The sequence below is a fragment of the Panicum virgatum genome, chromosome 8K (genome assembly GCF_016808335.1).
Source record: "Panicum virgatum strain AP13 chromosome 8K, P.virgatum_v5, whole genome shotgun sequence".
In the NCBI taxonomy this organism is placed as follows: domain Eukaryota; kingdom Viridiplantae; phylum Streptophyta; class Magnoliopsida; order Poales; family Poaceae; genus Panicum; species Panicum virgatum.
Genome location: NC_053143.1, coordinates 8,690,889 through 8,833,967, shown reverse-complemented (window position 1 = coordinate 8,833,967; position 143,079 = coordinate 8,690,889). Strand labels below are relative to the sequence as shown.

Genomic DNA, 143,079 nt, shown 5'->3' with positions numbered 1-143,079 from the left:
ATGACGGCAGAGGATCCATCTACGACTTCTACATGGATTATGAACAATTCACATTTAATATACACTTATTTGGAATAGAAATGCTGCAATTGTTGCTATGAATATACACTCTTGGAATATACACTCTTTGTATGAATAAATAATGGAGATACTTATTCATGTACTCACATTCACATTCTATTTTCTAATTAACTAATATTACAAAATAAATTAGAAATATACATTCTATATATACAACAGTACAGGGTCTCGAAAACAATATAAAATGCTATATTTAAACTACAAAATAAATAAAAAATTGACATTCAATTTACATTCAATATATAGAATGGAGACATTGCGAGCTCTTTCACACAATCTCATATTTCAATTACAATTATTTGCAAACCAAATATACATCATTTGCAAACTAAGTATATATGAAATACTTGCTAACTAACTAAATATATTAGACATCATTTGAATAAGAAACATACATTGCAAATAAAAATTAGAAAATAATTCTAACCCGGGCTGACAGTTGGGCCCCACATGTCAGTGGGAGGCCACCCAGCTTAGCCAAATCGGGGCGCCATGGCGGCTTGGTGGCGCGGCGGCCAGGCTTGCTCATGGCCTGGGTAGCCCGGCGAGGCTGCGCGGGTGGGGAGGAGGCGCGTGACGGCCGCTGGCCGGCGGTATGGGATGGGGAAGGGAAGGGGGAGGAAGGGCAGGGGCGTACCGGAGAGGGAGCGAGCTCGGGGCGGGTCCGGGGCGCCGGAGCGCAGGCTGGGGTCGGCAGCAGCGGCGGAGGCGGAGGAGGAGTGGAGACCGGTCCGGGGCGCGGGAGGGCGCGGCGGCGGCGGATCTGGGCGCGGAGGCCGAGGCGGTCCCGAGCAGAGGCAGGTCCGCGGCGCGGGAGCGAGCTCGGGCGGCGGCGGAGGTGGTCCCGAGCGAAGGCAGGTCCGGTGGCGTCTGAGGCGGGTCCGCGGCGCGGGAGCGAGCTCGGGCGGGGCGGAGCGATCCCGAGGGAGGCGGAGGTGGATCCGGGGCGCCGCGGCGGCCGGGGCGGACGAGCGGCGGCAGGCCGGGGCGGAGGAGCGGCGGTCCGGAGTGGGTCGGCGGCGCGGGCGTGGAGGCACGGGTGGCGGCCCTGGCGCGAAGCGGCGGCAGCGGCGGAGGTGGCGAGCTCGAAATTTTGGCAGCCTGACGGCGTCTGTTCGAACTCGCGCCCGAAAACTGAAATTTCTTTCCAAGTGTTGGTATATATAGGAAGCCAATTTGTAGGGGCGGGCCGGCCCCTGCCCGCCCCTACAAATATTTTTCACAATTGCGCATCAAATTCTTTTAATTCAGAGAAATAAAAAAACAGTTGATAAAATTCTGAAAACTTTACCATAGCCATATTTTGATATGTGTAATGTAGGAAAATATCAAAATCACATTGCAATGATTATAATGAATAAAATTCTTGACACTATAATGTAGTCATGTGTCCCACTAATATCTCATGCCACTTAAGGCTAACTTTGTGTTTTGAACACACATTAACACAAAACTTTTTGAATTATATTTTTAAAATTATTCACCACTTCTATAGGTCATAAATTGCTTACGGTACAAATTTCGCATTTTTTGAATTGATTTGCAGCTCTATTTGAATTAAACGAATTTTCGGGGGAATTTTGAAAAGTATTTGTAGGGGCGAGCCGGCCCCCCACCCGCCCCTACAAATATTTTTCTACAATCCCGTAGAAAATTCTTTTAATTCAGAGAAATCGAAAAGTAGTTGATAAAATTCTAAAAATTTTACCATAGCCATATTGTGATATGTGTAACGTAGGAAAAATATCAAAATCACATTGCAATGATTATAATGAATAAAATTCTTGACACTATAATGTAGTCATATGCCCCACTGCTATCTCACGCTACTTAAGGCTAACTTTGTGTTTTAAACACATCTTAACACAAAACATGTTGAATTATATTTTTAATATTATTCACCACTTCTATAGATCATAAATTGCTTATGGTGCAAATTTCACATTTTTTTGAATTGATTTGCAGCTCTATTTGACTTAAACGAATTTTTGGGGGAATTTTGAAAAATATTTGTAGGGGCGGGCCGGCCCCCCACTCCCCTACAAATTGATTTAGGGGCGGGCCGGCCCCCCACCCGCCCCTACAAATATTTTTCTACAATCCCGTAGAAAATTCTTTTAATTCAGAGAAATCGAAAAACAGTTGATAAAATTCTGAAAATTTTACCATAGCCATATTGTGATATGTGTAACGTAGAAAAAATATTAAAATCACATTGCAATGATTATAACGAATGAAATTATCAAAACCACAATATATCACATTGCAAAATTAATAGAACTCATATTTAGAATTCAGAATACATCTTTGCATAACATTTCAGAATACATGAAATTCAAGATGTATTTAAGCCGTAACAATTCTCAATTCACCATCTTTGCGTGCCCATGGCTTCTCATCTTTTCTGATTCTTGCTTCTATAATTTTCATCTTTTGTGGTAGGTTTGTGAAGAGGTTCATTTGCTTATACTGATTATACTCTTCCACATCTTCGATACCCTCAACTCCTATGATATCTTGTTTTCCAGGAATGACAACGTGTTTTGTCTTCTTTGCAGGATCAGCTACATACAGTACCTATGCGACCTATGAAGCAAGTACCCATTGGTCGTCTTTATAACCAATATTGTTGAGGACTACAATCGTGAGTCCATATGCGTCCACCTCAACACCTTTTGGATGTTTGACCCAACGACACCGAAATACTGGGATTTGTATATTGGAACTATAGTGCACTTCCCATATATCTTCTATGACACCAAAATATGTTGTATTTTCACCTGTTCTCTCGTCTAAGGCCGCAATACGAACACCACTATTCTGGGACACAGTCTTCTTGTCCTTGGCGGCAGTATAGAATAGATATCCATTAATATCATAACCTTACCATGATGTGACCTGGGTAGATGGATCCGCTGCCAATCTTTTGATTGTTTGTTCCTTCACGGTCTCCCCATCTGGTAGATGTAGGTCCTTCAACCATGCAGTCAGTCAACGCTTGTGCTCTCTCATGATCCAATCAGCCGAGCGACTGTGACTTTCTGCCCGAATCATGCTCAAGTGTTCATTGACTAAAGGTGTCATTATCGTGAGGTGTTGCAAGATACTATAATGTGCTTGTTGTACACCTTTGAAATCTTTGTCGATGCAGATTTTCCTCCCAATCGTGCCCACACCGTCAACCTCCCCCAAAAATATGGAATTGGCAAACCAAGGGACACGTTATCCTTTAGGTAACCTAGGCAAGACTCGATGACTTCTTCGGTACTGTATCCCTCTGTCATTGACCCCTCAGGATGAGCATGATTCAGTACGTAACGGTTGAGGATGGACATAAAATGCTCATACGTCCACATTTCATGAAGGTAAAGTGGACCAAGTGCCCGTATCTGGTCGACCATGTGAATCATTAAGTGTTCGGTTATGTCAAAAAACCCCGGAGGGAAGTACATCTCCAGCTGCACCATAGTTCCCCCCAATGAATTCTTTGAGATCCTGCAACTCATCTTCATCTATCACCTTTTGTGAAATCCTATTGAAGAAGTAACATAACCGAGTGATTACCATCCTTACATATACTGGCTTGATCGCTCTGATTGCAATCGAGAGGAACAACGTAAGCAACACATGACAATCATGACAGTTATAGCCGCATAGTGATAAATCTTTCATTGACACTAGTTTCCTTATGTTGGATGTGAAACGACTCAGGACTCTAATCCCTCTTAAGCTCTCGCACATCGCCTTCTTCTCATCACGTGTCAAGTTGTAGCTAGCTGGGGGAAGTTCATATCTACCATTCCCTTCGTCAACAGGGTGAATGTCTTTTCTTGTCTTCATGGCTACCAAGTCCTGCCGTGACTTGTATGTATCCTTTGTTTTGGCTGATGTCTCTAGAAGGAGCCCAATTGTGTTACCAAACACATTCTTCTTCAGGTGCATACCATCGATTGCATGGCGGACCTCAAGATCTGCCCAATACGGCAAGTACTTGTAGAAGATGGACTGTTTCTTGAATGGTATGCCTTCGATAGGTGCCTTATCTCTCTTTCTCTTCTTCCCATCTTCCTTCTTCTTCCCATAAATAACCTTGACGTTTCGGACCATATTGAAAACATAATGCCTGTCTCGTCGTTCTGGAGTAGAACGGAATTCAGGGTTGCCATCAAAATGATTATAGAACTTCTTACTTCAGTACCTATGCCCTTCAACCAAGAAGCGTCTGTATCCAAGGTAAACTACCTTCCGAGAACCCTCAAGGAAAGCCAATATGGTGTCATTCACGCACACTGTCCATCCCGTCCTACCTTTGATCTGTCCTGACAGGACAAACAATGTCTGATAATCATGGATAGTGACGAATATAATAGCTCTAAGATTAAAGGGCTGCCGTGCAAAACCATCATATATATCGATACCCTCCTTCCATAAAGTTTCCATCTCTTGCATCAGAGGCTCAAGAAAAATGTCTATATCGATGCCAAGATGCTTGGGGCCCGGTATAAGCACGGATAGCAAAAGATACTTCCTCTTCTGGCACAGCCATGTAGGCAGATTGTACATTGTCAGTATCACTGGCCATGTGTTGTGGGTGCTACTTCTTTCACCAAACGGATTCATTCCATCTGTACTCAACGCGAACCGAACATTTCTTGGGTCGTTTCCAAATTCCAGATAGTACTTGTCATCGAATTCCTTCTACTGCCAAGCATCAGATGGATGTCGGAGCTTTCCATCACCCTTTTTGTGCTTATCTGAATCCCACCAGCGCATCAGCTCAGCATCCTTTGGGTTCGAGAAGAAACGCCTAAGGCGATCGGAAACTGGGAGGTACCACATAACCATGGCTGGAATTGTGCTCTGCTCCTCAGAAATGCCTAAAGTAGCGTCATCTGGCTCAACAGAGGCAGCACTATTATTCCTCCCCTTATTCACATTGGTTGGATCCTGATTGTCATCACCACAGTATCTAGCATTGTTTTTGTAGCGACTTGCGGAACATACAGGGCATTTTTTCAGATCTTTAAAAGTGTCCCCACGATACAATATACAATGATTAGGACAGTCATGGATTCTTTCCACATCCATGGTAAACGGACTGACAAGCTTTTTTACTCTGTATGTGTTGGCTGGCACATTATTTGGCTTTGGAAGTAACCAAGCCAAGATACGCAGCAAATCATTGAAACTACTATCTGACCAACTATGCTTAGCCTTCAGAGTCAACAGCTTAAGTATAAAATGAAGTATGGTCCAATGTTTCGGGCATCCCTTCGAGCGGTCATAAACAAGTTCCTCAGCTGATTTTTTTACCGTCTCGAAGTTTGCTAACCCTCGGGCACTAGCAACCAATACCTCCACTTTGGTGTGGCACAATAACTGGCTGAGAAAATCACCATCGTCAAGTTCATCATCACTACTATCACCATCTATAGGACAGTCGACGTCATCACCATGGGATCCACCAATACCACCACCATCATCATCAGCATCATCATCTTTGTCGTCGACACCGTCATCATCTCCGCCGCCATGAAAATAAGAATGAACCAATATGTTAAAATCCTCGTCTTGTACGATTTCAACAAGTGGATTATCCGCCTGAGGTGGAGCATCCGTCTCGCCATGTTTCTTCCAGACCGTGTAGTCCTTGACAAAATCTGTCACAATTACATGCGATCTGATTGTAGTTGGGTCGCTGAATACTCTCAAATTCTTGCAGTCATTGCATGGGCAATGCATCAGCTGTGTCTTCTCATTTGTTGCATGGTTCTCGGCAACTTGAATGAATTTGTTAAGCTCTCCACGAAAATAGGCATATGTCCTTTTTGCAGTGTACATCAATGTTCTATCCATCTCTGAACAGTAACAAATAATTCAAATGAATTAAAAAAAGCAACTACTTACGTAAATAATTAGGAAAAACATAAATTCATTTCTCCAAAGTATAATAACCATAAATGACATTGCAAATATACATACTAATATATAAGCATAGATATTAATAAAATGTAATTTAGATAGTACTAAATAAGAAAATAAAACCAAACATATTATTGTAACACAATTTCTTGCAAAAAAACTATCATGCATGTGAGTGAAAATAGGGAAAAAATTAAATCTTCTTCTCTCTCCTCTATAGATCTAGTGAGTACTTTACTTAGAAATGAGGCTAAAATATGTAGATCCAATACTAATGAATAGATAATCTTGTTCTCCATCTAAAATAGCACAACTTCATCTAAAAGTTTGAGGCAAATGGTGTCTAAAATGGCTAATCCACACCATGGAAATCTAGAGCTAGTTAGACGGAAAGAGAGCACCATTTGAGCCACAAATCTAACAAAAGAGCTTAGGAATGACAAGAAATTAGCGCCAACTTACCTCCTAGGGCCCCAAACTTCAAGGAAATCGAGTTGAAAACCTCACCCCCTTTTTCCTTTTTTTCGATCTTGGGGAGCACCTCTCCCGAGCCAATAATGGAGGGTCGGGAGGAGGAAGAAGCACCCAGATTTTTATATACCTTTTTAGGGGCGGGTGGGCGGATGAACCGCCCCTACAAATGATACTTTTAGGGGCGGCTCACCCCCTCAGCCGCCTCTGAAAATGAGGGCATTTTCAGGGGCGGAGGGGGGTGACCCGCCCATTTTCAAGGGCGGCAGAGGGGTCAGCCACCCCTACAGATGCCATCTTTAGGGGCGGACTATTTCTACAGTACCCTCGCTTCATTTATAGGAACGGGTGACTTTTTGGTCCGCCTCTAAAAAACGAGGCGTTGCTACAAATCATTTTTGTAGTAGTGAAATGAACGTAATTTTTTTTTGTTACAAATCATTTTTGTAGGAAGGTGGGCTAGGCTGAGATCGAGAAAAGAAAGAAACTTTTGTTTTTTTTTAAACACAAACATCATTTGAACAAAATTCTTTTGAATTCAACAAAACTGAATTTTGGGTGTTACAAGCAGCGAGCACAACCGCGCCCGACGTCCGCGTCCAGAGGCGGAGCTACGTGTAGTCGTTGTCAGTTGACACCGACGGCTCTTCCCAAAATTAGTAAGAAAATACTGTTTCATATTGTTCATTCAGTGAGCTAACATCGATCTCTAATAGTGCTGACACCGTGGCCGCGCCCGACGTCCGCGTCCAGAGGCGGAGCTACGTGTAGTCGTTGTCAGTTGACACCGACGGCTCTTCCCAAAATTAGTAAGAAAATACTGTTTCATATTGTTCATTCAGTGAGCTAACATCGATCTCTAATAGTGCTGACACCGTGGCTGCTGCGGCTGGCGCTGAACGTCGTGGTCGGCGCCGCCCGACGGACTTCGGGTGTGCCAGGGCGGTGTGGGCTCCAAGTGCCCTATGGGGTTGGGCGCCTGCCGCGCGGTTCATAGCCCGGCCATGCCGCGGCGGCCACCGCGCCGGCGTGGCGGGCTGTGCCGCAGCCCTGCCTGGGCGGCGTGCCGCAGCGCCGCCGGTGGAGGCAGGGACGCGTGCTCCGGGCACCATGTCCCTGCAATACACGTACTCGACGAAATGCCCAGAAGAGGCGGCAACGCAAGCCGCCGCCCGCTCGCAGCACCAGAGTGGAAGACAACGCTGACAGGTGGGACCACTTCCCTCCCGGCGGCGCCGGCCCCACTCGAAATTTCGAAATATAGTTTCGAATTCCTTCTGCTTGCCAAAGCCCAGCCGGTCTCCTTCTCCGCAGTTCGCCTCGGCCCGGTGCTGTTCCACCAATCCACCTCCTCCTCACCCGTCCACCCCGCCGCTGGCCGCTACGATGGCCGGCGCCGCAGCCTCCCCCGGTGCTGACCCCGCCGCCTCTGGGTGGAAGGTACGTACTCGCTCTTCGCCCCTGCTCTCTGTTTGGGTCGATTCCGAGCGCTTGGGTTGGGAAGTCGCGGCGCGGCACGGCCACGGTGCTGGTGGCGGCTCGCGGAATGGCTGATCTCCGGTGAAGCGGGCCCGTGGGGTAGTTTTGGTTGGCTTGCGACACCGGTGGCGGGAGTTGAGCCGCCGAATTAGCGGAGGCGGGGCGCGCGGGTTGAAATTTCTCTGGGTGGGGTGGGGTTGGGGTGGGTTGCGCTCGTCGGCGGCGAGCGTCCGGCCGAGTTGGGACGAGTCGTGGAGGAGGATGCTGCACTCGTAGGCGTCCACGAGTCACCCCAATTGGGACGGCGATCGCACTCGTGTAGTCACGCTCCGTGCTCTCTGTCGCACGCCTGCGCGTACGGGGAACGCGCCGGGTCGGCACGGGTGTTCGGCGGCTCCGTGATCGCCGGGCGCCGTTCGAGGTCAGGCTTCGTGTTCAGCGCTCCAGGCGCGGCGTTGTGAGACTTGCTTGCCGCTGCTGATGTCTGGGGAGAAGCTAGCGCGTGGTGGTGTGGCGTGGTGACAGACTGACAGTTAATCGTGTGGTTCGGTGCTACTTGAATTTTGGATTTGGCTGCCCAATCATTAATTCAAACGGAAACTGAAGATAACTATCACTTTCATTTCTGAATTTAAATCTTCCATTGAAGTATACTGCATCTCAGTTTGCTGTGCGCTTTGTATATGGGTTAGTCCTCTTCAAGAGTAAAGTGCACTGTGGGTACATGAACTTGTAGTGATGTGTCAAATAAGTTCATAAACTTAGAAACCGGACATCTAGCCCCTCGAACTTGCGAACCCGTTCACCCCAGGTCCAGTCCGGTTTTGCATGCCTTGCATGGTAATGTGCGCCCGCGATTTGCTACAGTAACCCCGGATTTGCTACCGTTACCGTGGTTTTGTTTTTCCTTTTCTAATTTATTTCGGATGAATCTTTGAAAAATCATAACTCTTCGATACAACATCGGATGAAGATGATTTTTATATGAAAATTGTAGCCCTCGACGAGATCTACAACTTTCTAGTTTTGAGTTTTTTCATTTGATGAAGTTAAGTTGTCCAAAAAAATTATATAAAAGTAGCACCATAATAATCACGTACTCCTGCTTGTCGCAATAGAAAATTAATATATTTTTCTGTCTGTTGTCAAATGAAGACACTTGTATACTAAAATTTTAGTACTCTAAAAGATCTAGATTCTTAGAGTTTTAAGTTTTTATATTTGAAGTTGTTAAAATGCCGATAAAACAGTATAAAGCAGCATATTAAGTACGCAAAAGACGTTGAGGCTTTATACTATTTTATCAACATCTTAACAACTTTAAATGTAAAAACTCAAAACTACAAGAATCTAGATCGTTAAAAGTGTTAAAATTTTGGTTGCACTCATAACTGTTTGCTGTCTGATGCTTGCAAGTATCTGAATATGATGCCATGTTTTTCAGGTTTGGCTTCGTGCTAAGGCCCAGAGCTCCTTCGACGCACTCACCACAAAAGACTACGAGCGTGGGAAGACTCCCGTGCAGATCAAGCATAGCAGGAGGGCGAAGCTTGGAGGCTATGTTTCCATTTGCATGTTAGGCTTAGGAACAATGCACAGGGGAGGTGCTCAGAAGCTTTTGGAGCACATGAATCAGGGCACGGGTAACAAGGAATTGGCAAACAACTGTGTCCGATTCCTCACTTTCTGCTACCTGCTTGGCCTCACCGCTGGTTCTCTCCACACCACCGCCCCCTGGGCAGTTTCTTTGCTGGACTTGGAGCCTGGCAGTCCCTCCTCTTCCTACTGGCTCTACTCCATCTTGAAACAAGAAAGTACCATATGCAAGTTATTCATTCTACTTGAGTGCTTTGTTGGTCAGTTTGTACTGGTCCCAAGCTGCTCAGGATCCACTGGTGAGTGTGTAGTGAATTTGGATATAAGTATGCAAATAAGCTAGATACTAGTAATAACTCTGTCTTTGTATGCAGATTTTGCATGCTGTTGGCAAAGTTATCATATCATCTGTGTACCTCCTTTTGTACCTGATAAGGTTGATAAATCGTGAAGTATAGTTTCATAATGATATTTCTTCTTTTTTCTACTTTTGAATGCTTAATGTCTCTTCAGCGTGTCATCAGATGGTTCTGATCCAAGTGTGCTTTTGGAAGCTTGTTTCACAAGGTCCTTTGCTCTGCAAACCCAAGGTAAGAAACGAATTTTCTTTTAGTGATTTATGCCTCATATTGATTATCGCATAACAATTTGTTACCTTGATTTTCGTTATAGGAACATGCTTCCACAAATTAATCGCCAGCGAGACTCCTAGGCCCCTGCAGTTCACGGTACAGTGCGTTGATGTTACAAACAGTAATTGATACTATGTTAATTTGATAATTAGATGGCTTATTTCTTCACCTGATTCCTTTGTATTTGACAATCGGATGACTAACTTGATATTTTGTCTGATAGGCTCATAATGCACATCTACAATATATGGTGGCCTAAGGACAAGACTGAGTGGTGGAGATCCCAAACGAGCCATCCCATTGGCTAAGAGGGGCAAATGTTTTCTTTTTTCCGTTTGACTCCTGTGAAAACCTGAAAATGGTAGTCAATTTCCAGGGATGGATGTAAAGAGTAACTCTGAAATTTACTGGTTGTAGACAGGTGCTACAGTTTCTTTTGTTGAGGAAAACTAGGGAGGTAATAGCTTTAAAAAAAATCTAGGGAGGTGCTCTGCCTTCTCATTTCAGATTAGAGTACAAGTAATTGTTCTGTAGAGGTGCATATTGTCCGACTATTCTTTGTGTTGTTTGCTCTTTTTGTTATAGAATGTGTTGGTTCCACTCCTTCCTAAGGAGCAGTCACATATTTTAAATTGGGTTGTCTTTGTTCTAGCTTCAGGTTGTGTTGCTGATAATTTCCTGGCCACCATATCGTCAGGTATTCTATCTATTCATGTTCGGTTAACTGACCTGGGCTGCTATATATCTTCTGCCAAATCTCCTGTGCAAAATGCAATCATGTGCGGTATCATTTCTCCATTAGTGCTCCTGTGCAAAATGCAATCATGTGCGGTATCATTTCTCCATTAGTGTTGCATAGCGCTTTCAGCTCTGTGGGCGTTGTGTGCCTTGCAATGTGTAGCTTCAAGCATCTTGAGCCAGGGTCCCATTCGGGCCATTGGAGGGCGCGCGTTCGCCGGAACTCGTTGGCGGTGAAGGTTTCTCTATTGTTCTTCTTTCTCACTTCTCTCCACTTCCTTCCATCTTTCTTTTTTCTTTCACACAAAACACTACACCACCCCGCCGGCGGGAGTCTCAACCACCGCCTGCAGCTGGCAGCAGCCTCGACACCGGCCATGCAGCCCACTACCAGCCCCTGCCCAAAAACCACCGCCACTGCCACTCGAGTTGCTGCTAGGGATGGCAATGGGGACCCGCAACCCGACAACCCGCGGGTAAAAACCTTATTAGGGTGCGGGTATGGCTATTTTTTACCCCCACGGGTCTCTTAATGGGTATTTTTCTCACCCATCGGGTATAGTGGGTGTGGGTACGTTCTTTCAGACCCAGACCCATTACCCGATGGGGCACCCGTTTAGCAAATGACAAGTGGACCCATCTTCTAAACCCTATGTATATAACGCTGATAACCCTAACCTACTCCCCCACCCAGCACCTTTGTTCCCAAATCCCATTCCCCCCAAGGCAGCCGCCAGCCCGCCGCAAGGGGCAGGTCACGGCTCGACTGTGCCCCACGGCCCGCGCGCCCGACGCTCACCAAGCAGCTGCCAGAGCCAGGCCGCCCGCTCGGCTGTGCCCCCCCTCCCGGCGCGCATGCGACGCGCCGCCGCCGCCCTGCCCTCCTCCCATTCTACTCCTGCCTGTAGCCTGCTGCCTCGAATGGTGTCGGTGCTTGGGGCCGGAAGCTCGAGCGCGCTGGTGGCAAAATAAGGGGCACCGGGATCCAACTTGCTATCGGTGCCGGGCTCCAGCTCGCCGCCTATGCCCCTGCAAATCTAGGTCAGCAACAGTGGCTCCTCACCGAAATAGGGGTGGGTCAACCGATGGGTACCCGTTATCCATGCGGGTGACGGGTACGGGGTGAAATTGAGACCCGAGATGGGTGACGGGTCAGGTGGTGGGGAATTTCAACCTAGGGGGGGCAGGTACGTTCTCTGTCCCCTACCGAGTTTCTTACCCAATGTCATCCCTAGTTGCCGCCCCCACTACCGACCCCTCCCATCATATGTCGCCAACGACTCAGCCGGCACCGCCGCCAGCCAGCCTCACCGCCTACTAAAGCGCATCTAGGCCCGTAGATGCATATGGTAAGTTTCGGAGATTAATGACAACCATATGCGACTAACATGTGTTTTGAAGAAAATATCTTTTACAAGTTAAGTCACATGAAATGTGAAATGAGACCCCCCCTCAATTATAATAATCATGCATGCCAATGACTCAGTTTATTAAGATTAAGGATCTTTCTAGTATCAAGTGTCTCAAGGAGATGAAGGACACTTGATTTAGTTGAGGATTTATAATTTTTAGTTCTTGACTGTACTATTAAGGGGAGTTATTGAGTTAGTAGCTTGACCTAGATTAAGTTGGATTTAGAAATCTAGCACACCTGCACAAACTCAGTTCAAGATAGCTTAAAGAAACCGAAACAATACTTGGAGGAAGAAAAACTCGAAGAAAAAAACAACTCCAAGTCAATTAAGTAGAAAACAAGAAAAAACAGTTGCACCGGTTAAACTGACACCAAGCCGTCGGTTCATCCGAGGGGCATCGGTTAATTACACCGATGCACTATCACCGGAGCAATGTTCAGTGCAGATGAACCCAAGGCAGAAAAAAAACTCTTCAGCACCGGTTTAATCGATGGTCCGGAAACATGCATTGGTGTATTGACCATACTATTACTTAGAGAGCATGTTTTCTGGAATCAAAATTGGCTTCAACATCGGTTTAACCGATGGTGTCAAGAGAGACATCGGTGCATTCAATATACTATTACTCAGAGAGCATGTTCTAGTCGAACCAAAAAATCCTTCAGCACTGGTTTAACTGATGCTCCATCGGAGTATGCGTTGGTACAATGAGCTTGGAGAACTGAGTGTAGCAATTGTGATTGAGCTTAACTGGTTTAACTGATGCTCCAAATAGTAGCCGTTGGAGAACTGAGTGTAGCAATTGTGCTTGAGCTTGGAGCCAACTTAGTGTGGGTCAAGTGAAGGCTTGAGAGCTTGTTACTCTTGGTGTTTGACGGCACCAAGACGGTCTTGGTCACTCGGAGGTTCTCGGTGAGCTCTTGGAGTTTATGGGAGCCCCAAGAAGAGAAGATTGTACACTGTATGAAGCTCGCCGTTCCAGAAATGGAGAAGGAGCATTCTTGCTGAAAACTTGCTTCTTCTTGGGGCAAAGGAGCAAAACCCTTAGTGGGTGCTCCAACATGGACTAGGGGGGAGCGTTGACTCCTCGATACCACAGGAAAAAATTGAGTTGTCTCGTGTTCCTTGCATTTACATTCTAGCATTTCAATTTGCTTGTATTTGCTCTTGCTTTTGCTTGCTTGTTCCTTGACTAGATCTCTTACATGCTAGTGTGATCTTTTAACTAGGTTGTTCTCTTGCTAGTGATCTCAACTAGGCAAAATGAGTATGTTAGTATGTTTACCAACTTAAGGTTCTATTGTTAGTGTGCTCTAGTTGATAGAAACAAAATTATTAGATTGGGAAACACTAGCGCTAGGTTAAGGACTTGATAAAAATTGAAAAAGTCTCAATTCAATGTAACACCTCGGTGTTAATTTTGACGCTAACATTGTGCTTAATCGCTAATCGAGGCTAATCACCATCATTAGCGTTAACCGAGTCCGCGCGTTAAACATTGTTTAGCCGTGTTCGTCTACGTTTTTCTCCTTGATCCGAGCCTCAAATCAATTTCCGCCCAAAACGAAAGTTGTAGATCTTTTAATCCTCTACAACTTTTATTTTGGCCAAATTTCAAGTTGTTATATGAAATTTGGAGTTTGATTTGGTCAAAAATCGAGTCAGAAATTGTCAAACGAGTGAGCAGTGGAGCTGCAGTGCTCGGCACTGTGCACGCCCGCGCCCATCCCAGCGACTGAACGCCGGCGAGCGACTCCACGCGTCGTCCATCCCGGCGATCCTCGTTGTCCGGGCGCCGCTCTAATCGTCGCGTGTGCCCTCGAAGCTTCCAGTTTCTCCGTTCCCCTTCCTCGCACCGCGAGCGGACCGAGCGAACCCTAGCTCGTCGCGCCGGCCGTCGTTCATCATCCTGCCGGCCACGGCTCACCGCCCCGCCTCGATTCGTCGCACCCCGAGCTGCGCAGCCTCGTCGTCCACCCACTCCGACCCTCCACGAGCGCGACCGTGCACAAACCCGACCGAAATCAAGCTCAGACCGCCGCTCACCATCACCGTCCGCCGCTGGAGCTTTGCCCCTCCCGTCGACGACCCCCTTCCGGCCTTCCTTCGCGCAAAACGAATCCCCGGTGAGCTTCCCCGCAACCTGCTCTCGCTCCCCGACCCTCTTCCCACCCTAATCCGCGGCCGCCGCCGCCGAATCGCAGTTGTGCCGCCCGCGGAACGCACCGCCCGCCGCGCGCCTGCCGCCGGCTCTCCATGCTCCAGCCCGCGCGCCGCTCCCGCGCGCCCTAGGGCCGCCGGGACCCGCTGCACGCGGTGCCGCCCGCCTCCGCCATCGACCGGCCCTATCCGGGCCGGAACACCACGCGCCGCCGCCGCCGTGGCCTTGCGCCGCCGCGAGCCGCCGCCGCCCTTGGCCCTGTGCCTCCCCGCGAGCCGCCTGCCACCCAGCACCCCGGCCGCCCTGGGCCTCGCCTGCAGCCCCGCCGCACCGCCGCCGGTCGGCCCCGCCGGCGGGGAGCGCCGCCGCGGCTGCCTGGCCGCCGCGGCTGCCTGGCCGCCGCGCCGGCCGCCTGGCCGCCGCGCCGGCCGCCTGTGCGGCACAAAGCAGAGGAGTGGGGGGTGGGCTGGGCCACTGGCAAGTGGGCCCGGCAGTCAGCCCCCCCCCCCACTCCCCCCACTCTTTTATGTTTTCCAATTTGTGTTTTTATTCTATTTTTGGCTGAAAGTTCATGATTGTGTAATAATTCACAGAAAAATGCGAAAAATGCCAAACAAATTTTGTTAGGTTTCTAAAATCTTGATCTTCAGAGGAAAAATGCTTAAGCATGCATTTTACCATTGTTACCACTGTTAATATTTTGTTTTGTGCTTGAGCTAGTTTATTTATTACCATTTATTTTTGTTGCTCTAAAAATTGTGAAAAATTTGCAGTGGCTTAGTTCTTGCGTGTATAGTTCACTGAAAAAGTTTCAGGTGCATGTTCTATGTGCAAGTGTGTGGATCTATTTGTTGTTTAATTGCTTTTCTAGGGTTAAGATAAATGCTTTCGATCGTCGTTAAATGTTAGAAAATTTTGTGAGGCATGCTTTACTACTTTCACGTTACGCTGATTAATTATGCTGCTAGATCATGTATGCAAGTTAGGGTTTTGCTTATAGTTAGCCCCTAGCTTTACTCTTTTCTTTATTTAAATGTTGTCAGTTGTTTGTCTCTTGCATGCGAAACAAGCCTCTATTTTAATCCCTGCTACCCCAAGCAAGTTAGTAGTTGTTTTTCGAAGGGAACACTTCAGGCTAATTTGAGTTAATCTTTGCATCGCATCGTAAGTGCTCATGCTTTGCACTGTGTCCTAATTGTTGCATGGCATATTTTTTTTTATTCGTGTAGACGCCGCGAACGAAGTCGCCTACGAGTTGATCGCTGAGCCGGTCCTGGAGCCACGAGCAGAAGAGTCGCACGCCATTGAGCCCGCGCCAGAAGATTTCGTTAACCCCGCTGACCTGCAAGGAAAGCCCCAGAGCATAACCATAATTTAAATTATTCAATGTTTATTTAAGTATTTGTGCATTTAGGTTCTAGGAGTTGAATGGAACCATAGTATGCATGTTTTCCCTAGGTACCGTGGGCCTATACTAGTATGCAGGTGTCGATAGAAATGCTCTGCTAAATAGGATTTCGGTAGAAGTCGAGTGATTACTGTCACTCGCGAGTTTAGGATCTTGATCTTAGCTTTGGCTTTGAAGTGAATTGTTGAGTAAAGAGAAATGGAGACCGGGCGGAAATGAGCTGGATTAATGGTATAGAATGATGAAAAGAAATCTCCGCCTGTGTCGATTGAGGACCGTTCCGTTGTTGGCAGTGTTGATCGAGGATTGAACAGTACTAACCACATACCGGAAGTAGGAGTTAGTCGAAACCGGTAAGCTGTGTACCACCTTACAGCGGTGATTTGAATTCCGTCATGCTACGCTGGGCGTGGGAGTTGGCGGGTGTTGGATAGGATGCCACCTCCGGGTTCTCTTGGAGTTCACCGCGAGGTGCCCATCACCTGGGTTTTAGCAGGCGTAGTTCAGATGCCGTGGTAATGTGGAAACAGTTGACGCGCGTGGCCCGACGGGGCTTACATGTGTCGTGTGAGTTAGGTCCACCTTGCAAGGTTAAATCGGATCGATTCGCCGTGACTCGCGGTTATGAGAGCCTTGATCTATTTGTCACATCGTAGTAAAGATTTGGAATGATGATGATATAATGATGACACTCTGTAAAGATTGATATGATCAACCATGCTTGCTCTAGATGTTAGGCAAATCTAGTTGGCACTTAATAAACTTAAATTGAGCTAAAATATTGAAAGTAAGGATTCTTTAGTAGTAGCCTTTCAGCAAAACAAACTCCAGAGCCAAAAAGCTTTGCATGTCTAGATAATGGGCTAAGTATACCCAAAGTCGGGTAAGCCTTGCTGAGTATTAGTATACTCAGGGTTGTTGTTGAAACCTTTTAAGCAGGTTGTGTTCCCGCTGACTTCGAGGAGGTCTGTGCGTCCTGGATTGGACAGTCGCTTCCTCCGGGTGGGACCGTCGAGTGGGCCCCATCTTCCCCGTGAAGATTGGGCAGGTTGGCATCACATCGGTGGGCAGGATGTGGAGCTCACCCTTTTATCGTCGTCGTGGCTATCGTATTGTATTTCGAACTCAGTTTTAAACTTCTGTTGTGTTTTAAACTCTGTCGCTTATACTAAGACCTTTATGTAAAACCTGTGTTGTAATTTATTTTGAAGATTTCTGTGTGCTGGTAACACCTGTGCTCGTCTTCGTACGGGTCTAAGTGCAATTGTGATCCTGGAGTACAGTAGTTTAATCGGGATTTTACCCGACAGCCTGTCAGGTTACATCGTTTTAAGTGCACAGTAACTGGATTAAGTATTAAGATGATGGTTAGTGCATTTAAGCCGGTTTAATTTGGAGACGGTGCTGCTACAGCTGGCATCAGAGCTCTAAATTGCACTGGGGTGTTTACTGGTGTGCTTAATTACGTTAAAGTAACTCCTACCTTGCAACGATTTCGGGTTTTTCGAAAAGTTGACGCTAGATGCGCTAAGGAATAGGATAGATAGTTCGTATGCCCTAATTATGTTATATAAGTAAGGTGGCAACTAAGTATCTATTTTATTCCAGCACTTCCAGCTTTTACTTTTTGTTAAACCTTACTTCTGTAACGACGCACCTACGCTAAGGTAAGCAAGGTAAGCATTCTTGGTAGTCCTTTAGAATAGCCCACGTGTTTCATACGTGCGCGGGTTCCGTATGATGAGCATACGAGGAGGTGATAAGGCTCAATTCAAACGAACCTGTCGCTATCTGTCGCCTGATATGGAGTGCGGATTTCATGCCGTGTGATTGTGATCACGGCCATTTCGTAAGGCAATGTTACGAGATGTAAACCTGTCATGCGGTTGGCCATGACCGTGACCCTTGGGACACGTCTACCCTTGGATGTCCCATAAGGCGAGTGTACGGGAAGTGAATACGTTGTTATGACGTATGCAGCGCTGCCCATTCAGCGTCGAACGTCTGGGTGCCATCTCTATAGTGGATGGTAATGTATGTGTGAATATGTGGGAAACTGCATATGCGTTACCCGTGTGGCGTAGAACACATGGGGGCCGTTCGTGTGTGCTGGCACGAAGGGTCCAGAAGTGGATATTTATATCTGTCTCTGTGTTCTTCTGCAGGAAACTAACCATGTAAGCGCATTATAAAATCCTTGATCGTAGGAACGACTAGTCTATATATAGGGAGAGTACGTAATTGTGCCACCGATTGTTCTCGTATACCATATTTTGGTACTTGCTTGGTCGAGAAACGATAGAACGTGCTTGCATCATCTCATCTTGGGTTGGTTGATCACCTTGCTTGTTACATTGTTTTACTAAACTGTGTTGTTTTTACCTGAATGTCTTCCTAGGTTTGTGTTGTGGTAGTAGGCCAACGTAATCTGCTAGTTTGATCTTCAGTTGGTAAGGTCTTTTGTAAGTTAGGGGTTTCGAGCTTTGTGAGAACCTTACCAGTAGTCTAGCTTGTCGTTCAAATCCAAACTCTGGATCTGTACCTTGAATCTATTCCAGCAAAAGTGTTATTGCTTTCTCTTTTGGCTGTCTAAACTTTGATGTCGGTCAACAAAACCTTTCGATCCATGGTCCAATGAATCTTCTAGTATCTCTCAATGTTGGGCATTTTGATTCCAACATTGAAATTGTGTGCCTTCGTTCTTGCTCAGTTAATTTTTGGAGAAATTACAAAGATTTTTGATAATGATAACTTTTGAGTAGAGTCATTGTAACATCCTGCATCACCTTATTGGTCAGTGCATTGTGTCGCATCATGATCGGGAATGCGTAGGCTGACTAACGGGTATGCGTCCGAGTACACTTCGGGTGTCTTCGGTTTCGTTAATTTATCTTGCTATTGGCACTGTTGGGTTGCTACAATCGATTCCTCTTGCAGTTGTGTTTTGTTACATAACCCTGATGCCGCGACGGAACCTAGGGTCTCATGTGTGCCGCAGCCACATGATTGAGCCACTAGGAGCGCGCTGGTGCCAAGGTATATGTGACATAACTCATTGCAATCCCCTTTTATGCAACCTTACTAGTGTCCTAACTTCTAATCCCTCTCAAGGGTATAGGGTTAACGAGAGGTTAGCCTCGCGCAAGAGAACGGTCCTAAGATGCGTGTTGTTTTGTGTGCATTGCAAACTCATGCGTGTATGCATCATATTTTATGCACCTCCTATATGCATAAAACATGGGCATCATCATCTTTGCACCATGGTGTATGCATCATTGGGCCAGCATCATAACTAATGCATCAATTCATATGCACCATTCCATTGTGCATGGAATATTTTATCATCATGTTGCACCAGCATTGCAATCATGCATTCCAGGAGTGCATCATTATCCGAGCCATCAAGCATTTGCACTATGGGTGAACCATTTTATCTTTATTCTGTGGTATGGTGGCATTGTACTGGCATAAAGAAGCATGTTTTGTGTAATTCATCAGATAATATAATCCTGAGCAAGGATATTCCGAAAACACCTCCTAAACCATCCTTCCGTTTTACCCTCACTTGTTATTCATGAGCCTTGTGATGAATCTCAATGACATTTGCTCTCCTCGTGTTGCGATCTCTGCACTGCGAGGGCTTGATTACCTTGTCTCAGCATCATTCCTTGCTTTGTTTGACCTTTTCTTCTTGAACAGAAAATCTTACATCACTCAATTATCTATTCTACTCGAAGAGTCTCGCAAGAATTGAGTCCGGATGTTTCTTAAAATCATCGTCGTCATCAGGAGGCGTCCCTGACTGCATGTAAAGAATGATACTGTGTAATGCAAATCTCCTTTTCTCCTTTAGTGTCAAAATCGTTCCGTTGTAAATCACGTCATTGCTTTATCAGGTATGTCTCTGGAATTTACATCAGTTTTGTTCTAGGTGTCTGCTGGTTTCGTTTATAGCTCCCGTAGGTTCCTGAATGGTTAGCGGACTTGATCTCATGTTACTGTCCAACCGGACCGAATCCCCTGTTGATCAGTAATCAGGTAATCTCATCGGTGGACAGAAGCTGTATGTGAAGCTTAAGCAAGAATCTTATTTCCTGCAGTCTGTGGCAGCTAATCCCTATTGCTCTCATGTTATGCCCCATTTTTGGATCACCTCCTTGCTATCCCTTCGTCTTGTAATGCTTATACATGCACGATCTGTATGTGCTACAAGAGATTCTCGTTGGAAGTATGCCTGACGGCGCCGCAATGAAACCAAGAGCCTACTCTGAGCAATCAACACATGCTTGTACTACTCGACACACGCTGGTATGGAGATTGCTGATTACGATCCCTTATACCACTGTGTCGGTGTGATATCTCCTCATGGGCATTTCCCGCATCTATCGTTCGCCGTTTTGCCTAGAAATCTCTATACCGGACCTAAATCTAGTGAGTCTTTCTTCCGAAGTTACCAAGGGGATTGATCTTTCAAAGAACTACTAATGGACGAAAATGCTAGAAGACTACAAGATGTGGTAGACAAAGGACCTTGGTTAATTTACCGAGATGATCAACTAGCTGGAGCTAAGGTATTCTCAAAAATAGATCCACGATCTGGTTATCATCAAATCAAAATCGGACCGGTGGGTATACCAAAAACAGCATTCTCCACTCGTTATGGTCTTTATGAGTATTTGGTCATGTCCTTTGGATTAACCAATGCTCCAGCCTACTTCATGTATCTCATGAATTCGGTGTTCATGCCAGAGCTGGATAAATTCGTCATGGTATTCATTGATGATATCTTAATCTATTCCAAGACAGAAGAAGAACATGCTCAGCATCTTCATATAGTACTCCAGCGTCTTAGGGAACATCAGCTATATGCTAAAATCAGCAAGTGCGAATTTTGGCTAGAGGAAGTTTATTTCACCTTAGTAGGAAATTCTGATTTTGGACTGTATGTGTAACCTTGAGTTCCCTAAACCACCTTGCTTAATTTGGGCTAGAAACTCGTGTATGCAATGCTGTGTGTAGCTATTTATGTGTATGAGGTTGGTGTGGGTCCTCCTGAAATAGAAGTTGTCCTACTGCTAAAGATGTCTCCACTTTATTCTATTTCTTAGGTGAATAATGGAGTATGCAGCGGCAAGTAGTAAGAAGGACCCTGGTCAGGGGCACATCAACCTTCTACCCTCTGACGTCGTGATAACCGAAGCACCAATGAGGCAATTTGAGTCTTGCCACTATTGCAGGATGTACGACCGCCCTTGTCTACGAAGCAGCTCCAAAGAAAAGAAAAGTGAGCACAGCGAAGTACTTGAAGAATATACTAACCCCAGACCGGAAATAAATTGGAAGCAAGAAAAGACGCAGAATGTTTATTCGGACTCCTTAATGCCACCATCGCGACTTCCGATGGGACTTAAAGATCACCAGGTAGATTGTCGGACTCCCAAGCTCGGCGCAGGCAGCATAGACTTGAGTGGATGGGAAATTACATGCACAGAATTCTCTCCACGTGGTAGAAGGCAAGTTAGGAGTACTACTGATGTCGACCCAGCTATAAGAGCAAGAACTCGTTCACCTGTTCGGAGATCAATGAGGTCAAAGAAGAAATGTCGTTGCACCGGATGTCAACCTTGTTTCAAGTGTGGCGAATACGGCCATTTTATTCGGGACTGCCGTTCATTGACTTGGAAAGATCCACCGAATTCGGTTAACACCTCTAATAATCTAAACTAGGCAAGGATGCTATCTGATGTTCGCATGTCGGGAGGCGACTCAAGCCATCTACTTCGGGTGTTAACTGCACAGTACGAACCACCTACACAAGGTCAGAGGTCAAATAAGCAATGCGATAGAAACAAGTCCAGCACGTGGTACCATCGAGAAGGGGTGGTTCACACTGAATGCGCTACACCTAAGAAAGATTCTGAAGGTAAGTCAGTTGGGGAAGGTAATTTTTGGATAGTGCTAATATTCTGGGTTAATGAACATCTTCCCTCCTTATCGGTCACTTACGCGTGTGAATCTCGGGACGAGATTCCTTTAAGGGGGGAAGGCTGTAACACCCCGGTGTTAATTTTGACGCTAACATTGTGCTTAATCGCTAATCGAGGCTAATCACCGTCATTACCGTTAACCGAGTCCGCGCGTTAAACATTGTTTAGCCGTGTTCGTCTACGTTTTTCTCCTTGATCCGAGCCTCAAATCAATTTCCGCTCAAAACGAAAGTTGTAGATCTTTTAATCCTCTACAACTTTTATTTTGGCCAAATTTCAAGTTGTTATATGAAATTTGGAGTTTGATTTGGTCAAAAATCGAGTCAGAAATTGTCAAACGAGTGAGCAGTGGAGCTGCAGTGCTCGGCACTGTGCACGCCCGCGCCCATCCCGGCGACTGAACGCCGGCGAGCAACTCCACGCGTCGTCCATCCTGGCGATCCTCGTTGTCCGGGCACCGCTCTTATCGTCGCGTGTGCCCTCGAAGCTTCCAGTTTCCCCGTTCCCCTTCCTCGCACCGCGAGCGGACCGAGCGAACCCTAGCTCGTCGCGCCGGCCGTCGTTCATCATCCTGTCGGCCACGGCTCGCCGCCCCGCCTCGATTCGTCGCACCCCGAGCTGCGTAGCCTCGTCGTCCACCCACTCCGACCCTCCACGAGCGTGACCGTGCATAAACCCGGCCGAAATAAAGCTCAGACCGCTGCTCGCCATCACCGTCCGCCGCCGGAGCTTCGCCCCTCCCGTCGACGACCCCCTTCCGGCCTTCCTTCGCGCAAAACGAATCCCCGATGAGCTTCCCCGCAACCTGCTCTCGCTCCCCGACCCTCTTCCCACCCTAATCCGCGGCCGCCGCCGCCGAATCGCCGTTGCGCCGCCGCGGAACGCGCCGCCCGCCGCGCGCGCACGCCGCCGGCTCTCCCTGCTCCAGCCCGCGCGCCGCTCCCGCGCGCCCTAGGGCCGCCGGGACCCGCTGCACGCGGTGCCGCCCCCCTCCGCCATCGACCGGCCCTATCCGGGCCGGAACACCACGCACCGCTGCCGCGAGCCGCCGCCGCACTTGGCCCTGTGCCTCCCCGCGAACCGCCTGCCACCGAGCACCCCGGCCGCCCTGGGCCTCGCCTGCAGCCCCGCCGCACCGGCGACGGTCGGCCCCGCCGGCGGGGAGCGCCGCCACGGCTGCCTGGCTGCCGCGCCGGCCGCCTGTGCGGCACAAAGCAGAGGAGTGGGGGGTGGGCTGGGCCACTGGCAAGTGGGCCCGGCAGTCAGCCCCCCCCCACTCCCCCCACTCTTTTATGTTTTCCAATTTGTGTTTTTATTCTATTTTTGGCTGAAAGTTCATGATTGTGTAATAATTCACAGAAAAATGCGAAAAATGCCAAACAAATTTTGTTAGGTTTCTAAAATCTTGATCTTCAGAGGAAAAATGCTTAAGCATGCATTTTACCATTGTTACCACTGTTAATATTTTGTTTTGTGCTTGAGCTAGTTTATTTATTACCATTTATTTTTGTTGCTCTAAAAATTGTGAAAAATTTGCAGTGGCTTAGTTCTTGCGTGTATAGTTCACTGAAAAAGTTTCAGGTGCATGTTCTATGTGCAAGTGTGTGGATCTATTTGTTGTTTAATTGCTTTTCTAGGGTTAAGATAAATGCTTTCGATCGTCGTTAAATGTTAGAAAATTTTGTGAGGCATGCTTTACTACTTTCACGTTACGCTGATTAATTGTGCTGCTAGATCATGTATGCAAGTTAGGGTTTTGCTTATAGTTAGCCCCTAGCTTTACTCTTTTCTTTATTTAAATGTTGTCAGTTGTTTGTCTCTTGCATGCGAAACAAGCCTCTATTTTAATCCCTGCTACCCCAAGCAAGTTAGTAGTTGTTTTTCGAAGGGAACACTTCAGGCTAATTTGAGTTAATCTTTGCATCGCATCGTAAGTGCTCATGCTTTGCACTGTGTCCTAATTGTTGCATGGCATATTTTTTTTTATTCGTGTAGACGCCGCGAACGAAGTCGCCTACGAGTTGATCGCTGAGCCGGTCCAGGAGCCACGAGCAGAAGAGTCGCACGCCGTTGAGCCCGCGCCAGAAGATTTCGTTAACCCCGCTGACCTGCAAGGAAAGCCCCAGAGCATAACCATAATTTAAATTATTCAATGTTTATTTAAGTATTTGTGCATTTAGGTTCTAGGAGTTGAATGGAACCATAGTATGCATGTTTTCCCTAGGTACCGTGGGCCTATACTAGTATGCAGGTGTCGATAGAAATGCTCTGCTAAATAGGATTTCGGTAGAAGTCGAGTGATTACTGTCACTCGCGAGTTTAGGATCTTGATCTTAGCTTTGGCTTTGAAGTGAATTGTTGAGTAAAGAGAAATGGAGACCGGGCGGAAATGAGCTGGATTAATGGTATAGAATGATGAAAAGAAATCTCCGCCTGTGTCGATTGAGGACCGTTCCGTTGTTGGCAGTGTTGATCGAGGATTGAACAGTACTAACCACATACCGGAAGTAGGAGTTAGTCGAAACCGGTAAGCTGTGTACCACCTTACAGCGGTGATTTGAATTCCGTCATGCTACGCTGGGCGTGGGAGTTGGCGGGTGTTGGATAGGATGCCACCTCCGGGTTCTCTTGGAGTTCACCGCGAGGTGCCCATCACCTGGGTTTTAGCAGGCGTAGTTCAGATGCCGTGGTAATGTGGAAACAGTTGACGCGCGTGGCCCGACGGGGCTTACATGTGTCGTGTGAGTTAGGTCCACCTTGCAAGGTTAAATCGGATCGATTCGCCGTGACTCGCGGTTATGAGAGCCTTGATCTCTTTGTCACATCGTAGTAAAGATTTGGAATGATGATGATATAATGATGACACTCTGTAAAGATTGATATGATCAACCATGCTTGCTCTAGATGTCAGGCAAATCTAGTTGGCACTTAATAAACTTAAATTGAGCTAAAATATTGAAAGTAAGGATTCTTTAGTAGTAGCCTTTCAGCAAAACAAACTCCAGAGCCAAAAAGCTTTGCATGTCTAGATAATGGGCTAAGTATACCCAAAGTCGGGTAAGCCTTGCTGAGTATTAGTATACTCAGGGTTGTTGTTGAAACCTTTTAAGCAGGTTGTGTTCCCGCTGACTTCGAGGAGGTCTGTGCGTCCTGGATTGGACAGTCGCTTCCTCCGGGTGGGACCGTCGAGTGGGCCCCGTCTTCCCCGTGAAGATTGGGCAGGTTGGCATCACATCGGTGGGCAGGATGTGGAGCTCATCCTTTTATCGTCGTCGTGGCTATCGTATTGTATTTCGAACTCAGTTTTAAACTTCCGCTGTGTTTTAAACTCTGTCGCTTGTACTAAGACTTTTATGTAAAACCTGTGTTGTAATTTATTTTGAAGATTTCTGTGTGCTGGTAACACCTGTGCTCGTCTTCGTACGGGTCTAAGTGCAATTGTGATCCTGGAGTACAGTAGTTTAATCGGGATTTTACCCGACAGCCTGTCAAGTTACACCGTTTTAAGTGCACAGTAACTGAATTAAGTATTAAGATGATGGTTAGTGCATTTAAGCCGGTTTAATTTGGACGGTGCTGCTACATTCAACCTCCTTCTTGGGCCTCGATCGTTTCACATACACCCCTCCTCCTCTACCACCGGGCTTGCAGCCACCTGCAACCATCCCTCTAAAGCCGTCAGCTATTGGAACCTACCCCGCCTTGACCTCCGCCACCACCACCTCGAACTCCGCCCGCAGCCAACATCAGTGAGGGTAGTCCCTGCATTCCCCCATTGGATGCATGCTGAGCCCTTATATATGGGAGCATATCAGGTGCAAACCAATCCCTTCATGCAAACCATGCAAACTTCAATTTGAAACACCGAGGCGGTCAACTTAAGGAAAACGCCTCGGTTAATCCTACATTAACCGAGGTGGTTGCATTAGGACGTACCGCCTCGATTAATTTTTAATCGAGGTGGGCTGTAAAACGCAACCGCCTCGTTTAATGTATGATTAACCGAGGCAGTTCCCCGGCCGGCGGCCCGGCTACCATTAAGCGAGGCGGGCCGCCAGCCTACCTGCCTTCGAGGCAGTTTTAAAACGCCTCGGTTAATCAGATTTTGTAGTAGTGGGGGATGAGGCGGACGGCGAAGGGTGGCGGCCGCGGCGAGAAAGGAATCGACGCGGACGGACTTGTGGGGGATGATTTGCAAAAAAATAAAAAAGAGATTACTATGGCTAATGGCAGGCGGTTAAGTGCAAAATACACCCATGTCTTTCCCTAGCCATCAAATTAGCATCATGTGGTCTTGATTGAAAGTTTCCAAGTTTGCACAGCCCCCTGGTTTCCACCTGATACGCTGCCCGTTACTATTGATTACATGCACGTTAAAACTAAATTCTATACAATCCAAGATTGCGGTAATATTTCCTTAAAAAAGAACGGAAAGAAAAACAGTCATATATACCTGAGAAACTCGGATTTCTTCATTTGGAATATTGTGCCCTGAATTCTGCGAACATGGAAAATAATAGTGTAGCAGAAGAAGGTTTTTAAGCAATCAATGGGGAAAGGGGGGACTCATCAGATTCCGAAAATGTCAAGTGCATTCTATCAGTTGGAGCAGTATCTCTAGGGAAAAGCGGAGGGAAAAGATGGTGTGCCTCTAGGTGAAGTATCTCTAGGAAGATTCTATGATTGATTTTTTTTAACTACAGTACAAAACACTCACAACGCACGCACATTCAAAAACCATGTAAAATAAAATTATTCAATAATATGTATGCATGAGAAGGACGTGTATTTTAAAAAATCAATTAAGCAACTACAATTAGTATCACACGCATAAAAAATATTCAATAACAAAAACAAGTTAATCATACATATTATTGATGTTGAATTTCTGTAAACTCAGGACTCAACTACCTTCAAAAATAAAAATATTATTGAATATGAATACTTTAATTGATACATCTTTTATGAGATAATTTTCACGTATGCACACGCATGCACCATCCTACTTGACACTGGATGTGAACACAAGCGCGAACTTCGTGTGTCAGTGGACATGCTACGGACTCGATCAGACCCTACAACCTAAATGACTCAATAATGAACACACGCACTCACGCGCAACGATGCACGCCAGGCACACACCATGGCGTGGTTTATTATAACAGATCCATCCTCCAGCCTCAGACAACCACCATAACAGCCTTCCTGTGAGAGCACTTATACTGTTGTCTGACACATCCACCTCAATGAGCAGTGAAATTCAAGTACCCTGTTCAAGTATAGTGCAGTCAACAAACCATTATGATTCATAGAGTTCCATTCATCTACTCACAGATATAGTGAAATAAGCTTTCTTCTAATAGTTGTAGTTTAGGGATCGTGGCATACTGGCATTGTGCACATATTCCAACTCTAGGTAGAGCTACTCCAGCTGTATGGTAATGCTAAAACTACAGAATGTTCATGAAGATGTAGAGCATTTTGCATTTAATCCAATTCTTTTCTAGTGATATATATACCCATGGGAGTACAATTAAATTTTCTGCTTAAATAATGAAATTTATTGTTAGAAACTGATTATAAAAGTGATATGAAAGCAAGTAGATATACATTCCAATACCTTTCAGGAATGGAGTTTGTCCCCGGATCTGTTTGCTTTGATCAGAGCCCTCCAAATCATTATTATCCTAAAAAACACAATTCTGAAAAAAAACATGCAGACATTGCAGATTTCAAAATTTTATCAAAGAAATAAGAAAGTCTTACTTTTTTTGGCTTATTGTGAGGGACCACCTTATAATCAGCTCACATGGCGAACCAGGAAAGCCACGTTGACGATCCAACATTGATACCAACATTACCATTGGATGGTGTTTGGTGTGTTCTGTTCACTTAGTACCATAATTATCCTGAAAAGAGAATAAGTCACAAAAATGAGCGGGCCAGAAAGAAATTATAGTTTGCACATATGTCTAAATCTAAGTTAAACAGATGGCATTACCTAATAAGTGCGCTGTCAATACATTGACAGCTTTCAGTAGTATTTGATAAAAAAAATTGAAATGGATATAAACCTAGGGCTGTGGTGCGACTTCTGAAATTCTCAGCTGACGTAGTGAATCTGCAACACGGTTATTGACATACATGGCTTTCCCTAGACCCTGGTGCTCAATTAGTGAAATGCATTATAACTGAAGTTCATATAATTTTGGTTATGTTATAAATGGTGGTTGGCTACCTTGTGTTTTTTTTTCAAAAAAAAAACAAATCAAGCACCACATACTTTGCATTCTACATGAATGCTTTTGTGTTTTGCTCTACACAAATGTAATTGTATCTAGCTAAAACTTGCAAATTCAAATCTAACAGTTTTAATCAGCATAAGTCATGCCTCCATATTTTCAGTGTTAAAAGTTTGCTGCAGCTCACACCGTCCACCCCGCTCCAAAATGCAATAACATAATAGGTGGAAATACTTAGATGTATAACTCTGTAGCTTCTTGGGCACCCTGTGCTATGGCCAAAGTGGGTCTGAACCACTTCTAATCAAGTGTTTTTTTTTCATGAAATAATCCTCAAGTTGTGTACCCAAAACATCAAAGAAAAATAGAGATGTCATATCCAGGATTTTGGGATGGCCGAAGGAAACCTAAAGCCTGATAAATGAAAAGAATTATCCCCACATCCTCCATACTGTAACCACATCCTCCTAGTTCTAACCAAATTATATCTGATCAGCCGTACATGTCGTAACAACCTAACAGATATCTAACACCGAATGAAATAAGCAGTTTCAGTTTTGAATAAGGTGCAAATGGAATCAACAAAGGAAAAGATATTAATGCAAGTTTGTCTATCATCTATTTTTCAGTGAAAGGATAAATACAATTTTTATTTGTACAGTTTAAGAAATATTCATTTTTATAAGAGCAAACAACAACATTTGATTCAAGAAGACCTGCCACAGGCTTTGGGTATGGAGGTATTCTCTAACTCATCCTTTGCAAACACAGTCCATCAGGTTGACAACCATAGTGAATTAGAGAAACAATGATAGAAAGGTAACCGAGACTTTAGTTCAAATCAATATGTTGGGCTCCTTGATGTTGAACCTTTTTCATTTCATAATTGATTAATTATGACACATACGGAAAAATAGATTTCAAACAACTCATCACACAACCCATAAATGCATTACTAACCTTGATAGAAACATGTGCCTTTGATAATCTAACCCTTGCTCGACTCGATGCACCTAACAACAAATATGATGCACGTAACACCCAGTGCAGCATATGACCTGCTATCATTTAATAACCAATCTACATTCTTCATAAAAATAGGAAATTTCTTCACCTCTCATCTCCCAAAACGAACAGAGAGAAAGGTTCCAGATTAGAGTGAGCTGATGCAATTCATCCAAACCATGGAAGCTGGTAGTTATAATCGGTACTAATTCACAACTATTATGTAGGGGTCCTTTTTTATCAACTAACCTGGACAGGTAGTTTGTGCCTCTCAGCAATTTCTCGAAACATAAATGTTGTCCCAGCATTTGTAGAATAACGTTGGTTGGCATTATGCTTGATCACGGGTCGCCTTGCAATTTTGGTTGGTGGTTTTCCTCATGCTTGTCCTGGAAAATTAAATACAAATGATTAAGAACTGTTTTTCTATCTCAATGCATATATGTAAAATGTTATAAAAAGTAATTCTTACCATATAATTGGGGTGTAAAGCATGTGCCATGTCGGCAGACACCAGAAAGCTCCTCCGAATAGCTTTTGATATCAACTGAAAGTAAAAACAGTTTCTCATTTCCTATCACCAATTTGGAAACAAACTGATGTGAAAAGCTGCGAATACTGTGGTAGGGTGAAATAAAGAATAACAATTGTGAATGGGTGAGCACACAGTAGTGAGTACCTTGGAATTTGAAGAGTTAAAAGACCATGTGATTCTTGATAAAGCGTCCAACATGGCAGGGGAACCAGCTCCCTGAGCAGAATCAGACCCAACTTCCTTATGGTCAAAGAGCTACCATTCGCACGCCAGATACATGATCAAGTGATTGTTCAGCAGAAGTTGAGTCGATTAGGGCCTGAATAGTATCGGGGAAATAATTATATGATGATTTTATTTAAACAATGGAAATAAATAGTAATTTAGTAAAAAGAGCAAGCTCTCAACAATATAGAATTGGAAGTAAATGCAATGATAGAATCCTCGGAATCATACAAGTTTCAATGAACAACTATAATATTATAGAGAGGTTATTATCCAAAGAGAGTATAATGCTTAGAACACAAAAGGTATTCTAGCCTTAAACCATGCTAACTCATTCGATAACACTCAACAGTTACTTTTTTGTAAATAGAAAGGAATCATTTACTCGAACCAGTTACATATGAAAGGAGGAAACTTCCTTCTAAAAAGGAAAAGGAAGGAAAGAAAGGTGACAATATCAGTCAATGTTAAAGCATAGATTACAACTTAAAAAATATTCATGCTCAACAATATCAAAGGTTCCATTCTCCTCCAAAGGTTACTTTGATATAAGTTTCACTAACTGTTATCTGTAGTGTTTTTCTCCTTCCATCTTAAATTGCATAATGTTATAAGATGCATCTGAAACTCCTTATAAGTAATTACTACCTCTTATCACAAATAAGTACACCTAGATTTGTGTTAAGTCAAACCTTTCAACTTTGGCCACCAATATCTAAATTTTTATAAAGATTTACAACATAAGATTAACATTATTAGATTTATTATGAACAATATTTAATAATGTACAACTCTTTTCAAATATACTACCAGTCAAAGTTAAAATTTTGTCACTTAGGACAAACCTAGATGGACTTATATTTGTGATCAGAGTAAGTATTTGACGGGCTAGAAAGAAACCAACATCAAACAATGAAAGCACCAAAAATCATGAGATGTGGTAGCTAAATTAGTAACGTGGTAGCTTTAGGTAAACAGAATAGTGAGGCAGATCTTCAATGAACAAAATGACATACAAAGGCTGTCAAGCCATCCTGAAAAGATGAACTCTTTCATGGCACCTGCTATAACGCTTGGTTGAGTATCACAAAGTTGCAGTTCGAAGTCGCATATTTCATCAGGCTCACAGTTAGCCTCTTTAGTAATCAACTGCAACAAAAAATAAAATCAGTGGAACTTTCTTCATATCCCAAGGCTATTAATATGTATTTCTTATATGAGTTAGTTGAACTGTAAGTCTGTAACGGCAACAAGGAAGATACATGCAATAGTAATGGATGGTGCTTCGTGTTCTTATTCTCCGATGACTCTATTGGGCCATTTTCTTCCACTATTTTCTGCATTTCATTCTGCAAAAAGGAAAATAATTGATGATTTAGTACTTATGTTCAGCACCAAAAGATTTACCCTAAATTGATTTGTTGTAAAGACAAATATTCAGGACTAATTGCAGATCTTATACAAAAATTTGTATTTCAGCCAACGAACGACATAATCAAGAATTCATATTCACTATGGAATCAGATGATATAGTGCCTTCCTCTGAACTAACCCAACAGCCCAGCACTGATGTTGGTAACACATGTGTAGAGATTATAATGAGAAAATATCTGATTCTTGTCTGTGCATTCAAATTACCTTGATAGATGTAGCCAGCACTAGAACAAGATGACTCTGATTGTTAATCTTGCGACCTTCTGAGGAGATAGTCCTGTACATAATGTAAACAGGTGGATATACCCATTACTTAGTGTTACTGCAACAGACCACACCTTCATCCCGTAAGATCTGCATGATTACAAACAGTAACACGGATGAGATAATAAGCAACAGAAAATTTCTTTACTAACCTGTCAAGGTGAATAGCCAAAGTAGGGATCCTCAGGATCGGCTCTTGCACCTGTACAAGCGGGCTAGGGGCCTAATCAACTAGCGCAAAAGGAAACTCGGGGATCCAGGGTGCTCACCGAGGGCGCGGGGCGGACGGATTCGCGGCGCAGGGGACCGGCGGCGAGCTCAGGCGGAGGCGCGCGGACGGAGCTCGAAGGAGGGCTGCTGCTGGGCGTCTCCGGCTCCTGGGCCGCACGGATCGACGGTGGGTGGCACTGCGAAGCGATCCAGGGGGTCAGCGTGGCCAGAAATCAGGCCGGCGGCAAGAATTCGTGAGAGGAAAAGCTCACCGGCGGCGGCGGGTGGTTCCGCTCCGAGCTCCGGGTAGCGACGGCCGCTACTAGGGTTCTGGGGCGACTCTGGTGGCGGCGGATGGGAGGAAAGATGGAGGCTCAGGTCCCTTTTGTAGGGCGGCGGCTACCTTGGCGTGCGTGCCCGGTTTGGAAGGCCGGCTGGATCTCAGGCGAGGATCGCGGGCGGGCGTTGCGGGAGGAGGGAGACGGACCTGGCGAGCGGGCCCGGGCTGGCAGCGAGCGGGTGGAGCTGGCGTGTGGGGCCGGGCTGCAGCGGGGCGGGGAGGCGTCGCGCGATGCGGGCGACGCGCTGGCGTGCGGGCCCAGGGGAGCAGGCCGGCGCGACTGGGCTCGGGAAAGAGTGTGGGCGCGGGCTGGCTGAGGCGCTGGCTTGGGCTCGGGCCGGAGCTGCTGAGCGCGCGCGGGGCGACGCGGGCGCAGGCCGGGATGGAACCGGGCCGAGTGAGAGCGGGCGACGCGGGCCGAGCGGGGTGCGGGCGGAGCGCTGGGCCGCGCGCTTGGGCCGAGCGAACTGGGCCGCGGGGAGCTGGGTCGGGCTGAGAGGGTTTTGGGTTTTCTGGGCGTTGGGCTTTCTATTTTCCTTTTCTATTTCCTATTCTTCTCATTTCTAAATCTAATTCAAACAAAGTTTGAATTCAAATATGGATTTGAATTCAAACCACACTCAAATAAAAGTATGCACCAGCATGAATGCAACACAAAAATTAAACCTATGATAAATTTTAATTACTTAATGGAACAAAATTAGATTAAAATGCCAACTAAACACAATAAACCTTAGAAATTTAAATAAAGCCAATTAAATTTATTGAAAAATACTGAAATTTAAATTAGGGTGTTACAGACCCTACCCCCTTAAAGAAATCTCGTCCCCGAGATTTAGCTGGGCTGGCTAGCAAAGAGATCTGGATAGGTCTTCCTCAACTCATCTTCTCGCTCCCATGTAGCCTCAGCTTCACTGTGGTGACTCCACTGAACTCTGCACATCTTGATGCGCTTGTTCCGAGTAACCCTCTCTGATGTCTCCAGAATTTTCACCGGATGCTCAGTATAAGTCAGATCCTCCTGGACATCTACTCCATCCAGGGGTGCCTGCTCCTCGGGTACTCGCAGACACCTCTTCAGCTGAGATATATGGAAGACATCGTGAACTCCTGAGAGGCTGAGAGGTAACTCCAGGCGATAAGCAACTTCGCCTTTCCGCTCTAGCACCTTGAATGGCCCCACATACCGAGGTGCTAACTTCCCTTTGACATTGAATCTGCGGATTCCTCTCATCGGAGACACCTTCAGATACACATAATCACCGACACTGAAAGTCAGGTCTCTCCGCTTGCCATCAGCATAGCTCTTCTGTCTGCTCTGTGCAATCCTCAGATTTTCTCGCACAGCCTGAACCATCTGCTCTGCATCATCTATGATCTCAGGGCCGAAGAGCTGCTTTTCACCAATCTGATCCCAATAGAGAGGAGTCCTGCACTTTCTGCCATACAATGCCTCGAAGGGAGACTTCTTCAGACTGGCCTGATAGTTGTTGTTATATGAGAACTCAGCAAATGACAGGCACTTATCCCAACTAGTACCATACTGAATAGCACAAGCTCTCAGCATATCCTCCAACACTTGGTTGGTCCTCTCTGTCTGCCCATCTGTCTGAGGGTGATAAGCCGTACTGAAGCGCAGTTTCGTATCCAGAGAGTCATGGAGCTGCTCCCAGAACCGAGAAGTGAACTGAGACCCTCTGTCAGATATAATCTTCTTGGGCACACCATGCAAGCAGACAATCCGAGAGATGTACAACTCTGCAAGTCTAGCACCGGAGTAAGTAGTGTTCACTGGAATGAAGTGAGCAACCTTCGTCAGACGATCCACTACTACCCAAATGGAGTTGTACCCTTTCTGAGTACGGGGCAATCCAACAATGAAGTCCATAGTGATTTCCTCCCATTTCCACTCTGGAATCTTCAAAGGCTGTAATAGACCTGCTGGCCTCTGATGCTCAGCCTTGACACGCTGACAGGTGTCACAAATAGCCACGTACTCTGCCACTGAACGCTTCATCCCATACCACCAGAAACGTTCCTTCAGATCATAATACATCTTCGTGCTGCCCGGATGGATAGAGTAAGCTGTATCATGGGCCTCACTCAGAATCAACTTCCGAAGATCCTTCACATCTGGCACACAGATCCGGTTCTTGTACCACAATGTACCCTGATCATCCTCTCTGAAATGAGGAGCCTTGCCCTTCTTGAGCAACTCACGAATCTCCTGCAGCTTCTCATCATCTTTCTGATGCTGCCTGATCTCTGACTCTAGAGTCGGTACTGCCTCAAACGCTGCACTAGAGGTATGATGCAAGAAACCCAGACTCAACTGCTCGAACTCCTCGCATAACTCTGGAGGCATCTGGAAAGCCACGGCCATGTTGACATAACTTCTTCTGCTCAGAGCATCTGCTACAACATTGGCCTTGCCCGGATGATAGTGAATCTCCAGGTCATAGTCCTTGACTAACTCTAGCCATCTTCTCTGCCGCATGTTCAGCTCATTCTGCATGAAAATGTACTTGAGGCTCTTGTGATCAGTGTAGATATCACACCGCTGCCCATACAAGTAATGCCTCCAAATCTTCAGAGCATGCACAACTGCGGCTAACTCAAGATCATGAGTAGGATAGTTCAGCTCATGCCGGCGTAGCTGCCGTGAAGCATAAGCTATCACTCTGCCCTCCTGCATCAGAACACACCCAAGACCATCCTTCGAAGCATCACAATACACCGTGAACCTCTTCGTCTGGTCTGGCAGAGTCAGGACTGGCGCCGTAGTCAACCTCTTCTTCAGCTCATCAAAGGCCATCTGACGCTCATCAGTCCATACAAAAGCCACATTCTTCTCCAGCAAAGAAGTCAAAGGCTTCGCGATCTTGGAGAAATTCTCAATGAACCTCCGATAATATCCAGCTAAGCCCAAGAAAGACCTGACTTCCTTTACCGTCTGCGGTGTCTCCCACTCGAGCACATCCTTTACCTTGCTCGGATCAACAGCAATGCCTCCCTGAGAGATAACATGACCGAGGAATGGAACCTCATCAATCCAGAACTCGCACTTGCTGAACTTGGCATACAACTGATGCTCTCTCAATCTCTGCAATACGAGTCTCAAATGCTCCTCATGCTCTTCTTCTGTCTTGGAAAAGATCAGAATATCATCAATGAAAATCACCACAAAGACATCCAGATAATCCATGAAGACCATGTTCATCAGATGCATGAAGAAAGCCGGGGCATTAGTCAAGCCGAAGGACATGACTGTATACTCATATAGCCCGTACTTGCAGGTGAATGCCGTCTTCGGAATATCCCCAGGACGGATCCTCAGCTGAAAATATCCCGAACGAAGATCAATCTTCGAGAATATACGAGCACCTCGAAGCAGATCAAAGAGATCCTCAATACGGGGCAGTGGATGCTTGTTCTTGATAGTGACAGCATTCAGCTCACGATAATCCACACACATCCTCTTCGAGCCATCCTTCTTATCTACCAGCAATAATGGAAAAGCCCAAGGAGAGAAGCTGCGACGGATATAGCCCTTGGCTAGCAACTCATCAATAGTCTTCTTTACTTCTTCATGCTCTATAGGTGCCATACGGTAGGGCCGCTTTGCAATAGGAGCTGTGCCAGGCAAGAGATCAATACAAAACTCAATGGCGCGTTCAGGCGGCATACCTGGCAAATCATCCGGAAAGACATCCGGGAATTCAGACACCACGCGAATACCGTCCGTGGGTCTAGCCTCCATCTGATGAAGAAATCCAGAAGGCTCTACTGCACTGATAACAACCTCTTGGCCACTGGAAGCTGATAGCAAGACTGTCCTCTGAGCACAATCTATCCGAACTCCCCATTTGGCCAGAGTTTCCATTCCCAGAATGACATCAATGCCCTTGGTGTCTAGCACCATCAGATCAGTACAGAACTCTACTCCCCTCAAGGAAACACTGACTCTCGGGCAGTAAGTGTGAGACCTCAACTGTCCTCCCGGTGAAGATACTAACAGGCACCTCTTTAATGTGCTAGTATGAATACCATGATGCTCGACAAAAGACTGAGTAATGAAGGAATGCGTAGCACCAGTATCAAAAAGCACTGTAGCTGGATAGGAATTAACCATGAACGTACCAATAACCACGTTGGGAGCCTCGGCCGCTGACTCGGCCGTCACGTGGTTCACCCTGCCCTGTGCTGGCGCCCTGGGCTGAGCTGGGCGCCCCTGCTGTCCCGCCTGCGCCTTCTGGGGGCAAGCGTTGGCGTAGTGCCCCGGCTGGCCACAGTGAAAGCAGGTGCGAGGAGGTCCCTGAGCCTGCTGTCCGGTAGGAGCTGCCGGACGTGGAGCCTGTGGTGCCGGTGGAGCGGGTGGTGCACGAGCCGGAGGTGCCGGTAACCTCGGGCCCTGACCTGCCTGCTGCTGTCGAGGCGGGTACTGCTGCGGTGGCCTCTGCTGGTACTGCTGAGGAGGCCGGTACTGCTGCTGGTACTGCTGGGGCTGCTGGAGTCGAGGACGAGTGTTGCTGCCGGAAGCAACGAGGACAACCTTCCTCTTCTTGTCCTCCATCTCCAGGTGCTTGCGCTCAGTGTTGAGCGCACTGTCAACCAGATGGTTGAAGTCGTCGAAGCGGAGGTTGAGCAGCGCGTACTGGAGGTAGTCCTCAAGACCCTCCATGAAGTGCTCCTGCTTCTTGCGGTCATCCGCAACCTCGGCAGGGGCGTAGCGTGCCAGCTGAAGAAAGCGATCACGATACTCCGTGACCGACATAGTCCCCTGAATTCACAAAGACAGATAGATATCGGAAGATTAACTCAAGATTTCATAAGGATGGAACAAGGGCATTAGCTCAAAAGAAACCGCTGAATGATTATACTTAAGATTACCTGCTTCAGTGCAAGGAACTCCTTCTGCTTCATCTTCATAACGCCCGCGGGGACGTTGTGGCTGCGGAAACGCTCCCTGAACTGGAGCCAAGTGAGAGCCTCGCGGTCGTGAACTGGGTGGGACTCCCACCAGTCCAAAGCTGCCCCTCGCAGCTGTCCTGCTGCGTACAGAACTCGCTCACGATCATCGCACTGGGCGATGTCCAGCTGAGGCTCCACTGCACGGAGCCAGTCGTCAGCCTGAAGAGGGTCGGACGTGTGAGAAAACGTCGGCGGGTGACCCCTCAGGAACTCTGCACGCCTGTCGCGTGGCTGCGGCGGTGGAGGAGGCGGAGGCTGAGTGTGAGCGTGCTGAAGAGCCTGAACGGTGTTGTTCAGGGTAGCCATCATCTGCATCTGGAGCTGGAAGTACTGCTCCGGAGTCAAGGGCGGAGGCATCGGGATCCCGGTACCCTGATTGTTCTGACCCTGCTGCTGGCCAGAACCAGAACCGGTGCTCCTGGTGTTCACCATCTGATTTGAATAAAAGATTTCACGAGTAAGGATATTGCAGGAATAAATTCAGATGGATATGATAACTCTTTGCGGAAAAAGACTCAGCCATGATAAAGTAGACAGGATAGAGTTGACTGTTTTACCCCCAATGATCTAACTCATTTTATTAATTAGTTAACTTTAACATCAGAGTGATTTTCTTTAAACAAAATTAAGCTACTAAGCTATGCAATCATTCAAAAATCCAAATCAAACATGTAGCATAATAACAAGCAGACAATTTTCACAACTTAGCCGAGTTTAGCAATAGACTCGACTAACACAACGCGTCGCAGAACGTGCTATCGTATTATTATAAAAGGGTCACCTAGCTAATACTCATGGTGGTCAGATGACTGATTCAGGCCAAAGTCTACGAAAACTATTCTTCAGAGAGAGAAATCAAGGCAAGACGGGTAAAAAGTCAAAGAAGTCAAGGGGTATAATAGTAAAATAATTTCAGCAGACAAGGATTAGAGAGAAGAAGTCCTAAAACTCGATCAGTTCTATCTAGGCTTCGTCCTACAGTCGATACGGCTCTGATACCACTCTGTAACACCCGGTTTATAAAAGAACATAAACCGAGCAATCATATACGTGCCAGGATCAAGTCACACGTATATACAACAGAATGAACAGTATATCATAGCACATATCACGAATAAGACATAATAAATCGAAATACGAATGTTATTTATTACAATAATGACATAAATGTCTGATACAGCGGAAGCGAAGTACAAAATACGATAAAGCTCTCCGAAGCTGAAGCAGGGCGCCACAGGGACGTCGACTGGGAGACGAACACCTAAAAGTCCTCGTAGTCCTGGTAGCGCTGGAAGAACTCCCTCGTGTCGGCAGGAACTGAGCAGCAGTAGCGTATCCAAGAGGAAAAAGTAGAGAAGAGGCAAGGGTGAGTACACAACTTGTACTCAACAAGTATAACACAAACTATGAGGCTCTAGGCTGGCTGACTGACTGCATTAGCTTTTAAGTCTTGGCAAAATTTTATTAAAGCTATTTACTACGAGTTGATGAATTACCATTAACCCAGTTACATAGTAATTAATCAAGATTAAACATGTTACTACTGAGAACCAAACCAAAACCAAGCCACCAAGGTAACCCCGAGAAGCACCTCCCTCGTCGGAAGGAGATAACTCCACTAATCAAAAGGAGGATCTGGGCCGCTCATAACCGTGAGCACGGCTAGTATACCAGTTTTACACTCTGCAGAGGTTGCACATCTTTACCCACAAGTCGTGAGCTACGCCAGTTGTTCATCACACTTCCTTAGGTGAGATGGCCAGCGACTCACTACGAGGCCTTTAAAAAGAATCTCGTTGGTAAGACGTAACCGCGAGAGTTAGGTCGGCGACGATGGGGCCCACCTCCGGGGGTACAAGCACAGGAGCGCAATCCAAGCACAGACCAAGCCGGAGGAGCAGGGACCATTGAAGCTTACTACTCTTGCCCCGCAGGTAAGTTACTCCAAACCAAAAAGATCTAATTATTACGCCAAGTCTATCCCATTCTAGCCTTGTGGTAGCGCTGTTGTCCCAGGTTGTCGCTCTATGAACCGGTCCTTATGGAGAGTGGCCAACCAAGCACTAAGCACCGTGCTGGCCCCCTAAACCATGTTTCTACAAAAACCACATTTTAACGAGACGTGAGCCACTCAAGCCACACAGAGTGCCACTCTCAGAATTAAGTTCAAGTAAACCATTAATCAAATTAATTAAAAAAGGACCAAAGTGTGTTATAGCACAGCAACCTAGCACAACTAACCAAAATGTAACCCAAAGGTATATATAAAGGATATAAAGTGGCTAGGAAATCCTTATAGGCATACAATATTAAAATGCAGTATGAAATTGCATTTAAAGATGATAGGTTGTTCATGTTATATTTGCCTTCCTCGTACTGCTCCTGCTGCTGCTCAAACTGATCCGAAGACAGCTGCTCTGGGTACTGGTACTGGGGCTCCTCAGATGGATCAACGTCTACTCTCGAACACATGGCCAAAACAATGCACAGAAATAAGCATACAAGCGAACACTAACAAAAACTAAGAAACAATACATCAATACATAAAAACAGCAAGAAAAACTAAGCTAAAACTATTCTACGCGTTACAACGATCGCGTGGACATAAAGAACGCTAAAATCGGAGCTAAAACGCATAAACTAGGCCTAAAACAAGGTTCAGGGGCTTATTTGTAAGAAAACTAAAGTTTCAGGGGCTTTTCTGCTAAAACCGAGGGCCTAGACGTAATTAAACCTTATTCCTGGGGTCTAACTCGCAAAAAGGACAGGTCTGGATCGCGGGTTCAAAAACTACAAAGCTCAGGGGCTAAAGTGTTAAAAACTGGACCTGGATATAATTATTTTTCAACGCGCTAGGACTGCGGGTTGATATCTAGTAAACCGAGGGTCTCTTTAACAATTTTACCAAGCCGAACAGGTATCTTTGGATATGGGCCGTTGGATCGCGATCTAGCGGCTCAGGATGGCTCGGGCTTGGATCTAATCTGGCGCGTTGATTCGGGATCGGGCGGCCACGGGCGGTTGGGGTGCGGGCGGCGGCGGGTTCTCGCCGGAACAGAGTTCCGCGGCGGCGATCTCACCGGAGAAGGCCAAAAAGGCGCCCCGGTGCATGGTTTGGCCTGGGATTTAGCCCAAACGTTCGAGAACGGCATGCGTGATGCACTGGAACACTCGGAGAGGCGGTGCGGGACAGGGAGAGGGGTTCTCACCGGCGAGGGCGGCTCGGCGGCGGTGAAGTTCGCCGGCGGGTGGTGTGCTGACCTCGGGAGCGGGCTAGGGGCCTAATCAACTAGCGCAAAAGGAAACTCGGGGATCCAGGGTGCTCACCGAGGGCGCGGGGCGGACGGATTCGCGGCGCAGGGGACCGGCGGCGAGCTCAGGCGGAGGCGCGCGGACGGAGCTCGAAGGAGGGCTGCTGCTGGGCGTCTCCGGCTCCTGGGCCGCACGGATCGACGGTGGGTGGCACTGCGAAGCGATCCAGGGGGTCAGCGTGGCCAGAAATCAGGCCGGCGGCAAGAATTCGTGAGAGGAAAAGCTCACCGGCGGCGGCGGGTGGTTCCGCTCCGAGCTCCGGGTAGCGGCGGCCGCTACTAGGGTTCTGGGGCGACTCTGGTGGCGGCGGATGGGAGGAAAGATGGAGGCTCAGGTCCCTTTTGTAGGGCGGCGGCTACCTTGGCGTGCGTGCCCGGTTTGGAAGGCCGGCTGGATCTCAGGCGAGGATCGCGGGCGGGCGTTGCGGGAGGAGGGAGACGGACCTGGCGAGCGGGCCCGGGCTGGCAGCGAGCGGGTGGAGCTGGCGTGTGGGGCCGGGCTGCAGCGGGGCGGGGAGGCGTCGCGCGATGCGGGCGACGCGCTGGCGTGCGGGCCCAGGGGAGCAGGCCGGCGCGACTGGGCTCGGGAAAGAGTGTGGGCGCGGGCTGGCTGAGGCGCTGGCTTGGGCTCGGGCCGGAGCTGCTGAGCGCGCGCGGGGCGACGCGGGCGCAGGCCGGGATGGAACCGGGCCGAGTTAGAGCGGGCGACGCGGGCCGAGCGGGGTGCGGGCGGAGCGCTGGGCCGCGCGCTTGGGCCGAGCGAACTGGGCCGCGGGGAGCTGGGTCGGGCTGAGAGGGTTTTGGGTTTTCTGGGCGTTGGGCTTTCTATTTTCCTTTTCTATTTCCTATTCTTCTCATTTCTAAATCTAATTCAAACAAAGTTTGAATTCAAATATGGATTTGAATTCAAACCACACTCAAATAAAAGTATGCACCAGCATGAATGCAACACAAAAATTAAACCTATGATAAATTTTAATTACTTAATGGAACAAAATTAGATTAAAATGCCAACTAAACACAATAAACCTTAGAAATTTAAATAAAGCCAATTAAATTTATTGAAAAATACTGAAATTTAAATTAGGGTGTTACATCCTCTCCCCACTCCCTGATTCTTAGTTGCGTTTCCCAGGGGGTGATCCACAGGGGCTTCACCTCGAGGCCTTCGGTCCCGGAGGAACGCGAAGTCAACCGCCTGCACGCAGAGGCGGTGAAGAAGCAGAAAGCAGCGGAGGCGGCCGCCGCCAGGAAGAGGAAGAGGAAAGAGAAGCACGACAAGGCGTGCAAAATTGCACACACGGAGGGAAAGCCGCAGCCCACCACACCCGAGTCCACCGAGGAGGAGGAGGGCTCCTCGGATGCCGAGATCAATTTCTCAGACGACGACGAGCCGGCGACAGGCGCGGGTTCCCCGCCAGTCTATCGAGGGGCTGGCGGCGAGGATGTGCCCGTGACGCTGGGTGAAGCGAGGCTCACGTCGGGGTCATTGGTGAATCCGCCCCTCGTAGGGGCGGGGCGGAGGTCGCCCACGCCAGCGGTGGGACGAAGGTCGCCCACACCAGCAGTGGGTGGGAGATCGTCTACGCCCGTGACAGGACAGAGGTTGTCTCCACCGGCGGTAGGCAGGAGGGCACCTGCGCCCGCGGTGTCGACGGGTGGCGGCGGGTCCGCGGCGAGTGCGGAGACGTCCGCGCAGACGGTCTCGAGGCTCCAGGCTGATCTAGGGACGACGCCCTCGGGTCAGTCGTCGAGAGGCGTCAGTGTGCCGCGGGCCCGAAGGAACGGCTCGGGCAAGCGCAGCATGAGCGCCCGGTCAGGGTAAGTGATTTTGATTTTATGCTTCGCGTTCGTTTAATCGTCCCCACGATCCTGCTGACTTCAGCACTTCTTACCCGATTACCAGCTCCGGGGCCATTGCCAAGGATGCAGCCCCGCTTGCGCCGACCAAGGCCCTCAAGACCGGGGCGCGCGCCACGCCGCACACGGCACCGCAGCCCCTGCCCGTTGTGGACATTGTGGCGGAGGCCGCGAAGCTCCAGGAGCTGATGGCTCGAGTGGCCCAGAAGGCCCAACAGGCTCGAGCGCCGGAGAGCAAGGGCGATGCCGGCCAGGGCGGCGCTGTAAGGGCCGCTCAGGCTGACGCCGAGGGGGAGGTCGACCGGGGCGACACACATGACACCACCCGGTCGGATGTCGAAGTCGAGGCCGGTCGGGGCGACGCGGACTGCGCCGCCCAGCTGGTCGTAGGAGAAGGAGCTGGTGGGGACGCCTCGGAGCGCCCCGCCAGCCAAATAGAGGTGGAGACCCTCGTTCTCGAGCCCCCGAGGGCTGGGGTCGAGGGTGTCGCGGAGGAGTCGGCGCCAAGGGCGCCAGCAGTGGAGGAAGCCTGCGTCCCGGAGCCTACGGGGGTCCTGAACGACGGTGTTGTTGCAGCGGCGCAAGCGGCGCCGGGGAACGTGGTGCCGGTGGTGCAGCTGCCGGAGAGCAGCGAGGAGTTCGGGGACTCGAGGAACATCGACCCTGCTGCTGCTGCCAGTGCCGCCGACCGGATTGCAGAGTTCACGTCGGCCTCCGAGGAGGTACTCAATGCGGGGACATTCGAGGGGCCCCGTCACAGGGCGATCATCCAGTCCGGGGTCCCCTCGGAGTTTCTCCGCAATGAGCAGGAGGAGGAATCCGTCTGGAAGATGCAGTTCGAGGCCCGCTCTCAGATTCTGGGCCACCTCGAGCGCGCCTTGGAGATTCATAGAACAATGGATTTCCAGATCAGCCAGGTAGGTGGCTCTCTCCCCGGAATCGCTTGTATTTGGCCTTGATTTTGTGTGTTTCATTCACGCTCTTCCACTTGCAACGGCTGAGGGACATCTCGCACAAAAAGAGCGACGAGCTGAACCGGTTGTACTCCCAAATACGCTGGCTTGTGCAGCACAATGCCGACTTGGTGCTCAAGAACATCGACGCCAACACCAAGATGACAGATCTGGGGGCGTGTCAGCAGGTGCTAGAGGAAGAGCTGGCACGGACTGCCGGCGAGCGCGACGTCGAAAGGGCCGCGGCGGAGTAGAAGGCTCAGGAGGCCGAGGCGCAGTCTGCCGAGCTGCAGCGCGTGAGGGCGGCGCTCAAGCAGAAGGAGGTCGAGCTCCAGCACAAGGAGGCCGAGCTCCAGCACGAGAAGGCGACCATCGCCACGCTCTCTGGGACCCTCGAGGTGAAGGAGGTGGCCATCCGGAACGTGGAGGCTGCCCTCAAGGAGAAGGAGGACTCCTTGTCCTCGCTCGAAGAGGCCGCCCGAGTCTAGCAGGAGGAAGCGCAGAAGAATATCGCGGGTGAGTGCTCGAGATTTCGCTGTTGTTGGATTCTAATTTATCGCAGCTTATCTTGGTTCCTTTGATTAGAACTGAGGGAGAGAGTGGCGGACGAGACTGCGGCGAAAGAGGCGGTCAACACCGCGCTCATGGCGGCATAGGCTAAGTACACTAACCTGGAGCGGACCGCTGTGAGCATGTGCCAGGAGCTCGAAGGGGAGGGCGCTGTGTCTGGAAGCTCGGTGATCAGCCGCCTGCGAGCGCTAGGTGGCCGGATCGCCGAGCACGCCAAGAGCACCTTCTGCCTTGGTGTCCTGCGAGCCCTCGCCGTGGCCTCAACACACTACATCATGGACCTCCAAAGAGTGTCGTCGGGGTACGTGGTCCCCAACGACGCCAGCCCGGACACTACGTCGACCATCATGGACGATGCCGACGCCACCGTCGAGGGCTTCGCCCCCATCCTGGCCGCGAAGCTGGAAGCCGACATCCCCCCATAGCCGAATTTGATGCTGTCGAAAACCAGCAAGGGGGGATGATAACCTGTAGGTAGTCCGGGCCTCGGAGCCCATGTAATAAGTTAGTACTTTATTGTAATAGTACTTGTGTATGTAAGAAATTGGTTATTGTAAATCAAAAGTGTGGCCCATCGAGCCCTTGTGCGTTCGAGCCCTCGTTTCTTTACTCTATTTCCGTGTTCTCATATGCGACTTTGGTGAACGTCTGCGAGGAATTGAGCATTCATAAGCGACTTAGTCGTGAGGTGGTGAGGGGGGTGCCGTATCCCGGAGCCGTAGGCAGCCCCATGACTCGGCTGGCCCCGTACCGTAGTTGCTTATGCCTCGCGTCCGTTTTTCCCAAGTATACGAGAAACTTAGATACGAAAATTTTTCGAAAAAACGTTGGTGATTTTTTGGGAACGTTCGGGGGTTCCCCCCATAGTAGCTCCCGAGGGAGGCTTGGCTTTGCCGAGGGTAAAGCCAGGCATACCTCAGTGTTCGTGCGCATCCGAGCCCCCGAGGGTCCGGAAGGTTCCCAAAAAATAAACAACTAAAGCGTACTCCTTTATTGTTTCGGGAAATCGCAAATGCGAGTACAAACGATGTACGAATAGCTTAGAACTCTAAGGATAGAAGCGACGTAGCTGCTGTATGTTCCAGGCATTGGTGAGGACTTCGCCGTTTTCATTCGCTAGCTTGTACGTGCCGGGCTTGAGCACCTCGGCGATGATTTATGGGCCTTCCCATGGCGGTGAGAGCTTGTGGCGGCCTCTGTTGTCCTGTCGAAGCCTTAGCACCAAGTCCCCTTTGTTGAGGTCTCGGCGCCGAACTCTCTGCGCTTGATATCTTTGCAGGGACTGCTGATAACGCGCAGAGTGTAGGAGCGCCACGTCTCGAGCCTCGTCCACTTGATCCAGCGAGTCCTCGCGGGCTTGCTGGTTCTGCTGGTCTTGATAGGCCTTGAGCCTCAGTGACCCGTACTCCAGGTCCGTGGGGAGCATGGCCTCGGCGCCATAGACGAGGAAGAACGGGGTAAAACCCATGGCTCTGCTTGGGGTCGTCCTCAGGCTCCAAATAACCGAGGGTAGCTCTGTGAGCCACCTCCGGCCAAACTTGTTCAGCTTGTAGAAGATCCTTGGCTTCAGTCCTTGGAGGATCATGCCATTGGCACGCTCCACTTGCCTGTTCATCTGTGGGTGCGCCATAGCCGACCAGTCCACACGTATGTGGTAGCTGTCGCAGAATGCCAAGAATTTCTTGCCTGTGAACTGGGTGCCGTTGTCGGTGATGATCGAGTTCGGGTCCCCGAACCTGAAGACAATGTCAGTAAAGAACAGAACGGCTTGTTTGGATCTAATCTTGCCGATGGGTCGAGCCTCGATCCACTTGGAGAATTTATCGACTGCCACCAACAAGTGGGTGTAGCCCCCGGGCGCCTTCTGTAGCGGGCCAACGAGGTCCAATCCCCACATGGTGAACGGCCACGTGATGGGGATGGTCTGCAGAGCGTGGGCCGGGAGGTGTGTCTTTCAAGCGTAGAACTGGCAACCCTCACAGGTCTACATGACGTCGGTGGCGTCGGCGACCGTGGTGGGCCAGTAAAAGCCATGTCGAAACACGTTACCCACGAGGGTACGTGGCGCGGCGTGGTGACCGCAGGTGCCAGCGTGGATGTCACGGATCAGCTCCTTGCCCTCGGGGATGGGGATGCATCACTGCAAAATGCCCGAGGGACTGCGTTTGTATAGCTCATCGTCGATTAGGACGAAGGACTTGGACCACCTAGCGAGGCGCCGCACCTGAGCGCGGTCCGAGGGTAGAATCCCTCGGATCATCCAGTCGAGGTACTGGGTGTGCTAATCTTGCGAAGACAGGGCCTCGTCGATCTCCATTGCTTCGGCCTCATCCATGGAGGAGGTCTCGAAGTCAGTGTCGATGGGCTCGGCCTCATCCGCTGAGGGGTTCCCACCGTGGGGCTCGGTGTTCGAGGGGCCCGGTTCCGCCGGATCCTTGAATTCAACGGAAGGCTTGGTGATGTCGCGAGCAAAGACGTCCGGGGGGACGGTGGTCCGTCCGGACGCGATCTTGGCTAGTTCATCGGCATCCTCATTGTACTTGCGCGGGACATGGTTGAGTTCTAGGCCGTCGAACTTGTCTTCGAGGCGGCGCACTGCATTGCAGTATGCCTCCATCTTCGGGTCGTGACAGCTAGACTCCTTCATCACTTGGTCGATGATGAGCTGGGAGTCACCGCGTACGTCGAGGCGCTTGACGCCAAGCTCGATGGCGATGCGGAGGCCACTGAGGAGGGCCTCGTACTCCGCCATATTGTTAGATGCGGGGAAATGCAGGCGTATTACGTAGCGCATGTGCTTTTCGAGGGGTGAGATGAAGAGGAGACCAGCGTCGGCGCCGGTTTTCATCACCGACCCGTCGAAGTACATGGTCCAGCATTCAGCTTGGATTTGTGGTGGGGGTAGCTGAGTGTCCATCCACTCAGCGACGAGGTCGGCTAGGACTTGGGACTTAATCGCCTTGCGAGGGGCGTAGGTGAGAGTTTCTCTCATCAGCTCTACGGACCACTTGGCAATTCTACCCTCGGCTTCCCGGTTGCAGACTATCTCTCCCAGAGGGAAAGACGAGACCACGGTGACGGGATGGGCCTCGAAGTAGTGGCGCAGCTTGCGCCGAGCCAAGGCCACAGCGTATAGCAGCATCTGGATCTGCGGATAGCGTGTCTTGGTTTCAGACAACACCTCACTGATGTAGTACACCGGCCGTTGGACTGGCAGAGCATGGCCCTCTTGTCTTTCGACAATGATCACCGCGCTGACCACTTGGGTCGTCGCAGCTACGTACAGATAGAGGGGCTCACCGTCTATGGGTGGTGTGAGAATGGGGGCATGAGTGAGCGATGCCTTTAGCCTGTCGAGGGCTTCTTGAGCCTCAAGGGTCCACGTGAAGCGCTCAGTTTTCCTCAGGAGTCGATATAGGGGCAAACCTTTCTCGCCGAGATGCGAGATGAATCGGCTGAGGGATGCTAGGCATCCCATGACCCTCTGTACCATTTTTGGTCTCGGATCGGTCCCATCCGAGTGATGGCCGAGATGTTCTCAGGGTTGGGTTCGATGCCCCTATGGGAGACAATGAAGCCCAAGAGCATGCCTCGAGGAACTCCGAACACGCACTTCTCGGGGTTGAGTTTTACCCCTTTGGCCCTTAGGCAATCGAACGCGATCATGAGATCGGCTACCAGGTCGTCCGCCTTCCTGGATTTTACAATGATGTCATCGACATATGCTTCTATGTTCCGCCCGAGATGGTCCCCGAATACGTGGAGCATACATCGCTGATTTGTAGCTCCGGCGTTTCTGAGGCGAAAAGGCATCGTGACGTAGCAGTACATGCCGAAAGGTGGGATAAAAGAGGTCGCGAGTTGGTCGGACTCTTTCATCTTAATTTGGTGGTAACCGGAATAAGCATCAAGAAAGGATAAAAGTTCACATCCCGTAGTAGAATCTACGATTTGATCAATACGTGGCAAAGGAAAGGCAACCTTAGGACATGCTTTATTCAAACTAGTGTAGTCTATGCACATCCTCCAACTTCCATTCTTTTTCTTCACTAATACAGGATTAGCTAGCCACTCGGGATGGAATACCTCTTTGATGAATCCGACCACCAGAAGTTTCTGCAGCTCCTCGCCGATCGCTCTCTCGTTATTTATGTTTGTGTTGTCATCAATCACCAAAAAGGGGAGATTGTAAGCATCTAGGCCCTCAAGGTATGTTTCGGTGATTAATGACAACCATTATTGTGACTAATGAGTTTGTGCAGCTTAATAGATCATTATCGCTCATTTGGTCATATGTCAAAAGAGGCCCCTCAATTTCGTTATCCAAAAAGGCGATCTCGGTATTCAACTCAAGATTATAACAAGACTAAGGATCTTTCTAGTCCTAAGTGTCGTAAGGTTGAGAAGGACACTTAGGTTAGTATAGGTTTTATAGTTTTGTAGTGATTGCACTATTAAGAAGGGTTAAGGTCAAGTAACTTGAACATGGACATGGTCATTTGAAAATGGATGCACACTACGGTCACTCAGGTTCCTAGAAGTTCAAATAAGTAGTTTTCAACTTATATCTCAAGAATATTTGGATTTCACTCAAGGCTCAAAACAGAAAAGGCAAAATCAGAAAAAGTCTATACACCGGTTTAACCGACGCTTCCACTTTTCTATACGTCGGTTAAACGAAGTCAGCAGAGTCTGGACAAGTTCTATACACCGGTTAAACCGATGTTGTTTGAATTAACGTCGGTGCATTAGTCCAGAGTTGGTTTTTCCAGGGCATTTCAAGTTCAATACACCGGTTAAACCGACGCTGTTTGAAATGAGACGTCGGTGCAATTGACCAGTGAGATGGTTTTTCCAGGGATTTCAGAAGTTGTACTCACCGGTTAAACCGACGATGGTCTTGAGTTAACGTCGGTGCAGTTGTCCAGAGACTTGGTTTTTCAGTTGATCAGTGGACAACTACACTCACCGATTAAACCGATGATACGTTGGTTAATCTGCCCAAGTTGTAATGGCTAGTTTTCAGAATGGGCAGCTTACATTCATCGGTTAAACCGACGCTGACTATTGGAGGTACGTCGGATTAACCGGCGCTACGCAGTTTTCTGGCAGCTTTTCTCCAACGGCTCTATTCGTGTGAGCTGCCTATATATACCCCTCCAATGGGTCATTTTGCACACTCTTAACACCAGGCAACATTCATACACTCATACATTGTTGAGAGCCATCTTAAGCTTCATCTTCCACATATTAGTTCATTCAATCAATCAAGAAGCAAGACTAAGGACTTGAGTAGAGAGAAGCTTGTGTGCATCCGTTCTTGGTGATCGGTTCTTGCTCAAGTGAAGGCCCTAGCTTGTTACTCTTGGTGATTGGCAGCACCTAGGCGATCTTGGTGATTGAAGGTGTTTCTTCCGGAGCTTGCCAACGATTGTGGGAGCCCGAAGAAGTTTGTACGTGGCTTGAGCTCCACCACGCCGGGATGGTGAACGGAGACTCTTAGTGAGCGCCCTCGTCTCGGTGACTTGGGAGGTGACAAGACTCTTAGTGAGTGTCACAACGTGGATTAGGGGTGTGTGCCAACACATCGACACCATGGGAAAAAAATCTGGTTGTCTCTTGCCCACTCTTTACTTTCAAGCACTTACTTTCATACAATTAATCATGTGCTTGACCTTAGAGATCATAGCTTAGCTCTACCTTGCTTAGTTTCATATCTAGTTGTATCTTTATAAGCTTATGTAGTTTGCTTAGCTAACCGGTTGGTGAATTGAGCCTTACTAGTATTGCATAGGTTAAGGTTGCTTTACCTTATTTTAGAAATTTGAAAAAGGCCCAATTCACCCCCCCTCTTGGTCCATCGATCCTTACAATTGGTATCAGAGCCTCGTTGCTCATTTGGATCATTAGGCTTCACCGCCTAGAGCTATGGCCAAGATGGGAGTTTCGCCGCCTCACTTCGAGGGCAAGAACTTTGCCTATTGGAAAGTTCGTATGGCCGCATACCTTGACGCGATTGCCCCCGAAGTGTGGTTGGCAACAAAGACCGGGTTCACCGGAACTCCCACCTCGGAGCAATTAAAATGGAATGCTAAGGCAAGAAATGCAATTTTCGAAGCCATTAGTGAGGAAGTCTTTGCTAGAGTAAATGGCATGGACTTAACAAGTGATATATGGAAAGAGCTAATTGAAATTCAAGAAGGCTCTACAAAAGTTCGTGAACAAAAATATCACTTGTTTAGAGCTAAGTATGATTCATTTAAGATGCTAGCTCATGAAAATTGCAATGATATGTATTCTCGCTTGAATGTCATTGTCAAGGACATTAATGCTCTTGAAGTTTCTAAAATTGACAGTGGCTCCATCAACCGCAAAATTCTCATGCTCCTTCCGAAGCCCAAGTATAACATCATTAATGCTATGCTTCAAAAGGAGAATCTTGATACAATGGAAGTGGGAGAGCTTGTGGGCGAAATTCGCGCTCATGAAATGGGTATCCTTGGTATGTCCGAAGAGCCAACTACAAGCAAGTCAATTGCTCTCAAAACCAAGGCCAACAAGCACCGCAAGCTCAAGATGGTCAAGCAAGAATCTAGCTCAAGCAATGAAGAAGAAGATCATCATGAGAGCTCATCCGATGAAGAAGATGATGGAGAACTTGCTCTCATGATGAGAAAGTTCACACGCTTGAATGACAAGATCAACAAGAAGGGTTTCAACTTTGACCCTAAAAGAAGAATGTTCCGGCCATGGGGAGATGTCAAGAACAAAAATTGCTACAATTGTGGAGAAAAAGGTCACGTTGCTCCAAATTGCCCCAAGCTGGACAAAAGAAAGAAGGACAACAAGAGCAAGCATCGCCATGATTCAAGCGATGATGATGAAGATGAGAAGAAGAATAAAAACAAGAAATTTGGGAAGAAGAAGAGCCATGACAAGAAGACCAAGCTCTTCCCGAAGAAAAAGGACAACACCAAGAGAAGTTTTTTGGTAGAAAAACAAGAGTGGGTGATCGATGTCTCATCAAGCGAAGAATCAAGTGATGAGGAAGAAGATATCGTCACCATCGCCCTTACCAATGAAGAATCATCGCTACCTCCACCTCCCATGTGCCTCATGGCAAAAGGTAAAACAAAGGTATGTGAGGTGGATAGTGACAATGATAGTGATGAAGAGCTTGACCCTTATGAGTTCACTAACCTCATTAATGAGTATACATCCGTTATCAAGAGGGAAAAGGGCAAAGTCAAGATTCTTGAGAGCACTCATGCCAAGTTAGAGTTTGCCCACTCCGATTTGCTTGGCAAGTACAATGACTTGCTCAAAAAGCACAATGAGTTAATTGTACTTGCTAAGCAAGTTGAAGAGAGCCACAAAAAGCTTAAACAAGAGCATAGGGAGTTGGCTCACAAATATCAAGAACTTGAATTTGCCTATGAAGCAATTGACCCAAGTCTTGAGAACTTTGTCAATGAAACTATTGAAAAGGTTAATGCTTCTACTTCATGTGATGACCTACTCATTAATACAAATGCCACTAATATTGTGCCCAAGCTTGTTGCTTCTAGGGAAAAGGAATTGATGGATCAAGTGGCAAGCCTCAAGAGTAGTGTGGAGAAGCTCTCAAGAGGAGAATACATCCACAAGGAAATTCTCTTCAACAATGCTCGTGACTATGGCAAGAGAGGTCTTGGTTCATTTCCGGAGCCAAATCAAGGCACTACTCCTTCTCCGGAGATCAAGACTAGCTTCATCAAGGAAGTTGGTTCATATTGCCAACATTGCCAAGTCACCGGGCACCACACTAGGGAGTGCACCTTACCATCACGTCCCCTTCCCACTTTACCAAAGAATTACTCATCAATGTTTCAAAATAACCATTTTCTCTTGAGTAAAGTGAAGGGCAAGGTGAAGGCCAAATTCATTGGCAAAATTGCTAAGGAGTCAAAGAAGAAGCTCCCCAAGAAACTTTGGGTCCCAAAAGCTCTTGTCACACATGTGAAAGGCCCAAAGCTTGTTTGGGTTCCTAAAACTCAAAAGTGAATTCTCATGTGTGTAGGTGAACTACAAAGCCGGTGGAAAACATTGGGTACTTGATAGCGGTTGCTCTCAACACATGACCGGCAATGATAGCATGTTCACCTCTCTTGAAGACCCCGGCGATCATGAACATGTCACCTATGGTGATAACTCAAGGGGGAAAGTCTTAGGTTTGGGTAGAATAGCTATCTCTAAAGATTTATCTATTTCTAATGTTTTGTTTGTAGAATCACTTAGTTTTAATCTTATTTCTATTGCTCAATTATGTAATCTTGGACTAACGTGTACCTTTGACAAGAATGGTGTTATAGTAACTCATGAAGAAGACAAGTCATTGGTATTCACGGGGTTTAGGCATGGCAACATTTACTTGGTGGATTTCTCTTCAAAGCAAACAAGCACCATGACATGCCTCTTCACCAAGTCGTCTCTTGGTGGCTTTGGCATAGAAGAATTGCTCATATTGGCATGAGCAACCTCAAGAAAGCTCACCAGAGAGGGATGATCACCGGCTTGAAGGACGTCACATTTGACAAGAACAAGCTATGTAAAGCATGTCAAGCCAGAAAGCAAGTTGCAACACATCATCCCATCAAGACGATGTTGTCTACCTCCAAGCCGCTCGAGCTACTACACATGGATCTTTTTGGTCCAACTATATACAAGAGCATTGGTGGTAACCTCTATTGCCTATTAATAGTTGATAATTTTTCACGTTACACTTGGGTCATGTTTCTAGGCGATAAGAGTGAAACTCTAGAAGTCTTCAAGACATTTGCAAGAAGAGCTCAAAGGGAGTACAACTCCCCAATTGTGAAGATCCGGAGTGACAACGGCACCGAGTTCAAAAATATGAAGATTGAAGAATGGTGCGATGAAGAGGGCATCAAGCATGAGTTTTCCGCCACCTACACACCTCAACAAAATGGAGTGGTGGAAAGAAAGAACAAGACACTCATCACCCTAGCAAGAGCAATGTTGGATGATTATGGCACGTCCGAGAAGTTTTGGGCGGAAGCAATCAACACGGCGTGTCATGCATCCAACCGAGTGTATCCCCACCGACTCCTCAAGAAAACTCCATATGAGCTCATCACCGGGAAGAAACCAAATATATCCTACTTTCGAGTCTTTGGTTGCAAATGCTTCATCTATAAGAAGAAAAGGCTCGGTAAGTTTGAAAGTAGATGTGATGAAGGTTTCTTTCTTGGTTATGCATCAAACTCCAAAGCATATAGAGTATTCAATCAAACCTCCGGGTTAGTTGAAGAAACATGTGATGTGGAGTTTGATGAATCTAATGGCTCCCAAGAGGAGGTTGTTGGCTATGAAAATGTAGGTGATGAAGAGATTGATAAAGCTTTGAAGAATATGTCCATTGGGGATATCAAGCCGGAAGAGGTGCATAAAGGCAATGATCAAGGGGGAGGACCTTCCTCATCTACACCAAGCACCTCCAAGGCACCCCAAGTGGATAAAGATCAAGAAAAAGATGATCCACTACCTCAAGAAGATGTGCCAACACCAACACCCCAAGTCCAAGAACAAGAAGAGCAAAGTGTTCCACAACAAGTACAAGTCACACAAGATCCACCCCAACAACCATCCACGCAAATACCGCTAGTGAAGCATGGTCGCATCTCCAAGGATCATCCAATTGGTCAAATCATTGGTAGTCCTTCCAAGGGAGTAAGAACTCGCTCTAAGCATGCTTCATTTTGTGAACATCACTCGTTTGTTTCTTGTATTGAACCCACTAGCATAGAGGAAGCGCTTGAGGACTCGGATTGGGTGATGGCCATGCAAGAAGAATTGAACAACTTCACCCGCAATGAAGTTTGGGTCCTCGAAGCTCCTCCAAAAGACAAGAACATCATCGGCACCAAGTGGGTCTTTCGAAACAAGCAAGATGAACATGGGGTGGTGATACGCAACAAAGCAAGACTTGTGGCAAAAGGGTTTTCTCAAGTCGAAGGTTTGGATTTTGGTGAAACCTTTGCTCCGGTCGCAAGACTTGAAGCTATCCGTATCCTTCTTGCTTACTCTTCACATCATAACATTAAGTTGTATCAAATGGATGTGAAAAGTGCATTCTTAAATGGCGTTATTAACGAACTTGTTTATGTTGAGCAACCTCCCGGGTTTGAAGATCCAAGGAATCCTAACCATGTTTATAGGTTGCACAAGGCACTTTATGGGCTAAAACAAGCTCCAAGGGCTTGGTATGAGAGGCTTCGTGACTTCCTAATCATGCAAGGCTTCAAGATCGGGAGGGTGGACACCACGTTGTTCACAAAAGACGTCAACGGGGATCTTTTCATTTGTCAAATTTATGTTGATGATATTATCTTTGGCTCAACTAATGATTTACTAAGCCATGAGTTTGCTACCATGATGTCTAGGGAATTCGAGATGTCCATGATTGGCGAATTGACCTTCTTCCTTGGTTTTCAAGTCAAACAAATGAAGGAAGGGACATTCATCCATCAAGAAAAATATACTAAAGATATCTTGAAGAAGTTCAAGATGGATGAGTGCATGCCAATCAAGACACCCATGGCAACCAATGGGCATCTCGACTTGGATGTGGACGGTAAACTGGTTGATCAATCCCTCTATCGTTCTATGATAGGGTCTTTGTTTTACCTTACCACATCTAGGCCCGATATAATGTTTAGTGTGTGCTTGTGTGCCCGCTTTCAAGCTAACCCAAAGGAATCACACCTTTCGGCTGTGAATAGGATCCTTCGGTATCTCAAGCACACCCCTAGCATAGGCTTGTGGTACCCCAAATGCGCTAGCTTAGATCTCTTGGGATACTCGGATTCGGATTTTGCCGGAAGCCGTGTGGATCGCAAGAGTACCTCCGGGGGTTGCCACTTGCTTGGGCATTCTCTAGTTTCTTGGTCAAGTAAGAAGCAAAATTCCGTGGCTTTGTCCACCGCGGAAGCGGAATATATAGTGGCCGGTGCATGTTGTGCCCAAATCTTATATATGAAGCAAACCCTTTTGGACTTTGGTGTGAAACTAGATAGGATCCCACTCCTTTGTGACAATGAAAGTGCCGTAAAAATTGCCAAGAATCCGGTTCAACACTCTCGCACAAAGCACATTGATATTCGCCATTACTTCTTGCGTGATCACGAAGCCAAAGGAGACATATCTCTTCAAGGTGTGAGATCCGAGGAGCAATTGGCGGATATTTTCACAAAACCATTAGACGAGAGTACTTTTGTAAGGCTAAGGAATGAGCTTAATGTGATAGATGCGGCAAACGTCATGTAAGTTGCCATGTCATATAGAAAAATGCATACATATAGGACACTTGTCTAACCATGGTAAGATAGTGATGAGCAAGGGTTTAGCTAGAGGTGGTGGTCCACTTGTTTTCCTCTAGGCTTGTAGAAAGGCTCATCATGAAGAAGCTTCCCGTGGGTTCAAACTTGACAAGTAGATCTTAAATTCTTGTTATGCATTTCTTGTCATATAGATGTGCACCTCATGTTTACTTTTACTTTCGCATGTGGTTGTAGCTTGCACCATCATTGCATGCGTAAGGGTCACAAAGGAGATCACTTGATGAAAATGAGACTTGTTTCATATACAAGATCTTAATTCATGAAAAGTGAAAAGAGCAAAGTGTTAGGTACGTTATTGCCTAGTGAGCAATGTCATGATGAGTTTGAAGCTTCCTATCTTCAATATTCCTATGACATGGCTCATACATTTTATTTGGCGCTTTGTCTCGCTTTGCGGCTTTTCCTTGTGTTTGAAAAGAAAATTATTTAAGCTAGTGTGCTATCCTATTTATTTTGAGGGGTAAAGTCGCCTATGCAAGTCCATTAACTTGAGTTTAGTTGAATTTTATAAGTTTATTGGACATAGCATAGAAGAGTGAGCTGAGTGAGGGGTTTTTGGTTCACCGGTTAAACCGACGCTCAATGGATCTATACCCATCGGTTTAACCGGCGTTACTAAGTTTCTGTCTCAGCTCAGTCAAACCAGACGTTCAACCGGCGTATTCAAAAGTCACATCATCGGATCAACCGATGAACGTAACACAGATATGACCTGTCAATCAACCGGTGTTAGCAGCGTTCAACCGGCGAGTTCAAATTGCATATCGTCGGATCAACCGGCGTTCAGATGAATTTTTTGCTGGAGTCTCGGGTAAACTAAACCGACGCAATCAACCGGCGTTCAAACCCTATGCGTTGGATCGACCGGTGTTAAAGAAAATCGCGGGCCCACTCGTCATTTATCTCTTGTGCCCGCGGACGCATGTCTCACTTCCTTGCTTTTCCCGACTCCGCGCCGCCGCTGCTCGTTCCGCCTCTCCAAGCGCCGCCGCTTCACCTCGCCGCCGCCCGTACACGTCGTCGCCGCCAATCCACGCCCGCGCCGTCATCCACGCCGCCGACCCAAGCCACCGCCACGCGCAGCCCGCAGCACCGCCGCTCGCACGCCGCCCGCCTGCGCGCGCCCACGCCGCTCGCGTACGCCATCTCTTGCTGCTCACCGCCGCCGCTCCCACACCTCGCGCAGCCCACGGAGCCGCACATCCACGCCTGTCACACCGCAGCCGCAGCCGCTCCACGCTCACCAGGTGTTCGAGGTTTTGCCTGATCGAGATGGGTCGCGAAAAGAGGAAGGGAAAGGAGGTTGTTGTGGAGAAGCTCGTCCGCAAGCGGACTCGCGCAGAGAGAGAGGCCGAGAGGGCCGAGATGGTGGCCAAGGCCACCAAGGAGCAGGCGTTAGGCCGTGCTTGCCCGTTCGCGATCAGAGAGCAGCTAGCCAGGGGCAGGGGCAGATGCCGAGGTATGGGCAGGGTCAGAGGTGCCTGGGCCACCAGGACCACTACACAGCAGACCGAGGGTGATACGTCTGAGGGGGAGCCGACAGCTGCAGAGTCAGATCACTCAGTTTCAGATGCAGATTCAGATGCAGCATAGTCAGAGCAGACTCAGGGGCAGAGCACACAGGGGTCACCGACTCTACGACATTCTGGCCGCACTCGGCAGACGTCCCCAGCAGGAGAGTCTTCACCAGCGACCGAGCGTCGCACTGGACCGAGGACGCGAGGAGGTCACCAGCCACAGGAGCCTCGCAGGTCCGCAGCAGCAGCAGCAGCAGCTCGTAGAGCCGAGGCCCTAGAGGCCGAGCGCGCAGTGTTCCGTATGGACACTGTTGTGCGTCTGGAGCTAGGTGTACTGCTCCAGAACTTGACCAAGGCCAATGCGGCGAAGGTCAAGAGGCTCAGGTGGAGTGTTGGGGAGGAGGACTGGTTCCCCGTGACCCGTGACAGCAGGGTCGACCGTAGGTTCTGGACACTACTTCAGGCCAGTTTCTACGAGACCTACCAGAGGCGGGGCCACAGGATCTTCCCGCACAAAGTGCTTGACTGGGTGTCACTGAGGACAGCCGCAGGGGGAGCAGACGTCAGAGAGCACTTTGCTCACTTCAGAGGCCTGCCCAGGTTACTCCAGATAGAGCAGAACAGATATATTGAGGATTGGGTCAGAGTTTTCTATGCCACAGCCTGGATAGCTCCCGGGCGTAGAGCCGTACACTTTGTTTTTGGAGGCCAGGTCTTTGGTCTGTCGAGGGCGACGATAGCAGGGATTCTCGGAGTTGACTTGATTGACGTCTCCCTGCACGAGATGGTATACGGAGACGCAGATCCACCGCGCAGAGCTATGATTGGCGGGATTGCACCTTCTCACGAGGCGATCTCTCAGTGCTTCCGCCAGCCGTTTCCAGCGTCGTATGCCAGAGTCCCTAGCCTGTTGACCCCAGAGGCGTACGCAGTTCACATGGCCCTCCGGAGGACTCTGTTACCGAGGAGTGGCTACCCAGAGGGGTTTACAGGCATGCAACAGCTATTACTACTTCACATCCTCACTCACGAGCTGTTCGATATTGTTGACTTTATTTTGGCTGAGATCGAGGATGTGATCACCGATGGGATGGGGGTCGTGAGGCAGTTCCCTTATGCACACTGGATTAGCTATATTTGCTCTATGATTGTACCAGCAGAGTCACCTGTCAGCAGTGTGTACCATCAGGATGAGGCTCCCCGGTTCCCAGTTTACCGTCCGACAGCTCCCCAGGACCGGAGGAGAGGCAGACAGGCCGAGAGAGCTGCCATGGCACAGTTGTCACCAGAGGCACAGGCCCGTGTGGCACAGGAGGATGAGGCACTGCTAACTGCCGAGGCACAGCTTCCCGGAGGAGACGATGAGATACACTGGTATGAGCTTGAGTCAGACTCCTCCGAGGACGTCGAGTACTTTCCTGCAGCAGCCCCAGCTAGTCACGACCACGAGGCAGGGGGGTCCAGAGAGCCAGCCCTAGAGTCACCCGCTGCTGCTATAGTCACAGGTGACTCAGCCGTCCGAGCTTACCTCTCTCCTACAGCAGCTCGTCACTCAGCAGTGAGAGGATCGGATAGCACAGGAGGAGTCCAGGAGAGCCCATGAGGCTCAGCTTGCAGCGATACAGAGGGAGGCCGCCCGAGAGCGTGCTGCAGTGGAGGAGCGGTTTGTCGAGCTTATCGACAGAGTCTCTCAGAGGACAGACGCTCAGTTCCAGCAAATGCAGCAGGGCATGATGGCGATGTTCGGGATGATCACTTAGCTGTACACTCACACCGGACTCGCCCCGCAGCAGTCAGGACAGCCAGGCCTTCAGGGCGTTGGAGCACCTCAGCTTGCAGTCACTTCAGCTCCAGCCCCTACTGCAGCTCCAGCTACTACAGCGACACCGGAGACCACGTTCTCGATGTCCGCACTACTTGGGTCTGCCGGTCGTCCACTCTTCTCACCACTGCCAGCGACTTCACTCTTCCAGGACTCTCCTTCAGCAGTCCAGTCAGTCGCCCTCCCCGTCATACCACAGACACTACCTTCAGGGGGAGGAGGAGAGGGTTCTTTACTTCAGCAGTCGACACAACCGGTAGCTTCAGCACTTACTACTTCAGATGTTGACACATCTTCTGCTGAGCCGGTTACCACTTCTACGGACCCTCTTCCAGGCAGTGCCAGCACGAGAGCCTCCACGACGGCTACACCTCCAGTCAGCTCCGACCAGCAGCTCCCGTCCGTCACCGAGGGTTCACCATCCGACGACGACGATGACGATGACGACCCGGACCGCTTCCTTGCCGTGCCACGACAGCCAGATCAGTAGCTCGCCTTTTTGGTGCTTTGATGTCAAAGGGGGAGAGAGTCAGGGGGAGTTGGAGTCAGAGGGAGGGTAGAGTTAGAGAGAGCTCGTAGTTATCAGGACTTTGATGCTTTGTATCTCATTTGGTGTTAGTTCATGGATATGTACATTTGTCGCTTGAGTATGTTGTGGTTTGAGACATATCTATGGATTTCATTTGAGCCGTTGAGCTCTTTGGTCCTTTTTCGAGTTTTCTTGTGTTTATCCTGTTTTATCTTTCTCGCTCTCTCGTTATTTATGTTTGTGTTGTCATCAATCACCAAAAAGGGGAGATTGCAAGTATCTAGGCCCTCAAGGTATGTTTCGGTGATTAATGACAACCATTATTGTGACTAATGAGTTTGTGCAGCTTAATAGATCATTATCGCTCATTTGGTCATATGTCAAAAGAGGCCCCTCAATTTCGTTATCCAAAAAGGCGATCTCGGTATTCAACTCAAGATTATAACAAGACTAAGGATCTTTCTAGTCCTAAGTGTCGTAAGGTTGAGAAGGACACTTAGGTTAGTATAGGTTTTATAGTTTTATAGTGATCGCACTATTAAGAAGGGTTAAGGTCAAGTAACTTAAGCATGGACATGGTCATTTGAAAATGGATGCACACTACGGTCACTCAGGTTCCTAGAAGTTCAAATAAGTGGTTTTCAACTTATATCTCAAGAATATTTGGATTTCACTCAAGACTCAAAACAGAAAAGGCAAAATTAGAAAAAGTCTATACACCGGTTTAACCGACGCTTCCACTTTTCTATACGTCGGTTAAACGAAGTCAGCAGAGTCTGGACAAGTTCTATACACCGGTTAAACCGATGTTGTTTGAATTAACGTCGGTGCATTAGTCCAGAGTTGGTTTTTCCAGGGCATTTCAAGTTCAATACACCGGTTAAACCGACGCTGTTTGAAATGAGACGTCGGTGCAATTGACCAGTGAGATGGTTTTTCTAGGGATTTCAGAAGTTGTACTCACCGGTTAAACCGACGATGGTCTTGAGTTAACATCGGTGCAGTTGTCCAGAGACTTGGTTTTTCAGTTGATCAGTGGACAACTACACTCACCGGTTAAACCGATGATACGTCGGTTAATCTGCCCAAGTTGTAACGGCTAGTTTTCAGAATGGGCAGCTTACATTCATCGGTTAAACCGACGCTAACTATTGGAGGTACGTCGGATTAACCGGCGCTACGCAGTTTTCTGGAAGCTTTTCTCCAACGGCTCTATTCATGTGAGCTGCCTATATATACCCCTCCAATGGGTCATTTTGCACACTCTTAACACCAGGCAACATTCATACACTCATACATTGTTGAGAGCCATCTTGAGCTTCATCTTCCACATCTTAGTTCGTTCAATCAATCAAGAAGCAAGACTAAGGACTTGAGTAGAGAGAAGCTTGTGTGCATCCGTTCTTGGTGATCGGTTCTTGCTCAAGTGAAGGCCCTAGCTTGTTACTCTTGGTGATTGGCAGCACCTAGGCGATCTTGGTGATTGAAGGTGTTTCTTCCGGAGCTTGCCAACGATTGTGGGAGCCCGAAGAAGTTTGTACGTGGCTTGAGCTCCACCACGCCGGGATGGTGAACGGAGACTCTTAGTGAGCGCCCTCGTCTCGGTGACTTGGGAAGTGACAAGACTCTTAGTGAGTGTCACAACGTTGATTAGGGGTGTGTGCCAACACATCGACACCACGGGAAAAAAATCCGGTTGTCTCTTGCCCACTCTTTACTTTCAAGCACTTACTTTCATGCAATTAATCATGTGCTTGACCTTAGAGATCATAGCTTAGCTCTACCTTGCTTAGTTTCATATCTAGTTGTATCTTTATAAGCTTATGTAGTTTGCTTAGCTAGCCAGTTGGTGAATTGAGCCTTACTAGTATTGCATAGGTTAAGCTTGCTTTACCTTGTTTCAAAAATTTGAAAAATACCCAATTCACCCCCCCCCCCCTCTTGGTCCATCGATCCTTACAGGAGTGCTCGGCGACCTCCCTTGGTATGCCAGGCATGTCCGAGGGACTCCACGCAAAGATGTATGCATTGGCATGGAGAAAGTCGACGAGCACCACTTCCTATTTGCTGTCGAGGGTTGCACTGACTGGCAATGCATTGTTGTCGGGGTGATTCGGGACGAGGGGCACCTTCTTGATACCCTCGGCGGGTTCGAAGCTGCCTGCGTGTCGGTGCGTGGAGTCCAAGACCTCACTTGCCATCTTGTCGAGGGTGGCTACGAGGGCCTCATCCTCCGCTTGAGCCTCCACGTGCTCGACACACTCGATGTCGCACTCGTATGCGTGCTCAAACGAGGAGCCGACGGTAATGACACCCCTCCGGCCCAGCATCTTCAGCTTCAGGTACCGTAGTTGGGGATGGCCATGAACTTGGCGTAGCAAGGACGGCCAAGGATGGCGTGGTAGGCTCCCCGAAACCCCACCACCTCAAAGGTGAGCACATCCTTGTGGAAGTTGGCTGCCATGCCGAAACAGACGGGTAGGTCGATCTAGCCGAGGGTTTGGACTCGCTTCCCCGGCGCAACGCCATGGAATGGCGACTTGCTGGGGGGAGCTTGTTCAATCCGATCCCCATGAGCTCCAAGGTGTGGGCGTACATGATGTTGAGGCTGCTGCCCCCGTCCATGCGCACCTTGGAGAAGTGGGTGTTGCCGATGATGGGGTCGACAACAAGCGGGTACCGTCCCGGGTGTGGGACGTAGTCGGGGTGGTCCTCGCTAGACCTGGGCAAATGTCGGGTCGGGTCGGGTCGGGTTCGGGTCGGGTCAAGGTCGGGTCACGGATCGCATAGGACGGCCCGCGCCCGACCCGTACCTATCACCGGGTCGGGTCGGGTTGGCCCATGCACCCTGCGCGGGCGTGTCGGGTCGGGTTTTTTTCGGGTTGGGTCGGGTTTTTTGGCCTTTGGGTCGGGTTTTGGGTCAAAAATCACGGCCCGTGCCCGGCCCGTTGATTGTTGCGGGTCAAAAAATACGGCCCGCGCCCACCCGCCACGTAGCTCGGGTTGGGTCGGGTCGGGTTTTTTTCGGGCGGGTTGGGTCGGGTTGTTCGGGTCGGGTGACCCATGCCCAGGTCTAGTCCTCACAGCCGAAGGAAATGGTGTCCTCCGACCAGTCAAGGTAGGATGGTGTGGCCTTGGTGATGGAGAAGACTTCCCGGCGCTCACGCTTGCGCTGCCGAGAGGTCATGTTCGTTGTCGGCCCTCCAAAAATAAAGAAGGCGTTCTCCACCAGGGGGAACTCGTCGTCTCCACCTTTGTCACCAGCATCCTTCTTCTTGTCCTCGTCGCGATGCACGACGCGGTTGTAGTACTTCCGGAGCATTTCACACTGCTCGAGGGTGTGGTTGACCGAGCCCTTGTGGTAAGGGCACGACTTCTTGAGCATGTCGTCGAATAGGCCGCCACCACCTCGAGGGGGGCCTCGAGGTCCTTTGCGGTCCGGGGCCGCGACGAAGGCCTCGTCGGAGTCTTCTGCCTGCCCCGGTCCACGTTGGTTTGATGGGGCCGGCTTCTTCCCTTTCTTCCCCAGCTTCTGTTTCTTGGCGGGGGCGTTGATCTTGGCGTTGCTGCCCTCTGCGGGCGCACCTTCCTTGCGCTTGTTCGGCTTGTCGTCGAAGATGGCACCGACGGCCTCCTCTCCAGCGGCGTAGTTGGTGGCAGCGTCGAACAACTCATTGGTGTTGGCGGGACGGCTTCGCGTAGTTCGTGCACCAGGTTCCTGCACGTCGTGCCCTCGAGGAAGGCGTTGATGACCTCGACGTGGGTGATGCTAGGGAGCTCAGTTCATTGCTTGGAGAAGCGCCGCACGTAGTCACGCAGGGACTCATTAGGCTTCTGTCGGCACCCTTTGAGGTCCCAGGAGTTCCCAGGGCGCACGTATGTGCCCTGGATGTTGCCCACAAAGATCTGGACTAAGTCGGCCCAGTTGTGGATCTGGTCCGCGGGCAAGTGCTCGAGCCACGTTCATGTGGCGTCAGCAAGGTGAAGGGGAAGGTTGCGGATGATGACCACGTCGTCCGTCGTACCTCCCAGCTGGCATGCTAGGCGGTAGTCGTTGAGCCAGACTGCGGGATCGGTCTCGCCCGAGTACTTGACGAGGGTGGTGGGCTGTCGAAAGCGTGGGGGAAAAGGAGCGGTACGAATCTCCCGGCTGAACACACGGGGTGCCCGGAGGCTCCGGTGACTCGCCCCTGTCATGTTTGGGGTCGAAACGTCCACCCCGTCAAGGGGTGTACTTCCTACCATTGACAATGTTGCGGGCGTCGCCGTCGCCGTCATGTCCGCGCGTGTCATGAAGTCGCTCCCTTGCGGTAGTCTTTCCGATGCGATTGTAAACCGAGGGTGCTTTCGCACTATGTGCTGCGGCTACCTTTCCCCTCACTCCTGGTGGAGTGTACACCGAAACCTCGTGGTCCTGCCGTGCAGTCCCACCGGGCTGCTTCGGGACTATCGAGCGTATGCGAGACGCAGAGCTCTCGTCCTGCTGCACAGCAGCTTGCTCGATGAGCGCCTGTGCCTCGCGGCGCAGGTTGCGACCCGAACTCGTCGACGACTCGGGCATTGCTTGGAGTAGGTAGGCCGCAGCTACGAGTTTTTCGCCGGCCGTTTTCAGTTCCGGAGGTTTGTCGACGTTGTCATCGGTTAGGATACGCTCCCGGGCAACGCGTGCCACCGCCTGGGCATGCACGCCGTGCGCGGTGCGCTGCTGCTCGAGTGTGGTGCGCAGCTCCTGCGTCTGCCGACGCTGCTCGTCGAGCTTGGCTTTAAGCTCCTTGAGCTGAGCCAGCTGTGACTGCCGCGCCGCCGAGCTTGACGAAGAAGAAGGGGTCCCAGCCGGCACCACCGGTTGGTTTGACTGCGCGTCGGCCCCGCCGTTCCCGTCATTGCCCGGAGCGTTGTCATTTTGCCCGTCCGTGAGCTCGGCCATGAAGCACTCCCGAGTGGGATCGTAATCCCCCTCGCTGGAGTCCTCAGAGTAGGTGAGGCAGTAAGCCGCCGCGAGCTGGAACGAGTGGAAAGCATCGGGGTCACGGACCCCGGAGTAGTCCTCGGCCTCCTTGGCCGTGAAGTTGTTCATGAAGAAGCTGATGTCGTCGGTGATCGATCTCGCCGTCTTGGGGTAGGAGTCGTTAGGAGATGATGCGATGAGGTTGCGGATCGACAGGAGGTGATGACCCGGCGATCCTCGTACTCGGCGAAGTTGGTCCTGGTCGAAGAGGCGTAGGTGGCAGCATTGCGCATCCCGAAGGGAAAGGGCGACGGCGAAGTCGCGGCCCCCCCTAGGAGGCACTGGGGCTGCAGTCAATGATGGTGCCAGCATAGATGACGCCGAGGCACGTGATGACGAAGCGGTGGCCCCGTCGGCCGCGACGCTGAGCTGCGACATGGCATCCTCAACCCGCGTGGGTGAGCTGAGGTGTGCCGCCTGGCGCTGCTCCATGCGCGCTTGTCGCGAGTGCTGGCCCGAGTGCCTGTTGCGCCGGGCTGGTGAAGTCGGAGCGTCGGGGTTGCATCTGGGCGTGAGGAGCTCAATGAGGTAACCGTTGCCGGTTGCTCTGAACTCAAGACTCCCGAACCAGATCACGTATCCCGCTGGGAGCGGATCCGAGGCGCCCATGGGAAATGGGTTGGATCTGCTCGCCATCCCTGGAGATCAAATGGGAACAAAAGAAAAAATGTCACGCAGCGCCCCCTACCTAGTGTGCCAACTGTCGGTGTCCTAACCCGGCAGTCTGGACCCAACCAGTGATGATGCTGCATGTTTCTCGTCCCAAATGTTGATGCAAGAGGCAATACAGTAACGCACGGGTTTATCCTGGTTCCGGCCGTGGGGCCGTACGTCCAGCAAAGGGGTGTGCGAGAGCACTGTACTATCTTGCACCGAGGGGTGCCTGTAGTAGGGGGTACAAGCGGGGCGAGAGAGGGAGGGAAGCTCCCAAGTCTCTGCTAGAGGAGGAGGTGATTGAGGCGAGCGCCAATATCGGGGCTCAGAGGAGCGTATGTGCTCTTTGAGTTGTGCTAAGTGTGTAGAACAGTCCAGATGGAGAAGACGATGACCGCCTCCCCCTTTTATAGACACAAGGAGGGTGGTGTACATGCACGGGGAGATCGCGAAAGTCGTCGTGTCCCCCCTCCCCAAATCGCGGGGGTGCAGTGGCCGAGTACTGTAGGAAGTACATTGTGGGGTATGGCGCCGGGCGTGGCGGTCGTCCTAGGCATCGTCCTTGACTCCATCTCGCCGGGCCAACGGTCCCGGGCCCTCTTCCCGCTTGGGGACCGGTCCGGCGTCACCATGTGTCCCAGAGGTGGAAATGCTCAGCACCTGTGGCCGCGGACCCGGACCCCCGCAGGTGGGTCCGGGACCTCCACGTGCCATCCGAACTCCCGCAGATGGGTCCGGGACCTCCACGTGCCTATCCGGACCCCCGCGAGCTCTCGGCTCAGCTAGCTGCTCGGGAGGGGTCCGGAGCCGCCACGTGTCACGCAGATGTGGGCACGAGCGGAGATCGCACCGGCGTCCTGGCGACTCCAGCGGGCGGCGTGGTCGTTGCTGTGGGGGTACCGTCCTCCAGGCGTGGCGTGGCGGTGTTCCGAGGGTCCTACAGGCCAGGGTCTTGTCTCGGTCAAGGCCGGAGCCGCCTCCGAGGGTCGTGCCCATGCTGCTTGAGGGCTCCGCGGAATGGAAAGTACGAAGGAGGTACGGGGAGTTGGCAGTATAGTAGCTGGAGCAGTGCTGAGCACGTCTTGTACTGCGTCGTAGGTTCCCACAGTATCGCCACAGCGTCTGGAATGGCGGAGCAGTGACCGGAGTTGGCGGACGGGACTCCGGTCACAGCCACTGTGCGGAGTGGCGGCCTGACGCCGTCTGACCTGGGCGCTGTGGAGGAGTGGTTGGCATTAATGCCTCCGTACGGCGGGCAGGTGAGCGGAAGGGCCGTTTGTCCCTTCCGCCGAAGGGTGGCCTCGAGCGAGGCGAAGACGCGGGGCGCGGTCGAGGGCTTCGGCGGGGAGCCCTCGAGCGAAGCAGAGCTCCCCCTGTGGGTCCGAGAGGGGGGTGCGAATGGGCCGCACTGCGTACGTGGGCCGTGTGTTGAGCTTCTTTGAGTCCTTTCCTTTCTTCCAGATTGGAAGGAGGCTGTAGGCCTTCGTGGGCCCGGTTGCCCAGCACGTGTTTGCGTCTTTAGGGCGATTTTAGTCCCCTGATTAGGGTGCCCCTAGTCATGGTACCCGACACGCCCGCTCAACGAACACGACAAACAACGGACAACGCGGCCGAGGTAGGACGACAGAGCATGGAGGTAATCTTGCGCGCCACGTCAAACTGCACAAACGGGTCCGACAGCAGCACCGCCACCACCGCAGGCAGCCCAAAAGCTTGCTGCTTCCCCACCAAGTTGTATTACTACAAGTCAATCTTCCAAATAGATGATCAATGAAATTACTATAGCATATCAATCATGGTGCAACGTGGAATCAATGACATCAAACAACTGATCCATCTCTAGTAATGTAATAGGCACAAGAGAGTAGTAACTTACTTCCTCTTCTCCAATTCTGGTAAATTACTCCTTGAAAACCTTTCAACAATGACCTGCAAATACAAGCTAACAATTCATGAGGTCCATGTTCGTCAAGCAAGAGATGCAAAACTATCAGAGATTAGGGGCAAAAGGGGAAGGGAGAATAAAATGTAGGCTAGAATTTGTTCAGATTCAGTAGAAATATTGGTTTATGCTAAAATTTGCAATGTTTCTAGACCTTCATGCACGTATGCATGCAAGAACAATTGAGTGTCAGAAAATGATTTGCAGGTGCATGGTGGGCATAACTTGAAAGAAAAGGAATTGATTCAATTGGGACAGCATAACGAATTAAGATAGAACCCTGAACGAAACCCCAGGGCCCCATCATGAGAGATGCTAGTAGTTTTTTTAAGTTCCGAAAGCCAACAAATTGTGTGAAGGAACGAAGGAATCCTTAACTGAATCCTAAAATCTGTTATGCTGTTTGCTCCCGTCCATATCCATATATGTGATTACATGATAGATATGTGGAAGAGAAGGGTGGGCGGAAGTGGAAAAAAGGAGCAGCACTCGATGGAAGTTACAGAGGGCAGAATGATCAACAACTAATCTGTGGGCTAGCGATGTGAACACGAATAAGAGCAGAAGGCCCTTTCTGCATAGGGTTTGGGCTGGAAGAGGGAAATTGAAAGGAACGGAGAGGGTTCACATACAGGCCCCTGGCGGGATAGTTGGCGATCATGGCGGCGGATTCCTGGAGCCTCTCAACTGCACCCGGACCACTAGCATGCATCAGAATTCATTCAATTGAGTGAAATACAGAGGTAGATATCTACCGAGAGCTACCGACCAAAGGTGAATTCCTTCTTGAAGGCTTCATGGCGAATCAGATCGGCTCGGAGCGAATCGCCGGTTGCTTCCTTCCCTTCGTTGAAATCCGCTGTGCTCACCGGCCAGGTCCGGAATGGCGTCGCGGCCCATGGTTGGGGGCGGCCAGATCTTGTCCGCCCCGCACGCCAGCTCCCCCACCGTGCCCATGAACTCGGCGGCGCCCGGCCAGTCTGCCGTGGCTGAACCGGAACCCCACCACAAAGCCGCCGCACCCTAACATGCTCACCTGCAGCAAATTCGGCACTGGTGGTAAGAGAGCCGGAAGGAAATCCCAAATCCGCGCCCAATCGAAGCAACCCTACACAATGCGGCTCTAATCGAGGAGGCCTCCGTGTACCTGGACAAGCAGGAAGGGCTTGTTCTCCTCGCGGCTGGGGCGCGGTAGCGGGTGCGGGAGCAGGTTGTCCTTGGAGATCTGCCATAGCCGATGTTGATGTCGAGGTGGGAGTAGTTGAGCACGAAAAGGTCCGGGTTGCGGATGCGGACCTTGAGCGTGGCGGAGATGGTGCCGGCGACGGCGGGGCGCGCCGTGACGGAGACGTGCGCGAGGCGGAGGCGTGCGAGGGAGATGCGAGGGAGACGTGCGCGAGGTGAGGAGGAGGCGGAGGCGCGCATGGAGGATGCCCGCGAGCGCAAGGAGGAAGAGGGCGGCGAGGCAAGGGCCGAGGCAGCGGTCCCCACAGCGCAGGCGGATGGGGACGAGGAGCACGGCTCGGGAGTCGTCGGGGTGGTGGTAGAGGTAAGGAGAGGGCAGCGGCGAGGAGCAAGAGAGGGAGGGAGGCGGCGGCGCCGCGGCGGGGAGCAGGAGAGGGGGTGAGGCGGCCGCGAGGGATCCGAGGAGGAGAGCGGCGGCGGCGGGGGGACTGGGGGAGGAGTGGGAGGGAGAGAGTGGGCGGCGACAGGAAGGAGGGAGAGGGGCTAGGGTTCGGGTGCGGCGGGAGGGGGCAAATGAAAAACATCTGGCAGGGGGTTTTTCATTAAAATGACAAGATTCTTAGATTTCTCCTTTGTATGGAAATAATCATTAATTCGAGGACCTAAGAGTAAAATATACGAACGTGTTTACTACAGTGTCCGGATGATTTGGGTTCTATTGTGATTCTTGGAAAAAAAGAGGGTTTTTTTGAAAAGTATCCGGCGCTCAGAGAGATCGACACGCGTCCCATTTTTCCCGTGGGACGCGGGGAGAGAAGCGCAGAGCAGTAACTTTTAACCATTCTGATTCGTCCTTCTCCCAAGACAGAGAAGGCTCAAGCCGCTAAGCGGGTAAACTCTTCTCCAGTTCTCCTCCTGCGGTCCTACCCATGCTCTCTCCACGGTCTGTCCCTCTTCATTAGCTCTCTCTTCCCAGCTGCTCCCTCTTGAAGATCCCTTTTTATCCTGCTCATCCTCTCCTCGATGCTATTATTTCTTCTCCATTCAAGGAAGCAGAAGCTTGTGGGTCACGAACATGGCCTAGCCCGTACGTGCCCTCACAGCCGCGCCATGGGATTGTCACGAGCAGGCCCCGACACCAGCACGGAGCTCTTGCGCTCGACGGCGCGCTCTGCTAGTTGCCCAGTTTCACGGTGCACGGAGGTGCGACCCTGCCGGGACAGATAGGTAAAGGCGTGGGACAGGCATCACCCCCAACTTCCCACTTACTGCCGGTAACGTTTAAATACCACAATAGTTATGGAATCCAACCAAACCTTTCTATTTTGCAATAAATTAGTTGAGACTTGGTATACGGTGGTTGGAAGGTGTTGGGTACAATACCATTTGGTACAATTTTTTTGTTGATATAACTGTTGACCGTTGATATGATATGTGAACTAAAAAATAAACTAATGCCGGTACCAGTTCTATCTACTTTGTACCGGCCTCCACATATTTGATACTTTTTCTAAATACCTCTAGTTACCTCTTAAATCTCAACCGTTGATTTTACCTCGATGAATGGTTCTCATTTATTCTAATTATAGTAAAACTTCTCAAGTTAGAGCATCTCCAACAGTTTCTCTAAAAGGATCTGGTTAGCTAAAATTTTAGAAAAACCTCCAAAACTACCATCCAACAGACTGGGTATCTTAGCCACCTCGCTACCCGCCTCGCTCCTCGCACGGCAAAGATCCCGAGCGGACTCCCCTCGCCAAACTCCCCCTCCACCCTCCTGCGCCACACCCTCCGCCTCCTCTTCCCGCACGAGCATGAAGCAGGCATGAGCAGCAATCGGCGACGGCGGAGCTCGGCGCCAGGCCAACAGATGCTCCTTCCTGGCCTTGAGATGCTCCTTGCGCAACGAGGCGGAGGAGGGCGCCTGCGCCGACGCCATGGTTCCCCTGCTCCCGAATCGCCGGTCGCGAGCCCACGTGCGAGCTCCAAGGAGCTTCTGCGTGCGGCCGCCGGCGCCAAGAGGTCGGTTCTGGCTGAGTCTCCAGTGAGCCCGTGAGCTGCTGCTGGGCGGCAGCGCCCCTCGGCGAGCCGGCGGCTCTCCCTCCATGACCCGGCGGCGTCCCTCAGCGCTCCCTCCGCAAGCTGCTGCTCGACGGCGGCGTCCCTGGGCGGTCCGCCAGTGCTCCCTCCGAATGGGGTTCCAGTCGAGGCCATGGACCTCGCGCACGTGCTCCTCGGGGTTCTGCGCCGACGGGAGCGCGACGTCGAAGAGGCGCACAGAGCCGAGCGCGACGTCGAAGTGGCGCACAGAGCCGTCCCCGCCATCGAGGATTCCCTGTGCCGGCCAGGCCGGCCGGCGGGGAGGATAAGAAAGGTGATGACGCGTGGAACCCACATGTCAGTGAGTGTGGAGGGGAAGAGTTGTATAAATGGGTAGTTAGTCTGTTGGAGAGTACCATGAAATAGAGAGACAATGTTAGCTAAATAACTCTTGGAGATGCTCTTAGTCATCCCGAAACTTCAACTTATATCTAACATTAATTGTGGCTATATGTGGTAGCCAACCAGACACACTCTAAGGGTGCCGCGAGTTGAAGGGGTGCGCTACGTCCTTGGCAATGCGGCAGTACACCATATGGACATACGTGAAGTGTTCAATATGCACGTACAATGCTGAGATTCTGAAAGTTAACCGAATTTTTTTATCCCCTATTATTGCTCAGTATGAAAATTGAGTCGGGATGCACTCATCTAACAACTCGCTTGCAATACACAAGCAGAATGAAATGACACAAGCGACAATGATCAAATGAGGAAAGAACATGCCAACTATTAAGTTGTGGCCGTGCCGGATAAAAGTTCTTCTCACAAAATCGATCATATACACCCACAATAAAAGCAATAGTCCCTGCACAAAAGATAAGGATTATTAGGTTAGCATTCTGCTAGCTGGATATAAATCGATCATGATAAACGAACTCACAATAAGGAGCGGTAATTAAAAAGGTTAATGACTTAACTACATCTGACCCTAATTTTCTTTGTTGGTACGTATGCTTTACATCGATTAGCTCACACTGGAGTAGGGGATTCTTCTCTCCAACGATAGCACGTGCAAGTATTTTCAAAACTAAAATAAATTGTAATTCTTGAACAGACCATCAAATTCAAATTCTAATTGCGTAACTATATTTCTTTCGAAAAGATATTCAAAATAAGTTGTCACTTGCATATGTTTTTATAATATTTTTTAAAGACACGCGTAGAATTGAAAAATACCAACATAAACAAGTAAAAATGCTCAATTGATTTGCTAAAGTTGCCTATCACTTACCGTGCAATAAACGTTCACCTACCCAACACAAATTGTTGGTCATCATTCACTAATCACACCATCCAATCTATCATCTTAATATCAACATCAATATCCACTTAATTGAACTTAGACGAGTCAAGCAACATTTTGTAAAGCCACAAGCAATTTTTGCAAAAGTTATAAGCAAATTAGAATATACTAAAAGTTTTTTCTCACACAAAAAAGTATGGTGTCGGATCTTGTTTTAAAGCTCTAATTGAAACAAGCACAACGGTGTCACCAGATATTGATTTGGACGCTCAATTTTGAAAGTATGGTGTTTTCTATGTTTGAAATTGTGTGCATACATATGCATATCTGTTCTCTTTCTTCTTCTCACATACATGTAAGTGCTGATATCATCATGCCTGATTTTCTCTACATAAAAAGAAGACGGTTCTACGAACTATTATAATACGGCCGGCCGCAAATTAACAGCATCCATTAAAAAGAACACGAATTATATGGCAAACTGATGCAATCTAGAGAAGCTGCCGAACACATCGCCGCATACCAATTATTGGATGGCAAATTCAATCCAGTGCTGGATTGAATGTGCGCTACTTACCAAAGATCCTAGATTTGGTAGAACTGTAAGGGGACTCAACCAAGCGTGGGTACGTACCCGAATGATGCACTTGAAGGACCTAGCAGCGGCCCTGTCCGACATGGAGTGCCCCGTCGCCTCCCTCTCGGCATCCGCGAGCTCGTGACGAGGCCCGGCGATCGTCTCCGCCTCGGAGTGGCAGGCGCAGCCGCAGCAACTCGTCGTCGACGAGATTCGTTGGGCCGAGGGTCGAGCGTTGTTGCCACGGTGCATCCCTAGCTAATGCGACGTCTTCCTCGAATAATCTGTAGAATTTCCGTGCATCTAAAGCCCTCCGGACTCCCTATATATTCGATCCCTGATTCGCTGGAGGGGAGGGAAAGAGAATCGTGCAACACCTGGTTGGTAATGGTATTCGTGATCGGCTCGATCTGGGCTGGGCTGGCTTAGTGGCCCAAAAACTGGTTGGTAAAAGCGCTGGCGGCCTGCCTGCTGCTTCCACCTGCCAGCGGCCCACGCCAGCGACATAGGAGAGACAGGGGTGGTATTAGGTCATGGCCCTAGTGGTCACTTCACAATCCAACTTCCCTCTTTATGGTTTTTAAATTTAAAATTGTATAAGATTAGAGCCCAGCCCTTTTAGAATTCGGCTCTTAAATTATCTGCGCCAAATTTGACGGTCCTTTACCACCCCTAAGTAGAGACGTTTTCTATACCACTTTTACCAAGCGCATATAAGACAATCATAAATAAAGCCCATTAAGATCCATTAACACTAGTCTTCGGCTCGTGTAACTTTTTTCCACCTTCTCTGGTGGCGGCGGCGGCGGCGGGGAAGAGAGAAGGTGAGAAAGAAAGTTAGAGTTTGGTGTGAATCTAAAGATTATGATTGTTTGCACGAATCTCAAACAGAGAAAGGTAGAGAAGAAAAAAAATCTTTCAAAAAATATATAGAATTTCCGGGAAGGCTTGGCCCTCCTCTTGCCAATTATAAAAATAAAAGTTTAAAATTGCAACTAGCGCTTCCTTTTTCAATGGATATTATCATCGTCATGAGCTGATGTATTTGGATGCAGCGAAATAATTTCATGTTCAGAAATATCCAACCTTTAGTGCCTTCAACACTTTATTATAGAATTTGCCTTAGTTATACTAAGAGCAAAAAATAGGAATAAAGCACTTATGTCTTCATGGCTAGAAGCCCTCGTGTAATTTCTCAGATTTTTTTTCTTTCTTTGTTTCCTATCTGAATAAGACTTGGTTCTTCTCCCATTTTAATATAATTAATCAGTAGGGGGTCCGAGCCCTTCTGTTTCTTCAAGAAAAAAATATAAAATGGGCAGGTAGTCCGGCGAGATCGATCCATGAAGGGGCCAATAAACCAAACGGGCCTCATGAGCACATCCACGTATTGTGTAAATAAATACGGCCCTGATGGGGAACGTTGTGTTGTCGGGAACGATGATGAGCTTGCATTGCATTGCGTTTGTACTGGGCTGAAGCCAAAGCCCAGGGCCCACCACCGTCCCGTGCAACTCCTATATTCCACCCACATACTCCGTACATGATACATCCAACTCGCACGCGGCACGCCTCCTTGGGGGTGAAAAAAAAAAGAATCCTGTAGGCGCACGAGCAACAGGCGACGCCCGCCGTCTCGCCGATGACGAGTTGCCAGGCGTGCGGCGCCACAGCCGCCGGCGGCGAGGCGCCGGCGCGGGACAATGCCAAGGAGGCCTTCGAGGAGCTCCAGAAGAGGATCGCCCAAAGGATTGCCAAGTTCGTCGGCCGGGTACGTACGTGCACAACCTAGCTAGATCAGCCAGCGTGGAGCGACAGATTTTTTTTCTCTCTCTCGAACGAAAGGACTAGGGCACACTCTTTGCCGCAACTAAGTGTGGTAAATAATTTGGTTGCCACACTTTTTCTTGTCTTACAGAATCTTGCCATACTTTTAGTTTCTATGACATGTGGAGCCCAAAAAGAATCTTACCTAAACTTAGTTACCAACCATATACCTACCGATTTGGTCAAACTTGCTTAAGATTAGATGTGGCAAAATATGGCTAGCAACCAAACACTCCTTAAAATTGCCAATTGGAATGGAGGGAGCATATATGAAATATGAATCTTGAAACACTGTTTTTTTCTTTTGCTGCAGGCAGTGCTGCTCTTGCTCTTGTTGTACTTGTACGACTCCATGAGGAGATACGTGACTAGCAGCATCGACGAAGATTTATGGTTCTGCAAGTTTGTAGTGATTACTGTGGCCGTGCCTATGGCTGATGTCTTCATCATTCTGGCGAGCTTGCTCTTGGATTAGACTCCTTTGCATTGGTATTGCTCTGGGTACAGTTACAAATGGGGTTTCCAATATTGTTTCTCACATTTTTTCTAGTCCCCTTTGAAACCAACAAAATCCGATACTTTTTTTATCAAATGCTTGGTGTACTTTGAATTTTTTAAATATTTGAGAAGGTTACCAACAATACTTGCACACAGATGGTTTTGACAACTTGATCCATAGTGGATAAGTCATTGCTTCTAACTCCAAACACGTGATAGATTTTTTTTTAAAAAAATTCTATGCGGGGGTGGACACCGTATGTCAGAGGGAAGAAAAAGAAGAAAAAATCTGAGCATTGTTGGCCAGCTACCGCAAGCTCTCTTTTTCGGCCTTCCTGTACTTCAGACAGTGTGTGATTTCCTGACAAGTTCACATCCGTGAGCCAGTGAGCTCATTGCTAAGATGCTGGCTGATCAAGTAAACAATAATTCCAGGTACACGCTAACTATCGATTCAGACTTCAGTAGCTAGATAGAACAGAACTGATATAGGTTTGCAAGACAACCAGATCGAAGTATAAGCAGAAACTCAACTGACGATTTGATTCACTGTTCAAGTCAACCGTACCATCCATGCATCCTGTCAGTGTCAGACTATCTAGTCGATCGGAAATCCGATCTGCCGACCAGACAACAATCGCCCATACGGCACGACCACCATTCAGGCTAATCTGGAAATATAGTGCCGCGCCACCACATATATTACGGCCAAAGAACTGTTTGTTTGTAACTTTTAAGGAAAAACATTAGGTAGCGTACAGATAATGAGTTTGTTGTGTGATTGCTGACACTAGAAGCACAATAATAATAGGAAACCAAGGCGCAAAAAATCAAACTAGGGTGACTTTGCACAATACTTGGCTTGCTGCATCATTCACATGTACTCAACGTACGTGGAATTATTGGCGGCATACATTCATCCAAGCTACCCATCAACATGCAAAAGAACACCGACACAGCTACAGCAAGAATACCCAAATGGCAATACGGTGTGGGTGGCCGCATATCTTCTCATTAAATCAACCAAATACTGCCACAGTCACACGATCAATCCTGCAAATCATGCAAAAGTTTCAGTTAGAATTTTGCTTAATATCAACCAAAAGATTATAGAGGCAATCTAAATATGAGTTGAACCACAGGAAAAACCACATAGATAGAACTAAAGGAAGACATGAAAATCTCAGTAAGACAATCAATAACTTCAAAATTAAACATGCAAAAGTTCACTACTACGAAAAAGATTTGTAGAGCCAGTTGAAAACGCATTTTCATGGGCGGGTGTGGTACCCGCCCCTGCTTCGCGCAACTAAAAGTGGTGTTTGTAGGGGCAAAAAACTCATTTCCAAGGGCAAGAGAGGGCATGACCCTAAACTCTTTATATATGGGAACATATCAGATGCAAACCAACCTCTCCGTGCAAACTATGAAAACTTCAATCTAGGCCATCAGATCAACATTCGAGGGGAGGGGCGCAAAGAGGTGGGAGGGAGGATTTGCAAAAGTGTGATTACCCAATCCAAGGGCTGGTCTAGATTGTAAAATTAGCCAATCTCACATTCCCCTTGGATGTTGATCCAATGACTCAGATTAAAGTTTCCATAGTTTGCACGGAGAGGTTGATTTGCACCTGATACGTTCCCGCCAAAAAAAAGGGGCGTTCCTCCAGATTGTTTAATGGTTAGATAGTTTATAGTTTAGACAAGTAGGTTAGGAGAGTTTCCACAGTGTTATAGCCTATACCAAAGAGTCTAAACATGATATTAGCTTTTTATCCTCTCTACTTCAAAACCATGTACAGAGAGAGGTATACCATTGTATTTGTCCTATACAAACAATAGGAAAGTGTTTGTAGTGACTTTTTTTGAAAAAGAACGATAAGCCTCATATATACATACAAAGGCATGAACTGTTAGAATTCGCTATTTTTTTAAAAAGAGAGAGAGAGAGAGAGAGAGAGAGAGAGAGAGAGAGAGAGAGAGAGAGAGAGAGAGAGAGAGAGAGAGAGAGAGAGAGAGAGAGAGAGAGAGAGAGAGAGTCAAATCTGTCATCACCAAAACATGGGAAATCACTGGCAAGTGGCAACATCCAGGTCAACATTTGAAATTCCAAACAGAGAAGAAGAACGGTACTTCTCATACGCTAGACAGCCTTCCTTGAAAACTCTTGTCAACGAGAAAATATCGGAACGATTTTCGCGGATAATAAGGAGGGGTTCGGACGATCGACTTACCCGGAAAATACACTTGACGATGGCCTTGGCGGTGGCTTTCCCAATCTCCACATCCTGCGCATCCAATAGGGCAGCCCTGGTGGCCTCCGTCATGGCGTCCGACGGCGCCACACGGTGTGACGCTGGCCGCGTCCCTCAAGCAACGGCGGGTCCAGCTCCGCCCTGAGGGCCTCGCCGCCGCGGCCGCAAGCGCAGCCGGACACGCCGCGCAGCGCACAACTAGCTAAAACTGATTTTAGCTAGCTAGTTGTGTACCGAAGGTGAAAAATATGTTGGTTTAGAAATTCAGCGGTTAAGTAAACAGTTTTATATTTAGAGGGTTACTAGCTACCGATACGTTGCTACGGCTAATACAAATATTACCCATGCCTATATACACTACTAAAAAAAGATTTATAGCAACACCTTATTTTGTTTTCAAGAGCAGATCAAAAAGTAACCCGTTTTTACAAATGGTGAGTGGTCACTGTAGCATTTGACCAGCCGCTGAAAATATATTTTTAGGAGCGGGTCACCCGCCCCTACAAATGAGCCACATTTTCAGGGGCGGCTGATGGCATCACCCGCCCCTAAAAACAGCATTTTTAGGGGGTGGATGATGCCATCACCCGCCCCTAAAAATAGTGGCATTTTTAGGGTGTGGGTGATGGCATGACCCTCCACTAAAAATGGTGTCATGTAAAAAAATTCATAACTTTTTCATACGATCTCGGATGAAGTCAAATTTTATATTAAAACTGTAGAGCTTGACGAGATCTACAACTTTATAGTTGATAAAATTTTCATTTAAGATCATTTAATGGTCGAAAAAGTTATTATAAGTTCTCAAGTTTCAAAATCTACAAGTTTTGTGTTTTGAAACAAACTTAGATATAGAGTGTAGAGTAGTTTCATATCAAAGTTTTTGTGGTAAGATTTAGAATTTTAAAATTTATAGTCAGATCTTAATAACCTCTAAGGGAGCGTTGAAGAGGATTACCAGTGGCAATGCACAGCAAGGGGCGAGGTAGGAGTTGCTGGAGTCAGGAAGGCTGATGCATTGGGGGTATGTTATTATTTGGAATTCATGAATGATTCCTACTTTTAGTGAATCGTTCTTGTTTGTTTGTTTGTTTGTTGACAAGGTTTTGCATGGTGTGTCAATACTTTTGAACCATCATTTTTTTATTGGTTACGATGATACAACACAGATATTGACGTATTTGTTCGGTGGTAATGGCTTAAGTTCTGGTGACGATTGGAGTTACCTTTTGATGATTGGTTTGCAGGAAACGGCTCTTCACCATGATCAATAACCTTCCCACAGTATATGAGGTTGTCACAGGAACCGCCAAGAAAGAGCCCAAAGACAAACCCCCTAAAAACAGCAATAAGAGTAACAAAACTGGCGCGAAGGTATGAAGTTTCAATTGCACTGTCATCATTTTACATGACAAGTAGCCACCTCCAAAGGAAGAAGAGGAGAGTGAAGGGGAGGATGGGGAACCACAGGAAGGCCATGAGAGCGCGCTGTGCGGCGCATGCAGCCAAAGTTACGACGACTTCTGGACCTGCTGTGACCTGTGTGAGAAATGTTTCCATGGCAAGTGCATGAAGATTACCCCAGCCAAAGCTGAACACATCAGGCAGTACAAGTGCCCCTCCTGCACAGGCAGCAAGACTGCAAGAGGGCCAAGGCTTGAGTCAAGGAAACCCGAATGGCCAACAATGCTTGATAGAAATAATTAATGAATTGGCAAAGATATCCTTTTTGTATGCAGAAATAAACAACATTCAAAATTTTTACCTCAACATGAATTAATCAACTATCCAGGATGCAGCACAAGGGGCAAATTAAAATTCCGGCTATGGTACAAAATCGCCCTGCTCGCCACGCAGCAAAAAGGGGCAAAAGAAAACCCTGCTACGATTCGAAATCCCTCTAATCCAATGAAATTGCACTCAGAGCAGAGCACGAGATGTACGCACATGAATAAAACCAAAAGAGAAACAAAAAAGGAGAAGTGGGGCACCGACATGGATTCACGGGCGGGCGCCTCGTCGAGCTTGAACTTGTTGACGAGCGGCATCGCCTCCTTCTCCATCGCTGCAACGAAACCCGAGCAAAAAAGCAATCAGCCGCGGAGTGAGCGAAACGAGGAAGGGACTGAGCCGTAGGAAATGGAAGGGGACGGAGGGTGGGCGGGGACTCGAATCCCCATGACGTTGAGAACCTTGGAGATCGTGTCGGCCCCGGAAGCGGCGGCGGCCCGCTGCTCGGACGACGGTGGAGCAGGAGGGTGCCGGCGACGGCGCCGCGCAGTGCGGGCCAACCAGCGCCTGCGCGTGGTGGAGCGCCTTGACCGCCGCGCCCGCGCCGCAGGGGGGCGTGAAGGCCGCGACCGCGTGGTGGAGCGGCTTGGCCGCCGAGCCTGCGCCGCAGGGGGGCCGCGCCGCCTTCGCCGGGAGGGAGCTTGCCCGCGGTGGCCTTGACGGCGAAGGACAAGGAGAAGCCGGAGAGCGGGACCAGGCCGGACCACCCGAGAGGTCGGAAGGGGCCCCGGCTGCCGCTCGCGCCAGGCCCGGTCGCGAAGGGCCCCGGCCGCCGCATGCCCCTGATCACGAGGGGCATGCTGCGAGGGCGGTGCTGCGGCCTGCAGATGGGAGACCCGGAAGGAAAGGAGAGGGTGCCGGCAGCGTGATTGACGGGCGGGATTGGGTGGGTATGCGCGGGCGGGTAGATGCCCCTCATGGTGAAAAAAAAAAACACGCCAAACCATGGGAAGCATTTTAGAAAGATAGTTTTTTCCATCATCTTCTAGATTTCGATGTCGAGGTTCCTTCTAGGTGGGGACAACGAGAGGGAATGTGAGATGGTAGGAAATTTTCAAGTGGAAGATGACTTTAAAAGCTTTCGTTCCTTATAGTATATATATAGATATAGAATCATCTTCTGGATTTTGATGTCGAGGTTCCTTCTAGGTGGGGACGACGAGAGGGAATGTGAGATGCGGGTAGGAAATTTTCAGGTGAAAGATGACTTTAAAAGTTTTTGTTCCTTATAGTATAGATAGATAGATATATGTTCATAAGTTGATTGGTTTGGTTACCAAACCAAATAACGACAACATGCGAAGGTGAGGCAGTGGCGAAGCTACCCATTAGCATTAGGGTCACAAGACCCCGATAAAAATTCAGAATTCTATAGAACTCTACAGCGAATACTAATAGAAGACCCCGTTGCATAAACATGAAGACCCCGGTGACATTTGTGACTGGCTTCGCCCCTGAGGTGAGGCATACATTTTCTTGCCTCAGATTCAAGCAAACACCGGTCTTCCATAGCTCTAAGCAGATTAGGACAAGCTGATGAGAGTAAAGAAATTAATTAAGGTAATCACAATATGCAAAGCTTTAAGTTCCGTTCACAAGTCAGAACTTGCACTCAAGACTTCGCGCCACAAATTGTTTTTCCAACTTTAGACATATCTTCTTAAACTTTGTTTGTCTCATACATAATAAGGTTAACCTCTTCTTCAATTCTCTCTCTGAAGTACAAGGAAAAAGGAACGATATCTGATTCCACTACAAGCACAGATATAGGAAACGAAGGCCCGTCAAATCAATAAACAAGAGTGTGGCTCTGTACGCAGCACTTGCTCTGCAACTTTCAAGCTGGACTTTTTGGCGGCACACATTTCTCCAAGCACCCCAACAAAACGCAAAAGATCATAGACACAGCTAGAGCAAGAATACCCAAAGGACATATAGTGAAAACTAATTCTTCTACACTGTGGGTGGCCACGTATCTTCTCATTAAGTCGATCAAATATACCCACAGCAAGGCAATCAATCCCTGCAAATTAAACCAAGCATAAGTTTCGGTAAAGATATTTCTTTTTATACCAGCCAAAAAAATGAGAGACAGGCAAAACATGAGTGACTATGAACTACTGGAAAAATCATATAGGACTAAATGGTGAGTGCAGGAGTGTTATTTGTATGCATTTTGCTTTCTATCAACCAAAAAGTTGTATCGGCAACCAAAATATGACTAATATCTATATCTATTACTAAAGCGAATAAGGTTTCCACCCAATTTTTTGGTTTGGTTGTTTGGTTTAGTCCGTTTGTGTTATTGACAGGTGGGCCTTAGTCCATTCCGTATGCGAGTCGGATCAACCCCCTCCGTCTACCACTTGATCACATAGATTCCTACAAATTAACACATGAGCACCAATACATATTCGATACTTATACCAACTTTGTCCGTAGCAACGCACGGGCATAATTGCCTAGTATCACTAAATGGACTATCATGAAAAATCATATTAAGTAGCTAGCTAGCTGTAGGAAAACATCCTCTCAACTTTGTCACAATTATTTTCTTTTCATGGGCATCGGACTAGGCACAACTGCTAAAATCAGTAAATCAATAACAATGTCAAGGTGAATGAACCTTTTTTCCTCGGATGTTGAGATAGATCGATGAGATTCCATCAGCTCCGCATCGATAAGATCGGGGTTTGGGACGTACCCGGAAAACACACTTCATGCCCTTCCAGGCGGCCTTCTCGATCTCCACTTCCTGGGCATCCAACAAGGCAGCCCTGACGGACTCCGTCATGGCGGCGGCCGTCATCGCTGGCGCCACGGTGTGGTCCTGGCCACGTCGTCTCTCGAGGTCAAGCAGCGGCGCGTGAAGCTCCTCCGCGGGGACCTCACCGCCTGCGCCGCAAGTGCAGCCGCGCTGCATGGCTGGTTCGAGCGACGGCGGCGGCGACGAAGATTGCGGGAGGTTTGGCGAATTATTTTTCTTTTCTTTTTTTATTAGTTGGAGTTGGAGGGCGCGTTCGAGTAGAGTTGTAGTGGGCTAAGGGCTCTTGGCCCATTACAATTTACTGGCCAGGCCGTTATCTCTACTACTGGTCCAACAATACCTACTAGATTTTATCTCTTTTTGTATCCATAAGTTCATAGTGGTCCTGGATGATTTGTCTTTAAGAGTCAAGTTGGTATTCATGCTTCAGGGGTTTCAAAACTATGTAGCCTTCTCAAGATTTTATATGAAGCTTGATGGCCATATTCTTGTAATCTGGTATTTGATGGAATTGAGCAATAAGACAATCAGTTCACAGCATCTCTTATTTATGGGAAGTAGCCTGCATTTAGCAATAGCATGCCTTACTTCTACGTGTAATTATCAGTTTTATCACTGTGTCTGCATTGAAGGATAGCATATCTTCTGCCTAAGTGATTGACAGTTTTTATCAACTTTCTAAAGCTTTTCTTTTTACTGATGGGTCAGTGAGCAAATCTGATTAGCTGTGTCATGCTCAGTTACGTGTGGACGAGGGCAGCACATTCAGACTTCATCAACATGTTAGTTTGGTTCGGAGATTGAGTTAGTTTAGAGATTTGGTTGGTTACAATCGATAGAGTTTGTTTAGGATTGTTAAAGGAGTTAATCAAAAGGAGCCTGGTACAACCGTTCAGTTCCTTGTGTTCTGCCATTTCATCGGTACAAGATACGCCCTCACCACTACTTATCCATGATGTGCTGTGACAAACTGAATGTTGCCCTGCTTGCTTATTTTGATTAAGGTGTCTTTCTACCAGCTAAATTATTGTTCATGGTAGATCTCAAGTTGTATTTGGCTACTAGCTAAATTATTCTGCCAGCAATCTACATGGACATCTCAAGTTATTTGATTTTTGCATAATGGAGTATTTTGCTACTGGTTATATATCTTGATGTTTTATACTTTGCACTCCATTTCTATGAGTGAAAGAGTCAAATTGATATGTACGCAGGTGGTGGCTCTGAAAGAATGCGTGCCTAGGCTGGGAGATTCAATTTGTTCATATGCTCATAGTACAAAGCTGAATAGTCGTATGCTCATTGTAGGAGAGAATAGAGATGCGTAATTGATGGACTGTATTAGCCTGAGCCATAGGGCTGAATATATAGGGGTACATGACTTGGAGGGCAAGAAGCCTCTCCTACAGATATGGTAGGATACGGATACAATCCTAATCTACCTAATATAGAGATATCCCTAATATACTCTAACATCCCCCCGCAGTCACAGCGGGAGCATCGCAGACGGTGAGACTGGAGAGAAGTCCATAAACTGACATCCCCCGCAGTCACAACGGTCAGTGCGCCGCAGATACTGTGGCTGGAGTGGAAAACCACAAGGTTGCTCAAGCAGATGATAGCCCTTTGTGCCGATGTCGAGGTAGCCGAGGTGAGGACGAGTAGCCATGGTCGATGATGCCGTACGTAGAGTAGCCGTGGTCGACGTAGCTATGTCGAGGTTGTCGAAGACAAGGCAGCCGCACATGAAGCCGCGGGCGCACGAGGAGGCGCCATGGTGGTGGCGTAATGGAGAAGACGCCGGAGACGAAAATGGCGACGCATCGAGGTAGTCGTAGAGGGAGCGATGCCGAAGTCGATGCAGTCAGGCCATCGGGCGACACATGCCCGAGTTTGCCAGGCTCGGGAACGCATCGGGGACAATGGGCACGCACCGGTGTTGCCAATACCGAACGTGCAAGGGAGGATGCACAACCAGACGCCGTCGCCGAGGGGGACCAGCAGAGAAGGCATCCATGGCGGTCGCAGGCGCAGAAGAAGGTGAGGTAGAAGATGCCAACGCCTGCTGTTGCTGGAGTAGACGAAGTAGTCAGGGACGAGATGGCGACGCTGGCGACATGGTTGTGCTAGACGAAGCGAGGAGGTGAACCCAGATTTTCCAGCACAAGGCCGAATGATCCAGATGACGCGGCGGCGGCGCTCGAAAGAGACGGCGAAGAACTCATACAGCTTGACAAAGACCATGCGCGGGGCGCGCAGCGACGAGTTGACGACGAGGTCGGGATGTGGTCGACGGCGGAGAAGACCACGGGGTGACGCCACTGCTGCCCGAAGAGGCGACGCAGTGACAGCCCTCCGTGCTCGGTGAAGGGCGCGCTCGACGAGGACGGACGTCACGGAAGCCGGGTGGATCGCGCACATCGGCTGATCAGACCGAGTAGCGTGAGGCGAGACGACGGTGGGCGAAGTCGGTGAAGGCGTCCCGATCGGTGAAGGTCGACATGTGGACGAGGCGGCGATGTAGGCGGCGGCGCAAACGAGCGCCCCCTAGGGTGCCGGCCATCTCGCCATGCCGCAGGGTCGAAGAGGAAGAAGAAGCCGGTGAAGTCGACGCCGACGTCGAGGTAGAGGCGCGAAGTCGACGGGCGGTGGGCGACGCAATCCCGATATCTGATCGGGCAAAAGAAAAAAAATGATACAGCAGCAGCTTGTGTAGTACCTCAGGTGCACGTAGCAGAACCCCTCATCCTCTTATCTCTTGCCACCTCTCACGTCCACGGTCAAGAAGGCCATGGGAGAGAGGGAGAAGACAAAGAAAAGGGCTGAGCGTGCGGCGATGTGGAGGAGCGGGGCGGATCCGGTCCGGGGGCGAAGGCAAGGCGGGGCGGAGCCACACCGAGGCGGTTCCCGCTCGGCGCGGTGATGGATCCCGCTGGATCGGGCGGATCCCCGCCTGGATCTGTGGAGCGGCAGTGGACCGGCGGCGGATCCCGCCAGGGCGGACGGTGAGGCAGCGGCGCCCGACGGCGGAGGGACGAGGTGAAGCTGGACGCCGCCAGGGGGGTTCGTCGGCGACGAGCGTAAGCAGCACTCGGCAGCCCCTGCTGCCACCACGGCAGCACGGGTCGGAGGCGGGTGCTGCAAGAGGCCGCGACTGCCACCACGGCAGCGCGGGACGGTGGTGTCGTCGATGATTCCCTGTGGATGACGAGGTACTTCTCAATCTGCTGCTGCTTGACGCGATTTGGCGGCGGATTAAACTGATCCGCCGCGGAGAGGGGCGCTGCCCCCGGCGGAGGTCATGGGCGACCTCCCCGGGGGCGCGCTAGGAGGCCGTCGAGGGGGCGCTTTGGAGGTGCGCCGTGGAGGACGGCCGGCGGCGCGCGGAGGGTGGGGTGCGAGAGGGGCAGCGGAAGATTAGCCTAGGATCTCAAACTCTAATCTCGTGATACCATGTAGGAGAGAATAGAGATGCGTAATTGATGGATTGTATTAGCCTGAGCCTTGGGGCTGAATATATAGGGGTACATGACTTGGAGGATAAGAAGCCTCTCCTACAGATCTGGTAGGATACGGATACAATCCTAATCTACCTAATATAGAGATATCCTTAATATACTCTAACACTCATAGTCGAGTATTTTATCAAATTTGCAAGTGAATTCAGAGTATGTTTGTTAATTTCCCCAAAAAATCTTAAGTTGTCTGATTCATTCAGTATGAATTTTGGTTATTGTTCAGACAATTTTGGGTCTACCCTGTTTTGGAATTCATGCTGCTTGTTGTTTCAGTTCGAATTCATGTGGACCTATTTGAGTTTAGCTGGAATGCTGGACGCTTCAAAGGGGACCCTAGGAGAGCTGCCGCTGCGATGCAGATAAAGAAGCTCACTTGCAACGGTAACTAAACTATATCCAGAAGCTCACTTGCAGATAAAGAAGCTCACTTGTTTGAGTTTAGCTGGAATGCTGGACGCTTCAAAGGGGACCCTAGGGAGAGCTGCCGCTGCGATGCAGATAAAGAAGCTCACTTGCAGCGGTAACTGAACTATATCCAGGAGCATTTGAATGTTTAAATGTAGTTCGTGGTCAATGATGTGATAACATTGATGTTTGCTTTTGTACAAATGGAGCTGTCATTTTGGATGATGGGATCAGCTCACAGCATTGAGAAATGTTACAGCGTCCTTTGGATGATCTTGCATTGATATGCATCCATAAGAACATAAAAATGCTAATCAGTTGGACTCAGACGGCGCGGAGGACTCGGGCGGCGCGGGGCTCGAGCGGCGCAGTCACGGAATTAGCACGAGCAGAGGCAGAGGTCGGCGGCGCGGAGGACTCGACGATGGCAGGGCCGGATTTGCTCCCCCAAGCGATGGCCGCGTCTGCGTACTGCGGTGACATCTATGGCCAGTTCTACGACCTGATTGAGCTCTTCCGCATCGGCGGGACGCATCAGTTCCCCTGCCTCTTGTAGCCTCCCGTGACCTGTGCTGGGTTCCTGTCGATCTATTGATTTGTCAGGTGGTTCGATCTGGTTCTCTGGTGATTGTTAGTTCTTGATTTCAATAGATCCTGCCGGGGAACTGAGGTGCTTGGGCTTGGGGGGCGGAGCGCCTGTGATGAGCTTACTTATACTAAATGGATTGTTGAGCTGATTATTTCTTTGATACTTTTGCTTCATAGATCAATAACTGTGTCAAGTTGTTATTATGCTTTTGATTATTCAATTTGGGTATCTGTTGACTGACTTCAAACTCAATTTTATGCGGATCAGAGGTTAATGTTCAGCATATTTATTTTTTAATGAAAATGAATGCATTTCTTTAAAAGCGTTTTCATGCCTTCTCACCCATTGCGAGTGTGTACTGTCTATATGAAGTATGCTCATAATTTTTCAAAGAGTTAGAAGAGATGGCTCAGTTGAAGTTATTGTTTTCACCAACACTCTAAAGTTCTTTTTTAACATTGTAGATGTGCATTCCTCACGTTTTTGGATATGTACAACTAAAAAAATAATGTAAAAATAAATGATACACAAACAACACAAGGTATATGTTGTGCATTCCTCATGTTTTTGGATATATGATGTGTACTATTTGTAGGGTAGGAAATTCCAATAGATGGAGGCTAAAATGGTTGAGCCCATGTGTTCATACTTGCCTTCTTACATAATAAACCGGGTAACTATGAGAATTATAGAAGTGTCCAGCTAGATTGATTAAGACTAACATGTTAAGCTCTTTTGCATAATATATGATTGGTTGTTGCTATTTGTTTTGCCCGTTGCAACGCACGGGCACGAACCTAGTCGTTATGGATTTCTCTAGTTGGGGTTGCCTGCCTACCTATCCGCGTTTTTTCTTGGAAAAAAAAGAAGTCCATCTAAGAACATCTCCAAGAGACTAGATATAAAACTAGCTAAAAATGAAGAGTTGGAGGCTAGATAAAGAATATAATAAAGCTTCTAAAACTGATAGCTAAATCAAAAACTCTCTAAATTAGACTCTCCATATATTACTGTGCCGATGGGTCCCATGTGTCAGTGTCACGATTATCTTCTTCCTCTCCACCTCTGTGCGCTGGCCTCCGCGGTCACCCCACCCTCCACGCCGGCCTCCGCTTGCTGCCCAGACTCCCAACGCATCGCATCGCCACCACCGACGAGCTCCTATTCCTCCTCCCCCCACGGGTGGAGCTCGATGCTGCGCGCGACCCTCCTCCGCCGCGAGCAGAGCTTGACGCCGCCACGGGCGGGGCACCGAGGGGTGAGAAGTTGGGGCGCCGAGGAAGCTGGGGCGCGCGGGAGGACGCTGGATTTTGCGGGAGCAGGGGCGCGCATAAGATAGCAAGGCGATGGGGCACAGCAAAAGAAGCGAGCAGAGGGAAGGATGTAGCGAGCGGGATAACGAGGGAGGAAAAAAACGAGAGTCTGTTGGATTGGTTTTTTTTTACCACTGCTAATCGGCTAAGTAGATTTAGCTAGTCTCTTGGATATGTTCTAGGATCATGTCCAAAAGACTCTTCAAATCAGACTAGTCAAAATCTTATTTAGCTAGTGATTTAACTAGCATTTCCTCTCTATATATTTTCTTCCTTCAACAGAATAGCTAAGTCTTCTTTTTCATATCCAACTCTCATCTCTCACTACAACACATATGGGCTTCTGCGACCTATCATTTATGTCACTGAATGTTGTATTTTCGTCATTTTTCATAATCTGTTATAATTGTGTGACGAAAATTGATTGGTCGCCTATACCATGTCATAAAAGGTCTTCTGCGACGAAAACATATTTTTTTCATCATAAATCTTATGACGATTAATCTATCCTCATTAATTTGTGATGCTCATTTTTGTCATAATCAATACCAAGAAACGTCACAAAATTGTGTGCTTGGATGACTAAACATGTGCCATATAGAATAGTCATAAAATTTTTACCTCATGCAATGTGGCGATGACTATAATATGACGTGGCACCTCCACTATGACGATTTGATTCGTCATAAAATATTTGGTGGCCCAATAAAGCCCATGTATTAAAAGAATCTAATGTAGAACTACAATACTAACATCATAACAACAGATTCATTCAAAACACAGGTACGTTTAGGCAATGACAGTGATGATGAAAGCGTTCCTCCTTTAGAGCACGCCGTTGATTACGGGATAGCGATGATGAGACTTATGATCCAGCTAATCCCGATTTTGAAAATTATTTCTAATACATGTATATGATCCGTACTTGCAACAATTATATTTGTTTTTCTAATTATGTTTATTTTTTTACTACTTGCAACAATTAATCCGTACTACTTGTTCTAATTATTTCTAATACATGTAAGATCCGTTATTTTCTAATTATGTTTGTTTTTTTACTACTTACAACAATTAATTTCTAGTACATGTTCTGATTGGTTTACTCGTTTTAATTTCAGGTGATAGATCAAAGATGGTGGGGCACGGTGGAGGTATGATCAGGTCGCTCTCGGAAATGATCGGCAGAGTTACTGGGAGAGGTGAGTCCTCCCGGATGACTCGAGGGAGGAGGACGATGAGGAGGGGTGACGCAAGTTCGTCGGCGCCTGCAGCACCTGAAGACTGTGGCACGACACGAGTGAGGACGAGGAGGAGGGGGGGCTCGCATGAGGTCACCCTCGCCTGTAGCCTCCTCGCCGGCTGAGGAGGAGGATGACGGGGTACATGAGGCGCAAGGCTATGGTGACGAGGAGGAGGAGCGGCAGGAGCAAGAGCAGGAGTAGGAGCAGGAGGAGGAGGAGGAGGAGGCCTCTGGTGAGGAGGAGGACAACCAGGGAGGGGAACCAGGGGCCATACCTGTCGTCTGGATGCGAGGCCCCTCTCGGCTCCCAAATCGACCTATACCTCTTGAGCAACGGTCGATTATTCGGCCGGACAAGAAAAGGTAAGTAACTTTAGATGATTTCACTATGTTTTGTACTGATATATTTGAACTCAAGATTGACACAAATATTTTGTCTTCATCACTTTGGCGGGAACTTTATAATTATCGTTGCAGGTGTTCACAAACGCATCCCCAATGGCATTCTGGGCCTGCTTTGCAAGCTACACTACCCTTGATGCATGGAGATTGACAGCCAACTTCAGCCGGCGTCGGCGTGGGAGCACTACATACAGGCCGTCGACAGGGTAGATTGGGAAGGCAGGTGTTATGCGAGTAAGGCAGAGCGGGTGTTGCAGGAACTGTGGGTAATAAGTCTTCCAGGCACTATATTTGTCAATACATCTCATTAACTAAACATTCTTGAAATAATGGCTTTGTTCGTGTTTATGTGCAGGATTTCTACAAATGCGAGGAGGAAATGATGACTGTGACGCACGAGGTGGCTAACATGGCCTGTCATAAGCTGGTGGCGGATATGCTTTACGAGGCGTGCATCCAGGCTAACTGTGATTACAAACGTCGCATCAAAAAAGTGAAGACCAATAAAAGGGATGTGAGAAACCTCAAGCTGACCCGGGAACAATATCTTAGGGTAAATATACAACATTATTAATACTGACTTTTTCTGAGATGAAGTACGCTACAATTGATCTTCTTATATGTTATATAATTGATAACGTGCAGGTGCCTCCATGGTGGTTAGCCGGGAATTATCAGTGCTGGGAAATGATAGTGGACAGGTAGTATGCGGAAGGGTGGGTGGAGATGCACGAGCATTACCTGCAGCGGCGTTTGATGATGCCAGGTGCACCCATCAGGGCAACCGTCACTCCGAGAGCACACGGCTAAATGCGTACATGAATTCATTTCTTCATTCCAACGCTCAATTCTACATAATATGTAATCATCTTGTTTTTTTCACAGTCGGTGGCACATGAGGCCAGCCTTGCCCCCCGATCAAGGCATGGGCTTTGGCCCACAAGGGGAAGGCGACATCCGATGTCTCCTACAACCCGGAGGATCCCCGAAGCGTACAACAACGCGACCGTCCATAGCCGCCTCAATGAGTACAACTCGATGGCAACGGAGGTCCATGGGCCGGAGTTCGATCCGAGCACGGAGCCCATTGACGGAGAAATCGTCATGAGGGTGGGAGGAGGCAAGAAGCATGACCGATTCTGGATTGGCGACAACATAATTGACACAGCTAGGACTCCGACTTTCGTGCAGATTCGAGGTAGGAGCACAAGCTCAAGCCCGGCCATACGCCCACGGCCAAACACTACGAAGGTCCAGATGGCGGCATTGAAGGTTACTTATGTTTCAGTCGTCGTTCCTTCATTGTTAAATATGTTTGTTTTGTATTCTAACCATGCAATCAAATATTGTAGGCCCAAATGTAAGAAGAGTTTCAAGCATAGTTCCAAGCACAGCAGGAGGCGGCGAAGGCGAGGTGGCAGGCCGAGCGGGAGAGGATGCAATGAGAGTTTCAGCAGGAGACCGAATGCCAGAAGCTGGATTAGGCTCTTCAGTACATGCAGACTCTGGGCTCGGCGATGGATCTTTCGCCACCGCCATTCACTCCGACTCCTCTTCCTCATCGTGCAGCTACTCCTTCTCTTGCGAGTGACTTGACAACCTTCTAGTTACATTTATCGTAATGATTTAACAATATGATTGATAGATAACTTTAGTATGACTTAGAACTAATGACTTAGGATACAACTACAATGACTTAGAAATAATTGCTAACAACTTAAATCTTTTCTAACACATATAATATCTTCAATTATGTGCAGCCTCAATCGGCGGCATCCAATGATGGGCCAATTAATCCAGACATATTGCCTCCGTTGCCGGCTCATACTCCATTGTGTCCACCTCCTGCCTGGGCGTCTTTCATTCAGCACTACTCGCGGCCGCCGCCGCCGCCTTCCCCGTGAGTTGCATGGACTTGCTACTTTGTTAGTATGGACTATATATTGTATGGACTAGTGTTGCATGATTGTAATGTTTATTGCGATATATATGAACTGCCTATGATGTATATTTTTTTGGGGTTTCATATACGTGACTGACAAAAAACAAGCTGAAACACACCTTCATCGTGTGCCAGGGTCATGACACACAACAAAGGTGCCATTCTTTGCCGTGTGTCAACAGTGACACACGACAAAGATGCAATTTTTTGCCATGTGCCTTGGCTAGAGCACATGGCAAACATCCAATCTTTGTTGTGTGCCACGCTAGGACACACGGCAAAGAGGGCTTCCACGTCCCATTCCGTTAGTATACTTTTTTTCACCGTGAGTCAAGGACAGCACACGGCAAAGTGTTTGCCGTGTGCCCGTGAATTAGCTCATGGTAAAGAAGCCCTTTGCCGGCCGTTGATTGCCTTGCCGTGGGGGCTTTGCCGTGTGTAACACACGCAAAGACTATGCCATGTGGATTATGGCCTTTGCGGTGTGCCTTAGGCACACGGCAAATGGGCAGCCTCCTGTAGTGCTTGAAAGTTTATTACAGTTAATGTAATCACTTTTCCCATAATAAAAAGACATAAGAAACAAGAAGGAACGTCACAACAAAAGTCCAAAGATGTTATCAAAAAGTGTCATGAGTTAAAGTCGTTATGGAGAAGGGGGAGGGTCAAAGGGGAGCGAATAGCTATCACTTGAGGTGATGATTAGGCGTATTCAAATTTTATTCCGATTACACCATTATCTTTTTTATGACAAGAGTTTCAAAATAAGACCACAGTTGCCTATGTTTGTATGATTTTTAAAAATATATTTTTAAATACTAAATAATTAATTTCTGCTACTAAAAACAAATATTTTAACAACACGGATAAATAATTATTTCTACGAACAAAAATTTAAGCATGATGAAAAAACTAATGTACTACGAACAAAAATGTTAAACAACATGAACATTTAATTATATAGGATAAATGATAAAATTGTGTATCGAGAACAAATAAATTAATATCAATGAACAATTTAATCTACGAAGCGAACAAATAATTGGATATTATGAACAAATTAGTTACACACAAGTCAAGATAAGACTACGAAAGGAAAATAAGTATAAGTAAAAGGAGAAAGGAAAAGAATGTATACACAGGCTTAGAAGAAAAAACAAAAACTAGAAAAAAGGAAAAAAGAATGAAGGAAAGGAATAACGAGAATTAAAAATGAAAAGAGGGAAAACCAAGCATAGACTCCATGCGTATGCGTGCATGCATAATAAAAAGTCATCTACAGAAGTAATGGCACGCAGCATGCATAATAAATGCAGACCTATCTTCGGAATCATATGAAAACGAGCTGTTGTGTGTAAGCGAAAGGAAATATAGTTATGGGCCAAAACAGTCTTTTGGGCCAAATTGGAGCTAAATATGTGGAGGAATTTGCTTTAGGCGATGGGTTCCATTTGGGGGCTGCTGGGGTCACACGGGTGACCCGAGCAAACTTATCACCCACTCCAGATTTTATGTTTTTAGGTCTAAACTGGCCCAACAAACTGGTACATAATCCGAAATAATTTTTTAATTATTCTAGCAATACAAAAAATGTGTTCGGGAGCAATTTTTTCCGGAACAAAAAATAATTATTGGGTCTTATGCGATGGTTTGACTGCTAGTAGCCCAAGCGACTCCTAACATTTGCCTTCCATTTTTGTAGCCCCAAGCGACGTATAGTCGCAGCGGGGTGAAAGACCAAATCCACAACATGAAGGGCTCAATTTTAGAAGAGTTTGGGTGGAAGAATCGGTAGTTAGAGTCGGGGCTAGATGGAGGAGTTCGAAAAGAGAGATGGAGGAGTTATGAATTTCGGAAGTGAAAGATTTTAGAAGGGTTTCAGGATTTTATAGAGTAGTATATTTCTAGTTTTCGTAATTTTTGATTGACGGAAACGTGAGCAAATAAAGGGTCTATATAGGTAGGTTCTAGGGTGCCCGTAGTATTGCTAGAAATTTTCTGTGACCTTTTCTCTAATGGAAATAAAAGGGGTTAAGCTTTGGTATACTAATCAATCATGGTGTACCTACCTTTCTTTTGGTTGGATCGCAGGCTGACGACCAACCGTGCATTGTGCTTGTGGGCCCTACCTTGCATGACTTTACGGAGATAAAGAGTGAAGGGAGGCGTGTCTGGTCAGACACTGACATGCGGGTCCTACGGATGACGTGGTGTGCAGCCATTGACTGAGCCGACGTGGCCGGGCGGGCGAACATACGGTGATGCAGTCACGTGGAGACTGAATTATCGGATGGAACGGGCTGCGAGCGAGCACTCGCTCCGCCGGTGCACGCGCTCCGCTCGGCTTGTCGCTCGGCCGGCCCGTTACAAACTCTCGCCATCGACGCATGCACGTATGTTAGGACCGGCAGTATCACGTTGCTGTCGATCGTCTGCTACAACTCGCCGCCGCTGCGAGTCGCTGCCGCAACAAGTTGTTGCACCGCCGCGGGAAGCCGCCACTCCGTTCTGTCGATCTGGACGACGCACACACCATGGCAGGAGGACCCCACGAAGATGAGCACGCACCATGGCGACGACACACATGTTATCGCGCTGCCGTCGACCGTCTACTACAACTCGCCACCGCTGCGAGTCGCTGCCGCCACCGTGAGTCGCCGCCGCAGCAAATTGCCGCGCCGCTGGTACTCTGATCCGTCTATCTGGACGACGCAGGCACCCACGAAGATGAGACCGCCACCATGCACCCACGTTGACACATAGAGTAGATAAATTCATTGGCTGGCATCTTCTTGACAAAAAAAATGAGATTGTTTCTCTCAATAGGAATATTGTATGATGTAATCCACGTCCAACATTATAAATGAGATATATGGTCCCAATTGTCACAGTACAAATGAAAAAAATGGTCATATTGCAAATATGCTTGATTTGTCACTCTTCAAAATTTAATTTCTTAACAGCCTGCTGTGATGTGGCAGCTCGATCAACTCCTACCAAGAGATTTGTATATCCTCCTTGGATATAAGGAGCGCCCACTATAGAAGAATTGCCATACATATTCATGTATTACGGTATTAGCATATCCACTTTGGATCAATGGAGCAGCCATGGACGAAGATTGTGTTGATGACCAAAATTGGCACGACTGGTGGAACCGGTCAGACCGCTTCCCTAAACCGGTCAGACCGGTCTGGTCAACTTGTTCAAAATGCAAAATAGACTTCACCATTGGATAGATCTCGTCGAGTAGATCAAAATCCATATATAGAACGTCCAATTTGGAGTTCGGATGAGAGAGTTATGAATTTGGGAAGATCTGACCCAGACACAGATCGGTCAGACCGGTCGGCAAGGGCGGTCAGACCGGTCCAGGCAGCCCAGTCCGAGTTAGGAGTTGTATTTTGACACAGAATTAATTATGTTTTCGACTCCTAATGGGATAAGATCATCCCTCCCTATAAATATAAAGGGTCACGGCCGATTGAGGGTATCCAATCGATCAAAACACATCAATACATTACTTTTCTTTATGTTTATTGCCTTTACTTTTATCTCCAAATCCTAGCTCTTCCAACCACAATCTGCTGTTCTTCCTTCGTCTCCGCGACGTCTGAAAGCGTTCTAGGTGGCCTGCCGATCCTAGAACAACCCTACGTGTGCCTGCCATGACGGGGTCTCTCCCGGGCGAGCGTTCGTCGGACTTCGCCGTTCTTCGCCGGCGAACCAGTCTGACCGGTCCCCCTGACCGGTCTAACCGCCCTAAGCATCGGCGCTGCGTTCGTGCCGTCGCTCGCTGTGCGATCTAGCGCGTTCGTGTGTTGGTCCTAAATTTGCGCCAACACATTTTGGCGACTCTGCTGGGGAAGAAAGATCTTGGTTGTAAAGCCTATCTAATCTACTCCATCTACCACCATGGTGAAGCTGTCGAATCCTAGTGAGATCGATTCTGATAACATCAACAGACCATCTGTTGATGAGTTGCCACCCGAAGATCGTCAAGCTTATGAAGCCTTCATAAAGGAGTCTGAAGAGGAGAGCAAACGACGCAAGGAAAAAGAAATTGAAGAAAAGCGACGGTGGTTCTTGTCGCACTATTCTAAGAATCGGAAGGGTGATGTCTTGAAGGACAAGGAGGTGGTCATTCTTTCGGATGAAGAGGAGCAAGCCAAATCAAGTGTCACTGTAAGTACTACAACATCACCTACTTTGGAGCAAATTACTCAATTGGTGGTTAATGGTCAGGAAAAGATACTTGCTACTGTTCAAGGCATGATTGATAAATCATTAGGAAAGCAACCTTTGATTGATGATGGTAGTGCTCCTAATTTTAATGTTGATAGTACTTTTCAGTATAATACCAAGCCTCCTGAATCATCAACAACATTTATACCTCATTATGGTATGCCGATGAATTTTTATAATGGTCAGAAAAATCCAAATCAGTACCGAGCGCATGGAGCGGTCGGACCGGTCACGCCGACCGGTCAGACCGGTCATAGAGGACCGGTTCCAACCGGTCCGACCGGTCCTGGAGCTTTAGTTGCATATCCATCTTCTCCTGAACCAATTACTAGTGTACCTCCTGTTTCAGTTGATTTTAGCCGAATGAATAATTCATACGGTATGATGCCAAATAATGGTAATATGCAGCGATTACCACATACATATCCGAACCATGCACCGTATATGCCGAATAATTCTAGTGTTAATATGCAAAAGCCAAATGACTCTTATTTTAATCAAATACCTGAGAAGCATAAGAAAGATTTGGCTATATGTTTAAAGAAACTTTCAGCGTAGAATTTAAGGACAAAACTCTTGTTTGTCAAAACCGTTATCCTGAGAATTTTGATTCTATTCCATATCCTCAGAATTTTAGAGTGCCAGAATTTATTAAATTCACTGGGGAGGATAGTAGGACTACATGGGAGCGCGCGACGGCGGCGCAGCACCTCCTGCTATGGCACCGGCTTCGCCGCGGCGACCTGCATCTCCCGCAGCAGTCACCACGTGGCGAGCATGTAGCCAAGCGAGCGCATGAACCGCTCCTCGATGTCCAGGCCGACGGCGCGCTGGAACTCGCCGACCACTGGCAGGCACTCGCCGAGCGCACCCTCAATCCGGGTGCTGAGGTCCCAGAAAAAGAGGTAGCCGGCGTCCGCTGGGGCGTCGAGCGCGCACAACAGGAGGGCCCTGTGAGAAGAAGACCGAGGCGGGCACCGTAAACCCTAAGGCGTCGGTGCGCACCTGGTGTGGCAGAACCACCTGAATTATACCGGCTCAAGTGCGATGGCCATCACCATAAAGACAACACCGATTTGAGAGAGGGCAATCCAATCCAATCCAATTCAACTATTGCCTTAAATCAGATTATAGTTTTCTTGGGCCTCGATAGAGAGATGAAGTCAAATGGGCCATGATTAGAGATATGACCACTATCTGCAATAGTGCAATGGTAGTGCATAGATGAGGTGCATGTTTTCTTCTTTGTTCTGTCATGTGTGTTACGTCATTTGGACTTGAGACCTTTCTGTGATGGATGTGAATCTGGTTTCCTAATTTGGATGCAGACAAGTAACACATAATTTATTTGTGCGCTTAAATGAACTATAGAACTTAATATTATTTATGTGCTTGCTCCATTAATTTAGTTTATCAGCAAACGCTCACTGCTACTCTGCTAGACTATTGAACATCAGCATCAGTGCTAACTGGCTTGGTGCTTCAGTTCTGTTAGTAAATAATGTAAACTTCATTATATTTTTTCTTCTAATAATTTCATAGATTTTGGGCAATCTATAGATTTTATTGTTATCTGTTCATATTACAATCCCATTTTGAGGAAGCAAAGAATGTGCACTGTTCATTGCTTTCTTTTCAATGCTACCCTGTGGCCTGTAGTTAATTCTGGTATGCTGAAATACTTGCAGATCAATGGGTTCATATGCTATGCTGTCTGGGATACCAGTCCATGATAATTTTGAGCTATTTAATACCATCTATACCGACTGATCATAGAAGAATAATTGTTTGTTGATTGAGCTTTGCGCACCAGGTCTGCATCAATTTCAGTCAATTTCAAGGTTCTGGAGAATGCTACTTTGTTTTTCACCGACACAGCTGATGCTGATCCAAGACACATATCTTTGCTAAAGCCAAGGTTAGTTCTGCTATGATGGATTACCAAATTAAAATTTGTGGATCCGATGGTTTGTGTTGCTTTCCGTTTCATGACTTATTGCATCTAGGTAAATTGCTTCAAGTGGAGGCGTCCATGAACCAGGTGGCCAGAAACTAGATGCGCCTCTACGATCTGCCCTCCAAGCTACTCTGCCGTGTGCTCAACGTCGAGCTCAAGGTTCCTCCTCTTCCTGCTGCAGAGAGGTGCTGGTGAGCTCTTCCTGCAACCACTGACAAATATCACATTTGCGATTGCTTCTACTAGCTTAGTCCAATGGTGCATCTCCATTTGCCTGAGCATGTTGTAGAGAATTGGGAAAACACCACATACCCTAAGGAGGGGGGGGGGGGGGGGGGTTGACCTCTAATACCCGCCCGTAGTATATTGCCGTATGGCTTGGAGTACAAGTAAACTCAATACAAGGGGAAATGCAACAATATATCTCTAATACATGTTCAGACAAATATTCTTAGAAACATGATTAAAAAACTGCTCTAGAAACAACATCATCTCCTGCTTGAGATAATTATGCATCAGTGCTTCTGTAGAAGCTTTTGTTCAGTTGTCCATTCCTTTTATTTTAGTACTTGTGTCTTGCTTGCTGATCTTAGAAATAAGTATTTGAGAGATTATGTCCTGCTGCCTTTTTGTTCAGAAATTATAGCTTATCCTATCCTTTTGTCCAGAAATAAGTACTTGTGGATTGCTTTCTGTTACTTCTATTTAATATGTGAAAGGTTTAGAATTTAGAAGTATTAGCCTCGTATGCTCACATTGATCGTCATTTCTTTGTGCCATTTTACAAGGTAACCGACTGTTGATTCATGAACTTAACCTGCTTTTTCCCTGCAAGCACTATGGATTCACCTGGCAATCACATGAAGTGTTCAAGAAAAATCACATAGGTAATTTTCTCCAACTATCTATTCTTGCTGCAATTTATTTTGCCTGGTTAGTAAAATGGTATGTACTTGCTGTGTGTTACTAACTAGTTTACATATTAAACTGGTTAATATATACTCCCTCCGTTCCAAATTATAAGTCATTCCAAGAATCTTGGAGAGTTAAAGTTTTTCAAGTTTGACCAAATTTATATTACAAGATAATAATATTTATGATACCAATTAAGTATCATTAGATTCTTTGTTAGCTACTAGCAAAGACGCACATGCGGCACGCACATTTTTTTTAAAAAAAGTTACGGATCACGAATTATAGTCATAGAACACACGTAGTAGTATCAAATGTTTATTCAACTCTTCTCCCACATAGTTTGAGATTTCAATATCTCTGCTTATAGTATTGCTAGGCATATAAAGCAAAACAATAAGAAAAAATGAATTACATCAGCTAAAAATGTCACCTTGATTTAAAAGCAAACAAAAAAATTTCACATATTTTGTACATGGGAAAAAATATGTCCAAAAATTATATCTTCCAAAATCTGATAGTAGCTTCCGCATGGGATTAATTAGTAGCTAGCAATTCGGCATGAGCAGCAGGGATGTGCAGGAGGACCTTGCGTGGCCGGACGAGGGTCCGTGCGGATGAGGAGCGAGCGATGCAAAAGGTAACGAGCCGAGCGATTGAAAGCTAACGAGCCGAGCGGTACGAGCTTATCTTTGCGAGCCGAGTGCTGGTGAGGGCTGTGTGCTTTGCCAAAGCTAGAGGCCTAGAGCCGAGCGAGCAGTTGGTGTCTGATCAATGGAGGTGCCACGCGTCCACCATGAGGGAAGAGTCCTCACGAAGGCACGTTCCCCTTCCAATTTTTTTTTCGAGAGAATCGTGTGCGGGTACGACGGCGGGTAGGAGTGAGTTGGGTGAGAAAAACAATTACTTTTTGGCAGAAACATCTCTTAACATGTGATTTTTATGGGTCTCCACCCCCTCCCACCTCCCATGTCCCCGACAGGTGGGTCCGGCGTGAGGGGTACGGTAGGCCCAATGTGGGTGAGAAAAGTTTTCAATTGTTTTCGATCTTTATAGTATAGATATATTTTCATAGTGCACCTATTTGATGTCATAAATTTTTATATTTCTTTCTATAATTGTTAAATTCAGGTGGTTCTGCCACACCAGGTGCCCCGTCGCTCCCGCTCGGGCGACGCGGGCGCCTCTCCAAACCCTAGGCCGCTGCCGCCACGTGCTCTCTCCCCCACGCCACGCCGCTGCCGGAGCGGGTCGCCGGCAACTCAGCCGGCCCGTGGGGAAGGCGGCGGCATGGCCTTCCTCCTCTCCTCGCTGGTGGGCTGGGGCGGGCGCGGCCGCTCGGGCCCGGCGGCGTGGCTCGCCTGCGCGGGCCGTCCTCCGCGGCGGCGGGAGGTGCAGCCTCCGGATCCGGCGGGGCCATGGCCGGATCTGGGGCCTGCACGGCGGGGGCTCTTCGTTTGGTTGGGGATGGAGGCCGGAGCCTGGCAGCGGCGATGGCGGCCCCGGATGGGGCGGATGGCGGCGGCTGGCCGGCGCTGCGTGCACGTCGCGGCCGCCCGCGTGGCGCAGGCTTCGGCGGCGGCGGTTCGGCGTCGCGCCGGCTAGCGGCGGGGCCTGGTGGTCCTCTGGTGCTGGCGGCCCTATCCGGCGGTGCCAGGGCCATCTCGGGCCTCTCCGAGTTTTTCCATGGAAGGAGTAGGCAGTGGTCGGGCTGCTCAGATCTACGGAGTCGTGGCCTGCTCAAGGTGGGTGGCGGCGTGGGCAGCGATGGCTCGCTTTTGGGTGGCGGTTCTCGGGGCCTACCTTGCCTAGACTAAGTTCTGGGGAAGGATTTGGACGCCGGTGATCGTTCCCGGAGGGAGTTCGGAGGTGGCATGTGGGAGATGGTGGCTTCGACCGGCGTCGCGTTCCAGCATGCGGATTTATCCCGAGGCCTAAGTGCAGCGGAGGTCCGCCGGCGGGCAGCGCGGTGGCGGTGGCGGCTGGTGGCTGCTGGTGGCTGCTGCGGGTTGCTTTCATCTTTGACGTCCCCGTGTGAAGAGGTGGGCCTCACCAGTCTGTACCGGTGCGCCGGTGAGCTGAGCAGGGTGTCACGACTTTCATCGGCGGTCAGATCGAGGGAGCCTAAGTGCTCGTCCCTCACGCTACCGGCGACTGCGGCCAGAGTTGTGGTTCATCGTGTTCTTCGTCGACGGGCCGGCACTGGGCGGAGCTTCGGGCGAAAGTCTATCCCGGCGCTGGTGTCGGGGTCAGCATCGGCGGCGTCTTCGGATGTCGTGAACCTCCGTGGAGGCGTTGGTTGAGGGGTTCCCTGCTTGGTCTTTGATTTTCCAGGTGAAAACCTTTCTCCGGCTGACCGGAGGGGCGGCGACGGCGGCTTCGACGTCGTATATTTCTTGGAGGCGTCGCCTTGGAAATCAAGTAATCGGCTTCAACTGTGAAGGAGCGGTTCGAGGTTTGATTGGAGCATGGACGGAGGAGAAGATTGAAGCTTAGTCTTCCTTTTTTTTGTTAGTTTCTTGTTTCTTGATTCACCTCGGTGTGAGGTTTAAAGTCTAAGTACTCTCGTGTCGTGTAACCTTTGGTCGTATATATATCCACTTGTGGATATAGAGGCTGGGATTTTATTCCTTAATCTAAAAAAACGGAAGAGGCGTCGGTGCCGCCCGCTGCGACGGCGCCGGAGACAACGTCCGCGTCCACCCAGGCCTCGGACGACGCGTCACCGAGGCAACCGACAACGCTCATCGCGCTGAGGCAGGGCTTGGTGGCCAGGGGCCAGTGCCGGCGGCGGGCGGACCCTGCCTCGGCCAGGGGCAAGGGCCGGTGGCCACCATGGTGCATATTCTAGTGTAGCCAGTAGCCTTTTGTGTGCCATCATACTTATTGCGTGTCCTGCCAGAGGAGTCAGATATTAGACAGCTGCCCACATATCTTGAGGGAGTAACAGAACGGTTCACATATAAATCAAATGTGAACTGCAAGATGTGTTACACTGAGCACTATTACAAACATGAGTGTTCATTGTGGCTAACCAGCGCTTAAAACAAGCACAGCTTTGTTAAACACTCTCAGCGCCTATGAATAACTATTCCCAATTGATCATTCTCATTTTGAAAACTAATCAGGATTACTCCTATACAAATTTACGCATGACCCAGACACTAAGAATGCCACAACCTCATATTGAATGGAGGGATGACTCGGACTGTGTAACCAAGGATGAATGCTGCTTGTTCCACCATGTTCAAATCAGATGAATATGTTGTTGCTGGAGCATTCTGGATGTAAAGAAACCTCTTCGCTGATAGTGTAACAATTAAATCTCAAAGGAGAAACAGATCCAGGTATATGTGCTTAAGATGCACTTGACCACAATGGGCACTACGTAGAACTACATGCATCTGAATGGAACACAAGATCAAAAAGGGCGTTTAACCTTCAAGATAAAGGATGTCATCAATAGATTGTTCAACTAATGAATTTCACATTGGCAAGTCTCCAAAGCATGGCAAACCAATGAAAGCAGTCTCACAAGAGTGCCTAACCAATGATTCAGTCATGAACGATCCCCGCTATCAATGGTTCCCCATAAATCGAATGTAGAAGTGACACCGTATGAGTGAAACAGAAGACAAATAATTTCCCTCAAAAAAAAAAAACAGAAGACAACTTCTGTTTAACCTATCACAGTGCTGTAAGATCAATCTATCATTCTATCTATCCTCTTGATTGAATCTGACTCCTACATCAGCTATTTATTAGTGCAGTTCGTTGTCGGTAGAAGCATCCCTTGCAGTAAACTTTTCATCTAATTATCTTCAAGTAAGGTTGTAACTTGTCATATCACATCTGGTGTATCCTGTACAAAGAAAGAAAACAGAGAAGGAAAAATCAGTAATAGAATATTCTTTCAAAAACTAAAAAATTAGCACAATAGTTACCTATTAGTGTAGTAATGCAGATGACTATACACGATGGTTTAGAAGCTGATACCCACTGAGAAACTTGACATGTCAGACTTGAACAAAAGAAACATGAAAGACATTTCATGTGTATCAGAGAGTTGGTACCTTGGTTCGCTGCAACAAGCCACGAGGCGATTCTTCAGTGAGTCTTCATTGGACCAAACAAATTTCCAGGAGGTTTTGAGCAGCCAGCACAAACCACTATTCATACAATAAACAATATCAATATTATCCCATCAGCCGTGATAATTAGATAGTAAACATTGCTGCTGAGGGGTACTGCACTAACCTGGAGACCACTCTCAGTATCAGATAGAGAATAAAGCAGATAACATAAACCAGCAGACCAATAACCCACAAAACGAGCTTGACAAGAACATTGAGTAGCTGCAATTTTATGTCATGTTATTGTTCTTCCTTTTGCAAACATAGTTTAAGAACTTACTATATGAAAATAGTAAAACGGAAATTGCAAAGAATAATTACCAGAGGGTCTTGGCAACTCAATGCCCAGTAGACTGTGACAAATGTGCTTGAAGTAATCATCGAATACAGGCACTCATTGAGATAGTTATTATACTTCAATGAAGCGACGTGAAACGTTCCCAAGAACAATATAAGCGACTGCCAAGATCCCAGTCCAGCCATAAATGGCGCAAGTAGAGCAGTATCCGGAAATGAAGAGGCAACTGCTCCATTCAGCAGCAGCACGAAACAGATAACAGCATATATGTAGACATATTCGATCCAAGAAGGCTTTGGCTCAATGTCTGATAGAACTCCAGTTACAGTTCCCCAAAATAGTGATCCTAAGCCCGACATGCAGAGCTTTATAAGAAGCAAACCTGCTTGCCATTAACTTCTTGCGCTGGAATTAAAGAAAATATATCACCTTCTTAACTCACAAGTGCCTTCACATATCTGATGACATACTAAGCTCATTCGTTGTATCCTAAATTGGACATGTACAGTGACTGGATCAAAGAACTTACCTCCTCCAGTGGTATGATCATTTCTGATCTGGTGTAGTCTGTGATGGTAAAGGTTTCTGGGGAAACTAACAAACAGAAAGTACTGGAGAAGTGCAATCCTTGATGCCATGTATGCCAGCATCTGTAAAGAAAATTCATAAACATTTTAGGTAACGCCTTCTCTGAGATAACACATTCCTCAAACCCCTACAACATCCCAAGTAGCCATCAACAAGTTCAGAAGTAGCCATCGACGACATGAACCTGTTAGGTTGATCTCCACCAGAATTGGCCCAACGGCCATGTTTGGGCCCTTGACTCGCGCCCTGATCAGGGGCGTCCAGCCCAAGAAGAGGCTGGTGGGCCCCCGTCGCGCAGCCCTATAAAGAGGAGGCGGGGACTGGCAGCTCAGTGTATGAGGTTCGTCGCTGCCGCCACCGTTCCCCACTTCAAACCCTAGACTGATCGAGAGGGAGGGCTGACAGCGTCGGGAAGCGCCACCACGCCATCACCGGAGAGCCGTCACCACCGCAACGTCACCGCCACTGCTTCCACTACCCCGACGTACTCAGACCTCCACGGCGGGGCCATGGAAATCGGCAAGCAGAGGCAAGTATGTCAAGGTTTTCGTCTCAATCAAGGTTCTAACCCACATGATCTACTCCTAGACGATCCATGGGATCTAACAATGGTACCAGAGCCGATCTAGTGTTGTAGATCGAGATGGGAAAAGAAGATTCAGTCAAGAATCAAAGAAAAGAAAGAAGAAATTCGATGGAAATCAAAGAACAATAAACAAACCCTAACCCTAGGTACAGAAAAGAGGCGGCCGGTCTTACCCAGGCCTTGCCGCTGGCACCAACGCCGGTGACGGCCGCGCGGCTCGAACACCAGAGCACCGGATTGCCGACGTGCCATCGCCTCCACGCAAGGGATCAGAAGATTCCAGCCGCTGCTCGACGCGAGGGCTCGAGCACCATCGCGCGGCCGCTCGACGGCTGCACGCTCACTCTCTGGTGGGCGCGCACGCCGGCGAGGGGGCCCGCGGTGGTGCCGCCACCCCCAGCGAGCTGTCCATGGCAGCCATCGCTCCATGCCGAGAAAAGAATAGAAAGAAAGGGAGCTCGAGGGTCACTGGCCATGTGGCCCGCTGCCGGACCTCGCAGCACGCCGGCGAGGGGGCAAAGCGGCGGCGCTGACCACCCCCTCCGGCCGCGCAGGAGCTGCCGCTAGTCGAGAGCTGGGAGAAGGAGGAAAGGTAAAGAAGAGAAACTAGGAGCTCGAGGGTCGCTGGCCGTCGTCCGGTGGCCGGAGCTAGCGACCGCGCCGGCGAGAGTCTCCGGCGGCGGCGCCACCGGCTCAGACCGGGAAAGGAAGGGCGAAATGCCCTAGGGTTTGGGGAGAAACCGCTCGGCCGGCGGTTTTGATCGGGCGAGAACCGCGGACGGCCGTCGGATTCGATCCGACGGCCAGCGTCGACCGAGCGCCTCACGGGCTGCTTTCGGCCCAAGAGGGGATCGCGCGGAGGCCGAATGCCCAGCCCAGGCCCAGGTTGTGACCTGGGACGCGGGTGCGCCACGCGCCTGAGCAGGCCTCGGGCCGATTTCGGCTACTGGGCCACATGCGAAGGGGCGGGCAGCTGGGCTGCGTGCACAGAAACGGCCACATGCACAGTAACATCTGAAAATTGTTTCATTCAATTTCAGAACCATTTAATTGATGAATTTTGTACTGTTTTGACTCTCTAATCAATTTGTACCACAGTGAAAATTATTTAGAGAGTGAATGAATACAAAGATGCTTCTGAATGAGTGTTTTATCCAGTTCCAGTTGCAAAGTAAAAGCATGTTCTCTATTCAAGTTTGTACCAACTTGTATTTTGATTAGAGAGAAAAATATATAGTAATGCTTCTGAATATAGAATAGAGTTTTACATGTGTCCGCTGCAAAGTTTTAAAGTTGTTGCTCTGAGTTTTAATTCAAACCTACAGGGGAATTATTTTTTTTAAGAGCATGATTAAAGAGCTTATCTTGAGTAAGTTTTGTACAGTTTTGTCTCTATTCAATTTTGAACCAACGAGATAAATTGTTTAGAGAGAAAATGAGTACAAAGTATTCTTTCTGAAAAGAAAGAAAAGTTTTCCGCTGCTATAAAAGAAATATTGTTGCTATCTTTCAATTAAGTCGGAACCAACAAGAAGAATTAATTGAAAGAATAGTCTGGAAAGTCCTAAATGAGTTTTTTTTCTGTGGGTAAAAGATGGAAAAGCTTCCGCTGTTTAAAGTCAAAGTTGAGTTTTTGGCATTTTTATGCCATTTGAAGTATCAAAGTTGAGCATCACAGGAACCGACCAACGTTGATGATAATGATATTATAATTCTTATGAGTCATAGCTTAAAGTTTAAAGTCTATAGTAAGTGTTGCATCAAAGTGACAATTTTCATAGAGTAGCTAAAGAACTGCTCTCAAACTAGAGAAATGTATTTTTCTAGTTTGTGCTGCAATAAAGTTGATTATCCTCTAATTAAATTCGAACCAATGGGAGAATTTAATTCTGAGTAGCAAATATATGGTTTTAAAGTTTATTGAGTTTCTTATATGTTAATTCTGTTTTTGCCCAACGGTGATATGGAATTAATGTAAAAGATTATTCTATTTTTGCCCAACGGTGATATAGAATAGAACTTAAAGTTTTAATTGTTGTCTTTTCAGACAAAGATTTGCTTGTAGTCCTTCTTGAAGGGACAAAAGAAGATGAGCTGAGTACTTGTGACTCAGAAAGAAAGAAGACCGTCGCATGAGAAAGTGTATTCTCTTTAAAGAATTGTTTGAAAAGTAAAGTAATTGAGGATTTTGATCCAAGAAAAGAAGATAGAGCAATAAGAGCTTAGTTCAGGAAATTCTCTTATGTTCTCTCGATCAAGAAGAATTCATTTTGAGTTCAGTCAAAGTTGTGATAAGTCATATATGTTTAATTTGACCAACGTCGGATTAAGCATGTGTGTCATGGAATATTCAGATTTATTTCTGAATTTGATATGAACCAAAAGTATGAAATAATACCCGCATGATGGGGTAAAATTGGCATAGTGCTAATCCTGCATGGCGGGAGAAAGTTGTGATGACTCATGTGCTGGTTTGTCCCACACTGGGAGAAAAGTTTTGGAGTAGCTCTTATGCTATTCTAGAATTGGTCGGGCACTTCTATTGTGTCATAGTGATTAAGCACTCAATGAGTTTTAAAAGAATGAAATGTTACATACGAACCTCGTATGAGAATGATATGCGAGCGTGACTTGCAAAAGGTTTTAAATAAAGGACTAAGTTAAGTCCTTAAAGTGAAATGAGAAAAAAGAACTGTCATATGAAATAAAGGACTATGTTGAGTTCTTAAAGTGAAATGAGTAAAAAGTACTCCCATACGAACTAAGAATTACTTTGTTCTGCATGACGTAATCATGTGGATGAAGTAAGCAATTAAAGTTTCCTCATTCACAAAAGTTGTGAATAGTCTTCGAAATTGTGGCGGAAAAGTTCAAGCCACATTTCGAGAGGGAGAAATATGAGACAGTTAAGACAGATACTCCCCTATAATGTGCATTGAAAGCAAGAGATGATCTATTAAAGAATGAATGTGACCGTCAGGGGGAGTACAACGGTCACTATACTGATACCCCTATGTAAGATAGTAAGATGGTGCTTACAGAGCACATATAAAGTTTTTAACAGATAACCCAAATAAAGAGATTTACTGATACGCCATATTTACAAAAGATGGCAAAATCTAGGAGAGCATGGTATGTAGAGACCTAAGCCTTGAAGAGAAGTAGAAATGCGTGTCCACTTCGATGATTCAGGAGCAATAAGTTTCTCATACTTGTTGATGTTGTATACAACACCTGTTGTTATCTTTTCAAAGAAGATGAATAATGTAAAGAAGGGTCTTGTTATGCAAGAGCCTATAGAGTCTATTGCCTTTTGGCAAAGAGCAACAACAGCCCTATATAGAAAACAATGTACCAAGAAAAGAAATGGAGGTTGATTCCACCTCATTTGAAGAAGTCACGAGAATTCTATGGGCTAAGTCCATGGAAAAGGAAAATAATTCCTCAAAGAGTCACCACAGTAGGTTGTAATGGACCTACAAAGATAAATGTGACTCTAGAGGGAATGGTGAAAGATATAACGCAAGGCTTATGACAAAAGTTTCACACAAAGAGAAGAAATATTTACATGACACTACTTGACGTTTTGTCATGGAAAGAAAGAATATATGAGATACCACAAGAAGAAACTCTTTTAAAGCCTTGAGATGGTGGTATCTAAAGTTCATAGAAATAGTAAGAAAAATTTGGGTTTAAAGAGATTGAGGAGGACAATAGTTTTTAAGGAAAATTTTAAAGAAAGTTAAAGAATGGGAAATTTTATTTCCACAACTTAAAGATAACACCCTACCCACTAGTGGTGGTGTTAATATGCTATTTCAGATAAAGAATTCTTGTCCTCAAGTTTTTGATCTCGGTGGTTGGTTTTCATTCTAAGAATTGAAACTCATTGAGATAAAAAGAAAGGGGTATTATGGTTACAATAAAGGCATACTTAGAAAAGATTTTAAAGAGCTGAAGTATGCATATGAGTAAACCTACGCCTGTTCCTATCATCAAGGGTAATAGTTTTGGGAACCTTAGTGTTCCAGGGACCAATGTGAAACAGAAATAGTCCCATATGCTTCAGCTGTTAGAAGCTTTATAAGCGCGCGAGTAAAGAACTTACCCTGACATAGTTTGTGTATCCGGGTTATTTTGGCAAAAGTACAATCCAGAGATAGATCACTGGAATTGAAATTAAGAATGTTGGCCTCATGCTAAGTTGGAAAGATCAAGTACTCTCAAAAGATTGTGAGTACAAAAGTAGAACTTGTGAAATGTGTAGCGAAATCCACAATTGTCGCTAACTTTCACATTTGGAGGTTTTGTGTGGAAAAGCTCCAAAACAAAGCAATTATGATCAATGTGATGCAAAGATATAGTATAGCATGATACGAGGCTGAGGGACAGGCAAAATGCTTAATGGAACCTGTACCCGGAGTTAATAATGGTTGACAGCAGCGATAACCATTAAACTAGTTTGCTCCTATGACAACGAGTCAACTGTGGTGCCAAACACGTTGACACAAAGTTATACGTTGTAAAGGAGAAAGTCCGGAATCATGATTGAAATGCATTGTGAGTTTAAATGACAGCCAAGTGTTTGTGGATCCACTTATTAAAGGCTTGCCGCCCAGTGTGTACAGAGAACACACAGTCGACATGGGTTTATGGTATAGCCTATATTTTCCGGACAATGAAGGGCCCCAAAGTTAAAGTATCTATTTCAGAACAGAGACATGTATTGTAGCTGTTGAATCTATCGGCAACCGACCGTGACGATGAAACTGCTCTATGCATTAATTTGTGATGAAATATGAAAAGAAGTAAAAGATATAAAGGTGAAAGTATAAGAGGAGATCAAGGGGGAGAATGTTAGGTTGATCTCCACCAGACTTGGCCCAACGGCCATGTTTGGACCCTTGACTCGCGCCCTGATCAGGGGCGCCCAGCCCAAGAAGAGGCTGGTGGGCCCCCGTCGTGCAGCCCTATAAAGAGGAGGCGGGGACTGGCAGCTCAGTGTACGAGGTTCGTCGCTGCCGCCACCGTTCCCCACTTCAAACCCTAGACTGATCGAGAGGGAGGGCTGACAGCGTCGGGAAGCGCCACCACGCCATCGCCGGAGAGCCGTCACCACCGCAACGTCACCGCCACTGCTTCCACTACCCCGACGTACTCAGACCTCCACGGCGGGGCCATGGAAATCGGCAAGCAGAGGCAAGTATGTCAAGGTTTTCGTCTCAATCAAGGTTCTAACCCACATGATCTACTCCTAGACGATCCATGGGATCTAACAGAACCCACCACTGACTCAGTGACCACTGAGCACCCAACTCCCATGCTACCGCTTGTTCATTCCTATATATGATCAATACCCAACCAATTCCCATGCCAATGGAGCTCTACAGTAGCCATAACTGAGCGTGTGAGCCGGCCATCTGCCACTAACAGGATTAGATTGGAACCATTCATGGCGCCGCGCCAAGTTCACCAACCACCGTGCCCACCATTCCAAGCTCCCAGTTCACATATGACATAATTTCTGCTCATAGCCACAAATAAGCTCGCATGCCAATGCTAATTTTCATTCGGACTTGGCTATCATCCAGGTTCTGGATTTCTGCCACTGCAGCAAAAATTGTGCCTGCTTCCGAAGTCTATGCACGCCACCGTGGCTTGAGGAAGAAATTGTTTGTGTTACAATAAACGTGTCCTCGCCCCTCTTCTCTCCAGGTATTAACAGTCTATTACATGGGCTGGCCACATCACACATTAATCCACTCTGGCCAGCAACACTTGTGTTGGGCTTCCCCTCTCCCCCTGTTCCTCCTGACCAGTGACGGTCGATGGCTTGCCAGACTCCATCATCGGGGAGCTACTAACAGAGGCAAAGCTCAGGAAGCGTTGAACCAAAACCAGCACCGTTTCCATGCCTCAGCTCCGTGCTGACCCGCAGCTTCCTCCCTATGGGTGCCAGCTTGCTTTGGTGCCCGCGAGCGCAGCGCCCTCCCCGACTCCCCGTACGCGCCTGGTGCGGCCCGAGCACGGAGGACGATCGTTCGCGACACGCGTCCGGCCGAGTCGAGGCAAGACGAGGGCGCCGACGAGTGTACTCGATGGCCTCCTCGGATTTCCTCAACTCGGCCGCACGCGCACCGCTGATGATCATCGTTCCGTGCTAGTGGTGTTCCCAAATGTGATTGCTCGCACACGCCCCAAACCCAAACCCATGCCCGCGCGCCCCGCCTCGAGTTGCTCACCATTATCACACACATCGATCACCGTCGCGCCGCCCGTCCCCACCCGTGCGCTCTAAAATAACAGGGAAGCATGTCGGAGTCAGTACCTTGCACGCTGAGGTATACCGGCTCGCTGAAGTCGTCGAAGAGGCGGCGGGGCAGTCAGAGAGGTGGCGCGGCGGGTGCTGAGGCGGACCGGCACTCGTCGGAGAAGCGGCGGGGCAGTCGGAGATGTGGCGCGGCGGGCGCTGGGGTGGACTGGCACGCTGAACTCGGCGGAGAGGCGGCGGCGAGGTAGTCGGAGATGTGGCTCGGCCGCCGCGGCGTCTAGATGAATCGGAAGGCGGAGTCGAGCGTGGGGAATGAAGAAGGAGGAGGCAACTCGCCAACGGGGGAGGATTCGAAGTAGGGATGAAAGTGGAAACGGGGAAATCCCGTACCGACCGACGCCGTATCCCGATTTTACCGATCGAATACCGCATTTTCGGGAAAAAACGAAATCAGGAAAAAAATTCGGGAAAATTTGGTGAAAACAGAAACGAAAATGGTTGAATGGTTTTCCCGACCGAATTCGCGGATCCCGTATTTCATCCGGTAAATTCCCGTGGTATTCCCGAATTTAGAGAGTCCTCAGCATTGGAGCCCACACAACGCACCCCGCGGCCCAAGGATGACGGCCCACGACCCCCTCCGATCCCTCACCCAGGCCAAGCGCCCAGGATCACTCCACCACGGGCTGTCATCGTCGACCCCATCCAGTAGCGGATCAGTTGGCCACCATCTTGGGCTGCCCCTGACCCTCTGTGTCCCTGCCCCTGCGCTCGCCGCTCAGGTTGTCAGGAGGCATGAAGCCATCGTCCTTGGCTTGGCTCACAATGAAGCCACTGAACATCTTGTTACTTGTGCGACATTGGCATGTGATGCTATTTATCTATATAGACTATAGTTTTATTTCTCTATATGTTATGTATGCATATGGTTGAATATATTGCATTGAGTTCAACGTTTGAAGTGGTTACACGCTTGATGTTCCCGCTTTTAAATACCGCTTCCCGACCGTTATCGACATGCTTCCGATCGAATTGTTTCGATTTCGATTTCACGTGCATTCGATTTCGTTTCCCCGACCGAGCTCTCCCGTTTCCTACCCATTCCCGAATAAAAATATGAAAATAAAAGTGGTTAGAGTGTTTTCCCGATCGTTCCCGACCGCTTTCATCCCTAATTCGAAGGCAGCGGAAGCTTTCAAATTTTCGGGTGGAGCCCACACGCTGGGAACGAGTGGACCCCAGCTGTCAGAATTCTCTTCCGCGGCGTGCCACTGGTGCCTTCCGCCGCGGCGGCGACGGCCTGGCGGCCGATTCGATTTCGTCATGCCTGGCTGACTGGTGGGGTGCGGCGGCTCTGCGGTCCCACCAGACAGACACTCCTACCTCTCTTCAACTCTAGGTCTGGTGAGTTGCGTGGGCCCAGCCCAAACACTCTCCCCACCACACCCCCAATAGTGGCGGCGGCGACCCGGGCCGGCGCGCGGAGATCGGCGGCTGGCGTGGCCAGAGGAGGGTCTTGGCGGAGCGGCGGCGGGCGTGGCGAAGTCGGTGAGGCAGAGCTCCGGCTGCTTGTGCTAGCACCTCCGCAGCGACCTCCCTGCCGCTGTTTAGGAAGGGAAGGATTACTTGATGGATCATATAGCGTTACAACAATAACAACATAGCCTTTTTTCCTAAGTAAGTTGGGGTAGGCTAGAGATGAAACCCGAAAGAAATAAGTTCAAGGTTCAGGCATGGATCATATAGCATTATGACAATTTTTTGCAATGCAGATTATGTGAGGGCTTGCTGAATGCATTTCTCAAAAATTATCCTTGGTCTCTTCCTGAGTAGTGATATCTTAGTACTCCACTCATGTTCATTGCCACAGGAGCACACAAGATTTCTTGACAAAATCCAGTCACTATTATCGGTCCTAGGGAAGTATCTAGATGGAGCAGTTTTAATGATCAAAGATGGTAACCTTCTATTTCCTAATTTTCTGCTTCTTGTTTCTTTTATAGTATTTAGCCTAAATTTTGTGTAGCCCTACTCCTACATTCACTCTCCTTCTTTTGATTAATAGCACAAGAAGCCGCTGCTAGTAATGACTACTCGGCAGAGTCAGAGAACTACCCAGATAATTGGGGTTCACATTGATCTTCAGCTGGCAACCCAGACATACCATATGTTCTGGTCTCCAGTCATCAATTCCGAATGCAGTGAGGAGCTTTTGGCTGCTACAGGAAGGTTATTATTATATATTTTTTCAATAAAGACAACATATCTGGGGTTGCAAATTGCTAACGCATGTTGAATCAACCAAACATATCAGTTTTGAAGCAACTTTTACAGACTTTGAGCCAACTGTAATTTTTATGATGTTCTTTCTGAGTTCCAACAATATCAAAGTTAATTACCTATACTGTTGAGGATGTGAAATGTTTGAGGATATTATGTGTCTAGGTAATTAGCTGTTAGATTTGTTCCCACGATGCTTTTGGATTTTGCAACACTTTTGTCTAATTTTGTGCTCTAATCTTTCTGCAGTTTGCTCGTTCTCATATATTATCTCACTTGATGTGTTAATTACTGTGCAGTCAATTTTAAATTCTTTTGTGTTGGAGAAAGAAATCTGGGGGCCAAAGCACCTTGGACTGTCGGGTCATATGCTGCTAACCACTGATCTCCTTCAAGATGCTGAAAGTGGATGGCAGAGTAATAAAGTAAGCGACAGTTCCTTTCTTTCTTCTAGTGTGCTATATGTGTTGATAAGGTTTTAGCTCCTAGGATACGTCCCCTGTTTCTTGTCTGTCAAGGTAATCTTGTACAGGATGTATTGCAAATATACCTCAGGAATGTTGAATCCACTTGAGTTCTGCTTGATGAGCTGACTTGCTCCGTGTTGCCTCAGGTGGATCATCTCAACTTCTTCAGGGATGCTCCCAGAGACATCTCATTTAACAAATTGTACATGTCAATTGAATGATCCTGCTTATTGCCTTAGAAGACTCCTTATAGGCATCTTATTCCTTAGTTAAACGCCCTCTTGGTACTGTGTGGTAAGGCCTTATTTGAAATCACTACTAGGAAGCTTCTTCTCCCAATAAAAGCCGGTGAAGGGAGCCAGATGGTTCAATTCTAAGCAGCTCGTGCAAAACACGCTTCTATGAAAGTCTCGTAAATTTTTTGAAATGGAATCTTTTCATATTTGAAGTATTAAACATAGACTAATCACAAAACTAATTACAGAACTTATCTGTAAATTGCGAGACAAATTTATTAAGACTAATTAATTCGTCATCAGCATATGTTTACTATAGTTTTATTGTAGCAATTTATTGTCTAATCATGGCCTAATTAGGCTCATTAGATTCGTCTCGTAATTTACAAACAAACTATGCAATTAGTTTTTTATTTCGTCTAGATTTAATACTCCATGCATGTGCCACACACATTCGATGTGATAGTTTTGGAATTTTGAATTTTGCATCTAAACCAGGCCTATATGGTGTTCGATACATTTATGAACTATCCCATGTTCTCTCATCTTTTAATATTTTGTTCAGTAATGTAGCATGAGGAGAATACTAGGAGTTGAAACAAGATGGTAAGCAATCTATCTAATCACATGCGCTAGAATGGCTCCTTTTTGCCCAGTTGTTGTGTTCGTAAAATTTAAATCTGTAGCATCAACTGATGTTTGAGTAATGTATTTTATATTTCCTCCGTTCCAAATTATATGTCGTTTGATTTTTTGACCCCAAGTTTAACCACTCGTTTTATTCAAAAATTTGTGCAAAATATCACTTCTTTTATTATGGATTGCTTTATCAATATGTGTTCTTCAAGAATGACTTAAATTTGACTATATTTATATAAATTTTTTAAATAAGACAAGTGATCAAATTTAGAATTAAAATTAAAATCAAACAAACTATAATTTGGAATGGATGGAGTATGAAGCAAGCCCCCTAAAGATTATCTGAAACAGGATCAATTGATACTACTCTAGGAAAAAAATCATAAATCAATGAAGGTCTTTGTTTCTCTAATACCAATGGGTAAGATTCATGAAATAATTAGTTATACCATAACGACTCATGCTCAAGCGGATGCTCGCCAAGCATATGCCGCAACGGTGTGCACCACCAACATGATGCACGGGTCCATGGCGAGTTACGTCTTCCTCGCGCACTACTGGAGGAGTGAAGGATCCGCGCACTACTAAGAGCATCTCCAAGAGTGCTTAAAAAATAGAGTCCTAAAAATCTAGTTTTTTAACTTGCCAAATATTATTGGAAGCTAAAAGCAACCCTCCTCTCCAACAGTTTTCAATAATTAGTGCAAAAAAGTCTTAAATCCCACCACCTCATCCATGGGCCTAGGCTTTGATCGCGAATTTCTTCCTTGGCCATACTAAACGCTGCCTCCATCGAATCAACACCGTCCAATACCGTGCACTGCAGTTAAAAAAAAGGATGATGTCATCTTCTGCTCCTCTCTCATGTGGAGCTTGGTAGCGCGCCACTGCTCTTGGTGGCACACCATCTGTGCTCATCCGTCCACAATGATGGGAAGTAGCAGTGGAGCCCAACAAGTTGTGGCCAGCCAAAGAACAGCTCTAGTGCTCTACTGTGCGTGGCGCCGACGGGAAGGCCAACACGGCAGCAAGCTCGAGAATCCCGAAAAAAAGGTGAGTGAAGGTGGATTGGGAGTGCGGTGAGGCGGCGAATATCTGAGGCAAAGTAGCCTCCGTTTTGGAACTGCGGATATATTGGGCACTCATTTAGATAACTGTTGGAGTATGATTTTTTTCATCTGTTCCTAAAATAAGTTTTTGGAAGCTATGTTTAGCCACTCGTGGAGATGCTCTAGAGGTATTACCAAAATAGGCTCGTGTTGCGGTGGCTAGCACTACGTCAAAAACATTAAAAGGAGACACCCATATTAGTGACGTGAAAACTTCACACGTCACTAATTAAGATTAGTGACTGCTTTACATCGCCAACGTCACCAATGCCACAAACAGTACAATTAATCTTATCCTGGTACACATATTGGTGACGGGCAACATTTACGCGCCACTAATTAGATAGTGGTGACGGGAAACCTTAATTCACGTCACTAATAATGACACATAATGGTGACGTGTAAATTAGTTACGCGTCACCCATATGTCACACTGTATATCACCTTGCGGTGAGAGGAAAATTGACGGGCAACTTGGGCCTGTGCCACAACGGCCTTTCACCCTGCCCAAAATAGACCACCGCCGCCTTCTTCCTCCGCCTCTCTCCCTCCCTCAACCCCGCCGCACCTCTTTCCCCTTCCTCCCAACCCTAATCTCTTCGCTCCCCATGATAGACTCCGACGCCGCGCCGCCAACGCCATCGCCGGAGGTGGTGGCCGCCGACTCCGCCGCACAGGAGGGGGCCGCCGCGAGGGTGGCGAGGACTCCGGGTGCTCGGCGATGTCGCGAAGCGAGATCTAGGCGGGCTCGGGGAGGCCGCGGATGAGGTCGAGCATCTCACAGCGGTACACCAGGATGGCCTGCCCTGCGACGACAAGCTCCCCGAGGAGGCCGGGTACGGCCGGTGGAGGTCGGGCTGGTACACCCACAACTGTGGCGACGACGCTCCGGCCAAATCCGTCCACCTCCGCCATAGGTGAGCACACCCGGCCCATGAGTTCCCCTCCCTCTTCTCTCCCTTATTGCCTCCTATCCGGCATCCCAAACCCTTTTTCCCATGAGCATGAGTCCCTTCTCCCCAGTAGCCACTTCTTCGTATCCTCTTCCAGAAGCGCAGGCTGCGCTGTGCAGGGCTCCGTCGTCTTGCTCGCACCTTATCTGCTCGCCAAGAACGACTTCGAGCGCTGCCGCTGTGGCTCCGCAGTCATCGTCAATCGACATCGCCAGGGTCGGTCCTCCCAGGCACGTCCCTCTCTCTCGAATCCGATCTCATGGGATTTGGTTGTGGCATGCTATTTTACTCGGATTTGAGAGAGGGCAATCCAATCCAATCCAATCCAATTCAACTATTGCCTTAAATCAGATTATAGTTTTCTTGGGCCTCGATAGAGAGATGAAGTCAAATGGGCCATGATTAGAGATATGATCACTATCTGCAATAGTGCAATGGTAGTGCATAGATGAGGTGCATGTTTTCTTCTTTGTTCTGTCATGTGTGTTACGTCATTTGGACTTGAGACCTTTCTGTGATGGATGTGAATCTGGTTTCCTAATTTGGATGCAGACAAGTAACACATAATTTATTTGTGCGCTTAAATGAACTATAGAACTTAATATTATTTATGTGCTTGCTCCATTAATTTAGTTTATCAGCAAACGCTCACTGCTACTCTGCTAGACTATTGAACATCAGCATCAGTGCTAACTGGCTTGGTGCTTCAGTTCTGTTAGTAAATAATGTAAACTTCATTATATTTTTTCTTCTAATAATTTCATAGATTTTGGGCAATCTATAGATTTTATTGTTATCTGTCCATATTACAATCCCATTTTGACGAAGCAAAGAATGTGCACTGTTCATTGCTTTCTTTTCAATGCTACCCTGTAGTTAATTCTGGTATGCTGAAATACTTGCAGATCAATGGGTTCATATGCTATGCTGTCTGGGATACCAGTCCATGATAATTTTGAGCTATTTAATACCATCTATACCGACTGATCATAGAAGAATAATTGTTTGTTGATTGAGCTTTGCGCACCAGGTCTGCATCAATTTCAGTCAATTTCAAGGTTCTGCAGAATGCTACTTTGTTTTTCACCTACACAACTGATGCTGATCCAAGACACATATCTTTGCTAAAGCCAAGGTTAGTTCTGCTATGATGGATTACCAAATTAAAATTTGTGGATCCGATGGTTTGTGTTGCTTTCCGTTTCATGACTTATTGCATCTAGGTAAATTGCTTCAGGTGGAGGCGTCCATGAACCAGGTGGCCAGAAACTAGATGTGCCTCTACGATCTGCCCTCCAAGCTACTCTGCCGTGTGCTCAACGTCGAGCTCAAGGTTCCTCCTCTTCCTGCTGCAGAGAGGTGCTGGTGAGCTCTTCCTGCAACCACTGACAAATATCACATTTGCGATTGCTTCTACTAGCTTAGTCCAATGGTGCATCTCCATTTGTCTGAGCATGTTGTAGAGAATTGGGAAAACACCACATACCCTAAGGCAGGGGGGGGGGGTTGACCTCTAATACCCGCCCATAGCCCCATAGTATATTGCCGTATGGCTTGGAGTACAAGTAAACTCAATACAAGGGGAAATGCAACAATATATCTCTAATACATGTTCAGACAAATATTCTTAGAAACATGATTAAAAAACTGCTCTAGAAACAACATCATCTCCTGCTTGAGATAATTATGCATCAGTGCTTCTGTAGAAGCTTTTGTTCAGTTGTCCATTCCTTTTATTTTAGTACTTGTGTCTTGCTTGCTGATCTTAGAAATAAGTATTTGAGAGATTATGTCCTGCTGCCTTTTTGTTCAGAAATTATAGCTTATCCTATCCTTTTGTCCAGAAATAAGTACTTGTGGATTGCTTTCTGTTACTTCTATTTAATATGTGAAAGGTTTAGAATTTAGAAGTATTAGCCTCGTATGCTCACATTGATCGTCATTTCTTTGTTGTGCCATTTTACAAGGTAACCGACTGTTGATTCATGAAGTTAACCTGCTTTTTCCCTGCAAGCACTATGGATTCACCTGGCAATCACATGAAGTGTTCAAGAAAAATCACATAGGTAATTTTCTCCAACTATCTATTCTTGCTGCAATTTATTTTGCCTGGTTAGTAAAATGGTATGTACTTGCTGTGTGTTACTAACTAGTTTACATATTAAACTGGTTAATATATACTCCCTCCGTTCCAAATTATAAGCCATTCCAAGAATCTTGGAGAGTTAAAGTTTTTCAAATTTGACCAAATTTATATTACAAGATAATAATATTTATGATACCAATTAAGTATCATTAGATTCTTTGTTAGCTACTAGCAAAGACGCACGTGCGGCACGCACATTTTTTTAAAAAAAAGTTACGGATCACGAATTATAGTCATAGAACACACGTAGTAGTATCAAATGTTTATTCAACTCTTCTCCCACATAGTTTGAGATTTCAATATCTCTGCTTATAGTATTGCTAGGCATATAAAGCAAAACAATAAGGAAAAATAAATTACATCAGCTAAAAATGTCACCTTGATTTAAAAGCAAACAAAAAAATTTCACATATTTTGTACATGGGAAAAAATATGTCAAAAAATTATATCTTCCAAAATCTGATAGTAGCTTCCGCATGAGATTAATTAGTAGCTAGCAATTCGGCATGAGCAGCAGGGATGTGCAGGAGGACCTTGCGTGGCCGGACGAGGGTCTGTGCGGATGAGGAGCGAGTGATGCAAAAGGTAACGAGCCGAGCGATTGAAAGCTAACGAGCCGAGCGGTACGAGCTTATCTTTGCGAGCCGAGTGCTGGTGAGGGCTATGTGCTTTGCCAAAGCTAGAGGCCTAGAGCCGAGCGAGCAGTTGGTGTCTGATCAATGGAGGTGCCACGCGTCCACCATGAGGGAAGAGTCCTCACGAACCGGCACGTTCCCCTTCCAATTTTTTTTTTCGAGAGAATCGCGTGCGGGTACGACGGCGGGTAGGAGTGAGTTGGGTGAGAAAAACAATTACTTTTTGGCAGAAACATCTCTTAACATGTGATTTTTATGGGTCTCCACCCCTCCCACCTCCCACGTCCCCGACAGGTGGGTCCGGCGTGAGGGGTACGGTAGGACCAATGTGGGTGAGAAAAGTTTTCAATTGTTTTCGATCTTTATAGTATAGATATATTTTCATAGTGCACCTATTTGATGTCATAATTTTTTATATTTCTTTCTATAATTTTGGTCAAATTTTGAGATGGTTTGACTCTCCAAGATTCTTGGAATGACTCATAATTTGGAACGGAGGGAGTAATTGACTGCATGTCCCACAATATATGTTTACCTTTGTTTTGTCACTTCCTTTTTTGGAATGGCTCTGCTCTTAATATATTATCATGGTACTGAAACTTAGTATAACTACCACTTGGACTACCACTTCAAATAAAGAGAACATAATCTTGTTTGCCCATCAATAGCAGCAGCTCCATGTCCTTTAGGTATCAACCAATGCAGTTGCTAATCCCATCATCATTCTAGTTAGTGCTACTGGTTTTCTTGACTACCTCCAACTAATGTATGCTTCTTACAAACAGGTGGTTGAGTTTGGATATTTCTTAGTCTTCGTTGCTTGGTTTCTACCCAATCATATTAGATTTTTGCTTGTTGCAGGCATGACTTCACCGTTGATGCTGCTGGTGCTGGCGTGGAGGGAGGCCTTGTGTTGCGCGTCAATGATGACGTGCAGGCCATGAACTAGTTCAACTATTGTCTTCCATGGTTCCGGTCCAATGAATTCTGTATGTCAAGCTGTGAACTACTAAATGAAGTGCAGGTAAATATAGACAACTCCGTTTTCATTTCCTCAATGAGTTCTTGCACCCATTATGTGCCTAACAGGTGGTGTCAGCTGCAGTTGTTGGCTTCTGTGTGTTCTAACACATGCTTTGAGTGTAGGTTTTTGGTTTTTTTTGTAGCTCTTTCTTGTTGGAGCTATTCACCTGATTGTGACTGCAGGCAGGATGTTGGGCAAGAGCACGCGAGATCCGGGCGCAGACGGCTACCACGAATTGTATTATTTCAGGTGGGAAGACTGAAACTAGAGAAGGCAATTCTTAGTCAAGCAAAACTTATTGCTACAGACTTAGTTGAATTATAGTCGGATTTGGTTGTGATGTGTATATATTGAGTAGGAGTGATTTATGTCATTATTAGGGGGGGTGAAATGAAGTAGCTAGAAGTTGCATTGTGTGTACATATTCATATTTATGTAGACAAATGAAGTAGCTAGAAGCTACAGGTATGTTTGTGCACGGGTATTTGTGACCAATACAATGCATTTTTATTCTAATTTATTATTTTTATTTTATAAATTCACATTGGTGACAGGCAAAATTGTAGCACGACACCAATAAGAAAGTTATGAGTGACGGTTATATGTTAGCCCGTCAACAATAACTGTCATTAGTGACGTGTGTATTCTATAGTTGTCACCTTTGTATGTTATTAGTGACGTGCGAACTCTACAGCTGTCACCTTTGTGTGTTATTAGTGATGCGGGAACTTTATAGCTGTCACCATTGTGAGTTATTAGTGACGGGTGTTCGCGCGTCACCAATGTGGTTCACATCAGTGACGAAAATTTAGTGCTCGCAATTTGGCTGTCACTAATGTATATTTTTAGTCGTCTCTAATATGTATTTTTGACGTAGTGTAGGATTTGAACATTTTTCTTTTGAAGTAAGTCGTGAAGCACCTTTGGTATTGGATGGTGTTTAGTACTCCGTAGTGTTTTCACCCAGTACTAAGGTGGGAGGATTCATTAGTACTAGTACGTAATAAAGAATAATCTCTGGACCTTTTCATGCATCTCAAAAGTACCGGGACCAAGATGACCTGGTACTAGAATTATTATAGGGTCTTCTTGATTCTGGTACTTTTGAGGTGGATCGATGGCCTCTTTTCTAGCAGTGGTGCATGCCCAAGGCCGCGAATGAGCTGTGTCGCGCACAAGCTTGGCCGGTGCGCCCTCGCCTTCCGTCGCTGGCGCCAGCGGCAAAGAGGCCGCAGCACCTTGCCAAACCGAGGAAGCAAAGCATTACTGGTCGTTTTCTTGCATTGTGGTTGCGGAACATTCACAAGAGCGATTCAGTCTTTGCCGTTGTTTATCCGTTGGTCGTTTGCCTGCCACTGCCATGGAAAGGTGGCGACGGTCATTGTTTTGTTTTAAGGGTGACAAGGCGACATAAGATGGCTAGACAAGATGGTACATCTGGACGTCTAGACGACAAGACGTGGTTATTACCCAAAGTGAGTTAGGTGCATCGTGAGTGTCTGAGTTGTACTGTGTAAACTCAAAAAAAAAGTCTAGCAGGTGTCGGGCGGTTTGGTTCACGTTCTTGTCACATCAAAGAGAATCTTTTTTTTATAGATGGGTGCTAATTCGCGAGATGAATCTAATGAGCCTAGCTAATCCATGAATTGCTACAGTACTATCTGCTAATCATGGATTAATTATCCTTATTAGATTCTTCTCGCGAATTAGCACCCATCCATGTAATTAGTTTTGTAATTAAAATTTATTTAATACCTCTAAATAGTAAAATTATCTTTGATGTGATAGGAACTAGGCTACTCTGAACGTTCGCTTCACGTTTTGGAGGCCAATTCAGCATGACCGTTAATAATCCCACATCGGCAGTTGACATGCAGCTTCTACACCTGGTTACTGTATTGATTCGACTACTGGAAATGGGAGGAGGAGATGAAGATTGGCACAAAACAGGTGTGCCTTTAGCTTTTTGTTGTTGACATTCTTTTCAAGCTTTTTTTTTGTTTCCACTATAACTGCTGGAAACCGTTTTTTCTCTTTGTGTGTTCAATTTTCTTGAGGGTTTTTCGACCACACACAAAGAAATTCATATTTTCTTGTCGGTTTTGAAAAAACGCACAGGAAAATAACTGATCCATAGGAAAACTCACATTTCTTTGTTGGTTTTGAAAGAATGCACAAGAAAATAACCAAATCCATAAAAAATATGTATTTTATGTCGGTTAAGAAAAAACACACAGAGAAATAACTCAAAATCAAAAGGAAATTATATATTTCGTATAGGTTTGATAATTAACAACAAACTCTATCTTTTTTTCCTAGAATTTTGGTACAATCTTGATTTAGTATGGCAAGATTATGGATAAAAATATGTTGTCACTCAATACATATAATTTTCTAACTAAATTTAGATATTATGGTAATGATTATGTGGTGATTTGGAGATAGAAGTTTGAATTGTCCCTAGAAAATAATTAAATTTGTCATCCATCTCCAAGTATGGGCAAGAATGGAACATATGATCCTGAATATAATTTGTATGCAACTTTTTAAGTTTTATTTGAAATACACATAGTTCACTTTGGGATTACTTTCGATAAGCCCGCGAAAATTTAGATCATAATTCTTAAACCTCCTATATGACAACTTGGATGTTGTCTATTACATGTAAAAAATACATTGGGTATATAAGGTAATTATTTTTCATGTTACTTCACAAGGATGCCTTAACTAGTTATTTAAAAATAGAGAAACAACTTCTTTTACAGCAAGCTGCAATTTAAATTTACAAATACTAATAGAAGGATGAAGTTAACGTTATGTCCAAATTTGAAGTGTATATGGGGAAGAAAAGATTTTAGGATGTATAAACTTCAAAGATTGACTTAAATTGTATGAAACAATGCGAGAGATCCATCCATTTTTTTTAACAATGTATACTCCAATTTTCATAAAACCTTATTAAACTTTATGGCAAGCTTGTACATCCAAAAAATGATTCTATTAAAGTTATAGAATTTTTGAAGTAGTTTTACGTAATATTATCATTATTTTATAATAGAATTGTAAATAGAAGTTCGAATTACTCCTAACAAGTGCATGGACTTTTCATCTATGTTTAGGATACTAGTGGATATGCACGTGCCATTATAATAAAAAATAATTACATGTTCAAAATTGATATAACAAAGTAAAATTTGGTAAAACAACTAATTTTTCTTTATTAAAAACATAGTGACAGCATAATCTTATATATACAACTACTGCAACACCCAACAACATCGACATATATAAGACTAATCCAATAATAACACGTATATACACCAATAATAAACATCGAGATATATATTTTAATCACAGAGTCCTGTATACATAATCTTATTCACAGTCAACAAAATTCTAAAAAGAATATATATAGAACTAATCCCATAATAGACATGTCATGTATGTTTACACGTGTACACCATTAGATAATTTTTTCGGCCGCCACATGTCAGGTATTAACAGCGTATGTTTACACATGTAAGGTATGTTTATACGTGTACACTCAACAAAATTATTTGGATAATGATTTTTTAAAAGTATTCCTATTAGATAACTTTTATTTTATGTTGAGAAAATGTCTATTTGACTCTGAACTATTAAAATGATCCCTCCGTTTTTATTTGCATACCGTATTATATTTGTCTAAAGTCAAACTTGAGTAACTTTGAAGAAATCTATAGAAAAATATAGCAACAGCTAAATTATTCAACATATACATTATCAATATATATTTTATGGTGCATTCAATGAAACAAATTTGGTATTATAAATATTATTATTTTTTCTATAAATTTGATCAAAGCTTATTAAATTTGCCTTAGGACAACCTAATAGGACATGTAAATAAAAATAAGGAGTACTGCCAAAACCTCTCACAAAGTTTTAGAAAAACTCTCACGGAGAAAAAATAGACGGTTTCAAAAGTTCACCCCTTCACGGGACAGAAAACCCTAGGTTTTCAATTGGACATGAAAAAACTACACTTCGTCAACAGTTTAAGGGCGTGAAACCCACTAAAACTTTCTCCAAATATATACTCCTTCCGTTTGAAATAATGATAATTTATTTGGCTCTTTTAATTTTAAGTTTTACCACTCATCTTATTTAAAAATTTATACAAAATATCACTTCTTTTATTGTAGCTTGATTTATTAACAAAAGTTCTTCAAAAATAAATTAAATTTAACTATATTTGCACAAAATTTTTAAATAAGATGAGCGATCAAATTCATCAGGGTTAAAAAGGTTGAACGAATTATAATTTGGAACGGAATCGAGTACCAATTTGCTTCTAGATGCGCACCGAACAGAGACGACCAGCGCCGATCGCATCGACTCAGGATTCGGGAACAAGAAGGGTTAGGGTGCAGTGCCCGCGCGGCAAGTACCGGCATCATCGTCGCTGCTGCCGCTCCACGCCGGATCACGATGGCTTGCGGAGCGTGCCGCTGCTATTGCAACGCCGGCCGCGAGGCCCAGATCCCCGGGGACGAGCTGCCGGGCGCGTCGGCTGACCTCGAGAACGGGCGGCGCACGCAGAAGACGACGGCGACCGTAGATGAGGACCCTGTGAACGAGATCGCGATGAGCGCCGTCAATAGGGTCACCAAGTTCGTCGTCCGGGTACGTGCACCACTCTTGAGATCAATAATCATCTTTCCCAGCCTCTCGCACGTACGATCAGTCTGCGAATTGAATCAGCACACACGCATGCATGTGGATTTCGAAATCAAATCGAATATCCAAATCACGCAGTCGCCATGAATTTGGGCAAACTCGAATACTCGATCTCGCTAGCCCAACGTAGACAGATTCCAGACTATATATTTTCTTTTTTGCATGAAAAAACAATTGAGGTTTAGGGTCCGGCCATGTTTAATATGAAAATATTGTGCAATTTTGTATATGATGAAAGCTACTTGATCCAATTAAACAGAGTTCCATTGTTGCATAGACAGATTCCAAAGTTTATATTTTTCTTTTTTGGATGCAAAAGCAATTGATGTTTTCAGTCTCATAAATTTCTTGTAAGAATTGGTTGAGGCCAAAGGAAAAGCTATGTGTGCTCTCAAAAAAAAAGAAAGAAAAAGCTATGTGCGATTCTCCTATGTCAGCTCTCCCTGCACACAAGCAAAAGAACACTTTTTCACGTGCAAATAGGGGTGGTAAAAGGGCCGTCAAATCTGGCCTAAATAATCTAAAGGACCGGGCTTTATTATTATACAATTTTGATCTAAAAAATTTAAAGGTCAAGTTGGGCTGTGAAGTGACTACTAGAACCATGTTCCATTACCACCCGTACGTGCAAACACACAAGAATACTAGAACAGGGAACTCCGTGCTGCCCAACGTAGCAGCTTTCCTGTTTTTTTTTCTCATTCACTTACAGAAAACCACTGCAAGCTAAATAAGCCCATGACTTGCTCCAGCTTGTACACAGCACAGCATGGCATGCAATGCACATGAACCTGTATGTGGACATGGTCATGCAAACTTCAGCATGGAGAAAATCAAGAATGAAACTAGCCTAAAATAGAGCATGAGATTATTCATTCATAACTCTAAAAGACAAAACTTATTTCTGAAGAGAAAGTCCAGTTAACAGTCCAAACAACAATTTTTCAAATCATGCTTGCACCTTGCGTATTCCATGCTTACCAACTTATTCATTCCTCTGTTCTTTTTGTTAGCATGCTCTGTTGTGGGGTTGTTTTACGGTCATGTGTACTAACTGAAAGTTACCGTGGTTGCAGGGATTATTGATCTTACTGTGGGTATATTTGTATAATTCCATGAGAAGATATGCAATCAGCTACATTGGCAACGATACATGGTTTAGTACGTTTGTTGTGACTGTTATTGCCGTACCGGTAGCTGAATTCTTTTGCATTTTGGGCCAGGTCTTGTGCACGCCACCACCAAGGTCTTTTGACTTGTGGCCCAGGCCATTCCCACAACGAAAATAATTTCACGTTGGACTAGGAATGTGGTCAAGTTTCAAATATTAGTACCTATCAGACTTTTTATGTATCGAAGTTTTTATTTTGCATGATCCATACTGTCAATTACTGAGTTGCTTCTAGAAAATTGAATGAGAAAGAAGGCGAGTTTAATGGATGTAGGAGAGGGGTTCCTTTAATTATTTAATACCAAAACTCATGTTGTTCAAACCTGAAAAGGTATGTGTGCTTTTGAAACATGGTCTAAAAGCAAATCCTTGTAAGAGAACCCTAAGGTGTGTTTTGGACTAAAGGTAGAGCATGGTACTCTATCGCGTAAAGTATCATTTTGTTGAGTCCATATGTTACAGTACGACCCCACACAAGCTAAAAAAGGGTATGACATTTGAAGGTACCCATTATGCGGTTCACACTATGTTAGCCGAACCTAGTAATCCCACAACTCGAAAACTTGCTATCCATCCATCACAAAATTACCGATGTGAATTTTTATGGTGGATGGAAAGGTTTTGGAGGCCATTAATACCAGTTAGTGTTGCATCCTTTTTGCACATCAATATCCTAATTCAACCTGATAATGGTTCGGACTCTAACTGGTTTCAATGGTTCGGTTTCTTTTCTGGAGGGGCTTGGTTTGGTTGGTAATAGTGTGAAATATATATAGGTTCGGTTTAGTTTGGTTTTGCAACAAAATTGGTTTGGATTGGTTTTAGGCAGCACTGTCTATTAGAATCGTGCACGCTGCTCCTGCAGCGCCTCTTGCTGCGGAACCCAACAAACCCGGTGCAGTCTTAGTAGAAGCCCCTCTTGCTGCTCATGCACGAAGTTGGTTTGAAGTGGAATCCATCGACGGACAACAAGTTTGGTTTGGTTTGGGGTTAATAGACATATATGGTTTGGTTTGGTTGGGTTACTAGAAACTGTTTAGTGGGGTGGGGTGGTTCGATGGAACAAGTATTTATTTCGTGGGGTGGGGCAGTTTTGGTTCGGTTATTGAACCATTAGCAGCTTGAATCCTAATAGACATGTATTTACAATTGAAGGGAATATAAGATTTGATTGTCAGCTTTTTGTCTATTTTGATGGATTAACACCCTTTTTTTTATTGGTTTCAAGGGGTTTACATTGAAAAATTGTAGCTAATATATGCTATATGTTAAATACAAGTTGCAATTGTGTGATGTATGTTGCGAAGAAGTATAGTTTCATGCTTGCCTGGACCCGGTTATGCCACATTGATGCTTGTGCATCTCATTCTATTGCTAACGTTAAGCATATTGTAGTGTCTGGTGATTTAAAACATCATGTTTTTCGATGCTCCTCTTATTGTGTTGAAAATTTATCACCTCCCATGGCAATGCACGAGCATAGACATAGTAAAATAAGAAATTTAATTCAATTACTGTTAGTTCGTCGAGTTCCAGACAAATTTAGAAGGCAGCTCTGTTTTCTCCAAACAGAAGTAACTGCGTGGTACTCTGTTTCTGGAAGCATGGCAGTTTTTTTTTTCAAGGGAAGCACAGCAGTTCTTATATGAGACGATAGCCTGCCACGACCCACGATGCCTTGCAGTATTAGGGTTATTTTGAAACTTTTCAGTCCATCAAATGATATATAACATAGCTGCAAATTTCTGCTTCAGTAACCAATAGTTAAAAAATGTCCAGAAGAGCTCGAACCATGAGATCATTGGGGATACCAGTCTGCTATGGCTGGTGATCATTTCACAACGGCAACGACTCAGTTTTAGGCAGCAGCACACTGCAGCATTTTTAGCTACATCTTCAGTTAAATGGACCAGAACGTTTAGAGTGGTAGCAGTTCAGAACAGAGGAAAACGCAGCATGCAATCAGGTCCGTCAGTTACAAAAACTAAAACACTAGCAAAACTAAAGACACAGCGATCCTACCCCATGGCAAAGCAAAGACCCTGAAAACTTCAAAAGAAACATTCACGTGTGCTGGTCATCAAAACAGTCTTGGTAAACCTCAATAGGTACATTAACATTTTCAGAAATTAAACTTTAGAAAAACAATCAATCATGGAAAAGCATTGAGTTCTAAATTTGCAGGGTACCAGCACAAATTAAAGGTCATGAACACGAACTAGGAACTTCCATACACAAAGCCAGGGAAAGCAAGAGAGGAAAAGAAAGATCCAAAAAATCCAGGTTAAAGGAAATGAAACTAATGCTCCTACCTGTTGCACTATTGGCATATTTGAACAGATCAATGATCAGAACGACCCATACAAAGACAAGCATCAAATATTGCTTGCGCACATAATGCATGAGTCTTGGGAACAAGGTAATAGGGAAAACTGAATGAGGATTCAAACTCAAGTGAATGGGAGTGTACGCTGAACCTCTCACAGCTGAGAATGGTCGAGTACCTATCATTAATTCTGTTCAACAGCAAATCATTGAGACACTGGTAAGCAGCCATTAGCAAAATCTTAGTGAGCAAACTAAGCTGGATCCATTGCAAAGAATCATCAGGGAAGATCCATGTGGGGTGCCACTGGCCACCATGATGCTGCAGCACTTCCACATTCTGTGACAACTGATAAAAACAGTGTTGTCATCCCATATCTTATGTTACACTCCAGAGTCATGAAGAGTACCTGCACTATGATCAGGCCTGCAATAGTAGTCGCACATGCAATAGATGCAATCCTCTTGAATTCCACTGTATTCTGCAGCAGGGAACGACTTGGAGCAATGACGGCCAACAAAGAGCACTTGGGCATCCAAACCATTGAGGCATTGACCCTTCTCTGTCGACTAGGGTAACTGCTCGACTTCTCTGTCGACTAGGGTAACTGCTCGACCCTGCATCATAAACACCAAATGCAACAGTACAGTGCTTCAAGCAATACATAATACTGAATTTGAAGAAATGACTTCACCAGTGAGCCCTCAGCATAGGTTTGCACGAGGAAAATATTGTTGCCAATGCAACCATGGTAATGAGCCCTCAGGTAAAAGTATCTGGATAATTTCACTTTCTAGAATGCTCAGGAAGGTTCCATAGCAAGCAGGGATTGCAGCCAAGCATTGGAGCACCAAGGGTGTCAGCTCCCACCTCCCAGTCGAACACGATCAGCTACAAGGACTGTGCACCTGCCATTATGCGAGTAAACAATAGAAGACAGGGTTCAGAGTTTAAGATAGTAAATGGACATAAGTAACAATGTATATGGTTATAATACCTAATTTTTAGAAGTTAGAACAAAGGACAGCACAAATTAGCAGTATAATCAAAATTTTAAGATGCGGGGGACAGCTGGAAATTATCGGACTCGAATTATCACAGGCTTGCTGACAGATTAAGTTTGCACCCAAAGCTGGGGATTTGCCATAGATGTCTGCTTTTTTTTCCTCACAGAAGAGACCATGCCCGAATTTCATTACTTAGAAATGTAACAAAATTACAAAGTTCACCATCTGGAAACATCATTATCAGAATGCAGAATACCACCAACCTGCCAACAAGCCACAATGCAGAGCACAGTCCTTACGCACAGTCAGAGCAGACAGGGCTCTCATTACAACCATATTCAGAACTCAGAAGCAAATTCCCAACACCACGGGATTTAGGGGTACTTGCACAACCTACAGGTTTGCGGATGACTACAGCACAAGTCTTCCTTTCAATAGAAGTCTGTTATCCTGCAGAAGATGATATGCATGGGATATAACATTGTTCTCTAACTATTTTCAGAAAATGGAGGCAAAGCCCTACCACCTCCTCGCAGCTGCACTGTTTACCAGAGAGGGGTAACAGCTGAAACAAATCGAAAAGAACAAAGGTACTTACTGTTGATCCATAACTACAATACAGAATATACCCCACAAACAAGTTTAGAAAAAGATCTTCCACACTAGAACTTCTGAAAATATGTCCCATATTCTCCCCAACATGTAGTTCCTTAACTGTGCATAAAATCCTCCTCCACTTCATCAGCACAGCTACCTTCTACAGCAGCTCCTGCATGACTTTATTGTTCAAAACCTTCCTTCAAAAACCACAGGCCAAATCCTGAATCCGATTTTCTTCACAAAGCTCACAACAGTAGAGCAACTTTTTGTGACTCCAGTCTTCTAAGAATATTCACTATGCTTAAACAGGGCACCGACTTTACAATCTGACAAGCAAGCAGCGATAGGAAACAGACAATCTATTCCCCAGACAGAAGAAATGAGAAACACGTATCAAGAGTTGCAAATCACAGCAATCAAAATTTGAAGATGCCAGTGCGAGTAGGAAATCATCAGACTAGAAACATTATGGGCTCGCATTGCTGACAGGTTCAGTTTGCACTCAAAGCAGGGGGAATTGCCATATAACTCTTTTGTCCTGAAGAAGATAATACGGATGGGAGATAACATTGTTCTACAGCAATGATATGGAGGCAAAGTCCTCCTAGCTGTTTAGTTAACAAAACACCATCCAGGTTCCACACAGAAGTTCTTTTGAAAAAAAGGTTTTACATAGAAAAAACACAGATTAGTTACGGATTCCAGCTACAGCTTCGACCCTTTTTCTTAAGGGTCACGGTAAATTTCATTCCAACCTCCCAACAGGGCCAAACAGCATCAATATTTGACAACCTTATCAGTGAGGGTAACAAGCTGAAACAAATTGAAAAGAACAAAGGTACAAACTACTGATTCACAAGATACCCACAAACAAGTCAAGACAAAGATCTGCCTGAATCCAATTTCAACTCTGAGCAACAGCAATTCCAATTTTTATACAGAATTCTCACGGCCATGGTTCAGCTCTTCCATCGAACAATTGGTGGGCACCTCCCTAGCTAAAGGAAACAACACAATTCCGTGGTAGAGCTGGTGCTACCATGGCCGCACTCCAGCTACCAACTGCAGGAATAGGCCGCGCCACCACCTACCCAGGTGCCGGCGGCATCAAAATTTCCCCAAATCAACCAAATCCGCCGCTGAAACTACGCCATGGATCAAGGTTTCAACTGAGAATTTCGACATACGATGCTGTTCTCGAAGCCGAAGAAATGAGAAATACAAAGCACTTCAAATTCGACGTATCTATGTGGATTACCATGGTAACATCAACGAATCGTCTGGCAACATAACGACACAGGGCGGCTAGCAAACTCACTGTCCACCGGTGCGGGGCCGCCTCCCAGTCGTGCCCTGCCGGCTGCCGCGGCCGCGCGCCACGACCGACGACAGCAGGAAGGCGGGAGGCGGTAGGATGCAGCGGGAGCTCCTGCGGCGCGCGGGGAGGGGTTGCCGGCGTAGCAGAGCCCGGAGATGCCTCACCTCCACGCCCGCCGCCCCACGACCGAGCCCCAGGGCTGGGGTTCGCCTTCCTCCATTCGCGCAGCGCGCCTCCGAGTCCGAGCCCACGAGCCAACGACGCGCATCCAACGAGACGAACCGAGACGGATGACAAGTGGGGCCATACCTGTCATTGACTGGAAGGATTCTCGAGTTAAAAACCACCCCTGCGCGGCGTCGTGGTTCGTCTCGCCGCTGCCTTGAGGCTTGGGGCTCGCACCGCGCAACTCCACCACCTCGTCGCCGCCGTCTTTATGGGAGGGGGGCCCGCTCGTCCGCCACCGATGGCTCGCCGCTGCCGGCGACCCACCCCCTCCGCCTTCGCTAAGAAGGTACGAGCTCCCTCCTATCCGCCGCAGCTGGTCGTCTCGCGACGGCTCTCGCTAATTTACGGTTGATCGTAGTGAGGGGCTCCTACGATCGATCTCCGACTGTTTTTTTTTTTCTTTTTTAATAAGTTTTTGTAGTTTTGTGATAAAAAAGATTTAGAAAAAAAACAGAAAATATTTTCGGAGAGATAAAAAAAATTCAAATGCAATTTTAGAGAGAGAAAAAAAATCAAGAAAAATTTTAGACAGATAAAATAATTTCAAAGAAAAAAAATTGAGAGAGATGGAAAAAATTCTGAAGAGATAGGAAAAAAAATTAACGAGAAAAAATTTGTGAAAAAATCAATTGAAAAAAATTACATCAAAAAAATTGAAGGTAGAATTTTTTTTATTCAGATTATAAAAAATAAAGAAAAAAGAAAAAAAACAACCCGGCGGCGGGCGGCGGCACCTCCTCCCCACCGCCGGCTTGCTGCGCCGCCTCCGCTCCTCGCCGCCACCGCCGTCGCCGGCCCGCTGCGCCGGTCGCCCTGGAGCAGAGCTCCCCAGCGCCGCCGCAGATCCGCCCCCGACCCGCTGCACCGCCTCCCCATCGCCAGCCCACCGGCGGAGATGCCAAAGCTCGCCGCCGACGTCGTGGATCCCATCGCCTCCCTTCAGCTAGCTGCGCCGCCCCTCCCCGCCGCGCCGCCCGCCTCGCCTCCGCTCCCCTCCGCCGCCGCCCCCCACCGCCATCCAGCCGCGCCACGCCTCCCAGCCACCGGCCCCGCCGCCGGTGCACCGCGCTGCTCGGCTGCCGTGGAGCGAGAGGAAGGGGGGAGGAAGGGAAAATAAAGGGGAATGGGAGAGGAAGGAAGGAAACGTGGTCCGTGAAGCGCGAGGAAGGAGTGGGGGTGCGAGTATGTGGATCGGATCGATCGTGAGATTCAGAAGTTACGGGCGACTGCAAATTCATTATTGCGTCTCGCGACTTCGCTTCGCTTCGCTTCGGTGTTAGAGAGCGCGAACTCGCTTGCTGCAGCCTTAGGACTAGGGTTTGGGATCGCGTGGTGTTGATTCCAACCATTGGGGTTTTGCGATTGATCGGGCGGGTTTGAAGCGTGGTTTTGTCGCTGATTGGGCTTGGTCATGCCGAGGGTGAGCGGGATCGGCATGCGGGAGGCCGGGAGCAGGTGGATGCGGTTTCGGGGCTCGGAGCCGCATTTGGGGGTGTGCTACTAGGTGGTGATGGGGTTTGAGCAAGCGGGCTTGGGGAGGCCAACCAGTAGGCAATCGAGCGCCATACGAACACCGGGAACGGGCTGGTCACTGGTGCGAGTGAGTGGTGGCTTCAGCTTCAACGATGAAGCGGTGGGAGGCTGGGATTGATCGCCGCGGCAGTGGCGTGGCTGCGTTAGAGACCGGCAATTTGCTGGAGCACTCGCGCAGGAGCGGAGTGGGAGGATGGGTCGTAGGTTGCAGCTGTTGGTTGATCAGTGGCTAGGTCCCAGTGTGCAACATGGATAGGTCGAGGCCCTTTGAGGGGCCCTGAGATTTGTTCAAAGTTATCATTCTCAGAGTATGAATGAATCTTCTTCGCAGAAGGTGGCAGATGCTTGGAAAGCATGGATGCATTTCTTGTTAACTGATTTTCCAAGCCTGGGGACATTTATTACCAAAGATTATGAGAAAGCAGATCTCAAGAAGTCAAAGAAAGAGGTAAGCTCACATAGTATGATTTTGCAATTTCAGATGAATGAATTTGTTTGTAGATAGGAATGGAGAATTCTGTATAGATGGGAATTGCTGTTTTTCAGAGTTTCAAATGCATTTTGTTCAGTGATCAAAATGTAATATGAGGAATGGATTTGTTTGTAGATAGGATTGCAGAGTTGAAATGACATTTTGTTCAGTGATCAAAAGGTGATATGACATTTTCTTGAATTGCAGAGGGAGGAATCCATGACAGAGAGATTTGCGGGCTACCAGAGGCTATGTCTTTTTGGGTTGGGCTCAATGTTCTGGAGCAGTGTCACCAGTGTACTTGCTGATATTGAACAAAAACAAAAAGACAACCCAGATTGGAAAAATTGGACTGGATATTATTTCATTTACTCTGCTGTTGCCCTATTGCTTATGCTCGTTGGATTGGCGGCATCAACATTCACTGACACTTGTTGGTTTGCACCATCTTTGGCTGGGTTGGGAGCTCTACAAGCTGTTATATTTGTGCTGGGCGCCTTTCATATTGATTCTCTCAAGTATCATTCAAATGTTGACCAGTGTTACCACTTTATGATTGGGTTCGCGGTAGCAGTTATCTTTTTCTGGGGATGGAGCATCCAGGACCCTATGGTGATATTTCTTTGCACTACCAGTACTTGATAAAGTTACTCTTTGCAAAATCTCTAGTGACACACTTTTATTTTTCAGCCCCTTCATATAATTTCAAAGTTAATTGTCTGGCTCATTGGCATCATTTGTTATGGTGTTTGGCTTCTTCTACACCAGATTTATCTGTTGATGAAATGGTTTTTCAGGTTAGTGCGCAGTCCCTTGGCTATTTCTTTACTACTATCTAGGTATGCTGGAGTCTGGATAATACTGATATTGTTCACTGTATGAACAGTTGTCTTGGAGGAGTCAGCTTTTCTTCCTGGGAGTATATTTGGACTGGCGAGAACTCGATCAAGAACCGTCTGGTAGCTTGGTACCGCAGGTAGTAATTGTATGATGCAAATTAAATACCTTATCTTGCATATTCCTCTGGTTTGTTTCTGACATGCCAATTTTCTTAGAACGTATGAGAGACTACCACAGCATGCAGTGTAGGCATCAGCTGAGTGCCTGAGTCTACTGCACTGCTGCATTGACAGGTAAATTCTTCTACTGCTGTTTGCTCTTTTTGAAAATTATGGGCTCCTTCTCTGCATATGTGGTACTAATTTGTTTTCATTTCTTGTACAGGAAGCGGTGAGAAGTTTTAAGTAACTGCAAACTTTTCCGGAGACAAAGTAAGGTTTGCTTTGAGGAATGCTACCTTGGAGCGTACACTGAGCTGTAGAATAGCTGAGGCAAGTACTGTAGGTGTCAGAATCAGGATCACAATGGTGATCGATCGTATAGCACTGGTGTGATTTTGACCTTTGTTCATGGCGAGTCGTCGACTCGTCGGTTGGTGGTGAATGTTAACCGGCTCATTAGTTGTCACGCTGCAGATACATGTAATACTTACGTTGGTTGTTCTCCGAAATCCGTTGCTTGAACATAGTACTCATGAAATGTTTTGGGTTCTCACTTTTGTGCATGTTACCATAAGAGCTTTTGATCATCCTGGTTCATTTTCATCAATTTTCTACAACAGAAAGTACTGTGGAATATACTCTGTCTTACTGTTTACCATACTGCCAGTCGTCGAAATCGATAATTACCTCTATTTGTCTATCTGTGCAACGGCAGAAGAAGTGAGTAATTCGCTGCTGCTTCAGTTAATCTCTGCTAAAAAAGGAGTATCTCGTGAGGGAGGCAGCTCAGCGATGACTTCTTGGGCCGAAACCCATTCTGGGCTAGCAATATTGATGCTGTTGGGCCTTCGAGCTCCTGCTCTACTATTCCCGCCAGCGGCATCACCCACGCCACAAAACTTGTCTACCTGAAGAGGTATTAGTGTAACATCACATATTTTTACGGAATGTTATATAGTGCAAAAATATGAAATTTCAAAAACTTTTTGTGTGCATGTTTAATTAGGTAGAAATAATGTAAGGCTGATCTCCCTTTCTATCTCAAATTCCTAGTAAATTAAAACCAAAACAAATATAAGGTTTATAAATATTAGTGTGCTATATTTGGAGTTGGAGTTTATTTGGATCTACCTTGTTTCAAATCTGGTTTGATTGGATTTTGGTTGAAGTTGGGTGGCAAATAATTTGAATTAAGCCATTCAAATTATTTGCAAGAGCTAACTCAAACCCCTATCTAACCTTGGGCCTAAACCTCCTAACCTACCCCAGCCTGGCCCAACCCGCACAGCTGCCTCGGCCTGCTAAATCGCCGGCCCAACCACCCCTTCCTCACCCGACCGGCCTGCACGGCCCGCATCACCCCGGCCGCACAGCCCAACACGCCGGCCCAACCCGCACGCCGCCTCCCTTCGCCTGTGACGCTGACTGCGCGGACCCACGCGCAAGCCGGCGCTGTGTGCCTTTCCCTTCCCTCTCGCCCACGCCCGCGACGCCGCCACTGCTTTTTCACCGCCGTCGCGCCAAAGCTGCCGCGCCCGCGCCTCCACCTGCCCACGCGCGGGCGCCGTCCCGCTCTGCAACAAGATAGCGAAACTGCCCCCGCGCGCGCCCTAGGAACCCTAGACCCCACGCGGAAGGCCGTCAGATGCGTGCCACGTAGCCCCGCGCGCGTCCCCTTGCCGGACCGGCAATCTCCGGTGTCCGTGCCGAGGGGAGCCCTAGCCGGCCGCATATAAAGCCACCTAGCCCCGCAGCGAAACCCTAGAACCACCCCTGGGGTTTTCCCCCAACCCAATCGAGCGCCGCCGCCACCACGATCAGAAACAGAGGAGGCGCTCTGAGCCAAGGAAGAAGAGGAAGAAGGAAGGCAGGAGAGGAGAAGAAGGAGGACTCAACACCGCGCCGCCCGAGCCAGGAGCATCGCCGCCGCGCCAAGAGAAGCCAAGGAGGAGGACAACCGCCGGCGCCACGACGCCACGCCACCGCCGGACTTCCTCACGCCTGCGCCGAACGACGACACCAGCGCAGCAGTTCTCCCTGCCCTGCTATGAGCCGCCGGCCTCGACTCGTCACCGTGTCACGCCTGACCTCCACGAGCCCGCCGGTGAGCCCGCCGCCATCCGCCGCACCCATGTTTCCCCTTTTTGCTGCCGTGTTGCCACCCTTTTTCCTTCGTCCTGCACGAACCCGAGCCCTGCTGGCCATAAGGCCGCATCTTGGACCTCCCCCGCATCGAAACTGAGCCTTGCCATGGCCGTGCCGTGCACGTGGCCGCGCGAACGTGCTGTACCATCCGTGCCCGGCCTCGTCATCGCCCTGACGCCCCGTTCCGCTGCGTCGTGGCCACGCCACGATGCGCATGACTGCCTTGCACGAACCCGAACCTTGCCGTGGCCCCGGCCGCGCGGACACGCCACCCGCCGCGAGCCCTTGCCCAATCCTGCCCGAGCCGCCCAAAACAGGGCCGCCGCCTTGTTGCTGCCGCCCTCGCCACGACGTGCCCGCGCGCGGCCGCGCGAGCGCGCCACGCCGTCGTGGGCAGGAGCTAGCCTTGCACGGCCCAGTTCCGCCTGGCCTCCCCGCAACCGCCGTCGCACCCTAGCCTCATTGTGCACGACCACCGTGGATGACACTGCAACGCCACGCGCGTGTCTTTGCCGGTCCGCCGCAACATATCGTCGAGCACCCGCAATGCACACCCTCAACCATGCCTAGCACACACGCACACCTTGGCCACACACGCGCGAGCCGCACCGGATTTGGTCAGCCGCACCAGATCCGCCCTCCCGCTGACAGGTAGGACCCAGTTGTCAGTGGGCGGGATTACACTGTCCCGCGGGACCCGCCTGTAAGAGAGAGAGGAGGGAGAAAGAGAAAGCTGTTGGGTCGTGGCCTATGTTTAGGCCCGTCAAGCCGAGCCGCCCCGAGCCGGCCTGTGGAGCCGAGCCCAAGTCGATCTGCCAAAACGAGCCGTGTCTGAGCCGGCCTGCGAGCTGTTTTCCCTAGCCGGCCCGTTCCTTTGAGCCCGCCAGACCCAACACCTTGAGCCGGCTTGCCATCTCTTTCGGCCCAGTAGCTATCAGACCTCTTCTTCTTGTTAGTTAACCTTTAACCCGCGGGTCCCACATGTCATCCTCTAGTGAGTGGCTGACAGGTGGGGCCACTGACACGTGGACCCCGCTGACCTGGACGTTGACTGGTCAACGTTGACCATTAAACGCTGACATCAGCTTTGACCCCGCTGACGTCAGCAGGAACCGACCCTGCGCTGACGTCATGGTGACGTCAGCAGGACACGTGGCATTCTCCCGTCCTGCCACGTGTCGGCCCTGTGTGTTTTCTTTTTCCAAAAATCATTTGTTAATTTCAGAAATAGATTTAGGCTTCAAAAATTGATAATAAATTAACTGGAGCTCCGAAAATTATGAAACTAGTTTCATAATTTTTCTAAAATCATGATCTACCCGATAGAGTAGGTTTTGGTGTGATTTGAATCTTATTTGGATACTTTTGTACACTTTTGCACTTTGGCCCCCATAGTAATTCATAATTACAAATAGGCCCTTAGAGAGGAGGAGCTGATCGACGCCCCGGACGCCCAGAGGACCCAGAAGGACATATCGGACTACGAGAAGACTCCGAAGATCTAGGACGACTACGAGAAGTCTCAGGTTCACGCCCATCTATGATTTGATTACCTATTAGGCATTGCTTGCTAGAACTGCTATCGCTTTATTACTGTTATGAGATGAACCTGCATAGCCAATTCTTGCCCTTATTCCTTGAACTCCTAATATAAACCATGTTTGAATGGTTGATATGCTTGCATGTGTATGTGTGGGATTTCCTCGTGATATGATAGTCTTGGCGTGAGTGGAGATCCACCAAATCAGGAGTTGGTGATTAGGGCTTTTAGCAGGGGGCGAGCAAGTTGACTTTGCTGGGGGTGTGTGTTGGGCACACCCTGCGAGCACCTGTTGCGGGTGCATGTTTGTGTCGTTGGACACGATTAGACTTTTGAGGTGTTTTGTGGGCCTTACCTGTAATGGGTGCCAGTCGCGGACCGCTGTGGCGGATACGCATGAGGAAGGAGATGCTCGCCTCGGCATATAAGGAACCGGTTGGTGTAACTATGATTAGTGGGACTTTGTGAGCGTGCACACCACTTATCCACTATGCGGGTGGATCCGGTCCGAGGCTAGTAAGCGTGGTGCCAAGCCTGTAGGCGGATGTAGTATCGGTGCAGGGGGAGCAGGTGTGGACCTAACGTCCCCCAATTCGCGGGATTCATGGGAATCCTATTCTAGATGGCTTCACAGTCCCGGGGCGACCTCTTGCGAGAGAACGCGCCCAAACCCGGGAAAGCAGGATGGTGCCATGGCTGCTAGTTCTTGTTCTCAGTAGACCGGTGTCTCGATGTCAGTCGGCTGGCCTTCGGCTGGCAGCGATTCGAGTGGGTACAGGTGTACAACCCCTGCAGGGTGAAAACTATACGTATAGCCGCGTACTCGGTCATGTACATTCCTACTCTTCTGTTACTTCCATTGGTTAGTGTGACATGATACTTTTCTACCTCCCTCTAGCCTACTTTCCTGCTTGGATAGCAGCTGAGGTGCGAGGAGAGGGAGTTCTCGCACCGACTTGGTTGTCAGGGACTTGGGTGAGTACCGGAGGTGTGAGTTGACCGGGAGTCCGGGATGCCGGAATGGAGTCCGGGATGCCGGAATGGCCCGCGTCAGGTGACTTGGCAGATGCTGTACTTTGTTGATGCTACGCATAGAAAACTCTAGCCTTATCCGTTGACTATTTCTTATACCATAATGCATCCACTTAAAGCTTGCATACGGATGGTGACGTGAACCTATCCCGTCCTTGGGGATAGTTTGGTAGATGCAGGATCCGACTCGAAGATCGACGATGACTTTGAAGGAAGGACTAAGGATGACTCGTGCTTCGCTCAAGTTTGCCTATGGATGAAAGAAGACGTCAAGATGAAGGATGCCCCAGAAGTCTAGCTACCGCTTCCGTTTTCTGGTTGTTTCCTTTTAGCCCAATGGGCTTGTACCAGACGATTTTGTATCGCAATCCGCTGGATTATGTAATAATTAAACCTTTGTTGTGTTTTATCGCGAAGTATGACTATGATATGTAATTGAAATGAGTTCTGTATGTGATAGCTACTGATCCAGGGACTATCACGACGATACAGGGAGTCGGGTTGTCCGTTCGACAACCCAGTTCGTTTCAGTTGGTATCAGAGCCATACTTGACCGTAGCACGAGCCATAGCAATGGTCGTTAGATTTAGGACTCTCTAAACGCTTCCGTCTACTTTATATATCCCCTTGAACTATAAATTCTATCTTTTTGATTCTTTTCCTCACTTCCGACTCATTCTCTTACCTGTGCATATCGAACTTCTCACGAAGCCCTTAGGATGAGATTGAGACGATCTCGTCGACAGACAAGTGACCCTGAGTTTCTTAAAGTAGAGATTACCCTTTCAAAGAAGTCCGTGCACTAATAGTTGTGCGAAATAGTCTTCATAGGATGTTTGATTGCTTGAGTGCCTGATTCTTGATTGGATTTTGTCTGTTTCTATGGTTCTTACTACTTAGTGTAGGTTTTAGAATGTGTGCTCTTTCTGGTGAGTGATGTACGTTAAACAGTACATCCCTTCGTCAATCCTTCACAAAAGATGTCAGATCAGAGAATCAGACGCTTGATGGCACGTTTCGAGGAAACTGCTCAAGAGGAAGCTACCGCCGCAGCACCCAGACGTGCTCAGGTACCTATTCCACCCCCGGAGCAAAGCAGGGGTGCAGACCTGTCTGCTGGAGCTCCTAATAGTCCTAATGAACAGGTGGACGAAAGAGAAGACGAGGAAGAAATCGACAGAGAAGACGATGATGAAGTCAACATGGAGATCAATGCAGATCCACCACCGCCACCGGACATCACTGAGATCATAGTTGCACAGACTCAGTTACTTCGGCGCCTGACCGAGGTGACCGAGCAGCAGATCAATGTGGATCATCACCCAGACCTACAAGCAGAGAGTCTACCTCGCAAGATCGAGACGTTTATGCGTCTGAAGCCACCGACCTTCAGTTACTCTTGGGATCCTATGGATGCCGACGATTGGCTAAGAGTGATTGAGTCCAAGCTGGATTTGACCGACTGCACCGACAAGGAGTGCGTTGCACTCGCAGTACACCAACTCGAAGGAACCGCCAGATCTTGGTGGTACAGTTACTGTAACTCTCACGCCAACCCAGCGAGCATCACTTGGGAGGAGTTTGCCATGGCGTTTCGTGACCATCACGTGCCCCGACAACTTCTCATTCAGAAGGCTCAAGAGTTTCGCACCATGACCCAAGGAACGATGAAGGTTCAGGAGTATGAACGCCACTTCACCAAGATGATGAGATACGCCCTCGAGGATGTGCACACCGATGAGAAGAAGCAGTTCTGGTTTCACCGCAGTCTACACCACGGGATTCGTCAGATTTTGGTAGGAAGCATCCATCAGTCGTATCACGATCTAGTCAACTGTGCTATCGCCGTGGAGACTGAAAGGTTAGCATGGGAGGATCACAAGCGCGAGAAGAAGAGAAAGGCCAATCCCCAGCCTCGCAACCAAATTCTTCAGAAGCCCAGAAGTGTACCACCACTCCCACCAAGGAACAGTTTCCGCTTTGGCCCCATCCAGCCGAGCAGGAACATCAGTGAAGGAGGCAACCAGCTCAATGACGACAGAGATCAGGAAGAACAAACCCAAGATGGTGAAGACCACAACCAACCGCTGATGCAAGAAACTAATGCCGAGACTCCGACAGTCATTTGTTTCACTTGCAACCAACCCGGGCACAAGTCCTACAGGTGCCCCGAGAAGAAGACGCAGACCAAAGCTCAAGCTTCCGACTCTACAAGCAAGACACCGCACACCACTGATCGTGCTCGTCTCGCACACATCACAGAAGAAGAAGCTCGTGATGCACTTGATGTTGTGACAGGTAAGTATCTTATCAATGGCTCTAACGCCTTGGTTTTGTTTGACTCAAGAGCTACTAGCTCCTATGTTTCTACTAAGTTTGTTGCACAGAATGCACTCCCGATGACTCTCAGAAGTCGTCCCATTGTCACTAGCTCTCCGTTGGGAGATCTCCGATGCACTCATGCTTGCAAAGGAGTGAGGATCATGATACATGGGTTACCATTCCTAGCCAATTTGACAGTGCTGAAATCAGATGGGATAGATGTCATTTTGGGTATGGACTGGTTGACTGCACACAAAGGAGTGATTTTGTGTTCACCCAGACTGGTGACTCTAGAACACCCCAGTGGGAAGAAGATAGAAGTAGAGCCTTTGAAGTCCCAAGATGTACCTCTGGTGTGCAATTTGAGCAACTTGAAGGAGAAGACACTCTTTGACGTACCAGTTGTCTGTGAGTACCCCGATGTATTCCCGGAAGAGCTACCAGGAATGCCACCTGATAGAGATATCGAGTTCGTGATTGACCTTGTGCCAGGCACAGCTCCTATCTCAAAGCGACCCTACAGGATGTCAGTAGAAGAACTTGTGGAACTGAAAAAGCAACTGAAGGATTTGTTGGACAAGGAGTACATCAGACCTAGTGCTTCACCATAGGGATCGCCAGTGTTGTTCGTGAAGAAGAAAGGTGGATCCATGAGGATGTGCATCGATTACCGTTCCTTGAACGCGGTAACCGTCAAGAACAAGTACCCTTTGCCCAGAATCGATGACTTACTGGACCAATTAAGGAAGGCCAAATTTTCAGCAAGATTGACTTGAGATCCGGCTATCATCAGATGCAGATTCGACCGAGTGACATCCCGAAGACAGCTTTTGTGACAAGATATGGGCAGTATGAGTTCACAGTTGTGTCATTTGGACTGACCAACACACCTGCATACTTCATGAATATGATGAACAAGGTGTTCATGGAAGAGTTAGACAAGTTTGTCATGGTTTTCATCGACGATATCTTGATCTACTCCGAGACTGCTGAAGAACATGCCGAGCATTTGAGGATTGTTCTCGAGAAGCTGAGGCAGAACCAATTGTATGCAAAGTTCAGCAAGTGTGAGTTCTGGCTAGAGAAGGTTGGTTTTCTAGGACACGTGTTGACAGCTGATGGAATTGCAGTGGATCCAACAAAGATCGAAGCTGTATCAAAATGGCAGCAGCCGAAGAATGTCACTGACATCAGAAGTTTCTTGGGATTGGCAGGATATTACAGGCGTTTCATCGAGAATTTCTCCAAGATTGCTAAGCCAATGACTGAATTGCTTAAGAATGGAGTACAGTTTGTTTGGCCAGCAAAGTGTGAAGCAAGCTTCCAAGAGCTCAAGTCCAAACTCACCACCACCCCAATTCTCATGCTTCCAGACATCCGAAAAGATTTTGTGGTATATTGTGACGCTTCTCGTCAAGGACTTGGATGTGTACTGATGCAAGAAGGCAAAGTTGTTGCGTATGCTTCACGACAATTGAGGAAGCACGAAGAGAACTACCCTACTCATGACCTCGATCTAACAGTAGTTGTGCATGCCTTGAAGATTTGGAGGCACTACTTGATTGGCAACAAGTGCGATATCTACACCGACCACAAGAGTCTCAAGTACTTCTTCACTCAGGCAGAGTTGAACATGAGACAGAGAAGATGGCTAGAGCTGATCAAGGATTATGACCTGAACATCCAGTATCACCCCGGGAAGGCCAACGTAGTGGCAGATGCCTTGAGCAGGAGAAGCTATTGCAGCAATTTGATGGTTCGCGAAGAACAACCTGAGTTGTGTGACAAAATGGAGAAGCTGAAGCTTGAGATTATTGAGCAAGGACAGCTGAATGAACTGATGATCAAGTACAATCTTGAAGATCGAATCAGACAAGCTCAGAAGCAGTGCCCAGAAATTCGGAAATTGAGAAGGTTAATGAGAAACGGAAAGGCCCCCGACTACCGAGTCGACGACCAAGGTACCACCTGGCTAAAGAACCGTATATGTGTACCCCGAGATCAGAAGATCCGAATGGATATCTTGAATGAGGCCCATAACTCTAAGTACTCGATACACCCTAGATGTACGAAGATGTACCAGGATCTAAAGGATCGCTTCTGGTGGAGAGACATGAGAAGGGACATAGCCGAGTATGTGGCTAAATGCGACATTTGCAGGAGAATCAAGGCTGAACATCAGCGCCCTGCGGGATTGTTGAAGCCGTTGGATATACCCGTTTGGAAATGAGATGACATTAGCATGGATTTCATCGTGGGATTACGCCGAACTCAGAAAGGACATGATGCTATTTGGGTGATCGTCGATCGTTTGACCAAAGTTGCTCATTTCATACCAGTCAAGACGACTTTCACTGTGAGTAAGCTAGCAGAGCTTTATATAGATAATATCCTGAAGCTTCACGGAGCTCCGCGAAGTATTGTTTCAGATCGAGGACCACAGTTCACCGCTAAGTTCTGGCAGAGTTTGCACAAGTCCATTGGGACTAATCTCGAGTATAGCTCCGCTTATCACCCTCAGACAGATGGTCAGACTGAAAGAGTGAACCAGATATTAGAAGATTTGTTGAGAGCATGTGTACTGACCTATGGATCTAACTGGGAGAAAAGTCTATCATATGCCGAGTTCACGTACAACAACAACTTTCAGGCCAGCTTGAAGATGTCACCGTTTGAAGCTCTTTACGGCAGAAAGTGCAGAACACCGCTAATGTGGTCAGAAACTAGAGAAAGGTCGTATTTCGGACCAGATGTCATTACTGAAGCCGAAGAGAATGTGGCCAAGATCAGAGAGAACTTGAAAATCGCCCAGAGCAGGCAAAAGAGGTACGCCGACAAAGGAAGAAGAGAA

At 47.4% G+C, this 143,079-nt stretch overlaps 3 protein-coding genes, 6 long non-coding RNA genes and 1 pseudogene across 22 annotated transcripts; 4 read left to right on the top strand and 6 right to left on the bottom strand.

Moving 5' to 3' along the window:
- Positions 1 to 26,798: 26,798 nt before the first annotated feature.
- On the bottom strand, positions 26,799 to 56,412 carry LOC120645393 (annotated as a pseudogene).
- Positions 56,413 to 66,068: 9,656 nt separating this feature from the next.
- LOC120643840 lies at positions 66,069 to 68,054 on the bottom strand. 7 transcript variants are annotated; one of them, XR_005663214.1, is made up of 5 exons: positions 67,829 to 68,054; positions 67,451 to 67,717; positions 67,314 to 67,382; positions 66,616 to 66,668; positions 66,069 to 66,491 (listed from the first exon to the last, which is right to left on the bottom strand). XR_005663214.1 is itself a non-coding variant. In XM_039920317.1 (5 exons), the coding sequence occupies exons 1-5, from the start codon at positions 67,911 to 67,913 to the stop codon at positions 66,487 to 66,489; spliced, it is 465 nt and encodes a 154-aa protein (XP_039776251.1). In that variant the 5' UTR covers positions 67,914 to 68,054; the 3' UTR covers positions 66,069 to 66,486. The 7 variants fall into 7 exon arrangements, 3 of the variants coding, with proteins under 3 accessions (XP_039776251.1, XP_039776249.1, XP_039776250.1); XR_005663215.1 differs by having other exon boundaries at positions 66,069 to 66,479; XR_005663213.1 differs by having other exon boundaries at positions 66,069 to 66,455.
- Positions 68,055 to 74,959: 6,905 nt separating this feature from the next.
- LOC120646136 lies at positions 74,960 to 76,878 on the bottom strand. Its single transcript, XR_005664291.1, has 2 exons — positions 76,348 to 76,878; positions 74,960 to 75,167 (listed from the first exon to the last, which is right to left on the bottom strand). It is a non-coding gene; the product is annotated as an uncharacterized LOC120646136 (long non-coding RNA).
- An 827-nt stretch (positions 76,879 to 77,705) lies between these two features.
- LOC120645392 lies at positions 77,706 to 81,082 on the bottom strand. The gene is made up of 5 exons (XM_039922181.1): positions 80,864 to 81,082; positions 80,083 to 80,182; positions 78,561 to 78,941; positions 78,364 to 78,433; positions 77,706 to 78,007 (listed from the first exon to the last, which is right to left on the bottom strand). Exons 1-5 carry the CDS (start codon positions 81,080 to 81,082, stop codon positions 77,773 to 77,775), a joined length of 1,005 nt encoding a protein of 334 aa, XP_039778115.1. The 3' UTR covers positions 77,706 to 77,772.
- A 14,572-nt stretch (positions 81,083 to 95,654) lies between these two features.
- Positions 95,655 to 97,425, top strand: LOC120643836. The gene is made up of 3 exons (XR_005663208.1): positions 95,655 to 96,498; positions 96,587 to 96,728; positions 97,373 to 97,425. It is a non-coding gene; the product is annotated as an uncharacterized LOC120643836 (long non-coding RNA).
- A 3,602-nt stretch (positions 97,426 to 101,027) lies between these two features.
- Positions 101,028 to 109,574, bottom strand: LOC120643839. Its single transcript, XR_005663211.1, has 7 exons — positions 109,383 to 109,574; positions 102,410 to 102,530; positions 101,904 to 102,285; positions 101,707 to 101,804; positions 101,523 to 101,618; positions 101,394 to 101,448; positions 101,028 to 101,311 (listed from the first exon to the last, which is right to left on the bottom strand). It is a non-coding gene; the product is annotated as an uncharacterized LOC120643839 (long non-coding RNA).
- Positions 109,575 to 111,081: 1,507 nt separating this feature from the next.
- On the top strand, positions 111,082 to 112,452 carry LOC120643837. Of its 2 annotated transcripts, XR_005663210.1 has the most exons (4): positions 111,082 to 111,283; positions 111,391 to 111,554; positions 111,905 to 112,030; positions 112,219 to 112,452. It is a non-coding gene; the product is annotated as an uncharacterized LOC120643837 (long non-coding RNA). The 2 variants fall into 2 exon arrangements; XR_005663209.1 differs by lacking the exon at positions 112,219 to 112,452 and having other exon boundaries at positions 111,905 to 112,190.
- Positions 112,453 to 114,548: 2,096 nt separating this feature from the next.
- Positions 114,549 to 119,365, top strand: LOC120643835. 7 transcript variants are annotated; one of them, XR_005663207.1, is made up of 5 exons: positions 114,549 to 114,973; positions 115,129 to 116,144; positions 116,233 to 117,075; positions 118,652 to 118,814; positions 118,997 to 119,365. It is a non-coding gene; the product is annotated as an uncharacterized LOC120643835 (long non-coding RNA). The 7 variants fall into 7 exon arrangements; XR_005663206.1 differs by having other exon boundaries at positions 115,107 to 116,144; XR_005663205.1 differs by having other exon boundaries at positions 115,083 to 116,144.
- A 7,670-nt stretch (positions 119,366 to 127,035) lies between these two features.
- LOC120643834 lies at positions 127,036 to 130,427 on the bottom strand. The gene is made up of 2 exons (XR_005663200.1): positions 128,301 to 130,427; positions 127,036 to 127,938 (listed from the first exon to the last, which is right to left on the bottom strand). It is a non-coding gene; the product is annotated as an uncharacterized LOC120643834 (long non-coding RNA).
- A 1,467-nt stretch (positions 130,428 to 131,894) lies between these two features.
- On the top strand, positions 131,895 to 133,757 carry LOC120646135. The gene is made up of 6 exons (XM_039922842.1): positions 131,895 to 132,164; positions 132,396 to 132,800; positions 132,879 to 132,985; positions 133,075 to 133,164; positions 133,244 to 133,321; positions 133,413 to 133,757. Exons 1-5 carry the CDS (start codon positions 132,027 to 132,029, stop codon positions 133,275 to 133,277), a joined length of 774 nt encoding a protein of 257 aa, XP_039778776.1. The 5' UTR covers positions 131,895 to 132,026; the 3' UTR covers positions 133,278 to 133,321; positions 133,413 to 133,757.
- Positions 133,758 to 143,079: the final 9,322 nt, after the last annotated feature.

What these genes read in the sequence shown, in the direction of transcription:
- LOC120643840 (XM_039920315.1), bottom strand. Translation starts at nt 67,913, where the DNA reads ATGGCAGATCTCCAAGGACAACCTGCTCCCGCACCCGCTACCGCGCCC. An exon ending in CAAGAAGGAATTCACCTTTG is followed by an intron (nt 67,369 to 67,450) that starts GTCGGTAGCTCT and finishes GTCCGGGTGCAG; the next exon opens with TTGAGAGGCTCCAGGAATCC. An exon ending in CCAGAATTGGAGAAGAGGAA is followed by an intron (nt 66,480 to 66,615) that starts GTAAGTTACTAC and finishes ATTGACTTGTAG; the next exon opens with TAATACAACTTGGTGGGGAA.
- LOC120645392 (XM_039922181.1), bottom strand. Translation starts at nt 81,082, where the DNA reads ATGCAGCGCGGCTGCACTTGCGGCGCAGGCGGTGAGGTCCCCGCGGAG. An exon ending in TTTCACTATATGTCCTTTGG is followed by an intron (nt 78,942 to 80,082) that starts GTATTCTTGCTC and finishes CCTCGTGATCAG; the next exon opens with GGGCATGCGGCGGCCGGGGC. An exon ending in GGGCCGACACGATCTCCAAG is followed by an intron (nt 78,434 to 78,560) that starts GTTCTCAACGTC and finishes GTTTCGTTGCAG; the next exon opens with CGATGGAGAAGGAGGCGATG.
- LOC120646135 (XM_039922842.1), top strand. Translation starts at nt 132,027, where the DNA reads ATGAATGAATCTTCTTCGCAGAAGGTGGCAGATGCTTGGAAAGCATGG. An exon ending in TTGATGAAATGGTTTTTCAG is followed by an intron (nt 132,986 to 133,074) that starts GTTAGTGCGCAG and finishes CTGTATGAACAG; the next exon opens with TTGTCTTGGAGGAGTCAGCT. An exon ending in CTGGTAGCTTGGTACCGCAG is followed by an intron (nt 133,165 to 133,243) that starts GTAGTAATTGTA and finishes CAATTTTCTTAG; the next exon opens with AACGTATGAGAGACTACCAC.